General features: G+C 38.4%; 4 protein-coding genes across 4 annotated transcripts in view; 2 read left to right on the forward strand and 2 right to left on the reverse strand.

Moving 5' to 3' along the window:
• Window positions 1-28,468, reverse strand: part of LOC309485520 (zinc finger MIZ domain-containing protein 1) — a 57,131-nt gene extending 28,663 nt beyond the window's left edge. Inside the window, exons 1-5 of the mRNA XM_082152403.1 lie at window positions 28,344-28,468; window positions 9,590-9,657; window positions 3,729-3,848; window positions 2,765-2,878; window positions 557-662 (exon numbers count right to left, since the gene is read on the reverse strand). Of these exons, the coding sequence (XP_082008529.1) occupies window positions 557-662; window positions 2,765-2,878; window positions 3,729-3,797 (289 nt within the window). The 5' untranslated portion in view covers window positions 3,798-3,848; window positions 9,590-9,657; window positions 28,344-28,468. The remainder of the gene's footprint in view (window positions 1-556; window positions 663-2,764; window positions 2,879-3,728; window positions 3,849-9,589; window positions 9,658-28,343) is intronic.
• A 9,090-nt stretch (window positions 28,469-37,558) lies between these two features.
• On the forward strand, window positions 37,559-74,959 carry polr3a (polymerase (RNA) III (DNA directed) polypeptide A). The gene is made up of 31 exons (XM_082152384.1): window positions 37,559-37,758; window positions 37,927-38,062; window positions 38,186-38,323; window positions 39,754-39,925; window positions 40,906-41,060; window positions 41,614-41,853; window positions 44,658-44,820; window positions 45,453-45,589; window positions 46,282-46,385; window positions 46,731-46,872; window positions 47,216-47,356; window positions 47,868-47,937; window positions 48,831-48,958; window positions 49,457-49,595; window positions 50,100-50,264; window positions 50,692-50,864; window positions 50,940-51,051; window positions 52,407-52,525; window positions 55,685-55,822; window positions 58,064-58,234; window positions 60,163-60,276; window positions 63,506-63,592; window positions 65,632-65,714; window positions 66,916-67,086; window positions 68,301-68,394; window positions 69,521-69,613; window positions 70,657-70,821; window positions 71,496-71,660; window positions 72,500-72,631; window positions 72,718-72,850; window positions 74,294-74,959. The coding sequence occupies exons 1-31, from the start codon at window positions 37,715-37,717 to the stop codon at window positions 74,440-74,442; spliced, it is 4,173 nt and encodes a 1,390-aa protein (XP_082008510.1). The 5' UTR covers window positions 37,559-37,714; the 3' UTR covers window positions 74,443-74,959.
• Window positions 74,960-78,864: 3,905 nt separating this feature from the next.
• Window positions 78,865-91,423, reverse strand: qrfprb (pyroglutamylated RFamide peptide receptor b). Its single transcript, XM_082152442.1, has 6 exons — window positions 90,887-91,423; window positions 87,115-87,273; window positions 84,628-84,689; window positions 83,252-83,487; window positions 82,035-82,132; window positions 78,865-79,811 (listed from the first exon to the last, which is right to left on the reverse strand). Exons 1-6 carry the CDS (start codon window positions 91,251-91,253, stop codon window positions 79,408-79,410), a joined length of 1,326 nt encoding a protein of 441 aa, XP_082008568.1. The 5' UTR covers window positions 91,254-91,423; the 3' UTR covers window positions 78,865-79,407.
• Window positions 91,424-92,553: 1,130 nt separating this feature from the next.
• On the forward strand, window positions 92,554-108,072 carry tbata (thymus, brain and testes associated). The gene is made up of 9 exons (XM_082151170.1): window positions 92,554-92,593; window positions 92,883-93,081; window positions 96,065-96,226; window positions 97,575-97,669; window positions 98,428-98,598; window positions 100,091-100,172; window positions 101,412-101,547; window positions 104,136-104,170; window positions 107,874-108,072. The coding sequence occupies exons 2-9, from the start codon at window positions 92,886-92,888 to the stop codon at window positions 107,921-107,923; spliced, it is 927 nt and encodes a 308-aa protein (XP_082007296.1). The 5' UTR covers window positions 92,554-92,593; window positions 92,883-92,885; the 3' UTR covers window positions 107,924-108,072.
• Window positions 108,073-108,563: the final 491 nt, after the last annotated feature.

Genomic DNA, 108,563 nt, shown 5'->3' on the forward strand with positions numbered 1-108,563 from the left:
ATTCTGTCATAATTTACTCACTCTCAAGTTGTTTTAAACCTGTATGAGTTTCTTTCTTCTGCTGAACACAAAAGCCGACATTTTGAAGAATGTCAGAAACCAAACAGTTTACGGGCCAGTGTGTGTGTGTGTGTGTGTGTGGTTCATCAGACTGTAGCTCTGTCCTTGTCTTCTCATATCTGTTTCAGCTCTGATAGATCACACAGACACGTCATAGAGTTTCTGCTTCAGAGTAAAATAGTTCATTTTTGGGTGAACTACAGTATCCCTTTAAGCATAAAAGAATGTCTTAAATTACTTTGGAAGTTAAAATGTTAAAATATCTTCTCAAAACTAGGAATAAGACTCAAAAACAGACCATGATGTGCAATGCTTTGTGTGTGTATTTGATTTAGTAACCTAGCTAGTTACATCAGGGTTGTGCTCAGCATCCGGTTCAGCAAAAGCAATGAAAAAATGATGCTCTTGAGTACAACTGATATGCTCACATGGGCTCTGACGTCCCGCTCTGTGATTAAAGTCTCAGAAACGGGTGCTGATGATCCTGGAGTCTCACCTGCTGATTTGGGAGTGAATTTGTCCCTGTTTGCTGCACAGACGGCGAGCACCCGATACCCCAGATCCATGTCGAAGCCCTGCTGACCTGCTACACGACTCAGCACCTGACAGAGACACACACAGCACTGCAATATCAGCATTCAGGCATGCATGTTCTGTCATAGTGAAATTGCACAGGGTGGTTGTGGTTTGGGGGGTTTCTGGGAATGAAATCTCTCTCCTGATTTGCAAACCCTCATCAGGTCGGCTCATTCGCTCAACACCACCACACCCTGAGGCCTGATTCCCTCTGAAACACAGACGTGCAGGAAGAAATCCCTCATATCTGTGTCTTAATTATAGTTAAACACATCAGACAGAGATATATGTGTGTCTAAAGCACATAATTAAACATCTGAGGGAGGTTTGGTTTAGCCGTCGCTCCACATTCTGCTTAAATGCAGCTTAGAGATTTCTGCTCTTTCTCTGCAGTAGAAGAAGCACAAGCCGACGTGACTGAGTTCATTCAGAGAGTCTGAGGCACGTCCATAGAATATAATAGAGTACATCAAATAATAGAATAGATTAAAGAGATTACAATACTACAGAGCAAAATAGTAGCACATAAAACTAAATAGAACTCAATAGAAAAGAAGAGTAGAATAGATTATAACAGAAGAGAGCAGAATAGAAGTAAATAAAATGAATAGAATAAAATTGGTGCAGAATAGAACAGAATTAAATCAAATGAAAGAAAGCCAAATAGAAAAGAGGAGTAGAATAGATTATAAAAGAAGAGAGCAGAATAGAAGTCAATAAAATGAATAGAATAAAATTGGTGCAGAATAGAACAGAATTAAATTAAATGAAAGAAAGCTAAATAGAAAAGAAGAGTAGAATAGAATAGATTATAAAAGAAGAGAGCAGAATAGAAGTCAATAAAATGAATAGCATAAAATTGGTGCAGAATAGAACAGAATTAAATTAAATGAAAGAAAGCTAAATAGAAAAGAAGAGTAGAATAGAATAGATTATAAAAGAAGAGAGCAGAATAGAAGTAAATAAAATGAATAGAATAAAATTGGCACAGAATAGAACAGAATTAATTCAAATGAAAGAAAGCCAAATAGAAAAGAGGAGTAGAATAGATTATAACAGAAGAGAGCAGAATAGAAGTCAATAAAATGAATAGAATAAAATTGGAGCAGAATAGAACAGAATTAAATTAAATGAAAGAAAGCTAAATAGAAAAGAAGAGTAGAATAGATTATAACAGAAGAGAGCAGAATAGAAGTCAATAAAATGAATAGACTAAAATTGGCACAGAATAGAACAGAATTAATTCAAATGAAAGAAAGCTAAATAGAAGAGTAGAATAGAATAGATTATAACAGAAGAGAGCAGAATAGAAGTCAATAAAATGAATAGACTAAAATTGGCACAAAATAGAACAGAATTAATTAAAATGAAAGAAAGCTAAATAGAAAAGAGGAGTAGAATATATTATAACAGAAGAGAGCAGAATAGAAGTAAATAAAATGAATAGAATAAAATTGGCACAGAATAGAACAGAATTAATTTAAATGAAAGAAAGCTAAATAGAAAAGAAGAGTAGAATATATTATAACAGAAGAGAGCAGAATAGAAGTCAATAAAATGAATAGAATAAATTGGTGCAGAATAGAAAAGATAAAAAGAATAGAATAGAATAGAATAAGCACAATGGAATTGAAAAGTAGAATACAATAGTTTACAAGAGATTAGACTAGAATAGAATAAAATCCAGAAGAATAGAGGAAAATTAAATGGGATGGATTAAAGAACAGAACAGAAGAGAGCAGAATAGAATAGAATAAAATAAAACTAATAAACTAGTGCAGAATAGAACAGAAAAATAAAATAGAATAAGCACAACAGAATAGAAGAGTAGAGTAGAATAGTCTATAATAGAGCTGAGCAGAATAAAATTAATACAATAAACTGGTGCAGAATAGATCAGAAAAAAATAGAATACAGCAGAACAGAAATTACATTTGAATAGACTCTAATATAGAATGTAAAACAATATAGACTATCATATTATAATAGAATATAGAATATTTAATGTGACGTGAGTGAGGCCAGATGGAAATCTTCACACAAGGTAATTGTCAGAGCCGACTGTTCTTATTACTAACTAGCAGATGAATGCTGATTGGCTAATCGACTGAAAGTGAAGTGACCTCACCGTTAGGCATCCCATCAGGCTTTGCTCAAAGGGCCTCTGAAACGCTCGAGGATCTCCACACCAGTCCAACAGCTCCGTCGCCGCCGTCTGGAAGTTCGCTGGATTTTGCAGGTGCTGATCGAAGAAAAATCACACACAATCATAAGAACACAAGTTCATATGACAAACCACTTCATATATTATTATAATATTCAGTTATTACTCCGTTTATGTGAGATGTTAATGTGTGAAATATTCATTACTAATCTACAGAAAGTTCTGTGTATTGTTCCTGAGAGTATATGCTCATAATGAAGTCTAATAATTGTGTGAAATCTGCTCTCCAGGTGTCCAGTAGGGGGCGTCACAGCGCTGGGAATGACTGATAAACCAATCAAAACACTCTCACACTGTAAAGGCAGAAGCAGTGGATCCTGAATGACTGACATGATCTCAGTGATCTTCTGCTTTTTCTCCATGTTCATCTTTCTTGAGTGTGTAATGCTGGAGTTTGAGCATGAGAAAGGTTTCGGGAGTTCTTCTCTATATCAGTGTCAGTGTTTCTGAACTCCTGAAACGCCTCCATTGTAGTCTTGAGTTTCTTCCGGGAACACGTCACAATATTCCTCATTATAATAATTCATACGCAGAATAAAGGGGCGGGGCCTGGTTGAGTTAGTTAGTAGTGTGTTAAACTGGTGGTTATGGTAAGGGGAGGGACATTTCCCAAACACACTCGAAGCGCTCGACCAATCACAACACACTGCTCCAGCCGACCAATCAGAGCACAGTGTGCTTTTCAGAAGGAGGGGCTTCATAGAGACAGGAACTAAACAGAGCGTTACTGACAGACTGGGAAGAGAGGAGCCGCAACAATGGAGAATATGAGGAGAATAATCAACATTCAAGCAGGAAAACCTGTTCTAGAAGAGCCTGAAAACAACACCACCACTTTGTAAAAGGTCTCGCATCTGTTTTCTCTCACCTGTTTGATGCAGAGGAGGCGGTCGTTGGTTTGCTGGATATGTCTGTCCATGGACGGGAGAGAATTCATCCTTCAGGACCGTCTCTCTGTCCCTATCGCACAGCCATCAACACTTAATCCCTGGAAAACACACACGATTTAGACAGTGCCAGACAAAATGATCAGATGCAAATAAGTAAACATCCAGTTCTATATTACCGATATCATTTCTCATCTGTCATACTTTAGTTCGCATCTTTTCTTCATTATTTACAGCATGAAGTAGTACATAAACTCATGGCTATTTATTCAACATTGAGATAAACGTGTTTGTGTGTGTGTGTGTGTGTGTGTGTGTGTGTGTGTGTGTGTGTGTGTGTGTGTGTGTGTGTGTGTGTGTGTGTGTGTGTGTGTGTGTAGGAAGCATTTCTGTGTCTGCTGTAAAATAATGAAATCAGGTCAGAGTATGAGAGCCGATTCCATGATCACATGATCTCCCGTTGACATCATCTGTCTCAGATGGTCAGTGATATTTAGATATGTTAGTGTGAATGAACAGTGTAAGCGGGATCTCTCGTGTACTCGCAACTATCAGCTGTGTGTGTCAGACTGTGGGCTGTAGCGACTGGAACACTTGCGTAACTAGCAGATGATGTGCTGAGACAGGCCACACACACACACACACACACACACACACACACGCGATGGGAAACATGTCGAGAGGCAGAGGGAGTGTTTCCTGTAGTTTAGTGTGAACATCAGTAACTGGTTTGTGTTGTTAGTGAAAGACGACACGTCAGACACGTGCTAAAGCTCCACCGACTCCTCAGTGACACACATGCTGGATTAAGAGGATTACAATCATCACTGTAATACAGACGGCAAGAATGAGGAAGAAAATAAACATGCTAAAAGTATAAAGACACAACACATGGAGTAAAAATAAACTTGTGTAGATGCATTTCTGCAGAACTTCAGAACATAAATCAGCATGAAATTAATGCAAAACAGTGTTACAAAACGATTGCCATATTCATATACCATCATACAAAATGATTAATATAGCCTACCATCATACTGAACAATTACCATATTCATTTACCATCATACAGAACGATTACCATATTCATAAAACCATCATACTGAACAATTACCATATTCATAAAACCATCATACTGAACAATTACCATATTCATATACCATCATACTGAACGATTACCATATTCATATACCATCATACTGAACAATTACCATATTCATATACCATCATACTGAACGATTACCATATTCATATACCATCATACTGAACAATTACCATATTCACATACCATTATACTGAATAATTACCATATTCATATACCATCATACTGAATAATTACCATATTCATATACCATCATACTGAACAATTACCATATTCATAAAACCATCATACTGAACAATTACCATATTCACATACCATCATACTGAACGATTACCATATTCACATACCATCATACTGAACGATTACCATATTCACATACCATCATACTGAACAATTACCATATTCATATACCATCATACTGAACAATTACCATATTCACATACCATCATACTGAACGATTACCATATTCACATACCATCATACTGAACAATTACCATATTCATATACCATCATACTGAACGATTACCATATTCACATACCATTATACTGAATAATTACCATATTCATATACCATCATACTGAACAATTACCATATTCATAAAACCATCATACTGAACAATTACCATATTCATATACCATCATACTGAGCAATTACCATATTCATATACCATCATACTGAACAATTACCATATTCATATACCATCATACTGAACAATTACCATATTCATATACCATCATACTGAACAATTACCATATTCATATACCATCATACTGAACAATTACCATATTCATATACCATCATACTGAACAATTACCATATTCATATACCATCATACTGAACAATTACCATATTCATATACCATCATACTGAACAATTACCATATTCATAAAACCATCATACTGAACAATTACCATATTCATAAAACCATCATACTGAACGATTACCATATTCATATACCATTATACTGAACGATTACCATATTCACATACCATTATACTGAACAATTACCATATTCATATACCATTATACTGAACAATTACCATATTCATATACCATCATACTGAACAATTACCATATTCATATACCATCATACTGAACAATTACCATATTCATAAAACCATCATACTGAACAATTACCATATTCATATACCATCATACTGAACAATTACCATATTCATATACCATCATACTGAACAATTACCATATTCACATACCATCATACTGAACAATTACCATATTCACATACCATCATACAGAGCGATTACCATATTTGTAAAACCATCATACTGAACGATTACCATATTCATATACCATCATACTGAACGATAACCATATTCATAAAACCATCATACTGAACAATTACCATATTCATATACCATCATACTGAACAATTACCATATTCATATACCATCATACTGAACAATTACCATATTCACATACCATCATACTGAACAATTACCATATTCACATACCATCATACAGAGCGATTACCATATTTGTAAAACCATCATACTGAACGATTACCATATTCATATACCATCATACTGAACGATAACCATATTCATATACCATCATACAGAGCGATTACCATATTATGCCATCATACTGAACAATTACCATATTCATATACCATCATACAGAGCGATTACCATATTATGCCATCATACTGAACAATTACCATATTCATATACCATCATACAGAGCGATTACCATATATGTAAAACAATCATACTGAACGATTACCATATTCATATACCATCATACTGAACGATTAACATATTCATATACCATCATACAGAGCGATTACCATATTATGCCATCATACTGAACAATTACCATATTCATATACCATCATACAGAGCGATTACCATATTTGTAAAACCATCATACAGAACGATTACCATATTCATAAAACCATCATACAGAGCGATTACCATATTTGTAAAACCATCATACTGAATGAGTACCATATTCACATACCATCATACTGAACAATTACCATATTCATATACCATCATACTGAACAATTACCATATTCATATACCATCATACTGAACAATTACCATATTCATATACCATCATACTGAACAATTACCATATTCACATACCATCATACTGAACGATTACCATATTCATATACCATTATCACCATACTGAACAATTACCATATTCATAAGCCATCATACTGAATGATTCTCAATTATCAGACAGTTTGTTTGAGCATGAATAACCAACAATAAACAAACACAACTAGAGAAAAGCTGAAATACAGTTATGAAGGTTTTTCAATCCACAAATCACCAACATTTACCACTGATTTACTGCAGTAACGCTCACTGTAATACTAACCATGGGTATTAAGGCAGAAATGTGGGATATTCATATGCTATTTTATTACATTTAATATAAGTCTACAATAATAATATATGAAAGGAGTAATGGAATTAGTAATTTTTGTTAATAAGCTATAGCATATTTTGTCTTTAGGCTGTTTTTCATTACAAAATGCCACAGAAACCATGTAGATTTCTTTTACCATGGTAATGAGTTGCCATCCGTTTTACCTAATGGTAATTTTAATAAAAGTTGAGTTCTAACTCAGTCAGAATATTTAAAATTTACCCTATAAAAAGTTGTAATTGTATATAATTACAATTTTTTATTTTTTTTTTACACAAATTACAATTGTATGTAAATTGTAATTGTATATAAAGTTTTTTTTTTTTTTTTTACAGATGTTACATTAATGAAAATAAATGTACATGTGCGTCATTTCTATGAGATAAAACATGTAATAATATTATTAATATTACAAATCAGTTTCCGCAGAGCTTGCTCTCAAACGTTAGTCTGGAGCGCTGAAACATTAGTGCACGAGTGCGTCTGAAAGCCGAACGGCCGGAGCGTTTCCCTCTGTGCCTCTGATTCACATCAGCCTCAGGAAATGAGGCCTTTCCTGTCAGAGGAAGAAGAGTTTTACAGGCTCAGACAGGAACGGGTGTAGAGAGGAACATGAACGTCTGAACCGTGAAGCGCCGCGTCTCTTCTGCTACTGGAGGCACACCACGTTCTGCCCGGTGAGATCTGCACATCTGCTAATGATTGTGTGAATAAGTTTTGTTGAAAACTCTGTAACTTTTGTGGAAATTTAGCATGTTTTCAGATCACATTACATGTCATTTTTTATTCTCTTTTTATTATTATTATTATTATTATTATTATTATTAAATGCGTGAATAGAAGAAAGGGAAAATACACCAACAACAATTATCAGTCCTTCAGTCTTTCAGTCCAGATTAAGTTCCTTCAGTCTTTCTCATTTTTTATTCTCTCTCTTTCTCCTGCAGTTGGTCGTGACTCGTGATGTCATCATGATGATGTCATCGCTGGTGTTTTCATATGTAAATGATGCGAAGGACGTTTTTGCACCGGAATAAAAGCACGGCACTCTCATTCTAAGTGTTTTACAGCTATAATGGGTCATATTTCAGACAGAGTGAAACTGGATATTCAACAATATGTAGGTCAGGTCTTTCTTTTTTTCAACATCGAGAGCTTCTTTTTTTTTTTAAATGTCAGGTGGTTCGACATGAGAGAGATTGAAAAAGTAAAGTTCACAATTCATTACAGTAGATTTTTTTTTTTGCATGCATTATGAGACCACAGGAATGTGTGTTAACAAAGCAAGTAGTCAATTTTCATTTCATGCTGACGTTAATATAAACAACTTGATAACATGCACAGACACAAGAGAGGGATAGAGGCGGTCGTCACTGCTGCTCACAATCAACACTGTTCACACGCTCAACAATAACACACTGTTCTGACTGCGTAGTTTACACACACAGTCTATTATACGACCTAATATACATCAGCAGCTGCAGACACACACACACACACACACACACACACACCATGAATCATGTGTCAACATACGCAAACAAACGCACAGTCATGTGTTGCAATACATGCACACGCTCCAGTTTCATTTGATGTTTTTACATGTTCTATCATAGAAGATTTTTACATTATGGTTTATATTTTTACATAATTTTCTGAAGAAAATGTGGTTAAACACTTTATAATGCATTTTTAAAAGTATTTACTAATAATGCCTTGTAATGCACATTATAATGCACTGTATGTTCTTATGAATAATTGTAACCACAGGTATAATACTTATTAATTTTTTACACATTTAGAAAGTATAATGCATTAAAAAAACATGACAAACAACCAATTCCAGATGTAATCTGCACATATTATAATGCATTTTTAACTTTGGTTAGTTACAATTATTGATGAAAAGATGTAATGCATTATAACATACATTATGAATACCTTTATAATGCATTATGCATAATAGGCTTCATCTTGTAAAGTGTTACTGAAAGTGTTAGTGAGCTCAAAACTCGAGGAGTCTTCATCATTTTCCGGTTCGGGTAAACAACCAGACTTGGCTAACGAATGAGTCCGTTTACGCAGAAACACGTATTACGCAGGACTCCACGATGGCACATTCATGAAACATGTGGAACAAACATGTCCTGACTTCTGCTCGGCTAAAACAAAGGAGTGTTTACAGCCACAACGCTCCTCTGATGAGTGTTTTCTCAGCCAGACTTTGAGGATTAAAAGCCTTCTCAGAGAAAACGTCCCACACACACACACACACACACACACACACACACACACACACATTTTGCTTCACGTTTGCCCCACGATGGCCTTATTCTTACCTGCGTATGTTCTGCGTCCACAGGACCGAACAGGAATATGTTACGAATCCATCAGCTGCTCATCTGACCTGGAAGAAAACACCAAGCAGTGATTAGCTAAAGCCGCAATGCAACTCATTTACATTTTCTAAATGTTACTTAAAGAAATTATACATTCATACATCATATTAAACAATTACCATATTCATACAACACCATCATATTGAATGATTACCATATTCATACTCTCATTATGAATGATTACCATATTCATATACTCTCATAATGAACGTTTACCATATTCATACACCATATTAAACGTTTACCATATTTATACACTATCATATTAAACGTTTACCATATTCATATACTCTCATAATGAACGTTTACCATATTCATAAACTATCATAATGAACGTTCGTTTACCATATTCATACTATTATAATGAACGTTTACCATATTCATACACCATATTAAACGTTTACCATATTTATACACCATCATATTAAACGTTTACCATATTCATAAACTATCATAATGAACGTTTACCATATTCATACACCATATTAAAAGTTTACCATATTTATACACCATCATATCAAACAATTACCATATTCATATACTATCAAAATGAACGTTTACCATATTCATAAACTATCATAATGAACGTTTACCATATTCATACTATTATAATGAACGTTTACCATATTCATACTATTATAATGAACGTTTACCATATTCATACTATTATAATGAACGTTTACCATATTCATACACCATATTAAAAGTTTACCATATTTATACACCATCATATTAAACGTTTACCATATTCATATACTCTCATTATGAACGTTTACCATATTCATACACCATATTAAAAGTTTACCATATTTATACACCATCATATCAAACAATTACCATATTCATATAGTATCATAATGAATGATTACCATATTCATATAGTATCATAATGAATGATTACCATATTCATACTATTATAATGAACGTTTACCATATTCATACTATTATAATGAACGTTTACCATATTCATACACCATATTAAACGTTTACCATATTTATACACCCTCATATTAAACGTTTACCATATTCATATACTCTCATAATGAACGTTTACCATATTCATACACCATATTAAAAGTTTACCATATTGATATACTATCATAATGAATGATTACCATATTCATATACTATCATAATGAATGATTACCATATTCATACTATCATAATTAACGTTTACCATATCCATACACCATCATATTAAACGTTTACCATATTCATATACAATCATAATGAATGATTACCATATTCACATACCATCATACATAATATATTCTTTAATATGTGTATTCATATAATACTTGTATATATACATATACATTTATATATGCACAACTGGTTATATTCTTCTGTTTTGGCTTTGTACTGTACTCTGCACAATCACAATAAAGTTTAATTTCAGAAATATTTAAAAGACTGAGTTCAAATATTATATGTCTACTGTCCATTAATTATGTTTGAACTGACTGTTTGTTCCTTAATGTTATTGTGAAGCGTCCTTGAGCTTGGGAAAGGCGCTATATAAATGAAACATATTATTATTATAATTAGATTTAATCTAATATAATATTTGAACTCAGTCTTTTAAATATCTCTGAACATTCATACTGCCAATTTGAATATTAATGAGATGATTATTGCTCAAGTGAGGGGACTGTTTGGCTCTGTCTGTCATAATGAGCCTGAAAGCACAAACGTTGATTAAAATAATAATATTAGAATTTTTGTTCGTATTCACTGAATTAAATATATTAAGAATCACTTTCACAATCTTGGATGGACTTTTTTGCAATGCATTATGGGGTTGAGTCACGAGAACCTTTAAATGTTGCCTAAATCAACAGCAGGCAAAATCATCATTATGAAACATTACAGTGTGTGATTTATTAATATAATGAACAGTGAGGCAGCAGATCGTAGCCATAAATCAGTTCCTACACGTATAAACAAACACCGCGACGAGATTCACGGCTAAATTCATCTGAACGAGAGTGATTTTCCAGCAGGAGTTCAGGAATGTGAGACTCAGTCTCTCTGGAGGCTTTTATTTTTAGAGTTTCTTGTGTTTGAGGACAGTCGTTCACTGCAGTCTGACCCCCCGCTCACCCTCACAGATCACTGAGGGTTTATCTCACACCACATGGACCATAACAATCCTGTTGTAATCGGACCAGTAGCACAATCGGAATAAACAGTAACATGTGACCACGTCAATAAGAATGAATTGGCCAGATCTGATTCAAATTTAATTCGGATTGTAAGGGGTGATTCTTCCTTTTCTAATCCGATCGAGAAGAACATGCAAACACTTGATCGGATTGAGAACTGAAACTGGAGAGGACTGTGCATGTGCAAGGACGTGGAAATAACGATGCCTATATCTATATATATTTATTTATTTTAATCAATATTTAATAAATTAGAACTAAATTAGAAAACAAATCCTTTAAATAAACATGCTTAGATGGCAAATTCTTGAATCTGCAATCCTATTACAGTATTTTTCACAAATAAAGTAATTGTTTAAAAATATATGAATATGTGAATAAAAAGGAAGTAAACACTGTAACAGGACACTCAGTAATCTGGTAATTTCGTGGGCACTGGTTATCATATTTTTTCATATACGGTATGAATATACACATGCGGTAAATGAGAAAGTATTTTAGCCTGATTGTTTGCATTTTCTGTTACAAATAATATAAAAGCAACGCTTTACTTTTTCGCATACCATTTACTTTCTTTGTTTACCAGTTCTGTCTAACAAAGTATTAGATATATGACTGACAGAGATCGTAAATTAATGAAGATGGAGAATGTGAGTGAGTGCTGTGTGAGCAGGCGCTGCCATTCTCTTCTTAAAGGGATAGTTCACTTTGAAATTAATTTTTGGTATGTTTTAGCTTACCTCAAGGGCATCCAAGATGTAGGTGTCTTTTTTTCCGCAGTAGTTTCAATTTTGATATTTTTAGGTCAAACCGTTCTTGTCTGTCAGTCATATAATGCAGGTCTATGGTCACTGTCTCAAAGAGCATGCACAGAGTCCAAATTAAAACAATTCCCCGTCGTCCAAATGAAACAATTCCCCATCGTAAGTGCACATTGATGGCCTAAGACACGAAACGAGCGGTTTGTGTGAGAAAACGAACAGTATTTATATCGTTTTTACCTCTTATACACAGCCATGTCGAAGTGATCTGATCTGACGTGTACGCAGACTGGTGCATAGATATATACACTAGATGTCGCCTTGTCTACGGCAGTTTATTGGAACGAATGTCTTTAAGGCGACATCTAGTGTGTATATATCTATGCACCAGTCTGCGCACACGTCAGATCAGATCACTTGGACATGGCTGTGTACAAGAGGTAAAAACAATATAAATACTGTTCGTTTTCTCACACAAACCGCTCGTTTCGTGTCTTAGGCCATCAATGTGTACGTACGATGGGGAATTGTTTAATTTGGACGACGGGGAATTGTTTTAATTTGGACTCTGTGCATGCTCTTTGAGATAATGACCATAGACCTGCATTATATGACTGACAGACAAGAACGGTTTGACCTAAAAATATCAAAATTGAAACTACTGCGGAAAAAAAGACACCTACATCTTGGATGCCCTTGAGGGAAGCTAAAACATACCAAAAAATAATTTCAAAGTGAACTATCCCTTTAAGCGCTGGTGTTCTCAGCGCCGCCCGTCAAAATAAAAGTCTGGAGCGACGTCAAAATAAAAGTCCCGCTTCCAACACATCGGCCAATCAGAAAAACTTATCGGCCGATGCCGATATTTTAAAAATGTCAAATATCGGCCGATATATCCGCCTTGGCGATGTATCGGTCGACCACTAGAAATAATGATGATAAATATTAAGTCAGCATAAAAAAAAAAAAATATTTTTTTTAAATGAGGATGGTTAGTGTGCACAACAGCGGGAAACTCTGTATATTCATCCAGTGTGCGTATGTCAAAAGATTAAATACGATTCAGACGCTTGTGATATATAAACACGCACATCAACCCGATCTCTTTTTTAGCGTTCATTCATGTAAACACCACGTTCGGATTCATCAATCGGAATGAATTCATTCAGACTGAAGCAAAAAGAGTCCATGTAAACTTAGCTATTGTTTCTTGGACTAATGCTCTAATCATACGAGCCACATCTCAGACTGATGCGACCAGCGCTTCACGCACATTAGTTCACTATTTGGCAATTAGTCTGGAAATAAGCAGATAATGTACCGGCAGAGGGTCATTACCACTAAATAAACTCTTTCAGGGAGACACAAGAACCTCGATTGTACATAATTCCATGAATAAATAAATATGTTAAATGTCAATGTTTATGTGCTTAAATACACAGCGTGTAACTAACGGCATCCCATATGAAACGGCTGCCGAAGCATTTTCCAAAACGGGAGAGTGTTTTGTATCTGAGAATGTCACAGCTTACAACTTCCAATCATTCCTGCATCTATCCCTCCAAAAGAGAGCAGTGTGTGTGTGTGTGTGTGTGTGTGTGTAGATGATGCATTAGAGCATAATGGGAAGGAAAAGTCTCTCTCTCTTTCTCTCTCTAATTCCAGATCTTTCCGACACCTCCAGCCATTCATCACATGCTCCTCTGAGCCTGAAGCAAGAATAAGGGGGAGAAAAAAAAAAATCAATGGAGTCAGAACTGCAAACAGGCCATAAAGACACCAGGAGGAAGGTACCAGCTGCAGTGGAATTGATTTCTTCAAGCAGAATAACACCTCACACACACACACACACACACACACACACTGCTTCTGCTAAAACACTTCTGAAAGCCTCCCAGTTCACAGAAATCAACAGAGAATGAGTTATTAATGAAATCGTCTGCTGGTGACAGGCCTACATTAAGCTCGTTTGGGTTTTCGGTGTTTAATTGGATGTTAATGAATCAAAACATTTAGCTGACATTGCATTATATAAATGGATAATTTGATGATGCTGATTGGTCGGATGAGTCACATTGGAAGCCAAATCAATACAACAACTAATCCTAGGGATGCACGATATATCAGCCACCATATCGGTATCAATATATTTTCCTTTTTTAATTTTATCGTTATCGGCCTGATAAGATATTTTGGCCGAAATATTAAAGCCTATAAATACTGGATTATTTCAAGACAATTCAGATGTTCAACACGATGGTCTGAATAGCTTGAAATATGATCTGGAATCGCTTCAAAAAAGGAAAATACAGTAAAGTGCAAAATGTTCTGTCATATCGGCTACATAACATTATAATGAGAACATTAGAATTGTGTGCTTGGGACATGGATGTTAATAGTGAGACTGTTTTTTTGTAATCAGGCTCTCAAAACTTATATATATATATAGAAATATTGTCAATATATCGGTCATCGGCTTTCAAATATAAAGAATTATCGGTTATCGATATCGGCCAAAATTTTTATATCGGTGCATCCCTAGCTAATACACACACACACACACACACACACACACACACACACACACACACACACACACACACACCAGTGATTAAGTGTAATAATGCTCCAAATCTACAATATTTACTACATTTAGGTGCATCACCACATTGATAAACATCAGTGGCGGACCGACTTTTGCACAGGAAACACTCAGTTTCTCTAAATGGCATGAATGAAATAAAAACAAAGGTAGAGAATCTCCGTTTGGCAACATCTGGCAGCAGAAACACCAGCGGACACGCATGAACACGGCACACACACACACACACCTCTCGTCTTCCAGAAGATCTCAGCAGACGAGCTGGCAGGAGAACGGATCAGACCGTCAGCGGATTCATCCGACAAGGGGAACGCTTTTAAAGGAGTCATACAGGTTCCCCTGAAGGACACGTGGGATGTAAAGACAGTCGTGTTCAAAGAAACTCAATAAATGACGGCTATAGAGGTTATGCACTGACGTCACTGTCCCGCCGGACTGAGTGGCAGAAGAGCTGAGAGAGACTGGATTTAACAGGAGAAACACGAGTAAAACAAACGATTATCAGTTTAAACTAAAGGTTGGACTCGATATAGAGTTCCTTATAACTTATCAAAGATCCAGTGATTATGGATATTATGTTTCCAGACATTTATATGAGCCTGATTTCCACGCCGGGGAAATACATACAGCAAATCTGCCTGTGAACGCTTTATATAAATACAATACAGGTCTAAATCAATGTAATCACTGATATCACTGTTATATCATCATATCGTCCAGCCCTGAAACTTGTACAGTTTTTTGTCAGTGTTTATTTAAAAACATCCAATTATGCAGAATATATAATGCTAAATACTTAATTGATGAGTTGTCAATACAATATATAACAATACAATATATTAGGTATGATTTTACCCCTAAATTCAGCATATCGACACACAATGATAACCGCAAATCCACCTTTCTCTGCCCGGATCCAGATGTTTCTTACCCTGGTAATCCAGAGTTCTCGCGAGAGCACAAGCTGAATTTGCTCAGCGAGTTACTCTGGTGTCCAGTAATGATGCTCATTAAATATGCCCCTCGATCTGAGCTGCACCAATCACATCGGGTTATCTGATATAGGCGGGCCAGAGGCGAGATGACGACATCGCTGTGACGTCCAAGTCATTAGTAAACATTGCAAGATGGCTCTGGATGAACACCAGTTGTTTGAAACGGCTTCAATGAACGAGTTAGACTTGGCTTTTTATCTAAAACAGGAACAGAAGACGCCGCTCGAGTCGTTCCTTTGCAAGAAGGGCGTTTTTGCTGTTTTGCCGACCGGATACGGTAAGAGTATAATCTACCAGTTAGCTCCGCTGGTAGCTAAGCGATAACTTGTTGTGATTGGTCGTAATGTTATCCAATTGCGTGCAGTGAGATTTTCAAATGCATGCTTGGTGCCGCCCCTCGAGCTGGCCGAGCTTCATTAGTCGACGCCAGACCATTCATCTTTCAGATTTAGGTCTGGATTTCCAGGCTAGTTGTTTCTATGAATTGCATTGCTTCTCTGTTCTGTATAAATGATGAATTATTAATATTCTATTCTGCAGAATATACGATGCTAAATACTGTAGCTCAAACAGTAGAGTGTTGGCGCTTGCAACGACAAGGTCATGGGTTCGATTCCCAGGGGAAACAAGAACTGATAAGAATGTAAATGTGTGCCTTGAAATGCTTTGGATAAAAGCGTCTGCCAAATGCATAAATGTAAATCCTTAATTGATGAAAATTGTAAATGCAATATATAACAATACAATATATTAGGCATATAAATTCAGCATATCGACACACAATGATAACCTCAAATCCACCTTTCTCTGCCTGGATCCAGTTGTTTCTATGAATTGCATTGTTTCTCTGTTCTCTCTCTTTCTTCAGTCTGTAAAAACACACCTCAGATTTCTTGTCAAATCTATTTATACAGTCAATCTCAAAGCTCTTTCCCGTTTTAGATGTGTTTTGTGTGTTTTTCACTGCATTCAAGCAGAAAACTAATGCTGTGGCTCAGTGTTTCTGCCCCTCAGTGAGTGTATCCGCAGTCACTAGTCACGGACGTACAACACACAGACAGCCTCTCACAGGACTCTTCACTGTTGGCTTTACACATTTGCTGATTACATACTGCAAAAATCTTGTTCAAACATCAAGTCATTTCAGAGCAAGTGCATAAAAATCTAAATATGTGCTGGCAAACAAAGGCGAAACGCATTAAATGCTCATTTAGTTTGGCGGCGATGGATCACAAACCAATGCAAATTCACTTTGAAGCCATTTTTCTGTTTTTTAAATGAAAGATTAAAGGTAAATCGGTCCGTTTAGAAGGTACTTTAATAGATCACAGTAGCTTTCAGAGAAACACAACATCATTAAACACACACACACACACAGACACACACATCAACGTCTACAATCAGATCCCATTACAACGAGTCTATGCACCCGGTGTGTGTGTGTGTGTGCTGTGTAAACACACTGACGTTGAGAGCTGCACTAAGCCTCATGCTTAGAAAAGGGCATTAACAGAAGCGAGTGAATGATTGTAGGGCATTATTATTGAGCGCAGAGCGCAGACAATGTTAACGGATAACCGTTTAACCGTGAAAGCCCAGAAGAGCCTCTGCGTGACGTCTCAGAGCCTGTTAACGTGTCACACTGTTTGTGCGCTTTCATCTGCCTGCGTTCAATATGCAAATCCACGCTGTGTGTGTGTGTGTGTGTGTGTGCGCGCTCAAACTGGCCGAACTGGTCCTCTGTCGCTCGCATGCACACGCACTGCTGGAAATGTGAAATATTTCTGTAGTTTTTCCTCTTATAGATGTAGATTAAAAGTAGGAAAAGGACAATTCTGTCATTATTTACTCATTATTTGTCATAAACCTGATTTTTTAAAAATGGAATACGAAAGGAAATTCTGCATTTAAATTTGATATTCTCTTATCTATTATATTTCTCACACATTACTATCATTTGACGTAAAATGAAGTGCTCAAGTCATATGGACCTTACAAGGGTTTTTGGCTTGACATTATGAACGTTTGTATGGAAAGCTCTAGGACTCTAAGAAAGATGTTCGAGTTCAGATCAACATGAGGCGAGTAAATGATGACAGAAGTTTATCTTTCGTCTGAACGCTGAACTGGTGTGTGTCGGTGAACTTCCTGAGATGCTGTAAAGTCTTCAGTAACGCTTCTGGAGCTCCAGGGATTTCCTACATCGGAAACACACACACTTGCACTCTCACACACACATACTCACAAATACTTACTCACTCTCACTCACTCTCTCTCTCTCTCTCTCTCTCTCTCACACACACACACACACACTTGCACTCTCTCTCACAAACACATACTCACTCTCAGGGCCCTATTTTAACGATCTGAAACGCAAGTATCAAGCGCGAAACGCAAGTAACTTTGTGTGCGGATCTCGGGCGCTGTTGCTATTATACCGGCGGGATAAATGACTCTCCGACGCAAATCTAAAATGTGTTGGTCTGAAGTAGCTTCATTATTCATAGGTGTGGTTTGGGCGTAACATGGAATAAACCAATCAGAGCGTCATCTCACATTCCCTTTAAGAGCAGGAGCGCTTGTTCCATGGCGGATTGCTATTATAACGGCGGATTTGCAGGAGCGGTTCACAGCCGAGGAGACCGACGTTCTCGTCAGGGCCGTAAAACACAGAGAAGTGACATTGGGGATGGAGAAACACACCCAAATTAGCTTCGGTTAAACAGGCGTATAATAATTTGGGTAAATGTGTAAGCTAGATTTATGCCTATTTTTTCACATTTTCATGGACACAACAAGATGTTCCCTTGTCTGTTAATATTTTTCCTTGTAATAATGTATGATTTGCAAAAATGAAAACGGCTGTAGATGAGAGAATCAAAGTGTATGTGCGCTGTGCACACGCTACATTGATTATGGCCAAGCACGCGCCCTTAAAATAGCATCTGAATAACATGCACAACGCTCCACTGACTTTAGACTAGGTTTCTCCTGGTCAGGGGCGGAATTGTTTTCTGGAACTGCAAAATAGCACCAGGGAACGTTTGTGCCGGAACACTCCTCCTCTTTTCGCTGAACCCCCCCCCGGGAGCGCAAGTTCATTCCCTAATTTACCGATGTGCGTCTGTGGAGGGAAAAGTCCGCTGTGTGTCGGGTGCAAAATCGGAATGAGACATGCGTCGTGTACAAAGTCAATTGTGCTGGGTGCAAGATAGGGCCCTAACTCACTCTCTCTCACACACACACACACACACACACTTGCACTCTCTCTCACAAACACATACTCACTCTCACTCACACACTCTCTCTCTCACACACACACACACACTCACTCTCACTCACACACTCTCTCTCTCACACACATACTCACTCTCACTCTCTCACTCTCTCACACACACACACTTGCACTCTCTCTCTCTCTCACACACACTCACTCAACATTCTCTCACACATAGACACATTCATAGACACACTATATCTCTCTCTCTCTCTCACACACACACACACACACACACACAAACAAACAAACACACACACTCACTGAAAGTGTCATAGTTATTAGTTTTTTCCAGGTCTATATAGTTCTTTTATTTTGAAAATGTCAATGGTTTTAGTTTTAGCCCGATAATAACCCGGTCTAATAGTGTCAAAGTCCTCAAACAGCCTCAGAGCAGCAGAGCAACATCACTTATACTCGACTTCATTTGGCTATATTCATATTTGTCCAGATGTTTCTCAATGCAAGCGTCTGATTTCTTCATCCCACATACTGATAAACTATCACACTTATAGATTACAGACGGCAGTGAAATAAGCCAGACTCACCCTGATCAAGATCCAGACTGAATCCTGCTTCAATACAGAGAGACCTAACACTGACCACAGTGCGAAACACATGTAAAGATTGTGTATTTTAACAACAGGCTATTATACATTTGAACCGAGCCGATAACCAGCTATTATACCACAGCTTCAAACGCAGCTCATCCAATCAGACCTCAGAGTCAGATCTGCATTATTAATCAGCATCATAATAACGCTTCCGCTACGTAGATGATTTTAATCACAACAATAGTGTGTCTTGAATCATGAGAAAGCGATGAGTGTGAACAATCACAGGATGCCTTTGTGGTCCAGATCTCGTATAATCGACTAACTTTCATCCTCCTCCCGTTTCCTTCTCCTCCCATTGCTTCATTCCTTCATTTTATGAGCTTTGGCACCTCAATCATTGATCATAGAGGAGAGAAGAAAACAGCTCCACCCTTGATGAGAGAAAGATCTCACACACAAACACACACACACACAGATCTCAGGCTGACTGTTCATTCTGCCTTGTTTTAGGGCGTTTTCACACCTGAAAGTCTGAACCAAAGTTCATGTTTTGATACATTATATACATTCGGTTAGTTTTGGTTTGGTTTCTCATTGCAATTATGCGAGCGCACTAAAGAACTTTACATGACTTACTCGCGTCCTGTCGTCATCATCCGAGTGCCAACGATATTCGCTGTGCGTCGGGCGGTTCACACCTCGCCGTCGTCCATTAATACCTGACAATGGTCACCTCGTCGGGCATTAACCCTTACATTACTCCTGCAGCTCCAGCTATACTCCAGGCTAGTTCACATTCGCCAAATGAACGTCCTCGTTGTACGTACATTTTATCGTCGCTGGCAGGACGCAGGACAAATATGTGTATGTGTGTGTGTGTGCTGGAAGAAACGCTGTGGGCAGGACTGACAGATCTGCGCATAAATATTCTTCTTCAGTGGTTTAGGCTACGCGGGAACCACCGGAACTTCCTGTAAATGTTCTGAAAGTCCGAACCATACAGAAAATGCGTTCACACTAGAAACGAACCAAACCTTTGTTCAGTTTGATCCGGATCGAGACTACCTCTTTTCGGCGGACCAAATTTGGTCTGTTTGATCCGGATCGTGGTCCGGGAGAGGGTTCACACCTGTCATTTTGATTCGGATCAAACTGAAAAGTCCGAAAATCCGGACCAAACGAGGCAGGTGTGAAAGGGCCCTTAGTTTGAAAATACATCTTTTTCTCTCCGTTTTGTCCTTCTGCTTGAAAAAGGCGTTTTCGTGTTTTCCTGTTTGTTACTTTTATAGCTGCCGGTGGGAGTCGATCCAGATCCCGTTCGCACCTGACGCAGGGAATCATGGGTACCTCGAGTGTTTAAAACCTCAATCCAGCTGTGCGTCGGAAACTCTCATTTATGATTCGACTACAGCTCTCAGAATGAAAACACAGATGCTAACCCGCGTGCGACTAAAAAAGTTAAGTTTGTCAAAGTTTGCTCAAACTTCATTTGAAAACGCTTATTTTTCTCTGCGTTTTGGCCTTCCGTCCACACTGAGACGGCTGAATGAAAACGCTCTCCAAAGTGGATAACTTTGAAAAGGTCTGTATATGGACTGTCAAACGCAGACATTTGAAAACGATGACGTAAGTTTAGTCATGTGACGCATATTGTACCGATAGATATTCATGTTTATAGCGGTATTGTGCCTGTTATGTGCTTTTCACTTTCACACTGTTGCTAAAATATGTTACTTTGCTCTTCACATCACAGTCCTGCAAACATGACCGAAGGTTTACTCACATTTGCTAAGAGCAGTTTTAGACCAAACACATAATGGTGAGTGAGAGCGACCCGGACGCTTCAGTGATGCCGAGATATTTTGAGAAAGAAGAATTGCATGATAAATTCATCATTTATTTTTCCATCTGTCTCGTCTCAGTGAGCTTTCGTGAGGGTTTACGCATGCACATTAAAGGTGAATTTAGCGTTTTCCCGACGCTTCAGTGTGGATGAGAAACTTTTGGAAAACGCGAGTGTGGACGGAGAGCGCGTTTAAACGCAAACTCAGTTTATAAATGTACCCGGATTAACGTAGACGTAGCCAGAGATAAAAACATACGAGTGTGTCTCAGCACAAGATCATCTCTCAGCATCGGGACGCACGTTCATCTGGAAGGAGAGTAATATCCCGGATCTGCTGGTGTTCACGGCACCGGAACGCTTTCATTTCATTGTGATGGAGACGCAGTCGAGCGTGACATTATCATGTCACCGGTCTGCAGACACTCAGGACTCGTGATGGAAGATCACAGACGATGAAGATCAAACACTGCATGATGTACAGACACACACACACACACACATCCAGTCAGTGGCCAGTACATGCCCCCAAAACTGCTCAAATCACAACACATCACAAACCAGTCTCTCACAGCTCACAGACAGAGCTAAGCTACCATGCACAGGCTATCTGCAGGGGTTATAAGCCACATTTAAGGCTTTTACAGACTTAGATTTGATCAATTAAAGACTGAATTAAATCAATACAGTACAAAGAACATAAAAAAAAATTTGGATGTTGGAAAATAATATATTTGCAAATATATAATATAATATATAATGCAAATGAACAAGCACGCCGTTATTTGATGCGTAGTGAGTGACGTGTGTGTTCAAGTTAGGCCTGTCACGATAACTACTTAGTTTAGTTGTGCGATACATCGTCCCAGAAATAATTGCGATAAACAATATAATTGCCATTTTAAGACCATTTTATGCCACTGAATATAAATCATAATATAACAGCATAATGATGCAAGTAGGCCTACACACTCTCAAATGACAACAATCATTCTTTAGATCATGGAAATAAAGTGTCAAAAAAATTAAATATCCTAAATAAAAAAACTTGAATATATAGTAAATAAACATTTTCTAAAAAAAAAAAAAATGCACTTGCAAAAAAAGCACAAAAGGCACTTACTGAAATTACCTGAATTCTTTCAAACTTGTCTGTAGTTGTCAGAAAAACTATATATATATATATATATATATATATATATATATATATATATAAACTATATATATATCATGAGTATTTGAGCTAAATCTGCGCAGATTTGGCTTACACGAACTTCCCCGGCAAAGTGAGTAAACATTCAATCGGAACTGTAACCAGAATTGTTTGATTTCTCCTGATTCCCATCCCAAATCATGTGTGTGTGAAGCATCCGTGAGCCTCCATAGCATCACAGACCACATGAGCACGACGTTAAAAACACACTGCTGATAAGTGCTTGTTTTGCGAGTGTTTTCGTCCTGACTCACAGACTGAAAACACCACATTCTCTCACCGGCTGCAGATAAAATCACTCTTGTTTTCAGACGTTCAACAGAGACTGACGCTGTTGGAGGACAAGCAAACAGCATTACGTCACGTGACAGTGAGTAACGTCCTCGCGTCACCGAGAGTTTGACTGAATGAATCGATGATCTCAACCCACATCAGTCACGCAAGATCACCAAAACAGGATTTTCCGGGCTCTTTTTGGATCAAGAGGAGTTGTGAGCAACCGTTCACGTCGCAAAACGTCCCACAGACCTAATCTTTCGTATGACGTAAATGTGCAGTGATTGCAGGACACACTCTTATAAAGGTCTGATTTATCGCTCTCTGGAAGCCCATTAGCTGGATCCGGTGCACTCAAGACACCGGCGTGGCAATTCTTCTCAATTTGCCTGACAGATCTGGTGTATCAAACTCATTTGGCTGAGTGCACCGAGTCACAGAGAGACACTTTCAGTTCAGCCAATGTGTGCTGATGGCTCTCATCCTCATCAGCCAATCACAAACACACGTCCCACAGCACAGGGCCAATCAGAAAGGCACATTTCACAGCCTGGAAGTCAAAAATGTACATCTGAAAACAACTAGAAATGTTGAGGCTGAAACACTCCTGAAATGACCAAACACACCAGTTTGATGAGGTTAATAAAAAGTGGAGATACAAACCACCAGCGCAATGGATAAAGTATCTATATGAGGGAGCGGTGGTTATCTAAAACCGATCAATTTAAAGATACGATTAGGATTTTAACATACCAGCGCAATGTCAGATTAAAGCATCTAAACAATAAGAAAAGAAAAATCTTGATCAGTGCTAATTTTGAACTCTATGTGTATTCATGTGTTGTTAGGCAACATCTTCAGCAAATAGTTTATATTTAATTAAGTGGGAAACGGTCTTAATTGAGGTGTGGTAATGTGTGTTTGTGTGTCGCTGTGCAAACGGATGTGTTTTCGGATGTAGCCAGAGGTCAGTGACCTTTCCACAGATCTAAACGCTGGGTGTTCGCCAGCCATCTGACCTGACCTCTGAGTGTGTGTGTGTGTGTGTGTGTGTGTGTGTTTGATGTAGACCGACTCGCAGGCGTCTCATCACAGCGGAGCAAGATAGATTATCACAAGTAACACACACAAAATGACCGTCTGGTTAAAATGAGTTCAGTGAAGCTGTAGCCTTAAAGACCCCATGAAATCAAAATGAACAATACATATGTTATCTTTACATGGAATATTGCAGTATTTCTCCTAAAGGATTTATCAGCGCGCATCATTATTTTAAATTCACGATCTGACGATTTTATATTGTGGTCAATCTTCAATCCGTCCATCTACTTTTCCAAATGAATTGCAGAGATTATCTCGTAATAATGTTAAAATACAGCAATTACTGCCTATTAGATGCCTGATGATATCAAGTGTCTCTATCATGTGACTTTCACGCGTGGTGACGCATTTTATTAAAATTTTTACAGCAGTAGGGCTGTGCGATGAATCAAATTTTAGTTTCGGTTTTGGCTTTCAAAGATTATAAAACCTGACAATCAAGATAAAATGATCCATGCCGTTCCTTTCCTTTACAGTGCTGTGCTTTCGCCCCTCCTTAAAAGCCTAATGTAACATCCAAATCAGTCAAATCATGTAACGGGACTGTCGTAAAATGCAGTCTACAGCGGCACATGCTTTACACAGTGTCGTGTTAGCGGCCCTTATGTTAATAACTAATGATTTTTACAACGGAAATGAATAAATTAAAAACGTACTTAAGCTGGACAATGACTTTATTCTAGAGCTGCTGTACAGCCAAAACAATCTAAGTTGCATTCATTTCCTATTGTCACTGTAAAGCTGCTTTCTTTGAAACAATTTGTATTGTGAAAAGCGCCATATAAATAAAGGAGTTATTAAAACAAGCGCATTAAACTGCAAAAGAGACTGATCCCCGTGTGCTTTCTGTGTGCGTACTGCGAAACGGAGCTAAAATCGGACAAGCAAGTTATACTTGTGGTTTCAGACGCCTAACACCGTGTCCTAACTACACACGACACGCGATAAAATGCCTCTTCTCCATGTTAATGAGAGTGTGTGTCCGACTCCTAACCAGCCGCGACGGCGACACGCGACGATTCTAGTTTAGAAACGGTTTCTATTTTTCTGTGACGTCGCACTGGAACAACAAACACAAAGTGTGGCGATGATAATCTCAGGCACTGTTTATGTGCTTTATTTAATGTTAAAAGCGTGTCATGTGACTCTGAATATCATTTAGTGCTCCAGCTTTGAAGCTGTAAAAGCAACAGTGGATAATTCACCTCAGATCTTGAATTAAACAAATGGAAACAAGAACGTTCAAACTGTGAACAAACAAGTGTTTTATTTGACAACGATTGTTTTAGTAACTCAGCCTATGTATTTTTAATAATGTTTAAATGGTGTAATATTTGTGAATTTGATTATTATCCATTTTCTTGCGAGTGCCGTCAAGATTACCCTCTGGTGCCACGAGACTCCGCCCACACGCTGTTCTGATTGGCTGACCCCGCCCACACGCTGTTCTGATTGGCTGTGGGTTTTGATTGATTTTTACACATCTCGCAGTCTAATGTGGACAGAAATTATTTGTCGCTGGAATCTTATCACATCGCGTCTGGTTTAGGACACGGTAAAATACACACAAGAATAGGTCAAAATGTCCGTCTTGGCAAGTATTTACATAAAGACAGTCAGTTATGCCTTTAGTGAATAAACAGTTGGGAAAGAATGTCATTATATTAGATCCATGCATTCGGTCTTAAAGCCTAATGCAAATATCGGCTGCTGTCTGTCATTAATGTTAAAGACTAAATAACTCACTGCTCTTGACCGAATAACTTTAGTAGTTTTAATAAGAATCAGTGTATATTTAATTCATACAGTGAAGACTATGCAGTGTTTTAAAGTTTAACTCAGGGTTTAATGACTATTTTGACAACTGATTGTTTAATGCAACACTGTGTTTTAAATTGTGAAAATAGATGAAGTCCATAGGCTTGTTCAAGTCTGGATATTCTCGATAAATTGGGAAGATCGTGTCTCAGATCGTGATTGATTGTTGTAAGATCGTGAAATTGAATTTTTTGGAAATATTGTCCAGCCCTAATTCAGGATTACAGCGAATGGCTTCGATCAAAACAATAACAAAAGCAGCGTTCTCTACATGCTTTCTTCTGTATCCGATAATCCGACAACAAGTCTCTCTGAACCGCGTTTTGTTTAAATACGAATCCACAGTAAAATGAAGCGAACGAGTGAAGTGTCGTCCAGGAAGGCAATGCAAAGATTGTGTTTTTCCACAGCTTGCCACTTCAAACGTCTTGTAATCCTCTATGGTTTTGTTGCTGGAGTAATCCTGTGTTTGCATCGCTCTCGTATTTACTACCACATGACATGTGTGAATAAGTGGGCGGGGCTAAAGAGGCGTTACACTGTTACGTAATAATGCGAAAACATCCAAAATGAGTCATTTTGTTGGACTAACAATGAAGTTTTGAGTATTTTTATAGTACAATGACCTCATATATGTCAAAAGTTCAAGGAAAATTAGATTTCTCAATTCATGACCCCTTTAACAAATGATGCTACACACACACTGCTCTATGTCAATGTGTCTTTTGTCCACATCTACAGCTGAATGGGACAGACGACCCCCTCACACACACACTCTCTGGGGCGAGGCTATAAAATCCCTCCTCAGATTCACGTTTCTGGACACTGATCTTACTAACACACACGAGAGACACATGAGAGCGACCAGAGCTTGCAATCACTTACATCACTCGCGTTTCTCCGAGCAAAACACTGCTACCAAGAATCACGTCGGAGTTCATTTTTAATATGCATAAACGGCAATAGAACAAATAGAACATTATGCAACTCACAGTACAATCACTAGTGACTAAAGTCCACTCTCTGTAAAGTGGAATTTAAGGGCTGGTCAATGACTCAACTAGAGAAATACCTCCAACACACACACACACACACACACACACACACACACACACACACAGAGAGAGAGAGAGAGAGAGAGAGTGATATAATGGTTTGAGAGCAGCTTTATGTCTGGTTTTTGGTTCTTGTGTTTTTGCAGATGTCCAGGCATGAAACAGCAGCATCTTCTCTCTCACACACTCACACACACACACACACACACACACACCTGCTTTTACTTTAGACTCACAAAAACACATTTATGACCTTAAAAGTTTTCACACTCAATAATTCAAATACTGACATTTTTGTTTTTACTTTAAGAAAACTGACGTAACACTTCACATTGTCCACAATGCAAACTATAACATAGTGACAAATACCGTTTTCTTCTCTATTATTAGGTGTGTGTAAGTATGCATGAATGTCATGTGTATATTTGTATTAGTTACAAGTGTTAACCAAAGATGAGATGCAAATTAGCATATGCTATATTATCTATACAATGCGTATTTTTCAGCTTTTTGGCTGGAATCATGTTTCACATAAAAATCAAAAACACCAATAACAAATGTGTGATTGCACGCAACCCTACAAATTAAAGTGAACGCACTTGTTATTTGTGTAAAAAAATAAGTAAGAGACTAAAATGAGAACTGTAATGTAAACTGTGCTCCAAAACAACCACAAACATTCAACAAATGCAACACAAAATTCGGGCTTTTATGAATGAAACAAACGCGCATTAGTGCAACCATGTGTGCAAAACATCCGAATAATTTCGCGAACCAAGCAATCAATCAATGAATGAATCGACCGAATCTTCTAAACATAACTTAATCATCCGAATCGAGATGGCTAAACCTGATTTAATGATCCGAATCACGATCCCGCTTGAAACCGATTGCTCACACGCACACGCGCGCGTGCGCGCACCGTCAGAACACCGGGAGCTCGTGCACCGGAGATGAAGATAAACTCAAAACTCAAAACTCAAAACTCATAATCACCCCGAAACAGTTCAAGAAGACACACACGGTCTTACCGGTTAAACCCCACCGGAGGATGAGTGACAGAATCCGCTGAGCTGCTGAAGTGTGTTGTGTTTCTCTCTCATGATCTGCTCAGTTCAGTGTCACATTACATCCAGCTCTTTCTATTTCCACACACACACCGCGGACAAATGGAAAACACGGACTGGATCTCGATGATCCGGGATTCTGGCGGAAACCCAATCCAAATACTTCTGGCGCGTCGAGGGGACAGTGACCCACATTGTGTAAGCAGCAAAAACTGTCAGGTTAAACACACTAACTTACAAACACATATACAAATAGAGCAGTCTCTTTTACGTTAATTTAGTTAAGCATTATAAAATATTTTTGTTTTATATATATATATATATATATATATATATATATATATATATATATATAGAGAGAGAGAGAGAGAGAGGGAGGGAGGTCTATATATATATATAATTGTCAATTATATTAAATAGATTTTAATATATATTAATATATAATAGATATTTATATATATTTATAGTTTGGGATCGGTAAGAATTGTTAATGTTTTTAAAATAAGTCTCTTCTGCTCACCAAGGCTACATTTATTTGTTAAAAAATACAGTAAAAATAGTAGCCTGGCTAACGTCAGACCTCTTTCTCATTGAGACGTGGTCTGGGAACCACATGTTCATTTTCTCGTATTTGAGTCGTGGTTTACGAATGCCCAGAGCCGTTTATTGGGCGCTACGAATGTCTATCAAATGCGCCTGTACGTAGCTCATAGCCAATCGCTTCAATTATACCAGATGACGTATGTAGAGCGGCAGAAATTCGACGAGGAAGAAGACGAAATAAACTTGCGTTCTAAACTACTTAGAACACTATCTAAGGCTGCATCGAAAGGTAACTTCGCGTCTGATGCCATGTTGGATCCATAGATATAAACAAACTGCTTCGGTGTGTCGCATAGACGTCGTCATCGTCTTGCTGCTCCCTCCCCGTTCTGTGATTGGTCCCCTCGCTGAGGTGAAAATCTGGTCCATGGTGTCCAGGCTGCCTAGCAGAGTGAATAAAATCGCGCTGCGCACAAGGCAGCATGGGGAAACCCAGGCTATAAAAATAGTGTAATATTATTACAATTTAAAATACACGTTTTCTATGTGAATAATAGTGAAATGTAATTTATTCCTGTGATCAAAACTGAATTTTTAGCATCATTACTCCAGTCTTCAGTGTCACATGATCCTTCAGAAATCACTCTAATATGATGAGTTTCTGCTCAAGAAACATGTATTACTATTATTATCAATGTTGTGCACATTTTTTTTTTCAGGATTCTTTGATGAATAGAAAGTTCCAAAAAACATTTATTTAAAATAAGTTTTAATTTATTAATAATTTACTTAAAATGTTATCTTTTATAAAATATGTGTAAGGGTGTGTGTCTGTATAGTGCTCTGTTTTACAGGCTGGAGTGAGTGATCCTCGCACTGCTCCGGACTCCGCGTTTTGCGGTTCCCCGGAGTAAAGCTCAGAGTAACAAAGAACATATTTGAGATCCGCGGCAGCAGCAGCCTGACTGGGCGTGACGTCAGGGAGACACACACACACACACACACACACACACACGTTGTGTTTTCATGTTTTATGGGGACTTCCCATAGACATAACGATTTGTATACTGTACAAACTGTATATTATGTCCCCTTACACTAACCCGACCCCTAAACCTCACACTCAAACACTCACACACACACACACACACACACACACACACACACACTCGCACGCACACACGCGTTGTGTTTTCATGTTTTATGGGGACTCCCATAGACATAACGATTTGTATACTGTACAAACTGTATATTATGACCGCTAAACCTCACACTCACTCACTCACTCACACACACACACACACACACACACACACACACACACACTTTGTATTAAATATTGACAGGTTTATGTACCAGGAATGAAGATTTCAGTTCAAGTTAAAGGCTTATTTCCATTGTGGTCCTTAACAATGTAACATCAGTGACACTTGGTGCTATTATATATATATATATATATATAAACAGGCATGTTTCCAGCCACTGTGTGCATGTGTGTGTATGAAAGACAGGACTGAACAATAAGGGTCATGAGTTGTGTTAAAGGTCACCATCTGCATTGATTTCTGCCCGTCTCCACTTATCTGCACATGCAGCCTTTCTGCTATCTTCACATATGCAAATACACACAAGCCTGTGGCCCGGGGGTGTTACGGACAGGCACACACACACACCGAACGACTTCCTCGGCCCGTCTGAAGACGCGAGACGCGTTCAGGCCGTTCACACCACTGTTCTTTGGATTTAAGCATGAGGTTTCACAAATGCAGGTTCGAGTTGAATCAAGCCATTATATATGCAGAAAAGTTGACAACTGAAAATGAGGATTTGACCATTTACTCGCCCTCATTTTTGTTCCAAACCCATACGGCTTTCTTTCTTTTGATGTACACAAAGATGTTAGAGCAGAATGAGATCCAACGACGGACTTTCAGACAAAAAAGCACCATAAAGTATCACAAAAATTGCTTCCTTTTACTTCCATGGTAACTTAACATCTCATTTCATGTTTCACACAAGGAATCACGGTGAGAAAATGCTCATTTTTGGGTGAACTGTCCCTTTAAATGCCTTGGTTTGATCTGATGTGTGCGTGTATACAGTAGATTAGCATATGATTTGCATGCAGATGCACTTATAGAAGCACATTTGTGTAGTTGCTCAGGTGTGGCCGAGCAGATTCAAACATGTGGGTTCATCAAAGGGCCATTTAATCACATGACCTGAATCGATTAATTAAATGTCAGAGTGACTCTCTCTCTCACACACTGAAGCCGATAGCATGCAAACACACACTCGTGTTTCCTCTTCTGCTGTTTTTTATAGCCTGCAGCTCCTGATCTCACAGATTGCTGTGTGAACATAAACGGCGTTATGAATATTATCACATGCAGGTGTGCTGAGCTCTAATGAGCGATAACGTGCCACACACACACACACACCACAGGAAACAGAAACTGATGCCTTCCTCTGGTGCTCCATATGCTGAGCTCTGATTGGCTGCTGATAGAGCGACATCATATGCATGAAGATAACATGCTAAACCACTTCTGCACACTGACCCTTCAGAAACCACAGACACAATGATGTTTTAAGCCATTATGGTTGCTAAATAAAAAAAATCGGTGCATTTACTGCGTGTCAGTGTGCAGATCTTCTTTCTTAACGCTTCAATGTTGTTTTGCAGATTACTCAAGCCATACTGAACAGAATACTGGCTTACTACTGTACATAACGATACCCTCATCATGTCACGATTCGATACATATCACGATATGATATTATTGCGATACTCCAGACCAAGACATATGATAGAAGGTTAACAAAAAATGTTCTGTCGATTAAAATGCTAAATTTGGCACGCACATTTGTGCACACTTTTATGGGAAGTATACGGTTATCCGGACCACACGTGTGTCTTTTAGTCCCGTATAGTTCGTATAGTCATCCCTGATTGGTCTTAATCCCAGTGACGGGTAGGTTTAGGGGCAGGGTTAGGGGTAGGCCATCGTATGATTGGTCTTAACCCCAGTGACGGGTAGGTTTAGGGGCGGGGTTAGGGGTAGGCCATCGTATGATTGGTCTTAACCCCAGTGACGGGTAGGTTTAGGGGCGGGGTTAGGGGTAGGCCATCGTATGATTGGTCTTAACCCCAGTGACGGGTAGGTTTAGGGGCGGGGTTAGGGGTAGGCCATCGTATGATTGGTCTTAACCCCAGTGACGGGTAGGTTTAGGGGCGGGGTTAGGGGTAGGCCATCGTATGATTGGTCTTAACCCCAGTGACGGGTAGGTTTAGGGGCGGGGTTAGGGGAAGGCCATCGTATGATTGGTCTTAACCCCAGTGACGGGTAGGTTTAGGGGCGGGGTTAGGGGTAGGCCATCGTATGATTGGTCTTAACCCCAGTGACGGGTAGGTTTAGGGGCGGGGTTAGGGGTAGGCCATCGTATGATTGGTCTTAACCCCAGTGACGGGTAGGTTTAGGGGCGGGGTTAGGGGTAGGCCATCGTATGATTGGTCTTAACCCCAGTGATGGGTAGGTTTAGGGGCGGGGTTAGGGGAAGGCCATCGTATGATTGGTCTTAACCCCAGTGACGGGTAGGTTTAGGGGCGGGGTTAGGGGTAGGCCATCGTATGATTGGTCTTAACCCCAGTGACGGGTAGGTTTAGGGGCGGGGTTAGGGGTAGGCCATCGTATGATTGGTCTTAACCCCAGTGATGGGTAGGGTGGGTGGGTTAGGGTGGGTTAATATTAAGATTAAGATATAAAATTAAGATTTTTTAGCAGATTTTTTTTAATGCATTTTGATGCTTTTGAAGCATCACAAAACATGCTTTTGAATGCATCATGATTACACAGTACATGCATTCAATATATATCACAAGACATGACCTAGACACCTGTGTGTGTGTTTCAGGTAATGTTTAGGAAAATGCACATACTGTGTGTGTTTACTGTGCAGTCATTTGTATTATCCAAAGTAGATTTTCTTAATGAACCCTAAATGCATTCTAATAATCACTGGTATAGTGAACATTGACATCACGCATATGATTATTTTTAATTAAGCATAAATCCGAGTGATTCTCCTCCTCCCTCGTCTCTGTTTCTTCAGCTTCAGGAAACACAGCTTAACAACAGACACTAGCTAAAGCTTAAACGCTAACATATGCCACTGACTCTTCACACACTGACCTTAATCTGCTGCACAGGATGGGTGTCCTTCAGTAATGACATTACCTGAAACACACACACAGGTGTCTAGGTCATGTCTTGTGATATACTTGAATGCATGTGCTGTAATCATGATGCATTACATGAATAAAAGCATCTGTTTTGTGATGCTTCAAAAGCATCAAAATGCGTTAAAAAAATCTGAAAATATTTTAATTTTTATTAATTTTTTTTAATTATTAAAATTAAAATTCTTTTATATTAAAATTAAATATATAATATAATTTTGCTTTACAAAAATACTGTATTAATAAAATGTATGTGTACAAAAACCTAATTTTATCAAATTTGTGGCTCTATTTATTGGGGAAAAAATCTGCAAAAAATCTTATTTTTAAATGAATAATTTAAATGATTAAAATTATTTTTATTAAAATTAAAGTTAATTAACTATTAATAATTTTTTTAAACAAAAATACTGTATTAATTATGTCTTAAATATTATTATTTGTATCTTGACTTAATGACTACATAAAAATAAAATGTATAAATTTGTGTACAAAAACATAATTTTATCAAATTTGCTTCTAAAGTATTTACGGCTCTATTTATTGGAAAAGACTACAAGATATTGATTAGCTTTTTTGTTTTGTTTTTTTGCAGTGAAGTGTTGATGCATGTGTTGCTGTAAAGCATTGGGCAGAACTGCATTGCTGTCTGAAAGCATCATTAGTTACTTTACACACACACACACACACACACACACACACACACACACACACACACACACACACACACACACACACACACACACACACACACACACACACACACACACACACACACACACACACACACACACAGGGTGTTGTGATGGAACAGTAATGGTCAAATGGCTCTCGTGATAAAATACTTTTTATAACCATCCTCTGCATTTCATATTCCTGACCTCTCCTTCAACTCCATTACTGACTCATTTTACACACACACACACACACACACACACACACACACACACACACACACACACACACACACACACACACACACACACACACACACACACACACACACACACACACACACACACACACACACACACACACACACATTTTATTTATTCATCATTTCATCCTCAGAATGGGATTTGCACAAAGATCAAACCCCAACAAGACTTGCAAGACTCTCGAAACCAAATAAATATTCACAGGAGCACAAAGTATGATAAAACGTTCTCCTTACACAGTTTTAAAATGCGATTACAATAAATCATTACACGATGACGGTGGATAAAAGCACATTAATGAGACCCGGCATCCGGTTAGTCAGCTGTTAACTCAACCAAAGCTTCCTTAATCTCAACAGACGCCATAAACAAACTAACAGATGAATAAATCACTGCACGTTTACATGTTATACGGAGATTGAAATCGAATTATTCCACACTGAAAACATCTTTTAGTCTCTCAGCTGGACCCCATTAGCTTCATCTACTCCACAGCATCAGATATTAACACTGTAATGCAGAGATGCTGCTCGACAAGAGCTTTCCTGGGTGTTTTGAAAGGTTTTTAAAAGCCTGGGCGCGTAAATCCTTTAACAGATTTACAGAGTCAGACTCTGAACTTGAACTTGATCATGAAATCACATTCTGTTGAAATCTACAGTGCAATTACACAAAAAGCACAGTAAGAACTGAAGGCCAATGGTGAGTTTGGTGCATAATAAGCTTAAATGCTCCATGAGGAATTAATATAGCAATTAAAATTTTTTTTACTAAATAATACAAAATGTATTATTTTGTCACATTTTTTTTACTTAATTAATAGTCTGAACGGGTTAAGGTTTCTGTTACAAATGCAAGTTTGCAAGTTTAGGGTAGAAGTATGTAGGGATGGGATGGTATGAAAATTTCATATCACGATAATAGTGACCAAAATTATCGTGATTATCAATATTATCACGGTTTTGTTAAAACGAGATGAAAGTGTTCAAAAATAACTGATGCTCACACTGAAAACATTTCAACAAGTTTTATAACAACAACAAATAAAACAAGCAGCTTTATGCACTTTTTTAAGCAAGATTATATTCTGTGGCATTTCCTTCCTTAAAATGACCGTCGTCAATAGCAACGCATTATAACACCGCTCTCTCGTTTAATTCAAATACAACTTGCCGTCTTGCGTCTCCGTTTTCGATTGTATTGAAAATGAAATCAGAGTTGATTTATTGTTTACTGAGTTTGATAATATTTTTGTGGTCATGTAAGATTTAAAACATTAATCTGCCTTCCGCCATTCCTTCTCCAATAAAAACAACATTGTGCGCTGCGCCAGCGCCCGAGCTGTTGCTGGCTGGACAGGATTTACAGTGAGTTATTAAAATCGCGATAATCAAACACGGTTTTAATGATAATTCAATTTTAAACGATAATACTAACCGTCAGTACATTTTATTGTGGTTTATAGTGAAACCGGTAATCATCCCATCCCTAGAAGTATGCAGACTATAAATATCCTAAAGTCCTGTGGTGAAAATCCAGCTTTTAATGTTGTTTATGTGTCTATATTAATATGCTTTAAGACAAAGCATGTGTAAGTTCATAAGTCGACAGCATTGCTGAGTATTTCCTCCTTAAAACTGCAGTGAACCAAAGACAGTCTCAAACACACGCTTTGAAATCGCTGGTGTTTCTGACGTCACAAACTACCTTGTAACCAATCAGATCAACGTGTGATCGTCAACCAGTGGATCTCTGAGCTGAGTGAGTGAGTGGAGGCGGGGCTCATTTGCATATTCATAGAACCGCGCATACTAAATGAGGCAAGGGTGTCGAGTTACATTCAAGCTGTTTTAAGGCATGAAAGGCATAGAAAAACTTTAAATATGTAATTTTGGTGATCAAAGATGAGTTTTACGGGATTAAATTATTGACTACAGGGGGACTTTAACAACTTAAAATATAGAAATCTGCATGCACAATAAACTATGGTCAAATTTATTTACATCTCTCGACAGAAAGGTTTTCGCAGGTTTTAATAAAATATTTAATAACAGTAGTCATAATAAGCATATTTACAGTAAATGCCTCAGGCTTTTGCATAGTATCGTCAACTCACTCGGATGTAACGTTAGGCCAGTAAGAGCTGTATGCAAACCTCACTCCCCTAACCTTAAGAAACGCGCTAGCGACTGATGCTAGCAGTCGCGGTCTTTAGCATCCTTGTTAGCTTGCCAGACTCCCATGCCAGAGACGCAGGTTCGAGTCGAGTATAGGCCCGGTTACACAAAACTAGCTTCTGCTGTAAACAAACAACAATCAAACAGCGCCACCTATTGGCACATCGATAGATACAGCTGGAATCAGAATCATAACATTATCATAAGTGCCAGATGTAGGTCAGTAAGAGCTGTACATGCAAACCTCACTCCCCTAGCCTTAAGAAACGCGTTAGCGACTGATGCTAGCGGTTGCGGTCTTTAGCATCCTTGTTAGCTCCCATGCCAGAGACGCAGGTTCGAGTCCAGCTTGGGTCGAGTATAGGCCCGGTTACACAAAACTAGCTGCTGCTGTAAACAAACCACAATCAAACAGCGCCACCTATTGGCACATCGATAGATACAGCTGGAATCAGAATCATAACATTTATCATAGGAGCCAACAATATGCCAAATATAAAATAGATTACAAGCTAGTAACAGTTTTTTTTTTTTTTTTTTTTGTATAACTTTGTTTGTAGTTGTACACTCACGCTTGTTGTGATGGTCTCATCAGATCGTCGATCGGCAGCTTGAGTTGTTCCACCACTGGGGAACAGAGAGGATGAAGGGAATGGCGACTTTCTGGTTCGTTATGAAGGAACAACCGAGCTGACGCAATATACACATGTATTAAGTTAGAAAGGCTGTATTTCCAGTCACTTTTTCAGTCCTGAAGACCAACAACATCAAAGCCTTTAAGATTCATTTTATAAAATGTAATTATGAACACAAGGACCTGTTTGTTTCTTGAACATGAAGTAAAATTACTAGTCGATTTTGCTACAGAATTGCAGGCTGCAGGTGTTCATTAGTGTCAAACAGTTTATTTATGTAAATCAGATACTTAAATAACGTTAGATTAACCTAGGCATTCCGGTGCTCATTATTAGTCTCATTGAAAATAATTCTAAAATGTTCATGAACTGTATCTTTCGGTTTATAAATGAAAGAGCAGTGACATCTAGTGGCCGTGTCTAAAAATACACTATCCACTACCACGTCGCTTCGAACCTTTCAAAACATACTGAAATAACCTCCAAAATGTAAATAATTCACACTCGTTCAAATTTAACTGCTTCTGATCCAAATATATATATATTTTTAACAAGACTTCGAATAAGAATGTATTTTTCAGAGCGCTCCCCGTCGGCAGGTGTCGCTGTGCGCAGATGAGACGCCGGCGACGCGCTCAGTCTTCATGAGAGGCTCATGGACGCGCACGCAGCGTCGTCAAAGTAAGCAGTGCTGCATGTGGACGAAGGATCAGACGAAACCTTCATTAAACGCTGGAGTGTACGCATATATCACCATAAATATATTCATTTCACACGCTGACTGCGTGAACGCGCCGCAGTCATGGTGAAGGAGCAGTTTAGAGAGACGGATGTGGCCAAAAAGATGTAAGTTTGTGGGTTGCATGCACGTTTCATCAGAACTTTACACACAAATATCATGTCAGCTGTGTGTCTGTTACACTGTCCTTGTTGTGTATGACTTTGTTCATGCATGTAAAAGTTGTTCATGCATGTAATGAGTGATATTGATGTTTGATTCTCTGGCTTTATCAGAAGTCACATCTGTTTTGGCATGAAATCAGCAGAACAGATGAGACAACAGGCTCATATTCAGGTGGTCAGCAAGAATCTTTACAGCCAGGACACCAGCCACACACCACTGCAGTATGGAGTGCTGGACCACCGCATGGTGAAGCCACTAATACACACACACACACACACACACACACACACACACACTACTCTCTTCATACAACAGAAACATGGTTTGTTAGATGATTAAACGAGGCTTGATCATCTCTCATGTGCTCAGGGTACCAGCGAGAAGGACAGGCCATGTGAAACCTGTGGGAAGAACCTTGCGGACTGTCTCGGACACTATGGATATCTGGATCTGGAGCTGCCCTGCTTCCACATCGGATACTTCAAAGCTATCGTTGGGATCCTACAGGTGAGATCATCCGTACAGTGTTTTGCTCAAGGTTCACTGTCAGATTCAATATAGCATTTAAACGGTTAGTTCACCCAAAAATGAAATTTCTATTTCAGAACGGAGGCTCACTATTGGCCAGCATCACACTCATCACACACATGACCAGCGTCGGCCAATAGTGAGCCTCCGTTCTGACGTAAAAAGTATTCTCGTCATTGATAAACTTAAGGTTGAGCCACTGGAGTCACTTTCCGACACTTTCAAGTGTACTCACTTTCTGGGCCGGCAAGTTTCACTAACAGAGAAGCCTGTGGAGGAGTGAGACAGCTCTCAGATTTAATCAGAAATATCTTAATTTGTGTCCTGAAGATGAACTGAAGTCTTACGGGGTTGAACAACATGAGGGAGAGTAATCACTGACAGAGTTTTCATTTTCAGGTGAACTAACCCTTTAACTGCCCCATCCTTCTGTCTATTATTTTTTTAAGTTTGCATGATAATATACAAAGAGTAAGTCAATATAAAGTATTATAAAAAAAATAAAAAAATATTATTATATAAATCATATATACTATTAAAAAATAATATATTGCATATTTATATTATGATTTCTATTGTATTATAAAATATTATATATTATTGACCTAGAGGTGTAGAAAAAGTAATAACATAAAATACTATACAAACTATAAATATAAATAAAATATGTACTGTATTATAAATTAGTGTATATTATTGACTTATACGTATAGAAAAACACAGTATAAATTGTTTAAAAAAAATTGCAAATGTAAGTAATAATCATATAATACATAATATCGTATAAATATAAGTAATATAAATGTATAATTTGGTGCAATAATATATAACTTGTAATAATGCTTATAAGAAGTCAATAATATCAAATGCTATAAAACTGTGACTAAATAATAATATAAAATACATTATAAATATTATGGTTAATAAATTACATTATATTACATGCAATTTAATGTGTATTATAATATAATACAATATAAATCATAATAATATAGTTAATTTTTAAATTATTTTTACTTAATTATATTAAAAAGGTCTTTTATTATGAATTATATTGAATTTTTGGTCACACTATATTATGGTCCAATTCTCACTATTAACTACGACTTTTGCCTCAATAAACTCCTAATTACTGCTTGTTAACAGTTAGTATAGTTGTTAAGTTTAGGTATTATAGGATTAAGGGATGTAGAATATAATCATGCATTATTATGTGCTTTATAAGTACTAATAAACAGCCAATATCCTAGTAATATGCATTATGCATGATAATAAACAACTAGTTAATAGTGAGATTTGGACCCTAAACTAAAGTGTCACCGTATTTTTATATTATTAGTATTTATATTGATAGTGTTTGTTATTTTATATTATTGGCCTATGACAGTTATGCATTCTTGTCCGTGCAGATGGTCTGTAAGACTTGTTCTCACATCCTTCTGGCCAAAGAGGAGAAGCTTCAGTTTCTGGATTACTTGCGCAGACCTGGACTGGCGTACCTGCAGAAGCGCGGACTCAAGAAGAAGATCTCGGACAAGTGCAGGAAGAAGACCATATGCATGACCTGCAATGCGTTTAACGGTAAAACAGCGGATTGATGAACTCTGCACTCTCGCATGATGAAACATTAGGGTTGGGTATCGTTTGAATTTTAACGATTCCGATTCCAATTTCGATTCTGCTTATTGATTCCGATTCTTATTGATTCCTAATTTCAATTCCAATACTCTAAAAGAACAACAACTTGGATATCATTCACATATGTGACCCTGGACCACAAAACCAGTCACATGGGTACATTTTTTGAAATTGAGATGTATACATCATCTGAAAGCTGAATAAATAAGCTTTCCATTGATGTGTGGTTTGTTAGGATAGGACAATATTTGGTCGAGATACAACTATTGAAAATCTGGAATCTGAGGATGCAAAAAAAATCATAACATTGAGAAAATCTCCTTTAAAGTTCTACATTTATGTTGGTGATTGTGCTGCATTCACTCACAGAAATACATGTTTTATATATTTACGGTAGGAAATCTACTAAATATCTTCATGGAACATGATCTTTACTTAATATCCTAATGATTTTTGGCATAAAGGAAAAATTAATAATGTATTGTTGGCTATTGCCACAGATATACCCGTGCGACTCGTGACTGGTTTTGCGGTCCAGGGTCACATTTAATTGTAGCTGAATATCATGAACCGAATTCAACAGGCTAGAGAACACTTATGCAAGGAACCTGTGGTTTAAAAATACCATAGAAAAACCACTAGCCTCATTAATATACATTTCAAGCATTAATAAAGACAAGTAAACATTCAGTAATTAAAAAAGAACAATAGCAACAAATAGATACAACTGAACAAAGATGCTATTGAAATAAACAGTGTTTTAAGATCTGTGTTCAGGTTCTGTAATAACACTGAAACACATTAAAATGCTCACAAAGGAATCGATAAGAGGAATCAAAATTAAACTTGTATAACGAGCATCTCATTCCTGACCTCAAGTATTCGATTCCCGACCCTATGAACCATTGCTCGTGTCTCTCCAGGCCCTGTGAAGAAATGTGGCTTGCTGAAGATCATTCATGAAAAGTATAAGACCACGAAGAAAGTCATCGATCCCATGGTGTCGGATTTCCTCCAGTCGTTTGACGTCGCCATTGAACACAACAAAGAAGTGGAGTCACTGCTGGCCAGAGCACAGGTTAATATCCACCAATCAGGAGATAGGACAACTAAAGCCCTAGTCGGACGGGATTAACTTTACCAGGGTAGATGGAGTAATGTAATGTTACCACAGGACGTCTGTAATATTTATGGCCGGTTATTAATTTGGTCGGTGCATTCGGTGTTAGAGACAGCAGCCTAATATTCCTTCTGTTGTCTGTGTCATTAATGCTAATAAAACAACAAAATACAGCTTTAACAAAGATGAAACTATATTTAATTTCTACAGTGAACTAATAGTGTTATTTTACATTTAGGCCTAATTATTAATTTCTGTACCTGATACTGTTACACTTTGTAACTTTGTTGTTTAGTATTCATCTCTGCTCGTAGTTTGTGTATTTGTTCTTATTTAATTACTGACTATTCACTTGTTTTTAATAATGTTTGAACTTTATCAGTCAGGTTAGTCGTTTTTGATGTGGTATCGAAGTACTTCAAGTGAGCTTTAAGTAATAAATGAAAAGTAAAGTTGCATTTGCACCACTAACTGAAAGTTTTATATCCTCTTCTCGTTCTTTGTCATCCAGGAAAACCTCAATCCTCTGGTCGTGTTGAATCTCTTCCGGAGGATTCCAAACGAGGATATTCCTCTTCTGCTGATGAATTCTGAATCCGGGAAACCCGCTGACCTGATCCTGACGCGCCTGTTAGTGCCGCCCCTTTGCATCCGGCCCTCCGTTGTCAGCGACCTCAAATCAGGCACCAATGAAGATGATCTGACCATGAAGTTAACCGAAATCATCTTCCTCAACGACGTCATCAAGAAGGTACACAGGTCCCGTTTGAGATGACAAACAAAAAAAAAAACGGTCCAACAATTATTTAAATGGATCAATCAGAATAATTTTGACCATAGAAATGCATTCATTTTTAATTCTGTACATTTATATCACGAAATTCAAACAATAAATGGCCTTTTGACGCTCTTAAATGTGAAGTGACAGATCGCTGTAGCGCTGAGTCTTTTCTTCCACTTTAAAACAATTTGTATCTCGAAAAACATGCATGAACATCAGAAGGTATGCTGAAAGATACAGTACAACTTACCGAAATCCGTATCATGTCTCATGAAATCACTCAATCTGTGTTTCATCCGCGGAAAGACGTCAATAAAAACAGCTAGGGAACAATATCACTTAATATTGCATCTTCCTCAGGGAAGTCATCCAGTGTTCACTAGCAAGCTATAAAACACTAGAGGAGAGCTTATTTACTGTTAAAGGTATAGCGGAGGATGTTTTACTTCCTGGTGGGTAGTCTAAACCAGAGCCATAGAGAGAGAGAGTTGCGACACTCTTTGATGTCGCCGCTATGGCTGTCACGTGGTTAATGTAAGCCCCAATAGTTCCAAAACGTACGCTGGCTGTCATGTTCTTCTATGGGACAGACAGCAGCGATTGCATTATTGAACGGTGAATATAAAATAAAACACACACCCAAGTACTTTTTCAGCTGTTATAGCATTATTGCATTTTGTTAATGTCAGTTTTGCATTTGGAGATAAGTTTTAGGCTATATTTTTGGAGGGAAAAGCTTAGTGTTCATGTTCGCATGGGTAGTAGCACTGGCTTTAGCGGCTCTAACTTAACTTTTCCATATCATTCATCTGATGATGGACGTCTCATGATATTTATTTTAGCACAACTGCGCTGTATTAGGCTATTGATTCCCGTGATTTTGCTTATAAATTTTGATTCAGCCATTAGCCTACCTTCGTGATCACGCAAGAGGTCTGCCGTGGCGGTCCGTTCAGAATTCACTTAGAAGCTAGCTCACTTCTTCTGATGAAAGTGGCCACCCCCAGGACCACAACGTGAAACATAATCATGTTAAGACTAAGCATATTATTTTAAGATTAAGGCCATACACATTATCAAAACTATAACAGATTAAAAACGAATTTAAGCATGGCTGATACAAATGAAGGTTTTCAAATAAAATATTTTTTATTAAACAATGACAGACAACAAAAATGTGTGCTTGTGTGTGTGTGAACAAGAAAAACAAAAACCAGGGGCAGGTGATCCATGAAACAGACAGGACTGGTGATGGCCATAACAATCCTAAAGGTCCAGCATTGTTCTCACAAGCCGCTTCACTCAAGACAATAATAACATAATGAAAAGTTAGTATATCCCAAAAAATTAAATAAAATAAAAGTTGCTATAAAGGTGGTAGCGATTCATTACCGAACTCTTAGCTGACGAAGTCGCGCTAGCTAACTAATGTTAGCTAGCAGGCAGTGCTTGAAAATTGGTTGAAACAACCAACATAAAATATAAATAATTACGCTGTGCATGTACAAATGAAGACCAGTATAAGCATCGCAAAGGGCCTCTGATACAATATAGACAGTTGACAATTCAAAAGAGGTCGATATTTCAGCAACTTAACTCTGGAACAACTCAACGCGCAGCAATGTAAGTGAATGGTGTCCAACGCCCACATGACAGTGTTTGGAACTATTTCGATCTTCATATCCCGGAAGTAGGCTGTTAAAAGCGCCGCATTATTTACAACGGAGGTCTATGGGAGTGTCGCAACTCTCTCTCTCTATGGCTCTGGTCTAAACTATTGGTCCTCCTAATTGTCAATCATTCTGGTGAATCAATCAAACTTTTCAAAAAGTGGAGAGGGCGGGTCTTATCTAAAATTTGGAAAGATCCTCCGCTATACCTTTAATTACATATGTATGTTTGAATAAATTTGCCATGAAGATGTGTTTATGAAAACTGCCTTATGTTCAATAGTTGTAGCAATACAAACATTTCAGTGTTTTTTATTTGAGTGTAAATATTGTATCTGGAAACAAATAGCAGTCGAGTATAATAGCTCTGTTGTTGTATAGTGTACCAAATGAGAGGTTCCCTGTATAGTTTACAGCATTATTTGGGAACGTTTTTTTTCCTTAAGAAAAATCAAACAATCGGTATTGTTATCGGCCGATATCATTCTGAATAATCGGTATCCGCAGAGAAATTTAGTATCAGTGCATCTCTAGTATATAGGGCTGCACCATATTGAAGAAAAATACGATATTCGATATGTGATACGATAATGCTTAAAGTGTGTAAAATTAACTTAAATTATCTTAAAAATATATTTAAAATTATATAACCAACATACGTGTTTCACATTCTTTTTGTGACAAGAAAACATCCCTACAACTTCTGAAAGTGAACATCAGTGTTTTACTGTATATAAGAAGTTAATATTTAATAAAAGAAGTGTTATTTTAACATCAGTGTAAACCACGGGGTTCAGGTTATCCTACATTAGGGTTATTAAACAACAGAAACTGAATAATCAAATGTAAAAATAAAACTCTGCTTACTTTTCACTTTCTGAATTAAATATATCCTGATTCTTATTAAAGCTACAAAAGTTATTCAGCCGAGAGCAGCGAGTGATTTTCTCTTTGTCTTTTGATCATGACCCCAGTTATTGCAAGCCGTTGCGATATGCATATTGCGATATACATTTGCGATATTTAGATAATTTTGATATATTGTGCATCTCTAGTATACATGACTAGTAAATGTGGCATAACTGTAGTTGTGTACACCCACAGCACCGCATGTCAGGAGCCAAAACCCAGATGATCATGGAGGACTGGGACTTTCTGCAGCTCCAGTGCGCTCTGTACATCAACAGCGAGCTTTCAGGGATCCCGCTCAACATGGCACCCAAGAAATGGACCCGTGGCTTTGTGCAAAGGCTCAAGGGAAAACAGGGTACGACCCGCTGAGAGCTCAAGGGCTTTCCCATGAGTCTCTGTGGAAATGCTGGTGTTATATTTTGCCTTGTCCAAATATACACACATGCGGTCTTTGCTCTTGACGCATTTCCTCTATTTGTCCCAAGCGTTCAAGTATGCATAAAGACTGCAAGTGTGTGTAGAACTTTTGATTACTCGATGGGACACACTTATAGTCTTGCAAAAAATGCAAGTGTTTACATGGCTTTTATTTATTATATTTTCAATACTGTGCATTTTAAAATAAACTTCTACATGTACTTCTACATGCAACTAACAGAAAACACAAATTTAAAATTGTGGTGCTTCTAATTAAGTCAAAATGTTGTACAAAATAGGCCTAGGCTCATCTTTGCACCAATAAAATATGCAACACTTTGTTTTTACTACCAAATTATATGCATCTAATTAATTTAAATTACAGTGGAATGTTTTCCTCGACATCTCGCGATTTCGGGGTGCATGAGTTCCAGAACATAGTGCATGATGGGATACACTGTACTGGAGATAGTGTGTGTGTATTTGGACAAGGCTTCGGTCTTCTGCTTTGACATTAGACGCCCTCCAGTATCGCTCTCACATAAACTTGCCTGGTTTTGCTGTTTCCAGGGCGGTTTCGTGGAAACCTGTCTGGAAAGAGAGTGGATTTCTCCGGCAGAACGGTCATCTCTCCCGACCCAAACCTGAGGATTGATGAGGTCGCTGTACCTGTTCACGTCGCCAAAATCCTCACCTACCCGGAGAAGGTCAGAGCAGTCACTGCTGCGGGTCACAAGGCGTTCACAACTACTCATTTTGACTTGTCAATTAGTTGGGGAAATGGTTAACTATATAGGATTTTTTTTTTAATAGTATTTTATTTTAGAGTTTTTGTTTAAAAATTTTCTGGATTGAATTATTGGTTTTAATTAAATTTTGATAGTCAAGAAGCATTTATTATATTTATCTACAATAATGTGACACTATTAAATGTTGTATTTTTTTCTGAAAATTTCTGGATTTGTGATTTAATACAAATTTATTATCTAAAAACAGTGAACAAAAAAAGTTGTAATTCAAAAAAAAATATATTTAAAGTCCCCCTGTAGTCAATAATTTGATCCCTTAAAACTCCTCTTTGATCACCAAAATTACATATCAAAATTAAATATCTTGAATGTAACTCAACACCCTTGCCTCATTTAGTATGCGTGGTTCTATGAATATGCAAATGAGCCTGTTAAAGTTTGACTAACTGTTAAAAATAAAAACATGGAAGAATGTTCCTTATATTGATAGCTTGCATATCATATGTATTCTGGTTCATACACTCCCCAAAAAAACCTGCTTAAAATGCAATGGATGATGGATGGGGTCAGTAGTTGGTCATTTCGTGACTAATTTGTGCAAGTATAAAATGCAAAATGCAAAGCCTTTGTGTGTGTGTGTTTTCTTTTAGGTGAATAAAGCCAACATTGAGATGTTGAGGAAGCTAGTGCGTAGCGGTCCTGATGTTCACCCGGGAGCAAATTTCATTCAGCAGAGACACATGCAGATGAAGAGGTCAAATACACTTCTCTCCGCTCAAATATTAATGTTCTGTCATCATTTACTCTCCCTCATGTCATCGCAAACCTGTTTGACTTTATTACGATACATCATAACAGCACAGGTATGGTTGCTTTGTGAGACGAACAACAAAAACAAAAAAAATAGTGATGCCTTCTTGATTATAGCATATAAATACTGTTATGAGGATCAGCTTGATGATATGAATCTCCATCCACTTTCATCGTTCATACGTCCTTCAAAACTTCTACAAAGAAAGAAAGTCATAGTTTGTTACTACATGAGGTTTTTCATTCTTCCATGCGCTGTTCCTTCATCTTCTGAATGCGTTTGCTTCAGGTTTTTGAAGTACGGTAATCGAGAGAAGATGGCTCAAGAGCTGAAGTACGGGGACGTGGTCGAGAGACACATGATTGATGGAGACATCGTGCTGTTTAACCGGCAGCCTTCTCTGCATAAACTCAGCATCATGGCTCATATCGTGAGTTATTATTCCTCATTCCTCGAGATGTAACTCTGCGGGGGCGTTACATGCATATATATATATATATATATATATATATATATATATATATATATATATATATATATATATACACACACATATATACATATATACATACACACACACACACACACACACACACACACACACACACACACACACACACACACACACACACACACACACACACACACACACACACACACACACACACACACACACACACACACGTAAGTAATTGATTTTGATTCAGGGGCTTAATAATAGAAATCAAAATAATGTGTGAAATTGGTGTCAATTCTCCTGTATTGTGTTCCAGGCGCGTGTGAAACCTCATCGGACGTTTCGCTTTAACGAGTGTGTGTGCACGCCGTACAACGCTGACTTTGACGGAGACGAGATGAACCTCCACCTTCCGCAGACAGAAGAAGCCAAAGCTGAAGCTCTCGTCCTCATGGGGGTGAGAAAGACGGACACTTTACTATAAGCTTCATCAGTTAACAATGAGCAATACATTCATTTCAGTATTTAATTAATCTTTGTTAATGTTAGTTAATTAAAATACAGCTGTTCATTGTTTGTTCATGTTAGTTCACAGTGCATTAACTAATGTTAACAAATACAACCTTTGATTTTGGTTGTCATTAATTTATGAAATTAATATTACCTAAATTAATAAATGCTGAATAATAAGTAATGTTCATTCTTAGTTCATGTTAATTAAGGTAGTTAACTAATGAACCTTATTGTGAAGTGTTACGCTCTTTTATGAAGTTACCTCACTTTAGGACTTAATTAGGAAGATTATGCCTGAAAAGGTTGTGAATTTTTCATCAAATGTTAAGTTAAAAAAAATTGCGTAATATGACTTACTGTTTTTGTTTGTTTGGTTTTTATTGTATTTAAATGATATTTGTATTTTTATAATTGAATTTTTTTAATAAATCCCTGTTTCTGTGTTCCTCATTTAGACGAAGGCAAATCTGGTCACTCCCAGAAACGGTGAGCCGCTGATCGCAGCCATTCAGGACTTCCTGACAGGTGCGTTTTCCTCCTGAGCCAATCAGATTTCAGCATCTGATGTCTCGCTTGAAGATGGCGCTGTTAAACCGCGACAATGTGCTTCTTGTCACTTAGAGGTGTTGTAGGATTATTTCTGACGCGTGAGATCCAAACAAGACGCTTCCAGTCCAGTACTGCATTTATCCCTTTATTTGTCACAGTTCCGATGCCACAACACTTTATAATCCACAAGTTCGCATGTCCACGTACGATCCTGACAAATTGTTTGCTTCCCTCATTAGTTACACCTGACTTCACTTGCTCTCTGGCTACTTATACCTATTAAACCCACACTCCACCCAGTGTCCAACAGTGGAACTACAACAAATTATAAATGGAGCATAATGGCTGTTGAAGGTGCAGTGTGTGATTTCTAGCGGCATCTAGTGGTGAGGTTGCAAATTGCACCCAACAGAAGTTATGGTGGCCGACAGGAAGTGATGTCATCGTCTGAGACGGCAGAGAGTAGCCAGTTAAGCAATGAGGTTTCTTTACAAAGATAAAGTAAGAAATTAGGTTTACGTAATTATTCAGTAAAACGATGTTATTGCGAATATTGTGACTTGTTCATCATTGTGTCAGTGTTTTATTTGCTGACTTTAGCTAGAACAACATAGTGACGAAACGCGTTTGTCCGTTTAGGGCCACCGTAGAAACATGTCGATGTGTATATATGTGTGTGTGTAGATAGAAATGGCTCATTCTAAGCTTATAAAAACATAACGGTTCATTATGTAAGGTCTTTATGCACCACTGGAAACAAACATAGTTATGTTTATGATATTGCATTTCTGTCAACAGATCCTCCTAAATATTACACAATGCACCTTTAAACCGCTGATGCTCATGTGTTTTTCTGTATCATGTGACAGGTGCGTACCTGCTCACGCTCAAAGACACTTTCTTCGACCGAACCAAAGCCTGTCAGATCGTCGCCTCCATCCTGGTGGGAAAAGACGAGAAAGTCAAGATCTCCCTCCCTCATCCTGCGATCCTCAAGGTCTGGCGTGAAGGATGAACTGATGCTCTGTGGGGGGAAAATTATGAAATTGCTTTTGAGTAATAACTGTTCACCGAGTGTAATGTTAGCTATTTGATCTGTTTAATTAGATTACAGTTTTGATATGCATATTACAAAACAGGAAGTGACATCGTTTGGACCCTTTCCATGGTGGAAAGACAAATATACAACTTTTTAACCCTAATTTTTTCTTTTTAGTATAAAATGCATCAAGCTTTTCAACTTGTTTCACTTTCCCCCCAATAATTATGTGCAATATTAACCTTATAGATGTCAAAGCTTAAAAATAAAACTACTCGTGTGTGTGTGTGCATACGAGAGCGTGTGTGCAAGAACGTGTTTGAGTCTATTGCAATATTTACTTTTAAGGTAAATAAGAAACATGTCTTCAAGGTTATGCCCTTCATTTTGTGCACTAGTTATTTGAAAGTGTAATGAAGTTGACCTGTGCGTGTCGCTGTGTGTGTCTTGTGTCAGCCGATCAGGCTGTGGACGGGGAAGCAGATCTTCAGTCTGATACTCAAGCCCAGTAAGAGCTGTCCGGTGAAGGCTAACCTGCGCACCAAAGGCAAGCAGTACTGCGGGAAAGGGGAGGATCTGTGCTCCAACGACTCCTGTGAGTGACCCGGCAGCACTTTAAACACACACTTGTCTTCCATGTTTGTTTGTTTGTTTGTTTTTTAACAGTAAACCTGTTTTGCAGCACTTTATTTGCCAAAAAATTAAATTAATTGGTTTCATAGGGCCCTATATTTGCTGAGAACCCCATCTAATATAAGGATACTTTAGATGTAACCCGTGTGTGTGCAGTTGTGGTGATCCAGAACAGTGAGCTGATGTGTGTGTGTGTGCAGTTGTGGTGATCCAGAACAGTGAGCTGATGTGTGTGTGTGTGTGTGTGCAGTTGTGGTGATCCAGAACAGTGAGCTGATGTGTGTGTGTGTGTGTGCAGTTGTGTGTGATCCAGAACAGTGAGCTGATGTGTGTGTGTGTGTGTGTGTGTGTGCAGTTGTGGTGATCCAGAACAGTGAGCTGATGTGTGTGTGTGTGTGTGTGTGTGTGTGTGTGCAGTTGTGTGTGATCCAGAACAGTGAGCTGATGTGTGTGTGTGTGTGTGCAGTTGTGGTGATCCAGAACAGTGAGCTGATGTGTGGCAGTCTGGATAAAGGAACTCTGGGATCCGGATCCAAGAACAACATCTTCTACATCTTGTTGAGAGACTGGGGTCAAGAGGAGGCGGCGGATGCCATGTCACGCCTGGCCCGTCTGGCTCCCGTTTACCTGTGTGAGTCTTCAGTGTGAGTGTGTCTGAGAGTGTGTGTGTCACCATGTGTGGGCATGTTTAGCTATACTTGTGAGGACCAAATGTCCCAACAAGGATAGTAAAACTCGAGATTCACTACTTTGAGAACTTTTTGCTGGTCCTCACAAGGAAAATTGATTAATAAACATAATAAAATGTGTGATTTTTATGTAAAAATGCAGAAAGTTGTGTGTGATGGGTAGGTTTAGTGTGTCTGTGTGTATGTGTGTGTGTGTGTGTGATGTGTAGGGTTAGTGTAAGGGGACAGAATATACAGTTTGTACAGTATAAAAACCATTAGGTCTATGGAGAGTCCCCAGAAAGAAAGTAAACCAGACGTGTGTGTGTGAGATTTTGTGTGGGTTAAAGTCATGATGTGTGTGATGTTTTCATGATTCCTGTCTTGAAGCGAATCGAGGCTTCTCCATCGGGATCGGAGACGTGACGCCCGGACAGGGACTCCTGAAGGCCAAGCAGGAGCTGCTGGACGACGGATATAAGAAATGTGACGAATATATCGAGGCCCTGAAGACGGGCCGGTTACAGCAGCAGCCGGGCTGCACCGCGGAGGAGACGCTCGAGGTGAGAGAGAGAACGAGTTACACACACACACATTAGATCTGATTACCTCTGTGTGACGTGTGTGTGTGTGTCCAGGCGTTAATCCTGAAGGAGCTGTCAGTCATCAGAGATCACGCTGGCAGTGCGTGTTTGAGGGAACTGGACAAAAGCAACAGTCCGCTGATCATGGCTCTGTGTGGATCCAAAGGTACCATCCAAACCTCCCTACTGGAACTATATATACATATATATCATATTTACAGGGTTCCTACAAGGTGCTTAAAATGCTTGAAGTATTAAATTTGAGTTTTTGACATTTAAGTCCTGGAAAACCCTTGAAAACAGACATTTTCATGAATAGGTACTTGAAAGCGCTTGAATTATTGAAAGACAATATATGTGAAATTAGTGTTTGGTTTTATTGATAAAACAATACTTTCACACAAAATGAAGCTGCAGCTCATCTGATATAGATATAGAGCCATTTCGCATGGCTATGAGTGTGATATTGACCATAAATATCCAAGTATATGATACAGCTTTCATTTTTCAGGTCAATTATATATTCATGGGGGGGAAATCAGTTTGAAAAAAGAAAGCAATACCTTTGTCATAGTATAGTTAAAGTTACCACTTTGTTTTATTGGTTTATTTTTGTTTATCTATTTACCCTTTTTAGAATTTGAAAGATGATAAAGATATTGTTTGATAAGTGAGTTTTCTGATTGAAGTTCTTTAAAGGAACACACCGACTTTTTGGGACTTAAGCTTATTCCCCGTATCCCCCAGAGTTAGATAAGTCCACACATACCCTTCTCATCTCCGTGCGTGCCGTAACTCTGTCTGACGCACCCACCGCTAGCCTAGCTTAGCACAAAGACTGGAGATAAATGGCTCCAGCTAGCATACTGCTCCCAATAAGTGACAAAATAACGCCAACATTTTCCTATTTACTTGTTGTTTGTATAGTCACAGCGTGTACGAATAACAAGGTCACATGAGACAGCCATATTCTAACCTTACACATACTGGGAACTATATTCTCTGAAGGCGAAGCACTGCTACTCAGGCGGAGTGATTTGCTCGCAGCGCCTGAGAAGCCCGTGGTGAGGAGCAGAGTTCGCTCAGAGTAGCAGTGCTTCACCTTCTGAGAATATAGTTGAGAACAAATTACCTTGTTATTTGTTCACGCTGTGACTATACAAATCACATTATGTAAATAGGAAAATGTTGGTGTTATTTTGTCACTTATTGGGCGCAGTATGCTAGCTGGAGCCATTTACCTCCAGTCTTTGTGCTAAGCTAGGCTAGCGGTGGGTGCGTCAGACAGAGTTACGGCACGCATGGAGATGGGAAGGGTATGTATGGACTTATCTAACTCTGCGGGATACGGTGAATAAGCTAAAGTCCCAAAAAGTCAATGTGTTCCTTTTAAAAAAACAAAAAAGTAGTGCTTGAAATGTTCTTGAAAGTCCTGGTATTTGATTTTACAGTTTCTGAGCGAACCCTGTATTTAATTCATGCGAATCACAAATGTCTGTGAAATAACCTCTGCGTCTCCAGGGTCATTCATTAACATCTCCCAGATGATCGCTTGCGTCGGGCAGCAGGCCATCAGCGGCTCTCGTGTTCCTGACGGGTTTGAGAACCGCTCGCTGCCTCACTTTGAAAAGCACTCCAAAGTAAGAAGGAACTCGAGTCTTCAGCTCTTCTTTTCTGTTCATCCCTTTCTCTCGAGTGATTCTTCAATTACTGCAACTTTTGTCCTTTGTCCGCTGGGATGATTTCACATAAATGCTTTTTGTAATAAAAAAAAGCCTATCGTTGTGTTGCACAGGAGAGATTATACTCGCTTTAAACTTTATAACTTTACGATCAGTTTTTCCCCTATTTTGAAGTGTCAGAAATCATGCATGTATTTAATTGACTTAAAGCAACAGGTTTTCACACGGGTCCTTGAAATCCTTAAGTTTGTGAATCTGAAAAAATAAATAATAAATAAATAAATCAAGGCCCTGTAAAGTTTTTGAAGATAAACATGCATAGATGGAGATCCTTGAAAGTGCTTGAATTTTATTTTATTTTTAATTGATAAAAAGCCAATCATTGTGTTGCACAGGAGAGATTATAGACAGGGGTGCACATAAGTGGTGCGCATGCGCTACCCAATTAAACAATGCGTACCAGATGAATTGCCGTAACCCTCATTTGCGTACCTAAGATTTGGGGATAGACATTTGCACAAAAAGAATAAATAACTTACCGTAGCCTATTTTATAAGTCGCTCCGGAGACGCATATCAGTCAAAAAATGCGCCACAAGGAAGAAAAAACATATAGCCTAAGTCGCACTGGACTAAGTTGCATTTTTTTAGCAATTTATTTCACCAAAAAAAAAAAAAAAAATTACAGACAGTTCTCCGTTACGGACGTGAGCGCTCTAAAGCGGCAATAAAATGTTTTAAAACTTTCACAGAGACCTCAAACTGAAAGCACAAAGCCTGTCTTTAAATTTTATTTCGTTTTGTATTAATTGTATCTTAATTTTAATCGATGTTTCATCAACCATTTGTCTGGATTTAATAAGAAGTAGCTAAATATAGGCTATTAGAAAATAGATAATTAGGACACGGAGGCGCTGGCGAACCTGGAGCTCGTCTCATAAATGAACCGAAACTCAGCGTGGGCCTATAAGGTAGCCTATTGCCTCACAGACCTGAGACATATAGATAGCTTGAAATGTCTATAGCTTGCGCTGCTTATGTAATTCGTATGAAATGTGCATTTCTCTCTGGCGCTGCGAAGATCGCGAGTCGTCAACTTCATCTGTCTAGCCGACAATGACATAAAAAAATAACTGTTTTATTAGTAAACAATTAAAATGTCTCCTGCTATATGTAACATATTTGCCTGTTCCTTACAAAATACTGACAGTGGGGTCTTTGACTTTTTTTTTTTTTTTTTTTTTAGCAGCTGCGGACAAATCTTTTCGACACACACACACAATATTACATAACACTCTGCGCTTATGTTTTAAAAAGATAATTTAACATATAAATAACCATTTTTAAATAGCCCACTTAAAGTGTTTATTACAAATAAATGACTAAATGCTAAAAATGAATACATTTTAATGAACAAACATATGCGTTGCATTTACAATTCTGTGAAAACAGGGGGTGCTGCACTTCCCGCGGCCCTGGATAGGTGCGCAATCTGTGGTGTTGGATAGGCTTGCTTTAAAATAGTAACTCTAGTAAGCGCTTTAAAGTTGTCATTTCTTTGGTTTTCAGAATTAGAAAAGCAGATATTTGCACATTTAATTTCCAGAGCTTGAAACAGTTATGTTATTTTGAAAGTTACAAGGTTTTAAAGATCAGACATTCTGTTGCACTTCTCTTAATTTTCATTTGAAATTAAAGTTCATGTCAATCATGTCACATGACATTATCCATGCATCCCTCTAATTTGTTCCTCCTGTGAGGTGGGTTAAGGAAAAAATGCATTTGAAAATGTGAGGACCAAGCAACAACCCCAGATTCTCCCCTGAGAACAAGACCAAAAATGTTATGTGCACCCCTGATTATAGAAGCCGTTTAAACTTTATTTAATAACTTTAACAATTAGTTTTTCCCTATTTTGAGGTGCATAATGCATGTACAGGTGCTGGTCATAAAATTTGAATATCATCAAAAAGTTTATTTATTTCAAGAATTCAACTTAACAGGTGAAACTAATATATTATATAGACTCATTACATGCATATAGATATTTCAAGCCTTTATTTGTTATAATTTTGATGATTATGGCTTACAGCTTATGAAACCCACGAAATCAAAATCCCAGAAAATTAGAATATTACATGAAATCACACAGTAATACCATGGTCATTGAACCAGGTTTTGGTTCTTCTGGCAGTGTGGGCAGATGCAAATCCTGCTGGAAAATGAAGGAAGCATGAAGTGCTCTGCAAATGTCCTGGTAGACGGCTGCGTTGACTCTGGATTTAATAAAGCACAGTGGACCAAAGTCCTCTTTTCTGATGAGAGCAAATTTTGCATCTCATTTGGAAACCAAGGTCCCAGAGTCTGGAGGAAGAATGGAGAGGCACACAATCCAAGATGCTTGAAGTCCAGTGTGAAGTTTCCACAGTCTGTGTTGGTTTGGGGAGCCATGTCATCGGCTGGTGTTGGTCCACTGTGCTGTCCACTCAACGCAGCCGTCTACCAGGACATTTCCAGAGCACTTCATGCTTCCTTCAGCAGACAAGCTTTATGGAGATGCTGACTTCATTTTCCAGCAGGATTTGCACCTGCCCACACTGCCAAAATAACCCAAACCTGGTTCAGTGACCATGGTATTACTGTGTAATTACTGTGTGATTTCATGTAATATTTTAATTTTCTAGGATTTTGATTTCGTGGGTTTCATAAGCTGTAAGCCATAATCATCAAAATTATAACAAATAAAGGCTTGAAATATCTCACTTCACATGTAATGAGTCTATATAATATATTAGTTTCACCTGTTAAGTTGAATTCTTGAAATAAATCAACTTTTTGATGATATTCTAATTTTATGACCAGCACCTGTATTTAATTGACTTTAGCAATCTTTGCATGATTAATTCCAAGGTTTATGCAACTCTTTGTCCAAAAACTGTATGTTTTCATTGCCGTTCACGGTTTCATCACACCGTGTACCGATGAATATTTCATCATGTTTTATGATTCTGTTTGGAGGAAATGCTTCAGAACTTCTGCAAGTGATCAGAGGTTAAAGAAGACACAAACCAGAGGCTGTGTGGAATAAAAGAAACATGTTTGTTCTTTTATGTTTCAGCTCCCTGCGGCGAAGGGCTTTGTGGCAGACAGCTTTTATTCTGGTCTGACACCCACTGAGTTCTTCTTCCACACGATGGCTGGCAGAGAAGGGCTGGTCGACACCGCTGTGAAAACAGCAGAGACGGGATACATGCAGGTACACAGCAGATGAAACGTGTCCGTTTGCCTCCTGTATCCACATTACAGTCTCCCTGTGGTGGAAATCCAGCTTTGTTTATGTGTCTATGTGGTGTTTTTAATGTGCTTTAAGACAAAGCATGTGTAAGTTCATAAGTCGACACCATTGCTGAGTATTTTCTCCTTAAAACTGCAGTGAACCAAAGACAGTCTCAGAAACACAATCGCTGGTGTTTCTGACGTCACAAACTACCTTGTAACCCAGGGTTTGAAATTAACTTTTTCACTCACTGGCCAATTTGGCTACAAAATTAAATGTCCGGGATTCGGCTTTTGCTTTCTACAGTCGCCATTCATTGTGTACATGCACACCTTTTGTTTCAATCTAACTGAATTCATTCCGATTGGTGAATCTGAATGTAGTGTTTACATGAACGCTAAACAAGTGATCGGTTGATGTGCGTTTTAACATTGCTAAGAAAATCCCGCTCCTCCGTGAGAGATACGAGACCGGTGCGTCTCACAGGTGTCGCTCGTCAGTAATCACGCCACCGCTCTCGCGTCGTTCTCCCGCGCCCCTCAGCCTCGTCCTGCTCGCCGTTCTCCCGCGCCCCTCAGCCTCGTCCTGCTCGCCGATCTCCCGCGCCCCTCAGCCTCGTCCTGCTCGCCGTTCTCCCGCGCCCCTCAGCCTCGTCCTGCTCGCCGTTCTCCCGCGCCCCTCAGCCTCGTCCTGCTCGCCGTTCTCCCGCGCCCCTCAGTCTCGTCCTGCTCGCCGTTCTCCCGCGCCCCTCAGTCTCGTCCTGCTCGCCGTTCTCCCGCGCCCCTCAGCCTCGTCCTGCTCGCCGTTCTCCCGCGCCCCTCAGTCTCGTCCTGCTCGCCGTTCTCCCGCGCCCCTCAGCCTCGTCCTGCTCGCCGTTCTCCCGCGCCCCTCAGCCTCGTCCTGCTCGCCGTTCTCCCGCGCCCCTCAGTCTCGTCCTGCTCGCCGTTCTCCCGCGCCCCTCAGTCTCGTCCTGCTCGCCGTTCTCCCGCGCCCCTCAGCCTCGTCCTGCTCGCCGTTCTCCCGCGCCCCTCAGCCTCGTCCTGCTCGCCGTTCTCCCGCGCCCCTCAGCCTCGTCCTGCTCGCCGTTCTCCCGCGCCCCTCAGCCTCGTCCTGCTCGCCGTTCTCCCGCGCCCCTCAGCCTCGTCCTGCTCGCCGTTCTCCCGCGCCCCTCAGCCTCGTCCTGCTCGCCGTTCTCCCGCGCCCCTCAGTCTCGTCCTGCTCGCCGTTCTCCCGGAGCCCTCAGCCTCGTCCTGCTCGCCGTTCTCCCGCGCCCCTCAGCCTCGTCCTGCTCGTACAGTAAACATAATGAATGGCGACTGTAGAGCGCAAAAGCCGAATCCCGGACATTTTGGGCGATCTCGAAATCCCTGGCAAACTCGTCACGGAGACTCACTAGTTGTTGTTTTCAACTGCGCTCTCTAACCGGTAGGCGTGGCTTGGGAGTGGCCTTATAGAGCAGCGAAGCAAGTGCATTCTGGGAGTTGTTGTCTTTCATCCACATAAGCCAAAAATACATTTTCTGGCTTTTCTCAGTCTAGAAGGCTCCAAATTCAAAAATAATTTCACTTTTCTACTACATAAATGACCCATTTTAAATACACATTCATCTTTCCAGAGGTGAAGTATCCCTTTAATGTATTGTCGTAATTATAAACACTGGTTTGTAGAGCAAACCTTTTACCTATAGCATCTAGTGAATCAGAACTCTTGCACATTCACATAAAACAACATACTTCCGTGTTGCAAAATAAGGTGGATAATGATGCAATCAATAAGTTATGGATTCATTTATGCATGTAAACTATCAATATTCCAGCTTAGATTCAAATATAAAAAATTAGTCCGTCATTTAATTGCCCTTATGTCATTTCAAAACTAACTTTTTATAATTCTGCATTTTCCTAACGGTCTTCAACAACAAGTGAGATCTGAGAAAGGAATGAGTTCTTCTCAGACGAGGTGGTGTGCGTTAACATTTACATTTACATTTACATTTATTCATTTAGCTGACGCTTTTATACAAAGCGACTTACAATTGCTATATATGTCAGAGGTCGCACGCCTCTGGAGCAACTAGGGGTTAAGTGTCTTGCTCAGGGACACATTGGTGTCTCACAGTGGATTCGAACCCGGGTCTCTCACACCAAAGGCATGTGTCTTATCCATTGCGCCACCACCACCCCTAGATTCAATGGTTAATGGTGTGTGTGTGTTGTACAGAGGCGTTTGGTGAAGTCTCTGGAGGACTTGTGCTCTCAGTACGATCTGACGGTGCGCAGCTCCACCGGTGACATCATTCAGTTCATCTACGGCGGAGACGGACTTGATCCCGCGGCCATGGAGGGGAAAGATGAGCCACTGGAGTTCAAAAGAGTCCTCGACAACATCAGAGTACGTCAAAGATTATTCTCAAAGAAAGCCGTTAGGTCCAGTGAAACATGTGCATGATTAGTTTATATCAGGGTTCACACGGGTCCTTGAAATCCTTGAAAGTTTGTGAATCTGAAAAAAAAGATTTCAAGGCCCTGGAAAGTTTTTGAAAATAAAACACACAGTGCTTGAATTTATCAATTTTTCTTGAAAAAAATCCATAATATTCCCTCCAGTCCGATAATGTGTTATTTCGCCAACACTACGTGGCCTATGCACACTAGCTGGCTTGTTTTATGTAAGTTACACGCATTTGCCCAAATATTTTATTTAATGTAATGTTTAATTGCTCTGCTTTAAGATAATGTAAACCCATGAGGCAAGAACAACTTATAAGCATATACAAAACTTCTGGTTACATGAGTCTAAGCTCTTTTAAAAAGAAATCCATGCAAAAGTTAATATCAGATCATTTTAGAGTACAGTATAGGATGTACCGAATATTCTTCAGTTTTATGTAAACATAAACATAAAAAAAATAAATAGAATATCAGATCTCTGTCATATGGCCAAAAATAAATGAAAAAAAGAAAATAAGCTTTTTTTGCATGGTTGTCATCACATGAAAACTGTAACAATGCATCTTACAAGGTAACACGGTGAGTTTTAGAGTCCTTGAATTAAGTCCCCACAGTAAGTCCTTGAATTTGAGGGTGTTGGACCCGGAAAGTCCTTGAAAGGTCCTTGAATTTGAAGTTAACCGAGGTGTGGGAACCCTGTTGTATAATCTTACCTCAGAATTCAGATTGTACGAGGAACAGACCAAATTTAAGTAGTTCACTGAAAATCTTGCATCTAAAAGTAATTTGCATATTTAAATGAGCTTGTTAGATTATACAGTGTTTGCTGTCATGTCATAAACTTGAAGCGGCTCTGACAGAATTCATTTTATTTATTTGTCTGGATAATGTTTTAATGGTCACCAAATCAATTGAATTCATAAAATTAACAGTTTAATATATTTAAATGTAATATATATATATATATATATATATATATATATATATATATATATATATATATATATATATATATATATATATATATATATATATATATATATAATATATTTAAATGTAATATATTATATATATATATATATATATATATATATATATATATATATATATATATATATAAATAAATATATAAATATAAATAAAATTATTTTTCTCAAATTCTGTTTGCGTTTTTTCTGATTTATGATTTAATACAAATTTATCATCTAATTGCCCTAACCCTAACCCTGGTGATCAAATTCACATTATTTTTACAATATAATCAATCTTTTAAAATGTAATCAAATGAAAATATAACAATACCTTTACAAAAAATGTTGTATTTAAAAATAAATGCAAGTGTTAATGATTGTAGTAACTTTTAACTAAAACATGAAAAAAAAAAATATATATATATATATAAATTAAAACATGAATAAAATCACTTGATCTCTTGCTAATAAATAAATAAATAAATAAATACAAATTATTATTTCTACTAAAGTACATTTTACTGTACAAATTTTAGGGCCTAAATTCACCACATAATTGTCTTCAGAGGAACTGAAGTCTCGTTTGTCTTGTTTCATGCGGTTCTGCTTGTGTATGAGCAATCAGAGTGGATTCTGGGATTATAATGTCTCTTCTCAAATGTGAGCTGACATTTATGAAATGGTAGAGTTGTGCTCTGCCATCAGTTTCCTACAATCACCGCTGGCCTGTTTTCATCTCATTCACATTCTGATCACCACTATCTGTGGAGTCTAATTGATTGAAATGGTGCTTGAGGGATGCTGGGATGTGGGAACGCTGAAGAGCACTTTACACATCATCATCTTCTTCTCTCTCTTGCTCCTCTGAACGCTGATGCTCAGGTTTGTGTTTTCTCAGGCGGTGTTCGGCTGTCCAGGTGAGCCGGCGCTGAGCAGAAACGAGCTGGTTTTGACCACCGACTCCATCATGAAGAGAAAAGACTTCCTTTGCTGCAGAGACACGTTTCTGGAGGTGAGACAGACTTCAGACTCTCCCTCATGTCGTTCCAAACCCGTATGGAAATTATTTCTTCAGTAGAGCACAAAGAAGTAGACGTTTCGCTGAATGTTCATGCTGCTATTTTCCATACAGTCAGATCAGACTGTGACCTGGGGCCTCATTTATAACCGGTGCGTACGCACAAAACAGGCCCTGAGAGAGGCGTACGCCACTTCCCATAAGGGTAAAACTAGGCGTTGTAAGCTCCATATATGGTTATTTCGGGGAGGAGACGCATGTGCGCACAATCTTCCGCTGACTGGGATTTATAAAGTGAATTCTGTGCAGGTTCTGGCGTACGAATGGTTTAATGAGTCTGAATATTTTTGGCTTTCGGCCGCACGTACACTTTTAGTAAGGTTCCTACGCACCGTTTTATAAATGAGCCCCCAGGAGCGGTCAAGCTGCAATAATCACTGAAAAGGTGCCATTAAAGTATAAAACACATTCATATCTTCTAAAGTCATATCATACTTTGCATGAGGAACAGACTGCAATTGACTTTAAATCAAGATGTAAGCTGACATTATTTTTGGGGGGGGTAATTAATTCCCTCAACAACTATAATTTTTTTTACTGATGAACCAGAATTCCCACGGCCTTGAAAAACCTTGATATATGAGAATTTCTTTTTGTTTTGTGTTATTTATAGACCTGGAAAAGTCATGGACATTTTAATGATGAATATAATTTTTTCTAGTTGTTAAACTTATTTTTATTGGGTAGAACATGCTGAGAAATTGTAATTTGTGAGATAATAATAATAATAATAATAATAATAATAATAAACCCCCAAAATATATTAAACACTGAGAAATATTCAGTTATTGAAACTTCTGAAATTATGGGATTTAATTATTTTAAATATATATATATATATTTTTTTTTTTGTATGAATATTCTGTCTCTCCTATAAGGGGTGTAAATCTTTGGGTAGACAGTGAATCGAGTCACAATCCATAGGTTTTCTATTCAGGAAAGATTTTTGCCAATTCAGAATGTTTCAATTCGATTTTGATTAATGATTTTATTCTGTATTTTTTAGGTGCGTTCATAGTGTCCTAATGTAGGGAAGACAAATACAAACTACTTAAGATTGTTAAAAAGGTCATCGCTTTCATTATATTGGAAAACAGCAGCGTGAACGTTAACAACTTCTGTTTCTCTGAAGAAATACAATTTCATGAGGGTGAGAATTGAATGAATTATTCCTTTAACTCATGAAGATCATGATTTCCTCACATTGACATGGTTACTATGATCCACAGCTCTGATTTTACACATGTCCACACGTGTATGAATTGAACATCCAACCCCACAGAATTGATCAAACAGTAGAAAGATGATGAATGACAATCTTCACATGTTGACAAAACATACAAAGAAAGAACATTTCCTTTCTCATTTAATGCATTTCCTGTCTGTCCTCTAAAGCTCTTCACTGTTTGAGTGCTCAGTTTATCAAAGTGCTTCAGATGAATGTGTGTCTCTTCTGAGCGGAGATGCACTAGACTCTCATAAAGGAGAACGAATGGTTTTACGGTTCATGAGAGGTGGCATGAGGATGCATTTAAACAACACTGATGCATTGTGTAAATAGTGGCGGTTAAAGAGTGTTGTTGCCTAAACCCGAATCTCTCAAATAAAGCTCATCGCTAAATGGGTTAAACATCTGCCGTCAATGTCCAGGTTGCATATAAATGCAGTTGTTAAATGTTCCTAATTTTGTTTTGGAGTCTATAAGTTTACATGCTTTCAAGGTCAAAAAACACTTACATTTTCTCATAATAATCATTGCAGCATCAGTTCTTTTCTCACAGTGTCTGAAACGGTTCATCTGCAGATTCAGTCTCTCTAAACCCCGCCTCTCTGAGAGATGCTCTGCTCTGATTGGTCAGATGGCTCAGTCTGTTGTGATTGGTCAGAAACCAAATGCTCATTATCATATCTGAATCTCAGCTCTTGATCACAGTGATACGAACAGTGACGATGGCGTGGGTTTTACCGTATCAATCTCAGAAAACAGCGTCTTCTCGACACGAACAACACGAACCAAACTCTTCCAGTCTCAGATACACTACAGTGTTTGAGGGCGGAGCTAAGAGACGCTGTTCAGCCAATCAAGAACTCAGGCTGGCATTATGCAAATTAGTTACAAAGCTACGTAGATTCAGCAGGAAGTGAGACTGGATTTACTGACGACTCGTTTCAGTTCAGAATCACTTTCTTTTAGGAGACACAAACTTTGCAGTCCGTTTACATTCACGATCAGCTCTATTACTACATAAAAGGTAACAACTGAAAAAGCATTAGTTTATTAGTTTATTTTGCGTAGTCAGTGATTCTCCTGTATGGGTTCAGCCGCTTAAATGAAACTGATGACCAAAGCGTTTCTGCTCAGTGTCTGTGTGTTTCATTTAAAGGCACTGACAGACACTGGCAGTGACAAGTACTTGCAGGTATTGTATGGCATCAGCATGACGTGTGAGTTTGAGTTGATTAATGTCTTTATATGAGAGCCAGGTGTGAGTTTAGTTCAGCATGACTTACCGTAGTAACCAGTGTTAATGTGCTGATCTACACACACTAATCCTGATGCACGCTTTCAGACCGGCCGTCCGGACCATTGGAGGTTTTCAGGTTTATGTGAATTTGCAGATTTATGCCTCAAAATGCGACTCGCTGCTTCCTGAGTGTCTCATATTTCACCCCAAATCAAAAGAAATGATTGATTTTAAATTAAGATTTTATTAGTTTAATCATTTTCTAAGTCATTATAAATCAGTGTTATTTTAGTATTATTTTATATACTATTGAAGTGTTGATTTAATTTCTTTAGTTTGAGTATTTTTGGCCTTTTAATTAGTTTTCGATGTAAAAATGTTTTTAATTTTATTTTTAGTACTAAAACTTATTTCATTTCCATTTGTTGCGATGGCAGCATTTTTAATAAATTAACATGAACATTTTTAGAAAAGTTTCATCTAATATATATCTAAATCATCTAATATATATCTGAGTTTTGAGGTGATATTTGATATTTTTATAGAATCTGTGAGATTTATCCAATAATATCTTTTTGTGCAAAGCTGAATTCGTATAAATGATTTTGCTGCAGTGATGAGCTCTGCATTGCATTTTGGGTTCATTTTGCTAATGTAATTTTGCTTTCTAAATGCTTTGAAATTCTTTTTAATTGTAGGAAATCAGAAAGTTCATAAAAACAATTTCGGAGAGAATCAAAAAGACACGCGACAAGTACGGCATCAATGACAATGGAACAACAGAGGTAAGAGCTCAGCTTTGAGAGAGTGTGTGAGAGAGTGTGTGTGTGAGAGAGTGTGTGTGAGAGAGTGTGTGAGAGAGAGTGTGTGAGAGTGAGTGTGTGAGAGTGAGTGTGTGAGAGTGAGTGTGTGAGAGTGAGTGTGTGAGAGTGAGTGTGTGAGAGTGAGTGTGTGAGAGTGAGTGTGTGAGAGTGAGTGTGTGAGAGTGAGTGTGTGAGAGTGAGTGTGTGAGAGTGAGTGTGTGAGAGTGAGTGTGTGAGAGTGAGTGTGTGAGAGTGAGTGTGTGAGAGTGAGTGTGTGAGAGTGAGTGTGTGAGAGTGAGTGTGTGAGAGTGAGTGTGTGAGAGTGAGTGTGTGAGAGTGAGTGTGTGAGAGTGAGTGTGTGAGAGTGAGTGTGTGAGAGTGAGTGTGTGAGAGTGAGTGTGTGAGAGTGAGTGTGTGAGAGTGAGTGTGTGTGTGAGAGTGAGTGTGTGTGTGAGAGTGAGTGTGTGTGTGAGAGTGAGTGTGTGTGTGAGAGTGAGTGTGTGTGTGAGAGTGAGTGTGTGTGTGAGAGTGAGTGTGTGTGTGAGAGTGAGTGTGTGTGTGAGAGTGAGTGTGTGTGTGAGAGTGAGTGTGTGTGTGAGAGTGAGTGTGTGTGTGAGAGTGAGTGTGTGTGTGAGAGTGAGTGAGTGTGTGAGAGTGAGTGAGTGTGTGAGAGTGAGTGAGTGTGTGAGAGTGAGTGAGTGTGTGAGAGTGAGTGAGTGTGTGAGAGTGAGTGAGTGTGTGAGAGTGTGTGTGTGTGAGAGTGTGAGTGAGTGTGAGTGAGTGTGTGAGAGTGAGTGAGTGTGTGAGAGTGAGTGAGTGTGTGAGAGTGAGTGAGTGTGTGAGAGTGAGTGAGTGTGTGAGAGTGAGTGAGTGTGTGAGAGTGAGTGAGTGTGTGAGAGTGAGTGAGTGTGTGAGAGTGAGTGAGTGTGTGAGAGTGAGTGAGTGTGTGAGAGTGAGTGAGTGTGTGAGAGTGAGTGAGTGTGTGAGAGTGAGTGAGTGTGTGAGAGTGAGAGTGTGTGAGAGTGAGTGAGTGTGTGAGAGTGAGTGAGTGTGTGAGAGTGAGTGAGTGTGTGAGAGTGAGTGAGTGAGTGTGTGAGAGTGAGTGAGTGTGTGAGAGTGAGAGTGTGTGAGAGTGAGAGTGTGTGAGAGTGAGAGAGTGTGTGAGAGTGAGTGAGTGTGTGAGAGTGAGTGAGTGTGTGAGAGTGAGTGTGTGAGAGTGAGAGTGTGAGAGTGAGAGTGTGAGAGAGAGAGAGTGTGAGAGAGAGAGTGTGTGAGAGAGAGAGTGTGTGAGAGAGAGAGAGTGTGTGAGAGAGAGAGTGTGAGAGAGAGAGTGTGAGAGTGAGTGAGTGTGTGAGAGAGAGAGTGTGTGAGAGAGAGAGTGTGTGAGAGAGTGTGTGAGAGAGAGTGTGTGAGAGAGAGAGTGTGTGAGAGAGAGAGTGTGTGAGAGAGAGAGAGTGTGTGAGAGAGAGAGTGTGAGAGAGAGAGTGTGTGAGAGAGAGTGTGTGAGAGAGAGAGTGTGTGAGAGAGAGAGTGTGTGAGAGAGTGTGTGAGAGAGAGTGTGTGAGAGAGAGTGTGTGTGAGAGAGAGAGTGTGTGAGAGAGAGTGTGTGTGAGAGAGAGTGTGTGTGAGAGAGAGTGTGTGAGAGAGAGTGTGTGAGAGAGAGTGTGTGAGAGAGAGTGTGTGAGAGAGAGTGTGTGAGAGAGAGTGTGTGAGAGAGAGTGTGTGAGAGAGAGTGTGTGAGAGAGAGTGTGTGAGAGAGAGTGTGTGAGAGAGAGTGTGTGAGAGAGAGTGTGTGAGAGAGAGTGTGTGAGAGAGAGTGTGTGAGAGAGAGTGTGTGAGAGAGAGTGTGTGAGAGAGAGTGTGTGAGAGAGAGTGTGTGAGAGAGAGTGTGTGAGAGAGAGTGTGTGAGAGAGAGTGTGTGAGAGAGAGTGTGTGAGAGAGAGTGTGTGAGAGAGAGTGTGTGAGAGAGAGTGAGTGAGAGTGAGTTTGTGTCTGACGGCCTGTTTTCTGATCCATTACAGCCTAAAGTTCTGTACCAGTTGGACAGGATCACTCCGACCCAGCTGGAGAAGTTTCTGGAAACCTGCAGAGACAAATATATGAGGTAACACACACAGCGGTTCACAGTTTCGGATGAGCGCTCGCTCTAATGGCGCTCGTACTGTTCAGCAGATGCTGGTCTAATGAGCTAAGCTTAATCTGGCCACAAACATCTTCACCATTACTGACCCTGTCAGGATAAAGCTGATACTGTGACTTCTGTTTATTCAGATCAGATCTAGAGATGCATTAACAGCTGAGAACTCGCTGATGGACAGAAGTGCTTTAAAGGGATAGTTCACCTGAAAATGAAAACTCTTAGTAATTACTCTCCCTCATGTTGTTCCAACCCCGTGAGAACTGAGAAGAAGAGAGATGCTTATAAATGTCTGGACGTCGTCATCTCAGTTCCCGCGCATGCGTCGTGGCGCTCTTTGGGCAACAATATTGCTATTAAAGGGATACTCACATACCAGTATGTGAACTTAATCTGTTCGCAGATATTTAGGAAACATGCTAAGTTCACATACTGGTTTCTCTGAAAAACACTTCTACAGCCAGTTATAAAACTTATGATTTTACACGTTCCGTGTTGTCAGTTGGTTTTTGCTTTGGTCTGTGTGACTCCGCCCACTGCCAGTTCACCCAATAGTATTTCGACATTCCGAGTTGCCAGGAAAACACAGCGTATTGCAGCCTTGGAAACGAGCAAACAAACTGGGTCAGATTTTGCAGATTCCACACAACCTAAAAAGCCTCGATGAACGAGAGCATATTAAAATGTGGATAAATCAACTCATTAACTTAAAGTCTGTAAGGTTCCTCGGCTTTCGTTGTCATTTTCGCTCGTTCCTGTTGTGTGTCCTCAAACTGGCAACCCGCGTGAGCGTCGAGTCTGAGGAGGCGGGGAAACAACGATCTCTGATATTTTACATTTTGACAGCAGTACCGATTTCGGCCACTAGTTCAATTTCAATTTTATTTATATAGCGCATTTACAACAGCCACTAGGCGGGAAAAAGTGCTTTACAGAACAATAAGATTAAAAGAAGATATAACATCCATAACAACAAATAAAACAAAATATAAGAGCAACATAAAAAAGAATCAATATGCTTAAGAAAACAGGTAGGTTTATAAAAGAGACTTGAAAGCAGACAGAGAAGGTGTCACTAGCTGTCATTCTTACAGACAGCACCTTTTAAATGTGCTATACAAATAAATAAATAAAAGTTGAAGTTTAGTGTGAGGTGTGTGTTGCTCAGGGCGCAGATGGAGCCGGGCTCTGCTGTCGGAGCGCTGTGTGCCCAGAGCATCGGGGAGCCCGGCACTCAGATGACCCTCAAGACCTTCCACTTCGCCGGAGTCGCCTCCATGAACATCACTCTGGGAGTCCCGAGAATCAAAGAGATCATCAATGCGTCCAAGAACATCAGGTGACTACAGAAACCCGGATACATGTCATGTGGAAACCTGGAGATATCAGGGAATTGTGTTTTCCAGGTCTGGAAAAGTCATGGAATTTTTATTTTATTTATATTGAACATGATTTTTTTTATACTTTTAAAATTATATATAGAAGTGATAGATTATAACTTATATTTATAATACTTATTTAGTAATATAATTTTATTAATTTATTGTATTTATGTATAAATAAATCATTGTTTATATTTATAAATTATATTTTTATATAAATTGAATTGTTTTCCAGGCCTGAAAATTAAAGTAATACATTTTGTAGTATTATTTTATTATAGTATTTTTTTTGTGTAATTTATTAGAATATATAAAATGTATAAATTATTAACTGTAATATTTATAACCCCCAGAACTGAAAAAGTATATATATATATATTAAAATCCAAAATCCAGGCCTGGAAAAGTCATAAATGAACATACATTATTTATAATTATGCTTTTCTCCCCATCTATATCTCTAAAATATTTTATACCTATTTTTTTTTTAACCTCAAGATTCTTTGATATACCTTTGAGTTCCACTTAAATACTGTAGTACATGAATATGGTAATCATTCTGAATAATCCAGTGCTGTGGTATTACCATCCAACATACCATGATATTAATAAATGCCACAGTATTTTTTTAAAGAGCACAGATGATAAACCATAAATCGACCTCACAGACGTGTCAGAGAAATCCTGAAATAACCTTCACGAAAATAGCGACCTGAAGCATTTCTAGACCCTGTAGATGATAGACGTGCAGGAGACCGTAAGAGCCATCGATGCATGAGATCTCGACCCCTGGAGGAGGAACACACACCTGTCAATCAGAGGAGAAGCCTGGAGCTCGTGTGTGTGTGTGTGTGTGTGTGTGTGTGTGTCACCCTCACAGTGTCAGTGTGGTTGCTGCTGTTCAGAGATTATTAATGGCTGCAGTGAATAATTCTTCCTCACAAGTCTCTCAGTGTGTGTGAGAGAGAGTGAGAGAGTGTATGTGCTAACGAGTCTCTCTGTGTCTCAGTGTGTGTGTGTGTGTGCTAACGAGTCTCTCTGTGTCTCAGTGTCTCAGTGTGTGTGTGTGCTAACGAGTCTCTCTGTGTCTCAGTGTGTGTGTGTGTGTGCTAACGAGTCTCTCTGTGTCTCAGTGTGTGTGTGTGCGCTAACGAGTCTCTCTCTGTCTCAGTACGCCCATCATAAGTGCCAGCCTGGACTGTGATGATGATGCAGACTTTGCTCGGCTGGTGAAGGGTCGCATTGAGAAAACTCTTCTGGGAGAGGTATGCACACTGTGACCTCTGCTGTTCACTAAAGCCTGCGTTATTACTGATATTTCTCATGCTTTATGATTGGGGTAGAGCTGGGTATCGCTCAAAAATGTTCAATATCGATGTCGATAACGGTTCCTGAATGATACTTTTTTCGATTCCAATTTTATGATCAGATAATGTTATAGCATTCTGAGTCTGTAACATTAATGTGCTAATGCAGCCATCCTTAAGGAGAAGCACACTTTACCAGATACCTAGCTTAATGCGAGTTAATTCCGCTTTTCCCATTTAAATATTTCTGGATTCCGTTTTTTTTTTTTTTTTTTTGGGATGGTTAAATAAAATTGTATTAATCAAAAAGCATGTGTAATTAATTTAAATCATGAAACTGGTTCAATTTAACAGCAATTTATTAACAGTTGAACAAAAATTAAATTTTTAATGTTTATTTTATTTATTTTTATTCCATTATATTTTTACCCAGTTATGTGCTTTTCTGTTTTATTGTCTATATTCCATTTTAATGGTTTAATAATAAAAAATATATATAATTAGTTAAATTCAAAATTAAAATTATTTTATTCAAATGAAAATTAAACAAGCCCTTTAATTTTATGGCGTAGTAGTAGTAGTGGTGGTGGTGCTTTTGTGATGATGGTTTCTCTCAATTAAATGTTGTCAAAGTGAGAATATTAAACCACAAAAGGACTCTTTAAATATGAATTCTGCATGTCTCTTTGTCAGACGCACGTCTCATTGACGAGATTAACCCCTCAGGTGTCGATATTTGGTACCGAACAACAAGACATTTTTTTGATACTTGATGGAATCAAAGAAATTCGGTCTGTGCCTAACAAGTATCGAAGTCGAGACCCAGCTCTAGTTAGGGGTGTCAGTATGAAATTAAAATGCCCCTGGCAACCATCCAGAATACCATGCCATTTCTCCAGCCTTTGTGGAAAATTCAATCCCAGAATGCCTTGCAAAGAGCTCAATTTTGGAAATATGTAGTTTTGCTCATTCACACTGTTTTCAGGAGTCAGTATGTTGGTGGCTTGTGTATTATTATTATTATTATTATTATTATTATTATGTTGTTTTCAACTGAATCACTGAGTTTGATTGTTTCTGTCAGATTTCGGAGTACATCGAGGAGGTTTTCCTGCCGGATGATTGTTTTATCCTGGTGAAGCTGTCGCTAGAGAGGATTCGTCTCCTGAGGCTGGAGGTAACGGCACATTTGATCACAACTACCTGTTAGCATCACATCAGTCTCTCATATATATTAAACGCGAATGCATATAGACTAAACACGTAATGCGCATGTGCACGCCGTCAGCGTTCTCACAGATTCGCGTTTTTGAAGTTTGCGTGGAGATGATGATGTTTTTCAAAAAATGTGGCCCGTAAATGAATAACTAATGATCTTTGCAACGGAAGTAAATCAATCAAAGCTAACTTTATCTGGACAATAACTTTATCCTAGAGCTGCTGTAAAGCCTAAACAATCTCCGTTACTGTAATCTCCTGTTATCACTGTAAAGCTGCTGAGTCTATATTGTTAAAAGCGCTGTATAAATGAAGGTGACTTGACTAGTTCAGCCGTTGTCGTTATTTCTCTCTCTCTCATTATTTGACTAAAGCCCTATTTGGACGGGACTAGTGTAACATGGAGAGTCGGGGTAGAGTAATAATCATCAGAGCTTCTCCGTGACTTTAGTCTCGTCTGAATGTGCGTCTCAGTGATCATGACGGACAATGTCAGTAAAGATTACGGAGACTTCTACCTTCAGTAAAAAGGTCCGGAAAAATTCCCTCAGGTGACACTGATCCCGTGCGAATACATCCGCTGTAAATGTGTACGGAAATATTCCGTCATTTCCTGTTTAAGGCGAGACACTACAGGTGAATAGGGTAAACATTTTGAACTAGCAGATATCACCATGAAACTTTCCCAGTTGATTACCTACATTAAGATGAGAAAAAATGCAAATGAGGCAATATCTAATTAAATATGCGCTAATTTGCATATATTTTTAAAAACGAAATCTGAGTATTGGATAAAGCCAGGTTAAAAAAAATGTTTCATTGTGTTCACATATTAGATGGGGGAAAAATTCCAGAGGGATTTATGGATATCTACTTTTGTTATCCTGTAAATCAGAAAATACTGTCAATAGCCTTAAATCAAGTTAATCCCGTCTGATTAGGGCTGATGATGATGATGATGATCTTCAGAGAGGGTTATAGAGCCGTGTTTGTTCTGTTCAGGTGAACGCAGAGACCGTACGTTACTCCATCTGCACGTCGAAGCTGCGAGTGAAGCCGGGGGACATCGCGGTTCACGGAGAGGCTGTGGTGTGTGTGTCGCCCAGAGAGAACAGCAAGAGCTCCATGTACTACGTCCTGCAGTCGCTCAAACAGGAGCTTCCCAAGGTCAGTCACTGCTGACATCACACCGATCTGAGGTTCAGTAACTGATGCTGAGAGACCATGTGATGTAGTTCAGTTAGCCAATCAGATTCTGTGTCTTTTAAGGGAATCATGATTGCAACCTGGAGACACAAGGTTAAACAGTTTATAGAATAAAGACAAAATGCTAGCTTTTATTGTCATATTTATTAGTAGCACTCAAGGTTTGATTTACTTTAATTTATTATTTAATTATTTTAATCTTATTATTTTAATATATATGTTCAGTTATATATATTTTTTGCATCTGAAGTGTGTGTGTGTATGTATATGTGTGTGTATATATATACACACAAGCTTATTGTAAACTAATTTGTTAATCGAATTAGTTGAAATATGAATATTCTAATTAAAGTTGATATATGAATATTGAAATATAAAAATAAAATATGAATATTCGATGTAAAGTTTACAAATATTACTGAAACTAAAATAAATTTAAAGCTAAATATAAAAAATAAAAAAACACAAATAAAAAAGACAAAAGCACATCAAATTAAAATGCAATCTGAAAATATAAAAGCGAATATTATACTTGGGTTAGTGCTGTGAAATCGATTAATCACATCTAACAAAAGTTTGTAAATATGTTGTGTGTGTACATGCGCGTGTGTGTGTACGCGTGTGTGTGTGTGTAGGTGGTGGTCCAGGGCATCCCTCAAGTGGCGCGTGCCGTGATCCACATTGACGAGCAGAGCGGGATAAAGAAGTTCAAACTGCTGGTGGAGGGAGACAATCTCAGGGCTGTCATGGCAACACACGGCGTCAACGGCAACAGAACAACATCCAACAACACGTATGAGGTACCGGTCCAGCCTGACTCGTGTCACGCAGCGTTTGCTTTTAAACATCAGTCTTTACATGATAATGATAATCGGTCTTTACATTCATTTTTTTTAGGGCCCTATAAAATCTACTTTATTTTTTCCCTAATTTTGCCAAAATTGATTTCCAATTTATTGCTTTCAATTGTAATAATCAAAAAGCATGTCTAATCAATTGAATTCATAATGTAACAATTTAATAATTTCATACAATAATAGGTATTTATGAAATGTTTTATATTTTCACTGAAATGTCTTATTTTTTCAAGATGTATGATTTAAAAAAATATGCATTTAAATGATGAGATATTTATTTAAAATGTATTTATTTGTCATTTAAAATGTATTATCGATTTTTCATATTTATTATCAATTATTAAGGCATAAAACTGTAACAATTAATGTAACATTACTCTTTTTTTTTTTTTTTGCCACAACTGTTAAAAACATGGAAGAACAACTAAGAGACGCTCCTTAAAACAAAAGTTTTCATCATTTTATAATTATTTCATGTAGAAGTACATTCTGCTGTACAATATTAATACTTTATCTTTCGGTCATAATTTTTTCAAGTTAAAATGAACTTTTATTTTGACGGGTTGTCGTGAAGAGTTTCTGTGTGCGTAGTTTGTCAGTTTTATGAAATTGTGACGCTAGTCCATATCATAATTAAACAACTGTACAAGCCAACTTATGATTTATTAATTCATAATTTGTCAGTAGGGCCTATATATATATATATATGTGTGTGTGTATATATATGTATATGTATGTATGTGTGTCTGTGAGTGTGTGATGGCTGTGTTTGGGCTCATCAGGTCGAGAAGACGATAGGCATCGAAGCAGCGAGATCCACCATCATTAATGAGATCCAGTATACCATGGTAAACCACGGTATGAGCATCGACCGCAGGCACGTCATGCTTCTGGCGGACCTCATGTCCTATAAGGTGAGCTTGTGAAGTGATGATGATGATGATGATGATGATGATGATATGGTGGAGACGAGAGCGACTCTGACTCTTATGGGCCGCAGGGAGAGATTCTGGGCATCACTCGCTTTGGTCTGGCGAAGATGAAGGAGAGCGTCCTCATGCTGGCGTCCTTCGAGAAGACGGCCGATCATCTGTTCGACGCTGCGTATTTCGGCCAGAAAGACTCGGTCTGCGGTGAGTGATGAGCAGAAACACGGAGAATCTGTGTGTGTGTGACCCTGGACCTACAAAACCAGTCTCGAGTCGCATGGGGATATCTGAGGCAATAGCCAACCATTGTATGGGTCAAAATTAGCGATTTTTTTTTTTATGCCGAAAATCATTAGGATATTAAGTAAAGATCATGTTCCATGAGGATATTTAGTAAATTTCCTACCGTAAATATATAAAACATGTATTTCTGTGAGTGAATGCTGCACAATCACCAACATAAATGTAGAACTTTAAAGGAGATTTTCTCAATGTTGCGATTTTTTTTGCATCCTCAGATTCCAGATTTACAATAGTTGTTTCTCGACCAAATATTGTCCTATCCTAAAAAACCACACATCAATGGAAAGCTTATTTATTCAGCTTACATATGATATATACATCTCAATTTCAGATAAATTGACCCATGTGACTGGTTTTGTGGTCCAGGGTCTGTGTGTGTGTGTGTGTGTGTGTGTGTGTGTGTGGTGGATTTTATTTATAAAGAAAGAATAAATGAAGAATAAGAATGCAAATAAAGTAAAAAAAAAAAGGCTTAATTCTTATTACCATAATTTGAGGTGGAAAAAGATACAAATATATATGTTAAACATTTATATATTATTATTATATCAGTAACACTTTACCATAAGGTTTCATTTGATAATATTAGTTAACTACGAAAAGCATTTATTAATTTTAGTTGATAGTATTTCAACACTTACCAATATCTGTTAATAGACCTGAGCTGACACGAACTAACAATGAACAAATTAATAAAAATACTCTAATAAATGTATTGCTCATTGTTAGTTACCTTGTTGTAAAGTATTATCATTATGTTAGTATGTTTGTTTGTTTATTTTGAATAATTTCAATCTTCAAGGATTTATACATAATGATAGTAGTTTGTTCTACTCCCTTAAATTTATGCTAATTCGAATTAAATCGTGTATTGAGCATCTTATTAGAAAAACTTAATGCAATTATGATTGTTAATTTCCTTAATGTGAGAAAATAAACGTTTTCCTAGATGTAGAAATGATTCACCCTGCAGTTCTTCTTGATGATTATTTTTTATTAAATTCTTAGAGGTTACACTTTATTTTAAGGTGTTTTGTTACACTGTAATTATACATTTCACTCAGGGCGTGGTTTAGGGTTAGTTGCATGTAATTGTGCACAATTTACATTAATTATGTGTATTAGTATTTTTATTTATGGTTTTTTTTTTACTTTATTATTTAATTTATGGCCACACACAGACTGAAGTTTCAACTCTAAATGATCGTTCCTTGTGTGTACGACACACGACTTGCTCCTGAAATTGTGATGATTGACAGTGCGGTAACCATAGCAACGCTCTGTATGTTGCCTATTTCTGAATAACCAAACTGAACGTCAGTCACTCGTCCTGTGGTTCTGCAGGTGTGTCCGAGTGCATTATAATGGGAATCCCCATGAACATCGGCACCGGACTCTTTAAACTCCTGCACAGCGCCACGAAGGACCCCAGTCCCCCCCGCAGGCCTTTGCTCTTCGACAGTCCTGATTTCCACATCCCTCTGGTCCAGTAATGCTCAGATGTCCAGCGTAATGAGTGTTTGCTGCACATCTCCTGCTGCTTCACATCAGTCTGTGCCTTGAGGCCTTTTGCCTTGCCAAGTCTAGTTTTCCCCTTTGAGGCGGTGGGAATGAGTTGCAGGGATGATTATGATTATGATTCAGTGAATGAATCGCCTTCAAGACTGAGATCACTGATGTTTTTTATTATCTTTATGATAATAGACTCATGGGCCTTTATGTTGATCCCTGCAAACATTCGGCCCTGTTATGATTTTCATTTAAGATTATGTTCTTTACTGGTTGTTTGATTAAAATCAAATTAAATAAGGCACTTGTATTTTAAAAAAAGAAAAAGAAAAAAAAAGATGAGTATTTACTCAGTATATTATACTAAATGTAATATATGCGACTGAAAGTGTGCATTTTTTGGTTGTGTTGCTTTGAGCTGCTGTGTTTGCTGGAAACAAGCATCCATGTATTCTGTAAATATGTATCAGGTGTGAATAAAGTGTACATTACGACAACAATCAGGAGCACATTGTTTCATTTGATTTATTTTTTGTGCATTATGAAAAGTTCACATCTGTCAGATGCTGTTTGAGAGTCTGAACGTCACATGCTGTTCGACATCAAGATTCATCGCAATGTGTGATTTTAAGGTGCATGCTTTCAACCTGACCGGCACGTGTTCCTTCCCATCAGAGCATGCAAGTGCCCTTAAAATACATCTGTAATCAAGCATTAGTCTATATCAGATGCTCTGGAAAACACAAGCTTTTAACGAGCACATCTTCAGCCTCTCGATGGCACATGTTTCCAACACATTAGCACACTGACATTAGCGTGAAGAATTTAACAGTCCCAGCTGTTCATCGCAAACGCTTCTAATCGTTCTGAAAGAATAAATTTAAAGCATTTCTTTATAATATCTGAGCAAAGTGAATATATACAGTACAGACTTTAAAGATCAGAGCTGCCAGTGGAGTATTTACAGTGTCGTCTTCCATCAATATATTGTTGAAGAAGACTTGAAATGATCTTGCGCTCTTACCCTGTGTTCCCGCTTCAAGTGAACATCACTGACTTTCACAAATTCACAACACTTGAGATGGTCCTCACTGCAGAACACGAAATCCAGGGGGAGGAGTTGGATCAGATCCAACTCCTCCCACCTTACATATACCTAAACCTACCCATCTCCACCCCCCGATCCCTAGACCCACCCCTAAACCTACCAATCTCCACCCCCTGATCCCTAAACCTACCCATCTCCACCCCCTGATCCCTAAACCCACCCCTAAACCTACCCATCTCCACCCCCTGATCCCTAAACCCACCCCTAAACCTACCCATCTCCACCCCCTGATCCCTAAACCCACCCATCTCCACCCCCTGATCCCTAAACCCACCCCTAAACCTACCAATCTCCACCCCTGATCCCTAAACCTACCAATCTCCACCCCTAAACCTACCCATCTCCACCCCTTAGATCTGGATCCAACTCCGCCCCCCTGGATCTCATGTTCTGCAGTGAGGTGCTACTGCAACACTTACTTGAAGACATTATATGGGTATTTTTAATGCGTTATGAATTGTAATGCACCCTGCATTGTATGATTGCATGAAAAGGAACCCCAGTTATAATACTATAATCGATTCATTGATACACTTTCAGAAAGTGTAATGCATTAAAACATGAAACAACCAATTTCAGATGTAATCTGCAAACATAATGCATTTTAACTTTGTTTACAGTTGTTTATGTAAAGATACAATGCATTACATGGTACATTATAAAAATTATAGTTCAACTTCTGTCATTATTTACTCACCCTCATGTCAAATTTTTTTATATATAAATACTTTTGCGAAAAAAAGTTCTTCTTTCCAGGGTTATTATAGTTAACTAAAACCATAAACATTTTTGTTGCTTAAAAACATATATATTAGTAAATCAATAGCCGTTTTTCCATACACCTATTTTTATGCACATTTTATGATATCGCATTTAAAAAAACGCTGGATGGAAACACCAAGATGTGCATTAATTCTAGAAATACATATCAAATAATGCACGCTAAATTTAGTATACATGCGCATAAACTATGCTGGAAACACATTTACCGAATAAATTCCTCAATGAGCATCAAAAAGTCATGTGACTGCACGACGAGACGGCATAACTGGACTAACCAGCGGACGATCTTATTTCAATGTTTGTCCGGTCATTCTGTAATGCCTGGTTCAGTTTCATTTCCTTCCCAGAGCCATGGGTGTCAGTTTGGTTCATTTTTTTTTCTCTTTCGCGCAGGTCATGTTTTGAAAGACGATGTCCTGTAGCTTACTAATGTAAATAGATAATGTATACAAAAATGTGATGATGTCCGACTCATTTTATGAAGAAGGTTTAATGTACCTATAGCCTACTGTTCGTTTTTTATTTAAGGGGCTACCGGAGGAGTTTTGAGATCTATAGTCAAAATAGACTTGACCCTCCCTTCGCCAGCAATAAATTTTTCTATGACCCTCCAAAATGATTGTGAAAAAAGGCATGACCCTCCCCGATAATTTATTGATTACTTCTGTACTGGTTTGCGCTTGGCAAAGATGATCAGATAGCCATTGTTTTTTTTACAACTATGACAAACGACTTGAACTCTGCTTTCTCATCTTACTAGGGCTGTAACAGACCAAACCCACGATTCGGTTCGTATCACGATTTTTGATTTGAAAAAAATCTCCATGTTTTCGGTGCTGATGCGGTGGTGGTCATGTATGTGGGTGGCGCTGACAATAAAGCACATAAAAGCTGTCACAAAGAACCGGCAAAAGTAATGATTATGAATATGTCAAATATAGCAAGGAGACATTTTAATTGTTTATTAATAAACAAGTGTTTTCTGTATCAGTGTCGGCTGCAAAGATGAAGTTGACGAAGCTGGGCCAGAGCTGTCTGACACGACTGTAAAAACACCCACAGAGGCTTCAACTGCAGCAACTTCCATTTTTGATGATATTTTGCACCAGTTCCTCAGGAAGTGACGATTTGGTTCTCTTTGATTTGCTAGACCGAAATGGTGCTTTATTCGCAAATGTTTTATGCAAATTAAATTCACAACTTTGGATGGAAACATGGCTATTGATACTAAAATAACACTGCGTTCCCCGAGAAAGCACTGAAATATCACTTTTCCTCCCTGAAATATATATATTTTTCCCCATCATGCCCTTTTAGACCCTGTGCTTCTGTTATTATTGCAGTTTGACAGTTATGATCAGATAAAGACTCTTCAAAAATTCTCTGTGTTCCACTGAAAAATAGCATCTGGGTTTGGAAGGACATGATGGCGAGTAAAGACTGAGAGGATGCTGGTCTTTTCACTTATAAATAAGACTTCAATGCGGTCCAACGGTTTCAGTGCAGCTTCAAAGTCTCGATACGATCCCAGCCGAGGAATAAGAGTCTTATCTAGACAAACTATCTGTCATTTTCTAAAAATAAAAATAAAAATGTATATACTTTTTAAGCACAAATGCTCTTCTTGCCACTAGCTCTGCGATCATGCGACACACATTACGTAATCATGGTGAAAGGTTATGTTGGCGCAAGAACAGATTTAAAGTTTACAAGGCCAACGTGCAAAGACTAAGTCAAACGGCATTTACAAAAAAAATCTATAAATAAAAGGTAAAACAACGATGTCAGACGATTTTAAAGTTGGAGGAGAAATAGTCTAGATGGAAATAGGGGTCCACGCGGCTTTTTTTATGCCACCTGATTTTCAAAAAATCCTTAAAGTGTCTATTTTCAGAATCTGCCAGGTACCAAGCTGAAATAATGTCCCAAAGGCTTCATTTTGAACCCTTTGCTGCACCCGACCAGAACCCGAAAAATCTAAAAATGATGTAGAAAGTGGCATAACGTTTGAAGTAAACAACATACAGAGATAAATGAACACACTTTCCCTTACAATTCTGACCCCAGGAATTTAATGGAATGGTTATTTTTGACATTTGACAACATATTGACCCTATTTCTGGACAAAAATGGCCAAAGATGTGTAGAGGATCAACTATATTTTCGTTTTCTCAAGCGCATAGGGTGATTATTTATTTTTCTCTTCACAACCTGTTATTTCTTTATCATTCAAGTGTCTATTTTAAGATTAAATTGGGTACCAAGCTGAAATAATGTCCAAAATGCTTTATTTTTAACCCTTTGCAGCAAACCCGAAAAATCTAAATATGATACAAAGTGGCATAACTTTTGATGTAAAAATGAAGCCTTTGGGACATTACTGCAGCTTGGTTCCTGGCAGATTCTGAAAATAGACACCTAAGGATTTTAAAAAATCAGGTGGCATAAAAAAAGCCGGGGGGTGCGCGTGGACCCCTATTTCCATCTAGACTAAAAAGGAGTTTTTCGCTCTACATTTTTTAACTGGAACACGCGTGACCTTTCAACCTGATTACGTAATGCGTGGCGCATCACAGCTAGTGCAAGATGAGCATTTGTGGTTAAAAAGTATATAAATGTTTATATAAAATGTCCGCTGGTTTGTCTAGATAAGACTCTTATTCCTCGGCTGGATCGTGTCGAGACTTTGAAGCTGCACTGAAACTCACATCTGGACCTTCAACCCGTTGGACCCCATTGAAGTCACTATATGGAGGAAAACCCTGGAATGTTTTCCTTAATTTCTTTTCGGACTGAAGAAAGAAAGACATGAACATCTTGGATGATGTGGGGGTGAGTAAACTATCAGGAAATTTGAATTCTGAAGTGAACTTCTCCTTTAAGTGAGGTCATTGTGTTGTTCTGCACGCTAACTAGCGCTAGTGCGTCTTTCTCTGCGTCTCCCATCACGGATTTGAAATCCCGAACTCATCCGACAGCAGGATTGAGATTATCTCAAGGCTGGTTTTTCTTGCCATGAACACCTCAATGTCTGAGATCCTCTGCAGATGTGATGAGTTTATGTCACGCAGGAGCTGCTCGAAGGCAGATGGCATGTAGCGGTTCTGACTCTCTGCTCCGCGAACGCTGTGGATATCTCCAGATCTCCGTGTGACGAGGTCAACACTCGGTTCTGGTGCGCGGGCAGGGCTTCGGTGTTCCCGCTGGTGGTGTTGCTGCTGAAGGGCTCAGTTTTGAGGTGTTTGGAGAAGTGCACGCTGAGGTTGGGCCGCTGTATAGCGCCGCCCTGGTGGCCGGGACGCCTCAGGTAAGAGGAGAGCGTGGACACGCAACTCTTCTTGAAGTTCTCGTTCATGAAGGCGTAGACGATGGGGTTGTTGAAGGAGTTGGAGAAGCCGATGGCCTGGACCACAGCGATGATCATGTTCACCGTGACCTCGTCGTACTTCTTCTCCAGGTCGTCTGAATGAAGAACGGACAGGTATTTTTATTTTATTTAATTCAATTCAATTCATGTTTATTTGTATAGCGCTTTTCACAATACACATCGTTTCAAAGCAGCTTTACAGAAAGTTCATGAGTCCATATTACAATTTAGAGAGATCTGTTATCAGAGGAAACTGTCTAAGTTATACATTCAGAAATGTACATATACAAAATCACAGTTAGTGAAACGTGTATTAATCTAAACAATGTAATGTAAGGCAGAAACAATGAGCTCAGTGAAGTAATTACCAAAGACATGTCTATTTAAACTTGCTCAGTTTGTAAAAAATGCGGGTGTTTACAGTAACATCAGATGCTTGTTTTACAATCCTCTCAGACTGGAGACTTTAAATAATCAAATAATCTTTTACATTTTTACATTTTTTAAAGTTGCCATAATTGTTGCTTTTAAGGTGGATTTGCTTTCCAGTGTTAGCAAAAGAGAAGTTTTAAGGGATCCCAGCAGATTTTGATGGTTTAACATTTGAAAATGAAGAAAGTAAAACAGTCATATATTCATATTGTAATTATATGGTTGTAATATAAAAATAAAATTATGATTGCTAATATTATATTAGGTTTTCATAAAAAAATTTTTTTTATTTTAGTCAAATATCATTTTTCTATATAGTAACTATTTTTTAAGTAATAATTTTTTTATAGCCATATTGATGTTTTATTTATTTTGTTTTATTGCTAAATAAATGCACTATATTGCATATTCATTGTATTTCTACTTATCCTGTTCTTCAGTATTGAATGTATGTTTGAATAAATCAGTTTTATGACAGCCACCATTTAAATGATTATATAAAAATATAAAAAAATGAGTAGAAACATAATTGTCATTAAAAATATATTATAGCATTATATAAACTTTAATTTGTAGGCAGTGGCTATATTTGCACTGTAAATGGCCACTAGATTCTATTTACACTGTAAAAAAAATGTATTTATGCTATTTATACTTATAGTTGCAGATACTCTTTGCTCCACAGTGTTGTTTACATTAAACGCTATGCAAAAATAACTTTGTAAATTATTATCAAAATTATAAAATGGATGACGCCTTATTGGGAAAATAAAGCCCTCCCTAAACTTAACCCGAACCGATAATCATGTTTTATTGCTATTTTAACACTTTATTTCCACAATCTGATATGTGATGGGAAAAGGGAGCAGAGTGAGTTTGGCTAAAGGCAAATGCTAATGTAATTGTGTCTGGACCAATCAGACGTCAGTGGGCGGGGTTAGTGTAGTGGGCGGGGTTAGTGTAATGGCCTCTGCCAACAAGGCGGGTTATTTAAACTTAGTTTAAACAGACACTCTGTAATTTATGTGCAAGTATTCTACAAATCAATGAATTTTAACCTTTAATATTATAATGATGTACCAACTGTAGTTCCCTGTATAGTTTACAGCATTAGTTGAGAGATATTTGCCATGAACTGTACCTGATAGGCCTCAAATTAATCAATATTGAATCAAAATCAAATCCAATGAAGAAATTTGTGTCAATAAATGTGTTTGTGTTTTTTTTTTTGTTTTTTTTTTTAAGCAAAACTCTGGGGGAAGATGCAACCAGTTATGAAGCTGCAAACGTGTCACCTTTTTCACCTGAAGTGAGTTTGCAGGTCTGTAGTAATCAGCTTTATACTGTGTCCTTACCAGAAAAAATGTGATAAACACTAATTGTAGATCCAAAACAATTGCAAATTAGATCAGCTCGTCACTACAACCATCCGGACGAGCCTGATTTAAGACGCCTGTTTGTAGTTACTCAGAACACGTTTTCAGGGATATCTGAACTTATATTCGTGTAGTGGTGTTTGATTGAGGCATGCAATCAAATAGAGTGGAGATATTGAACCCTTTTAACCCTGTGCCCTGTAGGTGGTACTGGTCTAATGATCAATCATCCGGGTTGTTGACAGTGATTGTGGGTTCAGCCTCGAGAACGAGTGACCCAGAAGTCTCTGGAATGGCACGTAATAACCACAGGTTATCGCAACTACACTGATCTGCCACGTGAATGGAAAGAATCTGAATGGTGAGTAAAGTACTACTTTGTGTAATTTTTGTGCAGTTCAGATTATTCACACGGAGCCGCTGCGAGATGATTGGATCAGGACAGATGCGTTCAGTTCTCGAGCGCATTGACATGACGCTCTCTGGAGTAAATGGCGCTGACACACTTACTGTACTCGAACAGCATGTGCACGATGTGAAACGGCGCCCAGCAGACGGTGAACAGAAGCACAATAGTGATCATCATTTTGACGGCACGTTTCTTCTTCCTGTTAGAACAGCAAAAAAGGAAAGTTACTGTAATATCAGTGTAATCAGATTACTTTCCCCACCAAGTAACTAGTAAAGTAACACATTACTTTTAAGTATCTGAGTTACTTTTTCTAATTAGTAATGCAAGTTACTTTGTTTTCCCGTTATTTTTACTCCTGTCATTGCCACAAAAACACAGTATTCCTCAAAATGAATAAACAGTGAAATGCACTGTCAGAATATTATGGAAACCTGTGATTTAATTAAATGTTAAATAATACAAATATACTTTATGCATTTAATCTCACTTTATTAACCAATGTCTTTGCTGCTGAACTTCGATGATCCAATTCAACTGTATAGCAAAAATGTATTTCACTTTTGGTGTTAAAGGGCCTTTATGTTTGCCAAAAATATTGTAATTAAAAAAACAAACAAGTCCAGCTCAGGTGAGGTAATGTTACGCATTACTTTACTTCCCATAACCGTAAACACGTTCCACTTCCGTAACACAATTAGTCACTTTTTTAGGGAGTAACGCAATATTTTAACACATTACTTTTAGAAGTAACTGATCACCACAATAATAGAAAAACTCAATACGTTTTTTATGATGCAAAGTGATGAGCTTTTGAACTAAAATTAATATTGGTAACACTTAAAGCCTTTTTAATGCATTAATTATGCCTTGTAATGCACTGTATGATCTCGTGAATAACTGTTACCACAGGTATAATACATTATTATTCTCATCTATTCATTGTTGCACCTTCAGAAAGTATAATGCATGACAAACAACATGACAGTTTCAGATGTAATCTGGTTATGATTGTTTATTAAAAGATATAATGCATAACAACGTGTATTATGAATACTTGCATTATGCATAAAGGCATAATATGCATTTATTTTATGCATAAATTAAAGTGTTTCCGTAATCAGAAAAATAAGCTTGATTTTTATCCACTGGATTTTGATTTTAAGGAAACATATTGGGTAAAATGAGTTGTTTGTTATTATTTTTCTGTTTCATTTGTAAATGCATCACATTATGGAAGTAAAATAGGTTGGGAACATGTTAGTGCATATGAAAGCGCTATATAAATGCCTCATTTTTTCCACTTTTCTCAGTGTACCTGGAGATTTTGTTGATCTCCCTGTGGTTCATGGCACTGAGGACTGAAGAGTCTCCCACACGTTTGCGGATCCAGAGCTCGATGCCGATGCGACTGTAGAGGAAGAGCATGGCGGCGAGCGGGAGCAGGAACAGCGCCACCATCATGAAGGTGGTGTAAACCTGCCGGTGCACCAGCGAATGCCAGCGCTCGTGACAGCACACGTGATGGTGGTCGTACAAGAAGTCATACTTCACCTGAGGAACACAGGTAACAGAGGAAACCGAATTGGTATTCATACAAAGCATGCATGACTTTTAAAACAGCTGTAGGCAATTTATTTTAGAGTAGCATGCATAAAATCTCACCACTGTCTAAAAATGTGTGTTGTCTTAGCCAATCAGAAATGCTCTCTGAATGCCAATCCTTGTAAATGTTTAGATATTTTTGGAGGGTGGAAATTCAAAATTAAATTGCAAACCACACAGGTTTAACTTTAGAAACTTAAAATCTGGAATTTGCTAATTTTCAGCTTCTTTATCATGCAGTTGTCGTACTGCTACTCTCAGACTACTGTTATGATGCTTTATGAAACTTTTATGTAACTTCCCAAACTTGATAGACATCGATAAATGGAAAAAAAGTGGCATTAAGGTTCTTCAAATTCATTTGCACATCAGCCGACAGCGTTGAAGGACACAAGGGTGAGTAATGATGACCTGTCTGTCATTTATTATGCCTTATAATGCACTGTATGATCTCATGAATAATACTAACCACAGTTATAATACATTATAATACTCGTCTACTCAATGTTACACCTTTAGAAAGTATAATGCATTGAAACAAACAACCTATTTCAGATGTAATCTGCAAATATTATTATGCATTTTGAATTATTTACGAAAACAATGCATTACAACGTACTTTATGAATGCTAATATAATGCACTATACATAAAGGCTTCGATCAAAGTGTTTCCATAATATTCAGGACAATAAGCTTGATTTTATCCACTGGATTTTCATTGTTAGGAAATATGTTATTTGCTAAAATGCAATTGCATGTGCAGCTATGTCAGTAAATAAAAGGCATTTTGAAGGGAAAGCAAGTTATTTGCATTCCTATTTTTCTGTTTCATTTGTAAATCCATCACATTACAGAAGTAAAATGAGTGGGAACATGTTGACAGTGCAAATAAATCAATGAATAACACCTGAACCGCACTCGAGTGCATCTCTTCTACTGTGCGCTTGATCTCCGCTGATTTCAAGGACAGTGATGTGGCATCGTGTGTTTAAAGAGCTGACGGACTCTGTCAAGCTTCACTAAACCATCATTAACAGTGATTAACTTGCAGTTAAACAGTTTGTGTGTCTCTTTCATCAGTCACTCACCTCTAACTGCTGCACAAACAGCATCGGTGATCCCACCATGACCGCAGCGATCCACACCAGCCCTGCACATGTATATAAACCTGGATATTAATGAGTTCTTCCCCGTGAGCCCCTCATGTTAATGAAGAACAGCTGCATATACTCCAACCTAGCAGAGGAAAAGCCCTCGAGGGAACCGCTCATATTTGCACATGCAAATGACAAGCTAGTTCTGTATTTCCCAACAGGGAGAGATTACATTTATTTAACGATTTGTTTTTATGCTGTTATTTTCTCCACTGGGGAATTGCTTTTTTTAAAGAATTGATGGTATTTAGTTATTATTGTAATTTATTAAGTAATCATCTTAAACGGTAGAATTCCTGGTGGAAAAACTACATTACCCATGATTCTGCAAAGAAAATCTCTTGATTAGATTCGCAATGCTTCATGACATTGTAGTTCTTTCTTTCATTAAAGCTGTTAAGTTCAGTCTTGTACTTTTGTCCAATTTTTTAAAAATATTTTTTTCATGTTTAAGGCTTTTCACACTGCGCTTAAACCCGGGTTGTCGTCGTTCCGCTTTTGCACCGTTAAACCCGTATTGCAGTGCTAAACTTGTACAGTGTAAAATGATGCTAGATGATTGGCAACGACAGACTGAGAATCGTGTGCCTCATAATCACGAGTTTTGGACAGTCAGGGAAACGTTGTATAAACAGTAGTTCCAGCGTTTGAGGGAGAACATGTCAAACAGTGACAGAAAACATTGGAGAGACTGATGAGGATGTGCAGTTTTACAGCCTTGTGTAAACATATGTGACCATAAAACCAGTCACATGGGTCAATTTTTTTAAATTGAGATGAATACATCATCTGAAACTGAATAAATACGCTGTCCATTGATGTATGGTTTGTTAGGATAGGACAATATTTGGTCGAGATACAACTATTGAAAATCTGGAATCTGAGGATGCAAAAAAATCGAAACATTGAGAAAATCTCCTTTTAAAGTTCTACATTTATGTTGGTGATTGTGCAGCATTCACTCACAAAAATAAATGTTTTATATATTTACAGTAGGAAATTTACTAAATATCCTCATGGAACATGATCTTTACTTAATATCCTAATGATTTTTGGCATAGAAGAAAAATCTGTAATTTTGACCCTTACAATGTATTGTTGGCTATTGCCTCAGATATACCCGTGCGACTCCAGACTGGTCACGTGATCCAGGGTCACATATTGTGTGCGGTGTTTGTCCAATCAGTGACGCTGCAAATTAGGACATTAACCAGGGTTTAGGAATGTACAGTGTGAAACCTCAGTTTATGAACACCCAGGATTAATTATTAACCTCTGGTAAAGTGTAAGCTACATTTACATTTAATCATTTAGCAGACGCTTTTAGCCAAAGCGACTTACAAATGCGGAGAGCAATAGATGCAGTTAAACTAACAACAGGACAACAATATGCAAGTGCTGTGACCCTTCCCAGTTTAGTCAATGCACTGTATGTATTTAAAAAAAAAAAAGATATAGACTAGAAGAGAAGAGAAAAAAAAGTTGCGAGTGTGAAAAGTGAATCAGTTTACCCAGGGTTTAAAATGTCCCAGGGTTTAAAATGTCCCAGGTTTTAGAATGACCCAGGGTTTAGAATGACCCAGGGTTTAAAATGTCCCAGGGTTTAAAATGTCCCAGGGTTTAAAATGACCCAGGGTTTAGAATGACCCAGGGTTTAGAATGACCCAGGGTTTAGAATGACCCAGGGTTTAGAATGACCCAGGGCTTAGAATGACCCAGGGTTTAGAATGACCCAGGGCTTAGAATGACCCAGGGTTTAGAATGACCAAGGGTTTAAAATGACCCAGGGTTTAAAATGACCCAGGGTTAACTGTTTCAAGTGTGAGAGTTTGTGATTGGCAGCTGGTTGGTTTGGTTCATGTATTTTTTTCATTCAATTTTCGTTCATTCAATGCCTATGGAAAAATTTATGGGAAAATACTTTTGGAACTGAGAAGTGGGCGGGAACAGTCGCAATCTATTTAGAACATTTTGGAATGTTTTCTGGAAATTTGTGGAATACTTTTTTAGTAATTTTATAACTTTATACATCAGTCCACAGACCTCCAAATATAAACCCTCACATTAGAGAGCACAGCGGTTTGTGGATATAATGATGTTCTCCTTTCTTTAGAAATCCCGATACGCTGCAGTGACTGATGGGATTTACATCAGACTGATCCACAGGACTTTCAGAGACACGAGCTCGTGAGCTGCCTACTGATGTGACGACGTTAAATGTACGAGGGATTTGTAATGTCATCTGAAAGTGAGAGTCGTTTCAGTGGTGAAGCATGTTAATATGCATGTTTTTTTTTTGTTTTTTTTGCACTGTAACACCAGGAATGTGTATTAAGACCGTAATTTTATTTTTAGGGCTTCTTCAGCATGTTTATTTGACTAAGAAAGTAAACAGTCGAGTGTGTGTGTGTTTGACCTTACCTAACATTTTGTAGGCTCGTCTCGGCGTGTACTGCCTCTTCATCTTGAGCGGATAGACGATGCCCTGGTATCTCTCGATGGCGATGCAGGTCATGGTGAGGATGCCGGTTACGATGGCAGTGGTCTGCACAAAAGGAACGGTCTTACATACTAGAACACCTGCACATACAACACACACAAAAAACACACACAGTGAAAGACTGAAGCACAATTTATAGTAGTGCTCAACTGATATCGACAGATGGCTGATATTTATAATACAATTTATGGATGGTTGAAGCACTTAAAGTTCATTTCACGGTTTGAAGGTCCAAATGTGAGTTTCAGTGCAGCTTCAAAATCTCGACACGATCCCAGCCGAGGAATAAGAGTCTTATCTAGACAAACCATCTTGATAAACATTTATATTCCTAAACAGACCTTTCAACCTGATTAGCATTGCAGAGCTGGTGCAAGATGAACATTTGTGGTAATGCTTAAAAAGTATATAAATGTCTATATGGCCGATGGCATTCAATTCCATTCACCACCTCTAACTCCATTCACCTCCATTCAACTCCATTCAGTCACCTCCATTCAACTCCATTCACCTCCATTCAGTCACCTCCATTCACCTCCATCAACTCCATTCACCTCCATCAACTCCATTCATCTCCATTCACCTCCATCAACTCCATTCACCTCCATCAACTCCATTCAACTCCATTCACCTCCATTCAGTCACCTCCATTCAACCATTCAACTCCATTCACCTCCATTAATCTCCATTCACCTCCATCAACTCCATTCATCTTCATTCAACTCCATTCAGTCACCTCCATTCACCTCCGTTAAACTCCATTCACCCTCCATTCACCTCCATTCAACTCCATTCAGTCACCTCCATTCACCTCCATTCAACTCCATCCACCTCCATTCAACTCCATTCAGTCACCTCCATTCAACTCCATTCACCCTCCATTCACCTCCATTCAACTCCATTCAGTCACCTCCATTCACCTGCGTTCAACTCCATTCACCCTCCATTCACCTCCATTCAACTCCATTCAGTCACCTCCATTCAACTCCATTCAGTCACCTCCATTCACCTCCGTTCAACTCCATTCACCCTCCATTCACCCTCCATTCACCTCCATTCACCTCCGTTCAACTCCGTTCACCCTCCGTTCACCTCCATTCACCCTCCATTCACCTCCGTTCAACTTCATTCACCCTCCATTCACCTCCATCAACTCCATTCACCTCCATCAACTCCATTCATCTTCATTCAACTCCATTCAGTCACCTCCATTCACCTCCGTTCAACTCCATTCACCCTCCATTCACCTCCATTCAACTCCATTCACCTCCATCCAACTCCATTCAGTCACCTCCATTCAACTCCATTCAGTTACCTCCATTCAACTCCATTCACCTCCATTCAGTCACCTCCATTCAACCATTCAACTCCATTCACCTCCATTCAGTCACCTCCATTCAACTCCATTCAGTTACCTCCATTCAACTCCATTCACCTCCATTCACCTCCATTCAACTCCATTCAGTCACCTCCATTCAACTCCATTCACCTCCATTCAGTCATCTCCATTCAACCATTCAACTCCATTCACCTCCATTCAACCATTCAACTCCATTCACCTCCATTCAGTCACCTCCGTTCAACTCCATTCACCTCCGTTCACCTCCATTCACCCTCCATTCACCTCCGTTCACCTCCATTCAACTCCATTCACCTCCGTTCAACTCCATTCACCTTCCATTCACCTCCATTCACCCTCCGTTCACTTCCATTCACCCTCCGTTCACCTCCATTCAACTCCATTCACCCTCCGTTCACCTCCATTCACCCTCCATTCACCCTCCATTCACCCTCCGTTCACCTCCATTCACCCTCCGTTCACCTCCATTCAACTCCATTCACCCTCCGTTCACCTCCATTCACCCTCCATTCACCCTCCATTCACCTCCATTCACCCTCCGTTCACCTCCGTTCAACTCCATTCACCCTCCATTCACCTCCATTCACACGTAAACTAATGCGGTGGAGAAGAAACTCTTTAGCATTTGTTCGCTACGGTCAGGTGTGACGACCCTTTGAGCTCTTGGCATGGAATACAACATTCAACGCTGCATGATTGAGAGTTTTATGAGAGAGAGTGAAGTAGATGAATAATAAATCACAAATGTGAAATATATTATTAACTACAGAAATTTAGCATGCACAAAGCCTGTGCAACTGCACACGGATCAAGTGAACTTCATTGTCCTCACTCCCATTGGTTGTCCTCATTTGCATAAAGTTGTTAGTATGCGTGTATGATTATGAGTTAAACAGTGTTTACACTCAGTGTTTTTGAAGTTGTAATGCAGTGATGATAAAATAAATAAGAGAAGGAAATGTTTGTCTTCACTCTCAGTTTCTCTCATTCACACTTTAGATTCAGACCTGAAGCGTCTCTTAAATTAAACCCACAGGAGAACTGCCTTTATAAACACTGCAGCGACGCCAGACAGAGACGCTGTCCGATGCTGATACCTTGGGATTTTTAATGATTGCTATATTCATAAATCATGGTATTTACATCCAAGGTACACACCAAGGTACTTCATAGGATACCATGGTGCGCCACACACAAAAACACAGTATTATCATGGTACTTAGTGGTGCTTTTTTGTAAGCGACATCCTCCATTTACAGGATTGTTGAACATATAATATGTAAAAATTGGGTAAATCTTAGGAGGTTTTCACTTAAAAGAAAGAACCACAAAGTACTGTGTGTGTGTGTGTGTGTGTGTGTGTGTGTGTGTGTGTGTGTGTGTGTGTGTGTGTGTGTGTGTGTGTGTGTGTGTGTGTGTGTGTGTGAGAGAGAGAGTGTGTGTGAGAGAGTGAGTGAGTGAGTGTGCATGCGTACGTAGGTGTGTGTACGTACTTGTACAACTATCTTTGTGAGGACCAGTTTGAGTTTTAGACCATTGGAGTGAGGACAGAGAGAGTAAAGTGAGGACATTTTGGCCGGTCCTCAGTTTCTGAGAGCCTTTAAAGGCCTGTTTGAGGGTCAAGACTTGGTTTTAGGGATGAGGTTATAATGGTTTTAGGCATGAGGTTATAATGAGGTTAAGGGTCGGGTTAGGGTTAGGGTTATTTATATCGTTTTTAATATTTATTATACATTTCAACTTTTCACGTTTCACCATTTTAATCACCTTTTTATATTCAGTACTTCATTCTAAATGATCCTGCAGTGACAACTGATTTCATAAACATACTAATATTCCATGTAACCTCTTAATTAATATAAGATAAAAAATTAAAATTAAAAAACATCATGCATGAGGGAAAATGTAAAAACATTGACTGTGAATTAATTGACACTATTAGTTTAAAATGTAAAAAATTCAAACGTTTAAATTATTATAAAATATCACCTATAATAACGTCTGATGTTTTGTAGTTCACAAATAACAAACGCAAACATCGACATTTTAGGTTGAAATTGACTGAAATTGGTTTTATAAGGTTTTTATATGCGCACCTGCTCCAGTGCTGTTAGTGTGACATGGTTTAACAAGTAATTCACTAATTATGAGCTCATAAACTGAACAACAACATGAAATGTTTAACTAGTTTCAGTCAGATGAAGAATAGCATGTCATTACTTGTCAGTGTTTGTCCACTTCATAGTATCATAAATTATACCATCTTCATGTCGTGCCATGTTTGATAATGAGTAATGAAAGTGATTAAATGTATTGTAAATGATTTCTCTGACCTCCCAGCCACTCTGAGGAGATGTTTTGCAGGAGTGTGAACGGGACACAGAAGAAGGTGATGAGAAGATCACTGACCGCCAGCGAACAGATGAAGATGTTGGTCGCCGTTCGCATCGCGCGTTTACGCGCCACAATATAAACCACCAAACTGTTTCCAACCAGCGCCAGCACGAAAATAATCACATATACCACCACAAATGTGGTTTTAGCTCCGGCTGGGAGTTCAGGGATGTAAACCAGCGGCTGGATGTCGTATGTATCGATGAATTCCTGCCGGGAAAGGTTGTAGTATTGCAGGAGTTCCTGGAGCGCCTCGGGAGTGATCTTCGTAGTGGCCGTCATCTCTGTGGAGGAAGAAGAAGACATCTCGCTTTTCTGATTATATTATTCACATACGAAGGGAAAAAGTACAAATCCAGTTGTGCAGTGACGTTCAGTGAGCTGTAATCAAATCCATGCGCGCGCGCGCGCGCCCGAGCTTCTGTGGGGAGCGTCAGTGCGCGTTCGCCAACATATGATTTGAAACTCTTATTTTCTCCTCGTAAAAAAACAAACATGCTTTAGTAAATCATAGTAATGATAAAACGTCGAAATTATGACATATTGAGTCTCTTGTCTCGTAATTTCTTTTTTCTTTTCTTTTTTCTGTGTGACTGTCATAATTTCGACTTCTATAGGTCATAGCCTAATTGACTAGTAGCCTGTCATAATTTCGACTTTTTGTTTTAATGTCTAATGATAAAGTAAAAATTATGAATTAGTATGTCGTAAATTTCAATTTTGACTTTTTAATGTCATAAATTATAATTTCGACTATTAGGCCATAATATCCGATTTTTTGGCAACTTTTTAATGTCATATTTATAAACTGCATGAGTTTGTGCATACATACACACACGCACACATGTATATACATACAAACACAAACATCAATCAATTTTCTTTAAATAACTTGGGTTTCATGGTTGAGCTGTTTTGACATTTTCAGTTATTCGTGTGCATTCAGTCCGCATGGGTCGGTTTATCACAGAATTGGATAATTGGGTATTACAGTTGTTGTTCCTCCTGTAATATCTGTGGTGGTGATGATACTTCTGTAAGACACACATCATGTTCCTGCTGAGTGTTATTGACGAACACCAGTGGAGCGCGATTGCCTTCAGAACTGGTCATGCTATTGCGTTGGTTAGTTTATATTCATGAATTGATTGTTTTAGTGGTTTCCATTTTTGAATGAACATCCCTCGAATCCATATTTAATCTCCATTTGTGCGTTAGCCCTTTCCAAACTTTACTGTCTTTATTTTGGCCTTCGCGGAGATCATAATGTCAACAAAACAAAATCTAGAACAAAAGCAACATGTAAAATATGTTGTAATTTATTTAGTTTGTACTTTACATTTCGGTAGCACTTTACAATAAGGTTCGTTAGTTAACTAATATGTTACCATGATTTCTTATAACATAACATAAAAAAAGTATGTTTCATAAGCTATTAGAAGAGCCTCAGTGTGTTTCAGAGCGCAAAATTAAAGGTTAATGCATTTACTTAAACTCAGGACAAATCTAAGTTGCTTAAAACAATGCAAACTGAGAAGGTCGATGTGTTTTAGTGGTGTCTGCTCTGCTATTGGAGCTTCAGGGTTTCTTTGTTCAGAGTCTCCAAGCAACAACAGCAAACACCAGAAGAAACACAGTGAACTGAGGTGAGCAGAGCATTATAAAGTAATTGTACTTATAAATGAGGTATATTACATATTCAAAACTAAATGCATGTATGAAGACTTCTAAAATCTTTAAGAGAACGTTTTGTGTGTTTAAAGAGCTAAAATGATGAAGTTCTGTCTGTTAAAGTACATGGCATTTCCTTCTGCGAGTGAAGCAGTTTTTCCAGTGTGTTGTATTCAGCCTGTTTAACTGGTGAATATTTTGCTGCTGTAAAAGGAACGAGCATTTGGAATGTTTTAACATGACCTTGGACTTTCCCTTGCAGAGATAATGGAGACGTCAGATGAGCAAGTGAATGGAGATCTGCAGAAGAGTCCTGAGTCTGAGCAACATGAGAAGCCCGTGTTTGAGAGCGCGAGCACGAGCAGGACCTCCACTAGAGGCAGTCTTCGCTTCGGGACGCTGAGCCATCACTCCTTCTTCTCCAGACACAATCCTCATCCACACAGAGTCAGGCATATGCAAGGTGAGCCGCTCCGGGGACACAGACTTGCGTCAATACTGTTCTGAAGCACCATTCATAATGGGTTTATGCTTGTGTTTGTAATCTGTTAAGTGTCACCCAGCTTTTTGAGCATATGTGAAAATGTGCATAATTGCCGTGATTTCTGAGAAACGCTGTTCAAGCTGAGCAGCACAACACACTTGTAGCCAATCAGCAGTAGGGGGTGTGTCCACTCATGATGGGGAAGGAGAGAGCCAATCAACAGTAGGGGGCATGTCCAGTCGTGTCGGGGGAGGAGAGTGAGCCAATCAGCAATAGGGGGCGTGTCCACTCATGATGGGGAAGGAGAGAGCCAATCAACAGTAGGGGGCATGTCTAGTCGTGTCGGGGGAGGAGAGTGAGTGAATCAGCAATAGGGGGCGTGTCCACTCATGATGGGGGATGAGAGAGTGAGCCAATCAACAGCAGGGGGCGTGTCCACTCATGATGGGGGATGAGAGAGTGAGCCAATCAACAGCAGGGGGCGTGTCCACTCATGATTGGGGAGGAGAGAGTGAGCAACCAGGAGTAGGGGGCGTGTCCACTCATGATGGGGGATGAGAGAGTGAGCCAATCAACAGCAGGGGGCGTGTCCACTCATGATGGGGGAGGAGAGAGAGTGAGCCAATCAGCAGCAGGGGGCGTGTCCACTCATGATGGGGGAGGAGAGAGAGTGAGCCAACCAGGAGTAGGGGGCGTGTCCACTCATGATGGGGGATGAGAGAGTGAGCCAATCAACAGCAGGGGGCGTGTCCACTCATGATGGGGGAGGAGAGAGAGTGAGCCAATCAGCAGCAGGGGGCGTGTCCACTCATGATGGGGGAGGAGAGAGAGTGAGCCAACCAGGAGTAGGGGGCGTGTCCACTCATGATGGGGGAGGAGAGAGACAATCAGCAGTAGAGGGTATGTCCACTCATAATGGGGGAGGAGAGAGAGTGAGCCAATCAGGAGTAGGGGGTGTGTCCACTCATGATGGGGGAGGAGAGAGTGAGCCAATCAGCAGTAGGGGGCGTGTCCACTCATGATGGGGGAGGAGAGAGAGAGAGAAAGAGAGAGAAAGAGGGAGATTTAACTGTAGAAAGAGAGATGGCTGAGAGACATTACAAAAGAGAAAAGGTCAGAGGAATATCACTGGGTTTTGATCAGGCAAGAGCTTTACAGTCCCGCGTTAATATTAGTAAATCTTTCCAGCGCTGGAGAGACACAAGCAGGAACGCCTGAAAGCAGACGCTGAGAAACTTTTGAATTTAAAAATGTGTTAGTAAATGTTGAAATTTACATGATCTAAGATTCACAAATGCTGTTCATTGTTGAATGAATGAATGAATGAATGAGGCATTTATATAGCGCTTTCATATGTACTACTGTACACCCAAAGCGCTTTACAGTCATACCAGGGGATCTCTCCTCAACCAGCACCAGTGTGAGCATCCACTACCAGTGTGAGCATCCACTACCAGTGTGAGCATCCACTACCAGTGTGAGCATCCACTGGGATGATGCGACGGCAGCCACAGTACAACGGCACCAGTGCTCTCGCCACACACCAGCTATAGGTGGAGAGAGGAGAGAGAGTGATAGAGCCAGTTCAATGTAAGGGGATTATTAGGAAGCCATGATTGGTAAGGGCTAATGGGTGGAATGTGGCCAGGACACCGGGGTTACACCCCTACTCTTTACGAGAAATGCTGTGGGATTTTTAATGACCACAGAGAGTCAGGACCTCGGTTTCTTTACGTCTCATCCGGAGGACGGATTGTTAGTTCATGTTAACAAATGAGAATGAGTCACTGAGATTTTTAGATCATATTTCTCATTGTATAGGTTCAGCAACACCAGCAAAACAAAATGACTACTACATTTAATGCATGTGTGATATGAAAAATATGATTAAGCTCCACAGATTTTCTTATATATATATATGGATTTTATTACAGCTCACTGAACGTCACTGCACAACTGGATTTGTACTTTTTCCCTTCGTGTGTGAATAATATAATCAGAAAAGCGAGATGTCTTCTTCTTCCTCCACAGAGATGACGGCCACTACGAAGCCTTATATATATATATATATATATATATATATATATATATATATATATATATATATATATATATATATATATATGGAGCCATTCATTAATTCTTAAAGTTCAATACTAGATTTGTCAAAGATGAGGAGGAATATATTTTGTAATAAAAGCAGTAGGTAAATGCCTGATGAAAATATTTATCCATGTTTATTTCTAACTCCTTTATCATGCTGTCACAGCCCTCGAGAATCAGAGGATAATAGCAGGAATCCTGACAGTGAAAGTATTGTGTGTGGTTTTAGGCCTTATTATCCTCATAAAGGATCCGCATCTCTCAGACGCCCTGTCGCCCGTCACATGTGGACAGTCAGTGGCAGCATATTAATCTGTTCTTTGAGTGACTTTAATGATGAAGTCCTGCATACACAGATATGCTTTTACCTCCTTGTGAACAAACGCGGCTGATCACACAGTATTTTTCACACATAATGCGAGGAAGTGTCAATATGTGCAGGTCTGTATTTGAAAACCCTCTCTATTCTGCCAACAACTCACTAATTCAGCCTGAAACATGAAATGCAATTAAGATCGCTGTAACATCAGGCACACACAGGCCTCGGATCACATTTGTTCTACATGGAAATTCATGCAAAGCTCTGATGATGTGCAACTGCGTCAAATCAACACACACACACACACACACACACATCGTAGCCAGGCCTTCATGCACCTTCAGCACAGCTGGATTATTTGATAACTTTCCGCCTCCAAGAACCTGTGATCATTTCCTTTAGCATCTGATTAAAGCCTGACTTTAATCCTGTGAATAATCCTGCAGCAACAGCGGGCGTTCAGTGTGTGTTACGCCGCATGAGTCCAGGCCAGGAGCGATGAAAGTCACATCTCAAGCACACGTTCTCTTCTTTCCGCAGGGCTGAACGGCAAGCCGGTGTGTATGGTGAATGACGACTGGTACGGCTTCACTCCTCTCTGTCCACATCCACTCATTAAAAGTCAAGTGTGTGTCAGTGGGAGCCGTTCATCTGCGTTTCTCACACCTGAGATCGGCTCGGATCGCTCCGGACCGCGAGCAGGTACAGAAACCACTGGATTACACACACACACACACACGGACGGGTTTATGCGATGCTTTTGTGTCTTACAGGAACAGATCATCCAAAACACCAGTTTCTGTCATCATTTAATCATGTTGCACTGAACACACGTCACTTTCTTTATTCAGGAGCACAACAAGAGATGCTAGTTTAGTTTGAATATCCACAGGCTGTCAAGCTCAAAAGAGTACTTGTGTGTGTGTGTGTGTGTGTGTGTGTGTGTGTGTGTGTGTGAACAGACTTGCACTTAAGTTATTCATTGAAAATCTTCTAAATCTCATTTGTGATACTTAAACTGTTTGAGTTTTGAATGCTTGAGAGTTTTTTTTAATTATTATTTCAATTAATAATTAATTTAAAAAAAATGTATAGTTGTAATTTTATTATAGTACATTTATTGTTATAATAATAATTATAATAATTTATGAATAATCTTTTGTTTTAAAACAGTTTTGAGTGAAAAGTGAAAAGACAACATTTGAAACTCCAAACAAAATAAAGACTCTTTATTTTTACAACAGAGGATAAACAAATATTTGGTAACACTTTAGTTAAAGTCTTTATATATAATGCATTATAAGGGTATTTTATGCATTATTTATGCCTTGTAATGCACATTATAATGCATTATGATCTCATTAATAATTGTAACCCACCGTTATAATACATTATAATGTTTATGTTACTCCTTTAGAAAGTATAATGCATTAAAACACATGACAAATAACCAATTTCTAGATGCAGATATTATAATACATTTTAACTGGTCACAATTATTTATGAAAATATATAGTGCATTGCAATATACAGTACATTATGAATACCATGAATACCTTTAAGTAAAAAATAAATAATTATAATAATATATGAAATCTTGACAAGCAGTTCTAGATATTTTCTTATTTGCTCATTGAAGAGGCCATTAAGTGACTGACCTTATATATACCATATATATATATACATACACACAAGTACTGCTTGTCAAGATTTCAAGGCTTAATTTAGAACTTTAAACTTTTGTATTTAATGCTTTTTTAAAACAATATTGCACGAGTTCCCAGCATGCATTGTGGCTTGAAAAAAGATTATTGGAGTATGTTTTTCAGTTTTTCTAAAATTTCATGTTTAATTCATCCTAAACATGGCTTTTTTATTATTATTATTTGTGAAATTAACTTGAATCTGCAAGAAAAAAAAAATCCTACCCCATTTTTATTTGGGTACATCAAATGTAACACCTCACCTGTACATCATCATTGCTTGTTTTCTTGCCCTTTTTCTTCTTCTTGCTTCTGTCTCTTCATCATCCATCTTTGTCTTTCCACAGCACTGATTTCTGAAAGCTGGCGTGAGGAACTGAAGGATCTGGCGACTAAAGTCAGTCTTTCAGCGGCCGCTGAGACCCACAGTGACAAGAAAGAGGTACTTGACCTATGACCTCTCAGCTTCAGCAGGCTTTCACTTACTGTAGGGCTTCACAAATGACTGAAACACTGAGTGATGCACAGATGATGTTCACAAACAAATGATCAGGAGGCGAGCTGAAACTTCTCGTCTGAAGTGTGCAGTGCTCAGTACCGCAGTAAAGACCAACGCTCTACGCAAAGCTTTAAAGCCACAGTTTATAAATGTAACACCCACATCAAACATCAGCTTTTAAATCCCATCGGCTCGTCATGCATCGCAAAACCAGGAGAACAGTTTTCAGCACATTACACACGATACAGATTTATCAACAGACTGTCGGAAATCAGGTTTATTCAGACTGTAACATGGTCAGATATTAACACGGGCTTGGGGTAAAATGCAAAATACTTCAAAAATGAGATGTAAAAATAGATCAAGAAAAATCTGATTAATATAAGAAAATAAGTGAATAAATGAGCAAATACATAAATAATGCATCAGTGCAGTGCTATAATGAGCAGAATTAATTAACGAAACATTTTCCAAATTATATTTCAGACATATTTATATTTTTTCACAGCATAAATTGGATCTTTATACTGGAAAATATATAGTTGACTTTTTAAATTTTTCGGATGAGGGTCCCTCATATTTTGTGGATTAGTTTCATGTAAGAGACTGAAAACCCCTGTGTTAGATGATGCTGAATGAAGCAGAGCATCTCATGAGATTAGACTGAGTACTGAAGTGTTTGTCTGTGAATAAACTCCCAGAAAGCCCGAGATGAGGAAGCTCCTCGCAGGAAGACTCAGTATTCGGCTCAGTCCGGTCGGATCATCCCGGCCTCGTCCTGGGGAGGGAAGAAGCGCAGCAGCCGGACGGCACACAAGCGTCTGGGATTACAGAGACGGCACACACACACGCTGGAAGGAGTGGAGATCAAGGTCACACACACCTGCTCTTGATTGTTTTCCTTCAAGTGCTTTCTGAACACGTTCACAAAGTTTGTTCAGTGAATGTGCACTAGGCTAAACTGAGAACAACAAAATACCAAACAGAAATATGTTTGATACGCTTACTCTCAATGCAATACACTACATTTTTATTTCCTTTCCCAGCTGGAAAAAATGGCTAAAACCGGCCTAAGCTGGTTTAAACTGGTCTGAGCTGGTTTAAACTGGTTATGCTGTTGTTTGGCTGGTCTGAGCTGATTTAAACTGGTCTGATCTGGTTTAAACTTGTCAAGCTGTTGTTTGGCTGGTCTGAGCTGGTTTAAACTGGTCTGAGCTGGTTTAAACTGGTTATGCTGTTGTTTGGCTGGTCTGAGCTGATTTAAACTGGTCTGATCTGGTTTAAACTTGTCAAGCTGTTGTTTGGCTGGTCTGAGCTGGTTTAAACTGGTCAAGCTGTTGTTTGGCTAGTCTGAGCTGGTTTAAACTGGTCTGATCTGGTTTAAACTTGTCAAGCTGTTGTTTGGCTGGTCTGAGCTGGTTTAAACTGGTCTGAGCTGGTTTTAGCTGTTGGTCAGGTGACCAGCTAAGACCAGCTTGACCATCTAAAGAAGTGGTCAAATCCACTGTAAAACGAGCCTGAAAGCAGCGGGAGGATCAGCGTTAAGACCAGATGACCAGATCAGGCTGGATTTATAAACTGTACATAGTGATCATCTTTTTCTTGGGTTTGTTTGAACATACTACCAAAAGTTTATATTTCACCCCCAAATTGGATAAACGTATAGCCTGCAACTATTTAAAATGTTTATCGTCATCACATGAAAATATTACGCAGTCCATCATCTTTACACTGCACAATATGCAGTAATAATCCATTCAGAGCGCAGCTCCTCACGCTCTTCTTGTTTGCTAATTTCCAATTTAAGATATGGCGAATATGAAAACAGAACACATGCCAATGAAATTTAATAAGCAAATCAAATATTTAATTAATATTTCATAATTTAAATATTTGGTTAGCTGGTTTTATCCTGTCTTGTTGGAATAAGCTGCTGATATCAGTGTTCTCTTTCTGTCTCTCACACACACACTCTCTCTCTCTCTTTCTCACACACATACACACTCACACTCTCTCTCTCTCTCTCTCTCTCTCTCTCTCTCTCTTTCTCACACACATACACACTCACACACTCTCTCTCTCTCTTTCTCACACACATACACACTCACACACTCTCTCTCTCTCTCACACACATACACACTCACACACTCACTCTCTCTCTCTCTCTCTCACACACACACACACACACACACACACACACACACACACACACACACACACACACACACACATACACACTCACACACTCACTCTCTCTCTCTCTCTCTCTCTCTCTCACACACACACACACACACACACACACACACACACACACACACACACACACACACACACACACACACACACACACACACACACTCTCAGGTGCTGGAGCTCTTGTGTCAGATCCTGCAGACTGATTCTCTCTCCATGGTTCAGCATTGGCTGTTGCTGGCGAGTGACAGAGGTGAAGAGTTGTCCTTTCATTTGATTAGATTTATTAGCCGTTAACCAAATAATTGCCCGATGCAGAGTCTGCTTTGAAGAGCATCTGAAGACCTTTAAAGGCTCCTATTCTGCTTTTCCACCTTTTCAACTTATCTTGCCGTTTAAATGTTACTCATTTAAATAATCCCGCCCACAGAATACGCAACTGCGTTAGTTTGTTCCACATTTCCACAACTCATTTGTTTGACCTTCCTAAGACTAATGAACTCAGAGTGGTTAAAACTTATTTATAACCCTGTTCCTGAACATTATAACCCCAACCTTTATCTGTGCGCTGCACATTTGACGGAGAACAGCTTGTTTCTGTTGCTTTTGTAAGACGGTTCACCACTCCTTAGGAACATTGACCATGGTTTTGTGATTGATTACTGTTTGTATTGATAAAAATAACTTAAGCAAACATAAAATGCAATTACTGTAAATTTCTTAACCAATAATTTCATTGCAATTATGTAATGAACCATTTTCAAGCATCAATGTGTGTAAGCTACCACCAAAGATAACTTCTGAGCCAGGAAAATTTAATTTAATAAAATGACAATTTGTGAACTCATGCATCACATGTTTGCACCTTATTGATAAAGAAACATGTAAATGGCAATAAGATTACATTACTTAGAAACCCTGAGGAAGGCCTTAAAATGTGCATTTAAAGTGCTTCATTTTTGAGTTTCTAAAGCTTAATAAAACTTTGTGTAGATAACTTGAGTATGACAGCTGAATTTGACAAGTTGAAATTAGAAAGATTTAAGTGCGTTAAATAAATCAAGTTAAAAAGAAAGACTGGGTTAGAAATTTGAGTGTTCTTTACTAATTATCCTGAGCTACAAGCACGATGCTGCTTCCCAGAGTGCATTGCGGCTTTAATAAAATCATGTATTTGCTTTGTTTTACTATTTTCTGTCTTTCCACTTTATTAACTTGACTTTTCTGCATGAGTAGCAAAGGCGTAGTGCACAAATAGTGCAGATTACTCAATTTTTACAGTTTGTTAGGTTTCACGTTGTGTGCATTTATATTTTAATGAGAGAAAAAATGCACGTTTGCCTCAGTTCATTCAAGCTGGTTATGATATTCCTCCTTTTAAAATCCTCAAGAAAAACCCGTGCAGTCCAAACTCAGCAGGTCAGCACAGGTTCTGAGCAGAGGTCTGCAGATGAGAGCTAATGAAGGCTCATTACATGTGTCTGTGTGTCAGAGAAAGAGCTGGTTCAGGGGTTACTCCAGCAAGCCATGGCCGACTCCGTCTCTGTGACCCCGCACACCTCTGGATCTGCACTTCTGCCCGTGACGTCTAAAGATCTGCCAGATCACGTGTTCCTCACAAACACCAGGTGAGCCTTTACTGATCTCTCACAATCCTGCTCCATCATTAATGAATACATGCGTAATGCGATATCAACATTCTACACTTTAAAGCATGTTTTTCTAACTTTTTTTAGTACAAATATCTTTCCTGAATCAAAATATAGTGGTCAACATTTGAAGTGGATCAAAACCTTTCATCAAAGTTATACATGAATTTTGAACAGTACCCATTCTTGTCTCAGGACAACTTTGATGAACTTTTTTGATCCACTTCAAATGTTGACTATAGTACATTTAACAAGATGCAAAATGGCATGAGATATTGGGCCCTATCTTGCACCCAGCGCAATTGACTTTGTACAGCGACGCATGTTTCATTCCTATTTTGCACCCGACGCACAGCGGACTTTTCCCTCCACAGACGCACATCGGTAAATTAGGGAATGAACTTGCGCTCCCGGGGGGGGTTCAGCGAAAAGAGGAGGCGTGTTCCGGTGCAAACGTTCCCTGGTGCTATTTTGCAGTTTCAAATTCCGCCACTGACCAGGAGAAATCTAGTCTAAAGTCAGTGGCGCGTTGTGCATGTTATTCAGATGCTATTTTAAGGGCGCATGCTTGGCCATAATCAATGTAGCGTGAGCACAGCGCGGATACACTTTGATTCTCTCATCTACACAGAAGCAGCAGTTTTCATTTTTAGAAAATCATACATTATTACAAGGAAAAATATTACCACACGAGGGAAATCATTGTTGTGTTCATGAAGATGTGAAAAAATAGGCATAAATCTAGCTTACACATTTTCCCAAATTATAATATGCCTGTTTAACCGAAGCTAATGTGGGTGTGTTTCAACATCCCCAATGTCACTTCTCTGTGTTTTACGGCCCTGACGAGAACGTCGGTCTCCTCGGCTGTGAACCGCTCCTGGCGTGCGTCTGGCAAATCCGCCGTTATAATAGCAATCCGCCATGGAACAAGCGCGCCTGCTCTTAAAGGGAATGTGAGATGATGCTCTGATTGGTTTATTTCACGTTATGCCCAAACCACACCTATGAGTAATGAAGCTACTTCAGACCAACACATTTTAGATTTTAGCGCAAGAGTCATTTATCCCGCCGGTATAATAGCAACAGCGCCCGAGACCCGCCCACAAAGTTACTTGCGTTTCATGCTTGAAACTTGCGTTTCAGATCGTTAAAATAGGGCCCATAAAGTTTTGTTTTCTGAAAAATGTATCAATATTAATACTTTTTTTTGCTTTTTTATGGCCAATGTGTGAACAGCTTGTAAGGAATCTTAAAAAAATGAGACCATCCCTCGACTTCCTAGGTTGTCTATGAAAGCCTGATTTTTATGTGAAGGACTCGGCTTGTTTTTGTTGGGAAAATCAAAAGTCCGTGACGTTTTCGCTCCTGACGGCCTCTCTTACGTTCTACATGAAACGAGTGCTTATACAATGTTCAGGATAACACAGAAAGAGCCGTTCTGTGCTGTAATGTCAATGTGTCAGGCAAAGAAAAGGGATTCACTCAAACTTTGGTCTCACAGTCAGATCTACTGTATATAGAGTTTCAAATATACTTTATAATCAAACTATCATAACAGTGTCATTTTAATGACCTCATCTGTGAATCTCAGATCCTCTGCAGAGATATAGATCGTTTAACTGGGTTTATGCCTAAAACATGTCTAATTCTTTTCAGAAAACAAGACTTAATATTTTCAGTCATTTTGCTTCTCTAGTAAATGTATCTTGATTTAAGAACGTTTAGATATCTGTACTGGAAACCAAGACAAAATACTGAGGAAAAAAATCATTTTTGCTGTGTAATAACTACTAATAAACTCTGATTAACAAATTAGTAAGTTAAAGCCCTCCGTAGTTCACTATTAGCTAATTAGTAACTACTGTTATTTTAAGAAACTACATACAGTTTCATAGTTAATGTGAATGCATAATTAATTCTACACTGCAAAATATGATTTTCTTACTAAGTATTTTCGTTTTTTTTTTTTTTTTAGGACAAATATCTAAACATTCTTAACTCAAAACACATTTATCAAGATGAAAAATGGCATAATATATTAAGTCTTGTTTTCTGACAAATGTATCAGTATAAATATTAAACATTTTAATATTAAGTTTATGCTTAAAACAATAACAAATATCTGCCAGTGGAGAAAGAAAATAATCATGTTTTCCCTTTGAATTAAGTAAATTTTTCTGATGTTTGTTCTTGTTTTAAGCAAAAACTCACGTAATTGGGATGTTTAGTTTAAGGAAACAAGTCATCTGAAGCAATTTTGCTTCTCAAGTAAACATATCTTGATTTTGCAGTGGGCTGTGTAAAGTGAAGATCATGGTAAATCACTAGTAATGTTTAGATTCTGACAGATAATAGCTAATAGTGAACCACTAGATTCAGTTGAGTGCTATTACTTATGAATTTGTTAATTATAGTGTCTTGTTAGTTAGTAGAATGTTAATAATGTGTTCATGTGCAGTTATTTAACAGTGATGGAACAATATTCTAAAGTGTTTATCAGCATGTGATCATATGACTATCATTATGAGGCTTTCTGAATGTTTATTATCTGTTGTTTTGCACAGTTCATATCCGGCGGAGGCATTACAGGACAAACCAGGTGAGGTTCTCCGCTCTGAGTTTCTGGATTAGACGTATTGTCCACTGATGTGTGTCATGTGATGGCATTAATACACCATTGTTTGTCAGTGTGAGAGAGTAAGCTAAGCTCACTCGAGTTCATGACTTCACGTGCTCGCTTTTATTAAAACTTGATTTGGCTCTGTTTCAAAACCTAGTAAGCTTCTTGACTGTTTACCGACTACACCAGTGTTCCTCTGGAGAGTTTAATTTCAGGTGTGCTTAAAAACACCTGGCACAGCTTGGGTTGAGTGAGTGGAGTTGGAACAAAAGTGTCTGCCTTCTACTTTTGCAGTCTGAACGAGCCGACACTCGTACTCACATTTTGTTCAGTAGGTCAGAGTTGACAAATTTCACAGAAAATCACAGCGTTCACTGAACACAGACTCTGATGATCACAGACTGTGAATCCGTTCAGGTGCAGGTAATCAAACATGACATGTTGATCCGATTTTAGAACACATTGTTCGTTAGTCATGCGTCTCCTAGCAATGAAACACGTTTTCCTGTCAACATTTACAAAGTCAGCAAGTCTATGATGCCTATTGTTTTGAAACCTGATCAGATTTCCTAGTGTATTGTATAGAATTGTGAATGTTCTCATGATGTTTTCAGAATGTTCTGAGAATGTTTTCACTGTGATCTCAGGATCTTCTCAGTATCTCAGGATGTTATCACAATGTTTTCAGAATGTTCTCAAAATCTTCTCATGATATTTTCAGTGTGATCTCAGGATGTTCTCAGGATGTTCTTAGAATGATCTCATGATGTTTTCAGAATGTTCTCAGAATTTTCTCAGATTGTTCTCATGATGTTCTCAGAATGTTCTCAGTATGATTTCAGAATGTTCTCAGAATGATCTCAGTATGATCTCATGATGTTCTCAGAATTTTCTCAGTATGTTCTCAGAATGATCTCAGTATGTTCTCAGAATGATCTCAGTATGATCTCATGATGTTCTCAGAATTTTCTCAGTATGTTCTCAGAAGGATCTCAGAATGATCTCAGTATGATCTCAGAATGTTCTCAGAATGATCTCAGTATGATCTCATGATGTTCTCAGAATGTTCTCAGAATGATCTCAGAATGATCTCATGATGTTCTCAGAATGTTCTCAGAATGATCTCAGTATGATCTCATGATGTTCTCAGAATGTTCTCAGAATGTTCTCAGAATGATCTCAGTATGATCTCATGATGATCTCATGATGTTCTCAGAATGTTCTCAGAATGTTCTTAGAATGATCTCAGTATGATCTCATGATGTTCTCAGAATGTTCTTAGAATGATCTCATGATGTTTTCATGATGTTCTCAGAATGTTCTCAGAATGTTCTTAGAATGATCTCAGTATGATCTCATGATGTTCTCAGAATGTTCTTAGAATGATCTCATGATGTTTTCATGATGTTCTCAGAATGTTCTCCGATTGTTCTCATGATGATCTCATAATGTTCTTAGAATGATCTCAGTATGATCTCATGATGTTCTCAGAATGTTCTTAGAATGATCTCATGATGTTTTCATGATGTTCTCAGAATGTTCTCAGTATGATTTCAGAATGTTCTCAGAATGATCTCAGTATGTTCTCAGAATGTTCTCAGAATGATCTCAGTATGATCTCATGATGTTCTCAGAATGTTCTTAGAATGATCTCAGTATGTTCTCAGAATGTTCTCAGAATTATCTCAGTATGTTCTCAGAATGTTCTCAGTATGATCTCAGGATGTTCTCATGATGTTCTCAGAATGATCTCAGTATGATCTCAGAATGTTCTCAGTATGATCTCAGGATGTTCTCAGAATGTTTTCAGTATGATCTCAGAATGTTCTCAGTATGATCTCAGAATGTTCTCAGGATGTTCTCAGAATGTTCTCAGGATGTTCTCATGATGTTCTCAATGTTCTCAGTATGATCTCAGAATGTTCGCAGGATGTTTTCCTCTGTAACCGTTTACAAAGTCAGCAAGTCTATATGCCTCGTGTTTTGAAACCTGTTCAGATTTTAAAAGTTTTCCAGCCTTAAGGAAAGTAAATGGAGCCTTTAAGCGACTGATTTGGTGTAAATAGGGTAAAATAATATTTGTCTAATTTAATGGAACTAGAACTATTTTAATGACATTTAGTTGGTATTGAATGAATTATATGTATATTCATACAATCTTGGGTTATGGCTTTGTCATACATTCAGCCTTGCATTATGGTTTTGTCTTCTTGAAGGATATATGCTCTATAATATTCTAATAAGCATTAAAGCAGCAGCCAGAAATGTGGGTAAAATCCATTTTTAATTGGATGGACTCATTTTAATGAATATGTTTTGGAACAGAGACGTTGTGTAGCCATATAAACTTTTAACAACTGATTCAAAACAAGTTAAAAATCTTGTTTTGGTTGACATATGCCAGTGTGCTCCTACAGCAGATATATTAGGCCCTCTAGTCTAGAATGATTAGTAATATCAAATAGTAAATGATGGCTGTGATATAATTTGACGTTAAGTGCAGTTCACCTCGTAGAGAGAACTTGTTTGATGTTAAAAATAGAGAGGTGAGTCTGTATATGATATTATTTCATGATAAATAAGATGTTTTGAAAATAGTTGTATAAGAAGCTGGAATCAAGTAAACATCGTCCATCACACACAGAGGTCAGATGCTGGTAAACAAGCCGTGTCGAGCGCTTCTGTCTGTGGTTACTATAGTAACGGATATTACAGCTAAATGACGAGCGAGTCGAATTAGCCCCGACTGAGGCTCTGAGTTGCTCAAATCATTTATGTCACGCTCTCAGGATGTTTTCAGTGTTTTCAGGATATTCTTAGAATGTTCTCAAAATATTTTCCGGATGTTTTCAGAATGTTCTCTGGAAGTTATCAGAATGTTTTCAGGATGTTCTCAAAATGTTTTTAGAATATTGTCAGAATGTTCTCGCTCTTAGGATTTTTTTTTTTTTTTATGTTTTCAGAATGTTTTTATGATGTTCTCAGATTGATCTCAGGATATTCTCAGGATTTTTCAGGATGTTTTCGAAATTTTTCAATATGTTCTCAGAATGTTTTCAGGATGTTCTCAGGTTGTTCTTATGTTATTCTCAGCGTGTTCTTGAGATCTTCTTGGAATTTTTCAGGATGTACCCAGAATGTTCCCAGGAAGTTTTTGGGATTTTTCAGGATGTTTTCAGAATGTTTTTATGATATTCCTAGATTGTTCTCAAAATGTTCTCAGGATGTTTTTATGATGTTTTTCATGATGTTTTTATGATGTTTTTATGATGTTCTCAGGGTGTTCTCAGCTTGTTCTCAAAATGTTCTCAAGAAATTTTCTGAATATTCTCAGAATGTTCTCCGGATGTTTTTATGATGTCCTCAAAATGTTCTCAAGAAGTTTTCAGAATGTTCTCAAGAAGTTTTCAGAATGTTCTCAAAAATGTTCTCAATGTTTTCAGGATGTTCTCAGGTTGTTCTTATGTTATTCTCAGAGTGTTCTCGAGATGTTCTTGGAATTTTTCAGAATGTTCTCAAAATGGTTTTATGGTTGTTCTCAAAATGTTCTCAGGAAATTTTCAGAATATTCTCAGGAAGTTCTCAGGATGTTCTCAGAAAGTTCTCAGGATGTTCTCAGGATGTTCTCATGATCTTCTCAGAATGTTATGTTATTTTCTCTGAGCATTTCTTTCTGTTCTAGAGCGGATCGGAGAGGCAGAAGTTCTCACGCTGTACCCAGAAGACACGTAACACCGCTGCGATCATCAGCACAGCATCATATTAATGTCATGTTACTGAAATAGTTTGCTCTTTTAGCAGTTGCATTATTGTAATAATCATAGTGTAATGCAATGTTAAGTTTTCATTTATTGCTAATAAAGCATATACATACACAGGTATTTGCATACGCGTTTGTTTAATTTATTTTCTGTGGGAGTCACGTGTGTGATGCCATGAGTCGGGCAGTAAATCAAACGATTTGGACACTTAACAGCTCAATTAATATTTTAATTCATGCAAGATTTCATAAAAGCAATTTAACACAAAAATGAACTGCACTCATACTTTCTACTAGAATATATATATGCTGCGTTATTGGAATCACAATTTATAAATTGGAATAAGGTAATCATTTTCTTTGATAATAACATTATTTTGAGCCAACAACATTAATTTAAAAGAACAATACAACCAAAAATGTAAATTCTGTCATCATTTACTGAAACTGAAAACTACTCGCCTTCATAATGTTTAAGATATGACTTTCTTCCTTATGATTTTCACTGAAGTGAATAGTGACTTAAAGAGGGTGAGTAAACGTTTTTTATATTAATATTCATTTTTGGATAAACTATTTCTTGCTGCATGTCATAGTCCAAACAATATTGAT

The sequence above is a fragment of the Leuciscus leuciscus genome, assembly GCF_965113295.1.
Source record: "Leuciscus leuciscus genome assembly, chromosome: 21".
In the NCBI taxonomy this organism is placed as follows: Eukaryota; Metazoa; Chordata; class Actinopteri; order Cypriniformes; family Leuciscidae; genus Leuciscus; species Leuciscus leuciscus.

Coding starts and splice junctions, on each gene's coding strand:
- polr3a (XM_082152384.1), top strand. CDS start 37,715: ATGGTGAAGGAGCAGTTTAGAGAGACGGATGTGGCCAAAAAGAT. Junction 39,926..40,905: donor GACCTGCAATGCGTTTAACG/GTAAAACAGCGG, acceptor GTGTCTCTCCAG/GCCCTGTGAAGAAATGTGGC. Junction 46,873..47,215: donor TCAGCATCATGGCTCATATC/GTGAGTTATTAT, acceptor ATTGTGTTCCAG/GCGCGTGTGAAACCTCATCG.
- qrfprb (XM_082152442.1), bottom strand. CDS start 91,253: ATGTCTTCTTCTTCCTCCACAGAGATGACGGCCACTACGAAGATCACT. Junction 83,488..84,627: donor TGTTTGTGCAGCAGTTAGAG/GTGAGTGACTGA, acceptor TGTGTTCCTCAG/GTGAAGTATGACTTCTTGTA. Junction 82,133..83,251: donor GAGATCAACAAAATCTCCAG/GTACACTGAGAA, acceptor CTGTTCTAACAG/GAAGAAGAAACGTGCCGTCA.
- tbata (XM_082151170.1), top strand. CDS start 92,886: ATGGAGACGTCAGATGAGCAAGTGAATGGAGATCTGCAGAAGAGTCCT. Junction 96,227..97,574: donor TCGCTCCGGACCGCGAGCAG/GTACAGAAACCA, acceptor GTCTTTCCACAG/CACTGATTTCTGAAAGCTGG. Junction 100,173..101,411: donor GTTGCTGGCGAGTGACAGAG/GTGAAGAGTTGT, acceptor TCTGTGTGTCAG/AGAAAGAGCTGGTTCAGGGG.